Below are 144,179 nucleotides of genomic sequence, written 5' to 3'. Positions count from 1 at the left end.
ATCCACTATGCTCCTTCAATACATAATATGCATATATAACATACAATACTATTCTTACATATTCTTTATATTAAGTACAAAATAGAAAATATTTTAATAACGTTTAAAGATTCTTAGTAAGGACCTCCTGGGATAGTCCCAAAAGCGCTGAATTTTATTAAGGGGCCTGGGTTTAAATTGGTCAAATCTCTTGAACTCTCTGGGTCTCAGTTTCTTAATTTGTAAAGTGAAGGAATTAGACTATATGATCTTTGAGATACCTTCTAGCCCTTAATCCTATGAAGCACAGAATTTCAATACTGTGAAATAATCACTCATATAGTTCTTTTTTGTTGCAAAATGATTTCACATCCATTGTCATATCCTCATAAAGGCCCAAAGGTTAGCTGCACAGGTATCATTTTCCTCATTTTCAGATGAAGAAACAGAATCTCAGAGAAGTTAAGTTATGTGCTAGTGGTTACATAGTAAATGACAGAATCAGAACTAGTACCTACATCTAATAGTGCTAAATCCAGTGGTCCCTTCTTTTTTAGTACTTTTCCAGTAAAGGCCTACCCTTTCAACACACTGAGGAACTAATATAAGAGTTTCAAGACACATGAAAGAGATTCACTTGAGCCGCTGACACTTCACTGACTCAACTAGACTATTAACTAAAGCTTCAGAGCGTTCTCAACAATGACATTAGTTACAGTTATTTAAGGGGATCTTAATCAGGAGGTTCTTTGATCAATTTGATGAGTACCTTTGATTATCCTAATATCCTTCCTAACAGAGGGTATGAATATATCCATTGGCATCTAATGAATGAGTCAGGCAAAAGACAACTCCTCCTTAGGGCTCAGAGTCTGGTCTGTCCCAATATGGATGGTTGGTTTCACACTATCCCTTGGCACATCTGGGAGATGGATTTCAGTGACTGAGGCTTTCCCCAAGATGAAAGGATTGGCTCAGGCTTTTGAGAGGGCTCTTTTGGGGAGAAGTCACACTTGGTGACTATAAAAGTGAGTCAACAGATCTCCTTCAGTCATTGGAAGGAGGTTTGGGCTACCTGACCCCTTTTGCTATTTTTACCTGCCCTGAACCCCCCCACCAACACACACACACACATACACACACACACATACACACACACACACACACACACACACACACACACACACACACACACACATACAACTTCTACCCCCCAGAACTGTTAAGGACTGCCTTGCCACAGAAGTGTATGGATGTTACATGTACAATCCCATATGATTCCAAGAGGAGAGAACTTGGCCTCCTTTTGTGCTTATGTTTCCCTTCTGAACCCAGAGTTCTTTGCGAGGGAGCATGCATATATAGGTGCATACTTGAGTATACAGGCATTGGAGGTGCCCTGGGCCGTAAGTTACATCTGAAATAGCAATGATCAGGTACCAGTCATTCAAACTGTCAACTCTATCCTTAGAACAGACCTTCCTTCCAAGATGTTGGAAGGAATTGGAAAAAATAATACTTTGAGACTACTCTAAGCTTTTGAATGGAAGACGCCACTTAAGTGCAAACAACTATTATAAAAAGGAATCTCCCCCCACCAAAAAAAATATTATGTTCAAAGAGGTAATTCAATTCAATTCAATAAAAATTGATTTCTTCCAATCTTCCCCCCTACACACACACACACACACACATACACACATAGACATGTCAAGCCCCAGAAATACAAAGACGAAAAAAATAAATAGTTCCTGCTCTCCTAGAAGGAACATTCTACATTCTGTGGAGTGGGATAAGGCAGGGTGGGGAAAGAGATATGGTAGGTACACAGAGAACTAAACCACAAGCTAGAAGGAATAGAAGCAAAGGATAGATACAGAAAATCAGTTCTAGGAAATTTGAGAAGAAAAAGAACATTTAGTGGAAGACGGGATTAGGAAAGGAAAAATGGAAAGGTTGGCATGTAGGATGAGCCTTGAAGTAAGAGAAGGATTCTAAAAGCTGGAGATGAGGAGAGGCTCTATTGTAGGTGTGGGTGATGGGTTATACAATTGTCATTTCAGGTTCAGGGAACATCTGGTTGTCCAGTTTGAGGGCAATGTAGAGTTCATGAAAATAAAGCTGGAAAGATGGGTTGAAGCTAGACTCTGGAAAGTCTTAGATTCAAGGCTGAGGCTTTTGAAAGCCACGATGGCTTTTGAACAGGCAATGACATGATCAGAACCATTTTCTTGGCAGTTGTAAGGAAGATGGATCAGGGAGGGGAGAGGCTGGAGATAAGGAAATAAATTAGAAGGCAATAATAAATGGTGGTGTGTAGAATAGAAAAAATATGCACAGGGCAACTTGAACTTACATTCCCCTTTAGTTTAAACCCGAGCTAAATTATATACACAGGGAGGCTCTGAAGGAAAACATTACAGGTTAAAGCCAAACGACTAAAAATCATAAATTTTCATCTAAAAAGGTCGATTGCAAGGTTATAATTCCTCAGCTGCTCTCTCCAGCACAGCCATCCTAAATGAGCCAGCTGTGCAGTACTATTTACCTATGTAGGATTAGAAATAAATGATCTTATAAAACTCACAGGCCCTTACAATAGGAAACTGTCTTGTGAATGCTCGGTAAAGAATTCAGCCTGGCCTCGTTATTGACTGGCCTTTAAAAAGTCAACCTTTGTCATTGAGACCCTGGTGCACATTGCTAAGAAATGTCTGCTCTGTGGGGTTGACTGGGGATAAAGGAACTTCCTTCAATCGTGTTTGATTTCCTTCCTTTGGCAGCTATATCTTTCTACCCTTCCCAGTTCCCTCCCTTCCTCATTTTTTCCATGCTCTAGTTGGTTCTCTGGGTTCTTAATCTGGGATTCAGATTTTGGTTGGGCTTTTGTCCTGACTTACTTTTGCATCTGTAGCTTGGTATGGTTTTGCCAGGTTGTCTCACTCCTGGTTGCCCGCCATTGAGATCATTTGGCTCTTAGCTCTGAGAAGTCTTTCCAGTACCAACAGTTTGGCCTTGCCAGCTGTGGCTTGACAGGCAGAGGATGGAGAGAGGAGGCTAATGTTTGATCCTTCCCTGCTCCGCCCTCCCAGCTGGCAGCTGGTGGAGGGCAATTGCTTCTGAGCAGCACAATGTGGCTGAGTTTTGAACCTGAAGAGATGACCATGATAGCTTCATGCATAAAGTTGCAAAGGAAGTTTCCTTCAAGTGCTGATAATTAATGTGTGTTTTTAATATGATTAAGATTATGTGAGTCTGTTCATAGCTATAAAGTAACCCCACCAAAGCACCAAATATATAATTAAAGGTGAGTGTAAATTGTCTGTATTACAAAAAACTGTGAGGAAGACTTCCAAAATCTCCCCAGGATTTCATATGAAATATTCAAGCCAATATAAGCCATTATATTCAAGCAAAAGAAATTTGACTGACTCAGAGCCCTGAATAGAAATTTCTTTTTTCACTTGGGGTAAAAACGTTTGGTAGCAAGAGGAAGCAAGAGTCCAGAGACAGTTGGACCACAAGTAAGGGTATAACTGTCTCCCAGAAAGTTTGGCCCAAGACTTCATTGAGATTGGGAGGGAAGACTGACTCTCAGAGAATGGCATTACAATGACAGAATCCTGGGGGGTGTAGCCTAGGGCCAGGCACAGAAATGAGATTGCTCAGGTCAACTCAGACAAGAGGAGATCTGCAAGGTGTGAAATGCAGGCTAGTAGGCTCAGGAGCACTATAGGAAGCAAAAGCACGCTCCCATATTGGTGCATCAGAACAATTGCCCTACCCTAGTTATAACTCTGAATGAGCTATGAGTTAAGGACTGGTCTGAATATGAAGACACAATAGAATATCCATTTCAAAATTCCTTTTTCTAAAAGAACTGATTGATCAATCAATCACCTTTTATTAAGCACCTACTTTGTGCCAGGCCCTGTTCTAGGTGATGAGAATACAAGTCAAAAAATGAAATAATCTCGGCTATACAGGGGCACCAAAAAAAAAGCTTCTTCTTTGCAAAACGTCACATGCTACCTTCAGCCTTCACCAACTATCAGACCCAATGGTCGAATGTCCCTGTCTCCTTAGGTCCAGGCCAACCTTGGATTTAAGAAAACCACATCCAATGGGATTTGGTTTTTTGGACCATGACCTGGCCAAGAATGGAGCATGCTTAACAAGGCCTGCTAAAAAATGTCTTTGACTAGAATCTTATAAATCTAACCAAAAGGGCTTTTAACTGAAAAAGTAATGAGGGAGAAGAAAATAGCCTACATAAATCCACCATGTTAGAGTCCGTGTAACAAGAAGAATAGCAAAAGAAGCAGCCAGAAAAACAAAGGAGACAAAATCCAAGAGAGAAGTTAGAAATGAAACCCATGGGTATCTATACCCAAAGACACAAACGGACAACAAGCAACATGAACTAGAGACCGAAACTGATGGAGGCAAAAAGGAACTTGTGCATATCAGTAAGATGTAGAAAGATGAGAGCTGTACCTGAAATATGACTGGAAAAGTTTACCTTATTCCAAAGAAACTATATAGGCGAAAGGAGGAATAGCATTACATATTAAAAAGATCTGCTCAAATAAGGAATCCAGAAACCAGAAGGGAGCAGCTTGGGAGGACAGCTTTTGAGTGGAGACTAATAAAAAAAAGAAACATAAGATAGTAGTACTGGGTGACTTCAGTTATCTGAAGAAATGCTGAAATTCTACCTGCCCAAAGCAAAGCGGCTAATGCTTTGCTGATTTGTCTGAATGATTTTTATATCCTTCAAAAGGAAGAAAAACCAGGGAGGAGAATTTTTACCCATGAGTAGAAGGAATCCATTCCCACTTCCACGTGATGGCCATTCAAATATTTGAAGTCAGTTACCATGCTTCACTTCCCTTCCCCAAGTCTTCTCTTCTCTAGGCTATCCACATCCAAGTGGTGGCCAACGCCTGGCGATTTCACCTTTGCCGCGTCTCCTCCACCTCTCTAGTGCAGGCCCTTGGTCACCTCTCACCTGGATTATTGCAATAGCCTCTGGGCGGGTCTGCCAGGCTCAAGTCCCCTCCCCACTCCAATCCATCCTCCAATCAACCATTTAAATGATTTTCCTACAGCGCATGTCCAACCACATCACCTCCCTACTCAATAAGCCCCAGTGGCTTCCTGTTGCCTCCAGGAGCAATACTAAATGTTTTATTTGGCACTGAAAGCCCTCCAGAACCTAGACCCTTCTTACCTGTCCAGTCATTTTATTCCTTATTGCCCAACATACATTCTTCAATCCAATGACACTGGTCTCCTGGCTAGACCACAAACAAAATACTTTATCTCTCAGCTCTGGGCATTTTCTGTGGCTGTGTTCCCCATACCTGGAATGCTCTCCCTCCTCCATTCTTCCTCCTGACCTTCCTGGCTTCCTTTAAGTCCTCACTAAAATCCTACTTTCTGCCACCTTCTAGGAAGCCTTCCCCAACCCCTCTTAATTCCAGTGCTTTCCCTCTGTTAATTATTTCTTATATATTTGTTTGCATTTTGTCTCCCTCATTAAATTGTAAGCTCCTTGAAGGCAGGGACTGTCTTTTACCTCTTTTTATATCTCCAGCTCTTAGCAGAGTGCATGGTACATAGAAGGCACTTAATAAATATTTATTGATTGATTGGACACCTGATGAATATCAACCTCATCAACAGCTGTTTAGTGGAATGGAAATGATGGGAAAAGTGAGGAATCAAGAAGAGAGAAAAAAATCATTATACGTTCTTAGAATTTTTGATAAGGGTGGGGGCGGGGTAGGGGAAAGCAGGGCCTTCTTTGATATAAGTCCTAGATTTTAGGAGATCAGATTTCAAAGGGTGCAGAGAAAGACTATAGACTCACATAGACTAAAGTTCTCATCAGCCCAGAAGAAATGAGTAGCTCTCAAGAACAGGATTCTGAAGGCATAAAGAAAAACAATTCCAGTAATGAGGAAAAGAGAACCAATGTGGATGCACAAGAAATTCCATGATCAGTCTAGATTCTATAAAGACACATACACAAAATAAGTGCAAGGGCAAGTTGGTAAAGGAGGATGCATGCAAAATGGCATGGTCCCATAAAAAGAGTGTCGGGGGGCTCAAAGTCAGAGTCAAGGCTACAGAGGGAAGTTAAGGACAAAGTTTGTGGGGTTTTCAGCTATAAGTGGGAAAAATTGCAGGATCAAAGAAAGTATAACTTTTCTGCTTGGAGTGTATAGGACATAATAAGCAATAATGGAGAGATTTTTGTTTTGTTTTCTCTTCCAAGAAAGGCAATGTGATACAGTGGAAAGTATTTTGGATTCGGAATCAGAGAATTCAGGTTCAAATCCTGGCTTTGCCATTTACTGGCTCTAAGAATTTGGTCAAGTCCCTTTGCTTCTCTAGGCCTCAGTTTATTCATCTGTAAAATAAGGGAGTTGGGCTAAATGACCTCTAAATTTCAGTCCAACTCTAGATGGAAGATCCTATGACCTTTGGACTGAAACAGATTATACTGAAATGACCAGTAAGAAGTTGACAGATGATCAGGAAGATAAGAAAAGAACAGCTACCCTTGATCAGTTCAAGTTACCGAACCCAAATAAACTTCTCTCCCCTTGGAAATGATAGACCACATCTGGAGTATTGCGTTTTGTTCTTGGTACTATATATTAGATAGGCCATTGATAAATTAGAAAGCATCCAAAGGAGGGCAACCAGGGTGAAAGGTTGCAAGATGATAATTTAAAAGGATCTGTTTAAGGAATTGTAGGTATTTAGCCTAAAGAAGAGAAGACTTGGGGAAGAAAAGCAGGACAAGTGACTTACAATATTTGAATGGTTTTCATGGAGAAGTGGGAATGTAGTTCCTCTGTTTGACCCCAAAGGTCAAAATTCGAAATGATGAGTGAAAGTTGTACAAAATTGAATTTAGGACTTGAAGTAGGAAAAAGTTTCCTAATGTTTACTTAGAGCTGTCTAAAAGTAGAATAGGTTCCCTGAGGAAGTATTCAGTCTCCTCCAATGGAGAACTTCTAGCAGAGACTTAATGACTGACCACTTGTCAAGTAGGAGATTTTTGGTCAGTTATGAGCTGAACTGCATGGCATTTCAAGTCCCTTCCAACCTGGAAATTCTGTGAGACCTTTCACAGATCAAAAGTAAGAACCTAAGAAAACTAGTTCCAACCTTTCTCTTGGTGAGGTATCTAACAACAACAGGCCATTGTCATTCTAAAAAAATTGGCAGTGAAACAAACTTCTATACATTAAATCACACTTTCCTATCACACTTTAGAAAGTAGCAAGTCATTTAACATTACATTTTAAAAGGAGAAACTGGAATTTTCTAATAAAGCGTTATACACTATGTCCTCTATGATAGGTCTTCTTGTAACTGTGAAAGTAGAGAGACAAATGGATGTGAAGTCAAAAGATCTAGGTTCAAATCCCAGCTTTTTTACCTGTGGGACCCTGCATAAGTTACTTCCCCCATTCTGGGCTTTAGTTTCCTCATCTGAGGGGCTTGAACCTACATCCTCTGACTCCAAATGAGCAGGAGGAGGAAATGGCAAACCTCTCCAGTATCTTTGCCAAGAAAATCCCAAATAGGGTCACAAAGAGTCAGACATGACTGAAACAACTGAACAACAACTTCCTGTCTACACGTCTATCCTCTATGCCTCTATGCTATGCTTAATGATGATTTACTCCAGGGATTCTTAACCTGTAGTCCCTGTGCTTTTTTTCTCCCAATATTGTGATTATACATTTCAATATAATTGCTTTTCTTTATAACCCTACATATTTCATTTTATGTCATTAAAAACATTATTCTGAAAAGGGTTCCATAGGTTTCACCAGACTGTCATTTCCTTCTGCAGCTCATTTTGCAGCTGAGGAAACTGAGGCTAACAGGATTAAGTGACTTGCCCAGGTCACGCAGCTAGTAAATGGCCGAGGCTGGATTTGAATTCAAGTGTTCCTAACTCCATGCCCAGAGTTCTATCCACTGCACCACCTGGCTGTCCTTTATAGAAAAGAATACTTGGTTCAAATCCCACCTCAGGTACTTACTAGCTGCATGCCCCTCGGCAAGCCACTTAATTTCTCTGTGCTCAGGAAAATGAGCTGGTTGGACTGGATAACCTGAGTCCAGCTCTAAATCTGCGATCTTACGACTTCACGATGCTGACTTCATATGACTGGGCTAACATCCATGTCACATGCAAACCAAATAATAAGCCTATTATTTATGCAGGGGGTATAAACGTTTCAGAGAAAAGATCCAACGGGAGCAACACCTGGGAATCCCAGCACCCCCCACAAGATTACCAGAGATGCTATCCGACATATGGAAGGCTTTCCTTGATTTCTTTTTGTGTCACAGGAACACTACCAGGGGTACACAGGCTACCCATCTGAATCCTGCCACTCTGAGCGCCCGAACAGCCCATCATCTTTTCTCTATCATTTATTTCTTTGATGATAGTCTTCATGCCACTTCTGCAAAATTCCTCGTTTATGATGCATGGTAGCCTGTTCCTGCCTGTCCAGCCTTTCAATTGACCTTTGGGTCACCCTATCTCCAATTCTTCAGAGGCTGAAGTGTTCCATGACTCGGGGCATTTTAAAAGATAGACTTTTATACTAAGGAGAACCTCAATTTACAATCTCCCAAAGGCAATCCCATCCCTCACTCATCTGCCTGCTCAGTTCTGGAGAAAGTTCATTATCCATAACACGCATACATGCAGTTTCTGTCATATACATATGTGTGTATAGTACATACGTATGTATAGGTATACGTGTGTGTGTGTATACACATATATACATGTATACGTATATGCACACACACGTATAAATATACTGATAGTAAAGCTCTATAGAGTGCTATGACATTGTATTATTCTAGAAAAAATATTGGGCAGTTAGGTGGCACAGAGAATAGAGTACTGGGCTTGGAATCAAGAATACTCATCTTCAGGAGTTCAAATCCAGCCAAAGACACTAACTAGTAACTTAACCCTGTTTGCCTCAGTTTCCTCATCTATAAAATGAGCTGGAGAAGGAAATGGCAAACCGCTCCAGTATCTCTGCCAAGAAAACCCCAAATGGGGTCATGAAGAGTCCAACTTGACCAAAAAACAACAAAACAAAAGTGCTGCCCCAAGTCTCAATTTATTCTCAGTTGCCACAAAGCACTCAGTCCTGCTTCTCAGAAAAGAATGAAGATTCGTTATTCATTGAGCTAGAGTACATCTTCCTCACTGATTAACTGCCATTGCTTAAATCCTTCTGTGTTCCTGGCTCTAGCCATTTTCTTTGGCAGCTTTTTCCTCAGTGGGTTTTTCCCCACCTCCACTCACCCTCCATGAAAGTCTCTCCTCTGTAGAAAAAATAACCTTTATGAGTTGACTGGTACTAACTTACCATCTTTGACTCTAAATCATAGCTGAGCATTCTTTACGCCCTTTTCTTGTATTATAAACAGATCTTGTCCCAGGGCCCTATCTGAACCCCTGAAGCACTTATAAATCAAGATTACTGTCACAGTTGTTTACACTGTATTACTTATTTCAAGCCTTTTCTTTCCAAATTAAAATGGAATTACACTAATATTTCAAGCTGATGTTTACCTTGAAGGGAGATGGGAGGTGCTTCAGGTAAAAACCAAATACAATAAACCATTTATAACCAGTATATATAACTCCATAGCCATAAGGATTTTTCATGTTCTTTGATTCCAGTGACATAAAGGTGTTTCATAGCTTGTCGTTAATCTCACAAATCCTTTAACTGTGACAATATAATCTGTGGTTTAAAAATTGATTTTGTGACTTAACATTAAAATTTCAAAGGTGGCCAAGTATGGGGCACTACCAAAGAGCCCAAAGAGAAATAACTTTAATAAATTTTGGTCTCCATGGAAGTTTTAAACCTGTCTTTGCAAACCTAAAAGTGGATTTTAAATTGATTTGTAATTTTTAAAAATGTAATAAATGTTAGTGCTCTTTAAAAATGAGACCCTACCTACAAAACAGGAGTGAGCCAGGGAAAATATAAGTATCAAGTTAGCAAGTTTCTACAGAGTTCTACTTTGAGGTCCCTGCTTAATCCAATCATGCCAGCCAGCCCTGCTCCACCACCCTCTGAAATAGAGATTGGGTAATTATGGTTTACCTTTTGGCTTAAGCACCTGTAATAAAAGACCCCTCTCTCTAAAGAAGGTGGATGTAAGAAAGTAAAAGAGATGGGAGCCAGAGTTATCCGTATAAAAACTGCTAAATGTGGAGTTTTAAGTGGTTGAGGTTTACTTGTTGTTTTTAAAGGAGAAAAATGTTTATGGGGATTGCTTTGAAGATAAATATGTGTATTGTGGCCATGCAGGAGATATTATAAGGAAGTGTGACTGGATTCCAGTTGGAAGAGAGCAATGAAACAGAGATTGAGGCTGAGTAGTACAATGAAGAAAAAAGATGGAGAGGTAGAAAGTGAGGAAGAAGAAGGAGGATGAGGAGGAGGAGCAGGAGGAGGATGAAGAGGAGGAGCAGGAGGAGGAGGAGGAGAAGAAGAAGAAGAGAAGAAGAAGAAGAGAAGAAAGAAGAAGAAGAGAAGAGAAGAAGGAGAGAGGAGAAGAAGAAGGAGAAAGAAGAAGAAGAAGAAGGAGAGAGAGGAGGAGGAGAGGAGGAGAAGGAGAAGGAGAAGAAGGAGAAGAAGAAGAAGGAGGAAGAGGAGGAGGAGGAGGAGAAGAAGGAGAAGAAGAAGGAGAAGAAGACGAAGAAGGAGAAGGAGAAGAAGAAGAAGAAGAAGAAGAAGAAGAAGAAGAAGAAGAAAAGAAGAAGAAGAAGAAGAAGAAGAAGAAGAAGAGAAGAAGAAGAAGAGAAGAAGAAGAAACCATGAAAGTGTGAGGAGACAGTAATAGTGAGGAGACAAATGCAAGGTAGAGGAATGACAGTTCAGAAACTGGACATATGTCACAGGCTAGAGAGAAGAGGTCATGAGAAGACAGGATTTCCTAGATCTGGAGAGTCAGAGATAATTGGCTGAATAAGAGAGGGGGCTATAACATCAGCAAAGATTAAATCAGAAGCCACTTTGGGGGCTCAAAAAGTTAAAAAAAACTCAAAGGAAAACAACGACAGAAAATGAAGGAAAGGAAAGGAGGACTATTTTAAATGTGATTTTAAAACCAGAAATGTCAATGTTGAGATTGAATACTTTTAACCCAGAATTGATGATGTCCCTCAGCTATCCGTAGGTTAAGCCCCAAATCTCTTCCTTAAACCATAAAAGGTAAAGTGTGGTTATTCCCCAATCCTATTTGTGTGTGTTTTACTATAGGAGAGAAAATAGAGGAATATTACACAACCAAAGCAGCCAGAGAAAGTGGGAGGTCAGGGTTTTTGTGAGGAAGAATTCACTTCTTTTTATCCATACGTGGTAGCAGTGAGGAGTGAATTATAAGCTAGCCAATGCACAATGATGAGAAAGTCCTGAGCAATGGTGCCATTTTGTCACTTGCCCAAATGTATTTTCCTTAACAAGTAGCCATAATGAAACTCATGTATCCAAAGTCTGGTGCATTGATACTGTGTGTTCCTTCTCTAGTAAATGAAACCAAAATTTTAATGTAATGGGTCATCCATCTAAAATATCTGTTAATCCAGTTATGAGAATAAAGCATGCTTCCCCCTCCTCAGGGCCTAAAAATGTAGGCAATATGTCTAGAAGAAATTTAAAGTATGGCTCCTTTCATTCATTAGGTATTTATGAGAATCTGTTTGCAAACAAGGCACCTAGCACAGTGCTAAGCTCAATAAACACTTGTTGGGTGAATGAAACAGTGAATGAATTGGGAAAATTCCAGGTGTATTTGTTAGAAATAGATGTTTATAAACTTGTAGTGTGTGTGTGTGTGTGTGTGGGTGGGTGTGGGTGGGTGTGGGTGTGTGTATGTACATGTATAGATGCGTGTATAGATAGTTATGTATATAGAGAGAGCTGGGAGATAGATTCTATTATTGTCCCCCTTTTACAGATAATGAAACTGAGGTAGACAGAGACATATATTTGTGTACATATGTACATACATATCTGGAGATATACATGTATACATATATAGAATAGTGTATATGTATGTTCAATGTAATGTATACATATATCCTGCATTACTTATTTCAAACTTTCTATTTTTTAAGCTAGCATTTATATAATTCCTACTATGTGCCAAGCACCGTGTTAAATACATAGAGATGGGCCAATAGAAGGTGAGAATGCCAAGAAAGAGAAATAGCAATGATAAATATGGGTGGGGTCAATCTTAATTTTGCACGTGAATGTGGTGTGTTGCTAGGACTTAAGGATACTTCACAGAAGAAAAAGAAGAAACAGTAAATCAAAGCAGTAGATCCCCTTTCTTAGTGTGTTTTAGGTCATAAGGTAAGGCTATGTAACTTAACTAGAGACACTTCAGGACATGCAGAAAGGCAGCAGGGTAAGGGGTACAGCCAGAATCCAAAGAGGTCAGAATATAAAGGGGCTGGTCACTGTTCCTGGTAAAACTAAGATACAATCAGAAAGGGGGTGGGGTGGGGTGGGGGGGAGATGTTAGGTGCTAGAATAAGAGGAAGAAATTCCGATAGTCCTGCAAGCAATTGCCCCCAGGACTTGCAACAGTATTACACCAAGCTTTCCCTGCCCCTCCTGCCACCACTCCATTTACTAGGGCAAGTGATGGGCACCAAGAGGGCTAAAGAAGATGAGGTGTTTTGTACAGAGGGGCAGGGTGTTGCCCAGGTACATCTGATTGGTTTCCTACTTCAAAAGTTATAGCCTGGGAAGTACAAGTCACAGGAAGCATTGGAGCATAGATTCAGGGCCAGAAGGGAGCTCAGAGATCCCTTCACTTTGCACATGAGGATGGAGTTTAGAAAGGCTTTTAGAGTCTCTCTCTCTCTTTGACTTGTCCAAGGTCACAGAGCAAGTAAGTGTCTTGAGACAAGATTCCAATTCCATGTCTAGCTTTCTAGCTTGAAAGGCTACACCTAAGACCCTCGGGGAACAGGTAGAGTAAAGTGGAGAGGAAGGGAGGGAAGAGGAAGTATATGTGAGGAAAAAAAAGAGAAAGACTCTAAAGGAATTTAGAAGTCAGGGCAATTAGGTGGCACAGTGCATACAGTACCAGCTCTGGAGTCAGGAGGACCTGAAATCACTTAAACCCTATTGCAAGAAAGAAAAAAAAAAGCTTTTTGTATGATCACACAAACAATAAATGTCAGAGATGGTGTTTGAACACTTGTCTTCCTGACTCCAAATCCAGCATTACGTCCCTCTGCTTCTGGAAACTGGAAGACGGAAGTTTCTAGTATGATTGATCCCAACAAGGATGACCCTAAGTCCAAAAAGAGAGGAGATATCAGTTAGGAGAAGTGGATGGTTCTACAGCAAAGACAATTGTGTTCAAGAAAACCAAGCCCCCAAAACAGCAATTTTTTGGACTGCAACATAAACTAATAAAAATTTCACTTGCCAGATGATTATAAAAGCTATTGCAATAGGAAGTCTGCAGCATTTCCCTCTGTATAGGGTGTAGCCAAGACAGTATGTTATAATGAAAAGAGCACCAGATTTGGACTCATAAGACTTGCTGTGAAATTTTGGCTCTGCCGCTTACTACATGGAGACTCTGGAAAAGTGTCTTCCTGCTCTGGACCTCAGGTTCCTCATCTGTAAAATGAAGAAGTTGGACTGGATTATTTTTAAGGTCTCTTCCGCCCCTAAACTCTGTCTTGACTGATTTACTGGACTTTGTGTTAAAGTTAAGTCCTATACACAAATAAACGTCCTCCATGTCTCTGTGGAGTGGCAAGACAAGGCTCTAGTTGGTTGATTTGTAATGATAAACAAATTATATACCATCAATTCTTGATTATCTGCACTCACGAAGGGGCACAGTGAAACAGACAATTAAAAAAGCAAAACCACATGGCTTTGGAATGCATTCCATGAGGTTTTCCAGCAGGCTGAATGATTAATACCAAGATTAGTCTGCATTCCCTGAGTATATACCAGCTGGGAAGTAGCATGGGTCATCACCATTAGCAACAGATATTTATTAGGTAGGGGATCTACTAGGTGCCGGGGGATTCAAAGATGTGTGAGTCATTATACCTGCTCTCCATGGATTCACCATCCACCTGGAGAAACAGGACATATAAATTCTTTAAATTATTTGTAGAGGATGTAGAATTATAGCTAAAGCTAAATATTAATGTTAATAATACTAGCTGACATTTATATAGAACTTTGATTTGCAAAACACTTTATAAATTTTATCTCATTTGATCCTCACAAGAACCTTGGGAGATAGATATTATTATTATCCCCATTTTACAGATGATGAAACTGAGGTACTCAGAGGTTAAGTAACTTGTCCAAGGTCACAGAGCAAGTAAGTGTCTTCAGGCAAGATTCCAACTCCAAGTCTAGCTTTCTAGCTTGAAAGGCTACACCTAAGACCCTTAGGGAAGAGGAAGAAGTAAAGTGGAGAAGAAGGGAGGGAAGAGGAACTATATGTGAGAAAAAAAAAAGAGAGGCAGGAGTATGTTTGGTTGTTCAGGGAACATTAAAATGGGCCAGTTTGGAATAATTTAGGGGTTCATGGAGAGGAAGTTTGGGAGATGAGATTTGAGAGGTGCCTAGCTTTGGAGGTCAGAAGACTAAGTGCCATAAACTTTATAGGTTTCAGGGAATAGGGTTAGGTGGGGATGGAAATAATGTATGATAAGAATTAGGAAGATTTGTAATGTGTGGGCTAAATTGGAGGGTGTAGAGATTAGAGGCAAAGAGATCATTTGTGAGATCAGTCTATTCCTCAGCTCTTTGCAATATTCTCAACTTCCACCCCTTCACAAAAATCTACACTCTTCCACAGCCATCAATGACTTCTTCTTTGTCAAGCACAATGGTTCAGTTTGCAGACTCTTTGACCTCCTTGGTGAACTTGATATTAATAAGTTAACAACTTTTCCTTGAAATTCATATATTTTGTATATAATAATAGCAATACAGTTTTAAGAATAATCATGAACAGCCAATTTATTCTGAGTACTGCAAATATACAAATTAACTATAAAGGACCTATGAAGGAAGATGCTGCCACCTCCAGAGAAAAAACTGATAAATAAAAGGACATCTAGTATGGTTATACATATATTTGTAAATCTGTGTCTGTGGCACATAGATTTGTAAATCTGTGTAGCAGAGAAGGGGGTGAAGGACAGTTTGGAAGCTAAAATGTAACAAAAATAAATTGATTAAATTTAATTTTAAAAAATCATATATTTATATATATGCACATACATATATTTACACACAGATGTTTGTGTGCATGTGTATATATACATCTATGTATATATTTATCCATTTATTTATTTTTAAACTTGACAAACATCAACAAATATGAGCATTTCCATATACAAAGAAAAGTTTGGAAAAAGCGGATTGTGTATGAAATTGTGAATTTCTATTAGGTAAAGCTTGGGGTTTTTTTGAAGTATAGATTAAATTTAGCACCATAGAACCAACAATATCCTGCTTGTCAGTCCCCTTCCAAACTTCCTTCTGCTTTCTTCTGTGTATTTTTTAACGTTTCATTATTGTTCTTTTCTTTCTTTTCTTTTTTTTTTTTTGCCTCACTATCAATACCGCCTCACTTCCCCCTTCCCACACAAACCTCCCCCCTTGTAATAAAAATATATAGTATGGCAAAACAAATTCACACATTGGTCATGTTTGAAAATGTACATCTCCATCTACAACCCTTCATATCTTTGTCTAGAGCGGGGCGGGGGGGCGGGGGGAGGGAGGAACCCATAGCCTTGAGACCACATGTGGCTATATTTATGGATCTAGAAGGCCACATGTGGCCTCAAGGACCCAAGTTCCACACCCCTGGTCTAGAGATGGTAAGCATAATTCATCACTAGTCTTCTAAAGTCATGATAGGTCATTGCATTAATCAGATTTCTTAATTCATTCAACATTGCATGTGTGTATATATCTATATCTATATCTATATATCTATCTATATATATTATATAGATAGATATAGACATAGATATAGATATATGTATATGTGTGTATATGTATATGTGTGTGTATATACATACATATACATATATATAATAGTCATTTTATAATTTTCTTTTCTGGTTCTACTCACTTCATTTTATATCAGTTCAGACAAGTCTTCTCAGGTTTCTCTGTCTCCACCTCCTGGAGGCCCAATGCTGTTGATGGTTGAGGCTCTTCTATGTATCCTTCTCCTTGGGCAATCCCCAGTTGGAAGTTGGTTCTATTACTTGCAGTGGCCCTAAGCAGCCCCAGTTAGCTGTGGTGAGGATTCTTACGGCCTCAGGCATTCTCCAAGGAGCCAGAGCACAAGCCTCAGTGTTGAGCTGACTCTGCCTCCTGTTGTAGCTCTGAATATTCCCAAGTAAGCACTGCCAGGTCCTATTTCCCTACTATTAGGGGATAGTGTTCTTTCCCACTACAATCCTGAGGAGTCATGGAGCACATTCCACTGGTTGCCATATTTATGAACATTCATCCTAGCTTTATGCCTCCCTGATGTGTCCTCTCTCCGAGTTCTTATAGTTACCCCTAGATTTCAGGCCCTATTTACTGGAAATTCTGACTTCTCCAGTGGGTCCCTGCCCAGAGCACCCAAAGGTTTCAAGTCCTGTTTACCAATATTGGAGCCCGCTTCAGGATTCCCCTGGTGCATCCCCACTCAGCACTCCAACAGGCTTCAGATTGTATTTATCAGAATTCATTCCAGCTCCCACTCAACTGGCATATCCCCCCCATCTCAGTGTTGTCAGGCTTCTATCCGTCATGTGCAGTCATGAACTAGATGAAGGAGATTTCTTTTTGGTCTCATTGATCATCGTTCCATCTGGTTCACTTTCTTTCCAATGAAATCCATGAACAACTAAAATGCTTTTTAAAATGCCTTGCTTTAAATTGCTTACCATTGAGCCTTCTCTCATTATCAAATGAGATAATATATGTAAAGCACTTTGCAAACCTTAAACCTCAGGATTACTTGTAAATCTAAAGGAGCTACATAAAACAGGAGTTTTTACAGGAGTTCAGTTCTCACCCAATTTAGTTCTCTACATTGTGCAAATAATAAATGAAAAGATGAGCAACGAAGAGCTTGAATATACTCTTAGAGTCTAATTATTGGAAACACAAAGGGACCAAAACAATATCGTTGTGGTTTTTTTAATATTTTGCTGACACTTATTTTTTAATATCACTGTCATTTCCCATTATCTATCCAAAAACAGAACCTTCCTTCAAATCAAAGAAATATAGCTAAACAAATCAAATGGCCCTGATGATGTATGCCTTATTCCACATCTGAAACCTAGCACTTCTCTACAAAGAAGGGGGAGGAAGACTTTGTCATTCATCCTCTGGAGTCCTGATTGGTCACTGCATTGAACTGAGTTTCAACATGTTAATATTGCTTACCTCACACTATTGTCTGTATATTGCTCTTGGTTGCTTACTTTTATGCTACATCAATCCCTATAGGTCTTCCCGTTTTCCTGAGGTCCTTATATCTTATTTCTTTTGGCTCAATAATATTCCATTAAAAGGTGCAGCTAGGTGGTGCAGTGCATAGAGCACCAGCCCTGAAGTCAGGAGGACCTGACTTCAAATCTGGCCTCAGCCCAAACATTTGACACTTACTAGCTGTGTGACCCTGGACAAGTCACTTAACCCCAATCACCTAAAAAAAAAAATCCATCATCACCATATACTGTCATTTGCTCATTCATTCCCTAATTGATAGGTACCTCCTTGGTTTCCAGCTTTGTGCTACTGCACACACACGCACACATGTACGCACACAAAGTGCTGCTAAAAATATTTTAATATATTTGAGATTTTTCTTTCTGCCTTTGGCCTATTTAGGCTATATGTACAGTGGTGATATTAATGGGTCTAAAATTATAAACGATTTGATCCCTTTTCTAGCGTACTTCCAAATGATTCTCAAGAATGGTTGGGTCAATGCAGAATGGTTGAGCTAATTCACATATGTGTGTGCCTACTATCTGTGTATATATACATACATATGTATATGCCAAACTTGTCAGTCGGTCAATAAGCATTTATTAAACACTTTCTATGTGCCAGCACTATGCTAAGTGCTGGGGATATAAAGAAAGGCAGGTACATAGTACCTGCCTTCAAGAAGCTCACATTCTAATGGGAGTTGGGAGGTGGGGAACAACATGCAATGTTACATACAGGATACATATGATGGAAATGGAACTTAATCTCAGAGCATTGGTGGGAGGAGGATCTGGAAAGACCTCCCGAAGAAGGTGGAGTTTGAGCCGAATCTTGAAGGAAGTCATGGAAGGCAAGACACGGAGGTGAGGAGCAAGAGCATTGGAGGCATGGGGGCTCAGATTGCACAAGGGATGGAGTGTCATCTTTAAGGAAGAAGAAGAAGGCCACTGTAGCTGGGTCATAGAGTAAGTGGAAGGGAATCAGCTAGAAGAAGACTGGAAATGTCACTTATCTTCCCCCACCCCAACACTGACAGCTTCATTTTTTAATCATCACTGCCCCACTCCATTCTTTGTAATCCCTTTTGTTTCTTCTCTGTCCCAGCCTTTATCCCTGAGAACAATCAACATGGTGCAGAAGCCAAGCCCATGGAGAGCATCTACCTGGGGCAGAGCTTATTCCCTGGCACTAGTCTTGTTCCAAAGCCTCAAACTAGCTTGCTCACCACCCTACATCATTACAACACACAATAGGGCTGTGTTCAAGGAAACCACAACAAAACACAGTCACCTTCAGAATCCAAACCCACTTCAAAGGGATTGCAATTCTTTAGATAGGGCCAAGAATACCAAGGTACCTTATATGACTAAGACATAGCCTTCAATGGCAAGTTAACCGAAGATTAGTATAATAAAGAGAAAGGGGGCCTTGGGGGTAGGGAGGAGCTAGATGAAGAGAGAATTTCTCCAAAGTGTCCCAGTTCCTTAAAAATGTAAGGGAGAGTTCTAGTCAAAACATACCCACTCAAATCCTTTTTTAGTCTCCACAGCTGCAACAATATGATATAATCCCACAGAAGTCTGGGCCCATTTACCATAACCGTTCCAAGGAGAGATGGCCTATCCTTCAGGGCCATGCTTACTTTTAACATTCTTCTGGCCCCACATCCTGGGACCTTACCCCACCCCCACAGGATGGGAGGATTCTTAAAGGTTTTCTACTGAGAGTTAAGAAGAAACTCCAGATGAGAATTTGTCATAGTGAAGCCACCCTCTTTAATGCTTAGACTTTGGCCCTGGCCATATCTGTGTCGGCCTCTGCAGAGCTCTGAGGCATGCATCCCAAAATTCATCTCCCAGGTTGGTTTTAAGAAACAAGGATTAGGGTTAGAGTTCAAGAGCTAAAAGATATTGATTCCAATCACTCCCATTTGCAAATAAGGAAACTGACTCCCAAACTGGCCAAGTGATTTGTCCACAGTCATGGAGTTAAGACAACAACAATAGTTGTCATACAAATTATACTTTAAGGTTGATAAAGCATTTAATATATATTATCTCATTGAAGCTTCACAGCAACCCTTAAAGGGAGGTAGGGTAAATATTGTAGTACCCATTTTACAGATGAAACTCAAAGAAATTAAATGATATGCCTAAAGTCATTAAGTTAATATGTGACCAAGCCAATGTTTGACCCAAGACTAGAATACTACTCTACTCTTTCTAATTTTTCAGAAACCAGGAATCGAATCTAGCTCTTCTGACCCAGAATTACCTTATATTTACATATGACCATCTTTTCTAACTCATACCTGAAATATAATCCCCTCTATAATATGCTCATTTGGTTATCCTGCCTCTGTTTAAAGACTTCCAATGAGGGGGACGCACTATCTATTGATGCATCCCATTCCACCCAGTAGGTAGCTCTAATTGTTAGGAGGCTTTTCCTTACATCCACTCTAAGTCTACTTCTTTGCAATTTCTACCCATGGCTCTTAGAGCCATAAAGTCCTCTAGGACCAAATACACTAACTCAGATCCTTCCTCTCTATAAAAGCCCAACAGATACTTAGAGGCAACTTCTATGTTTCCTGTAAGTCTGCTCTTTCCAGGCTGAACGTCCCCAGTTCCTTTAACCACTCCTTGTGTGGCATGTGCCATTCTGGTTGACCTCTGATATTCTTCCAGTTTAGCAATGTCCTTCCTAAACTGGGGTCAGCTCAAAACTGAACACAATACTCCAGAGAGGGCCTGACAAAGGCAGAGTGCAGAGGGACTGTCACCTTCTTGTTCCTAGAAGGTCTTTGTCCCTTGATGCAGTTCAATATCGCATTAAGTTTTTTGACCAAGACATTAATTACGCTGTTGACTCATACGGAGCTTTCAGTCAATTACAAGCCCCAAATATTTTTTCAAACTCCTGCCTAATCATGCCTCTATCATATTGCACTTCTAAACTTGATTTTTAAAAACTCTCAAATACATGTATGTATATATATATGCATCTATATGTATGTATATGTGTATGTGTATATATACACACACACACACACACATATATGTAAGTAGCAATAAAATGTGGATCCCACATGTGTGGTGAGGTATGGAAGGGCCTGTCATTATGTGGCTCAAAAAGAGGCAGAACACACATCTTTAGCCTCTCTTCTCCCCACTCTTCTCCAAGAGAGAGTTTTATTCCTGCCAAAAGGGGAAGCAGGAAGCTAGGGCCGGAGACTACCACTTTGTTCTCCTCAGAGAGAGGGTGCCAGGTTAGAAGCATATCTATCTGCTCCCTTAAATATTGTTTGTTTAGGGGGGCTATAATCAGGTTCCATCTAGCTTTTGATTACTTTGTCATTTTTTGAGGAAGGGGACCCCAAGCTCTATATCCAATGCTTGACTGCATTCCCACCTAATACCAGTTACACAATGAACCTACATAATGAAGAGCAAAGAAACACATTTATCCAAATCACAGCAAAATCCGAAATCAGAAAAGGTATGCATGGGGAGAACACATACCAGACAATTGGTATGTGTTTATGAACGTAGCCATACATACCAGAATATGTATGTAAACATATTATGGTATGTTTACAGCAGTAAAAGAGCTCTCCCATTGGGAAAGAGATAACTCATCTCAACCAAGAGAAAGTATCTTGATCTCACCCAAAGTGAAATTCCTCAAAATCTCTAGTGTAGTAAACTGGGAAGAGGGAAGTGGTAGAGAATGTTGTTTCTTTTCATGTCTTCCCAGAGTCTTTTCTTTCAGCAACCTGAAGTGGGATCGGCCTCTACCATCTTCTCTCCAAAAGCTGGAAGCCAGGGGTCCCAAATCATCTCAACAATTGAAAAAGACTTGAAGCTTCACCAGTCTCAAAGGGGACCAGCCCTGAAGAGTCCTGAATGGGGACTGGCTAAGGGGAGCTCTTTCCCTTCTCACCATCTCCACCCTCCTTACAAGGAGCAGTGCATTCATCTTCACCAATAAGGAGAGTGTCCCATACCAATGGGCCTTAGGTCAGGGGATATACATATATATTTACATACATACACTTTTAAATTTTTATACATGTGTGTGTGTATATGGATATGTATGTATACCCAGATGAACTAACTCAATGGACTGTCCAATGAATTTCATGTCATAATCTAGACAATAGGTATTCTCCATCTATTTGGTTTTTTTCCTATGCAGATTATTAGGCCAGTTTTATTCATTAGATTTTTGGTTTGGGGTTTTGGTTTTTTTTAAGGCTATGGATCTCATTGAGAAACCCCTGTAACGTTTTCTGGCTTGCTGCTTGCTGCAATCAGCACAACGTCTTCTGCAAACAGGAGGGGCACCTGGAGAGTGTTGCCACCTAAAATGAAATCTTTTTCCACTTATATTTTGTGCAGGACATCCTCCAAGACTGTGACAACGACTAGCGGTGAGCATATATCCCTATGTTCTGATCGTTTAGCCAAGTTGTCTTGGTGGTTGCATTTATCAAGGAATATGTCTGCTCTTAATATCTGCATAGAAAAGACGTTGTGGAAAAGGGGGCTTGAAGCAGCGATACAGTAGAATCAGCTGAGACAGGCTCACTAGATTCAATTGTTAAATTTTCAGCATGAGCATTTACACCATGGAAATGAATCACAGGCTGATTTAATGTTTTATTGATATCTAGACTAAAGAAAGTGATAGAAAAAAATGTGAATGAGGTAGATCAAACTTAAAGTGTGTCTTGAAGACATTTTTTTCCCTCAAAGAAGCAGTTTTTAACCATTTACCTGCACACCCCTGGCTTGAAGGCTGCTTTTCTCCCTATTAAGTCAGATGCATTTTTACAATCAACAAACAGTAGACATAGAAGGCTCTTCTTAAATGGGGTGGGGGGAGAAGTGATTTAGGATAACAAATAGCTACAGAAATATATTCAGAAACTCTTCTGTACATTTCTATAACCTTCCTTCACCCCACTGGGGTTGGCAAGAAGTGGGTCTTAGTGATCATAAGACTATCTCAGTTCACATTCTTGTGAAATTACCCAACTGGTCCAAAAGAGTTGGTGGGGGAGGCGCAGGGGGGGATGATGTATATCAGCAAGTTTCCCTATCAGCACACCCCTGAAAGAGACATTTGTTAGGGTAACAGGAGCAGTTTCTGGTTCACATCCAAGATGGAAACTAGACTAGAACAGCCCCAGGCTATCTCAAGGTGTCACTGGAGCAGGCCTGCTAACACCCTGTGCATCTGTAACTTCTTACAGATGTCATTCCCACCCTAACATCTTAATGGTGAAAAGCTGGAACTGGAGAGTACCAAGGATAGAGCAGGATTTTCAAAGCACTGCAAAGGGGAGAGACTCCTTTTGATCCAAGAACGATTTAAAATCAGAAAGACTTGGACCGAATGAGTCAGCCCCCGACAATACCCTGCACAACTAAGGGGCAAAAACTGTCCCCCACCCTTAGGGAACATGTAGGATAATGATGGAAAATGACAATCAGAAAGAAAACTAGGCTTGGAGTCAGAAAACCTAGGAAGCCAGGAGGTGGAGGTGAGGAGAGAGGATATTCCAGATGTGGGGTGTAGTCAGGGAAAAGGCTTAGAGTCTCCTATGCCACTGACTTCCAGAGTAGGTGAGAAAATGTAGGGAGGAGCCAGGATGGGAAGGATACTTAAACCCTTAAAGGTATACTAGAGCACAGATAGGTTAAGTGTCAGAAGATGAACTTGAACTCAGCTCTCTGACAGCTCTGTATCCACTGTAACACTCAATAAGGAAAGATGGAAAGTAAAGAGGAAACATATAGGAACAACCTCCTAATTTCAGGTCTGTATGAAGAATGACATCATCATTCTGTGCCTCAGTTTACCATTTGTAAAAAGGTAACTAAAAAAGAGGCTCTATCCCTGTGTGCTTCACAGCAACTAGGTGGTGTAGAAGATACAGCACTGAGCATGGAGTTCAAATCTGGCCTCAGATGCTTATTAGATTCTGTGCTTCTGGGAAAGTCACTTTACCTCTGCCCATCTCAATTTCCTCTTCTGTAAAAGGGCCTCACCTGAGGCATCCAGATGGCTAGTGGATAGAGCACTGAGCCTGGACTCGGGAGGACTTGAGTCCAAATTTACTCTCAGACACTTACTAGCTGTGTGACCCTGGGCAAGTCACTTAAGCTCTGTTCCTCTTAATCCACTGGAGAAGGAAATGGAAAGCCACTTCAGTGTCTTTACCAAGAAAATCCCAGTTGGACCTGCCTGACTGAACGGCGACAACCACAAAATGGGGATAATAATAGAATCCTATCTCCCAGGGTTCTTGTGAAGATCAAATGAGGTCATATTTGTAAAGTATTCAGCATAGGTGCTGGAATTCAAATCCAGCCTTCGCACTTACTGGCTGTGTGACACCGAGCAACTCACTGAATCTCCGATTGCCTCCCTTTCCTCATCTATAAAATAGGAATAATAGTAACACCTACTTCCCAGTGTTCTTGTAAGGATATTATTTTTTAGTGAGATAATATTTGTGCCTGCCTGGCACATACTAGACAATACATAATTACTTGTTCCTACACACATGAAGACCACACGGCATAGCTTAGTTAAGGATTGTTAATTTGCATTTTTAAATTTTTTTTATCAATTTTAAACTTAAATACCAAATGAGGGGGGAAAGAATATTTCCATGTACAGAGTAGAGCACAGAGGACTCAATAAAAAAAACATACATTTCCATTTCAGACTGTTTACTTTAAAAAAAAAAGCTAGGTAATAAATACTACACAGTGTTTTCAAAACTACCCAGCTTCTCTGTGCTTCCTTTGTCTCTGCTATGTATTTTTTTCTCTCCCTCCCCCTCCACCCTAGAAAAGACTACAATTAAACACAAGATAATTTGCATTTAAACAGCACTTCACATGGAAGCTATATGGCCTACCACTGGCTTAGCTGCAGGGTGATTAGTTTTTGGCCACTGCAACTCTCAGAAATAATTGCAAAACTGAAAGGCTACAATCTACACTGATCATAGGAGTACCCACCCTGGTGAAATTCCAGATCCCAGAAGTATTTAAGTATTTATGTACATGAGATCATTTGGTCCATATCCTTGGATATAGAAAATGCCAGATTTATTATCCCTATTTTTGTTGATCAGAAGATCATAATTTTAGAACCAGGAGGGACCCTAGGGCGACCACCTCATTAGGCAGATGGGACAATGGAAGCCCAGAGCCAGAAGTTACTTGTCTATGGTCACACAGCTAGTTAGTAGTAGCAAATCCAGGAGGTAATAATAGCTTACATTTAAACTGTAATTTTATTCCAACAACTCTGCAAAATAGGTAGTTCATATTACCATACAAATTTTATACAATAAAACCAAAGCTCACAGAACTTAGGCTGGAAAAAAATTTTTTTTAAATTAAAAAAAAAAATTGAGGGCAGCTAGATGGCACAGTGGATAGAGCACTGGCCCTGAAGTCAGAAGGACCTGACTTCAAATCAGACCTCAGACCAAACACTTGACACTTACTAGCTGCGTGACCCTGGGCAAGTCACTTAACCCCAACTGCCTAAAAATTTTAAAAAATATAATTTTTAAACTTAGGCTTCTTGCCTACAGTTACATAAAGTCAACAATCATTTATTCAGCACTTACTTAAAAAGATCAATATGATGCATAACTAGTATCTCTTGACTACATTCCAGTACTCTTTCCCTTGTAAGATGCTGTCATCTTGCTTTTTGTCTTTATATCCTTCATATCCTTATATCCTCATATTCTTCATATGCCAACGAGATAGGCATTTAATAAAAGCCTGTTCATTGATTGACTATATAAAGTACAGAGGACCTCAATGATGAAACAGCCAAACTCCATTGATAAAATGCCATCACAGAAAGCTTAAGTTAAACACAGGTTAATAAATCAGTCAGAATTTGAATCCAGGTCCTCAAGTGCCCAATCTAGTCCTCATTTTCACTGTATCATTTAACTACAAAGTAAGCCATAGCTAAGCCATTTAAAAGGCTCTAACTCATACGTCCAGCTTAGCCAACTCAACTCTTTTGTGGGAGCAATTTAGCACAGACTAGCCCAGGCCAGTTCTCCATACCGGCTGAATGTTTAAAATGATTGCACATATGAGTGGAATGAATTCTTTTGTTTTTCCAAAAGTAAGAACTCACCTCCAACTTCTTTTCAGTCCTGCCACAATCCCACAGAAAATAAATAGAATGGGGAATAGGGGTCAGCAGGAGAGCTGCTAGGGAAACTCTAGAGTTTTGCAAACCTCTGCAAGTTTCACCAGAGTTTATTTCAAAGATGAATCATGTTGAATAAGATGAGAACTGCCCTGGCCAACTGATTTCCAGATAAAAGGCAGAAGCTTTCCTGCTATTTTTGCCCCTCACATCACTAGTGTCTATAGTTCTCAGCACAAAGATCAGATTTCATAACTGTGATGAAAGTTACTATTACACCATTCCTTTTCTTGGGTATGATGGGAAGACCTGTCTACTTTGAATCACTAATGATTAAGTACATTCTCCCCGCAATAAATGGGCCATGTCTGCCTAAAAGAACCAGACTTTAGATAAATGAACGTTATCCATTAGTTAAACATGTTGTCTCTCAGGACAATGACTGGAGAAAGACAACCTCCCTAGATTCTTACTGGTTGGGTCATATTTAAAGTTGTAAAAACCTGATTGGAAGCAGAAGGAAGGTGGGGATTGTCAAAAAGGACAGACCCAATTAGGACTGCATTGGGAAATGTTTAACAATTGGCATCTGAATATGCTCAACACACTTTTAAGCTTAATTTACATTATTAACATTTTCTTGATCATTTTCTTGAGTTTAAATAACCAGTAAAACAGTAAATCAAGCCTTGATGTATACATTTGGCTATTTCTGAGGTATGAATGCTTATACTGTAAATTTAACAATTTGCTCTCAAGGTGCTCCCAGGTTCATGCTGACTTCAGAACACCCCTGAAACCAATTAGGAGGGGGCGGATAAGAGCAGTAGGCAAATGGAAATATAATGACTATCATTTAGCAAATAAATAGGTTTTACACTGAAAAGACCAAAACATTGAAGGGTTGAGGAGGAAAGCTGGCCTGACACTGAAAGAGTAGAACGAGAATGTATGTGCTATGCTTCCTTCTGGTTGTTCAATCATTTCAGTTGTGTCCGACTCTTCGTGATCCCATTTGGGTTTTCTTGGCAAAGATACTGGAGTGGTTTGCCATTTCTTTCTTCAGCTCATTTTATAGACAAAGAGCTGAGGAAAACAGGGTTGAGTGATTTGCCCAGAATCACAAGATAGGAAGTGGCTGAGGCCAGATTTGAACCTGGGTTTTCCTGACTCCCAGGTACGGTGACTTTATCCACTGCACCATTTAGCTTTCCTTACATGCTACACAGTAAAATGTTATTAAGAAGGAGAAGTGGGGGGGGGGAAGGAGAGAGAGAGAGAGAGAGAGAGAGAGAGAGAGAGAGAGAGAGAGAGAGAGAGAGAGAGAGAGAGGAGGAAGAAGAAGAAGAAGAAGAAGAAGAAGAAGAAGAAGAAGAAGAGAAGAAGAAGAAGAAGAAGAAGAAGAAGAAGAATTAATAAGAATACAATATAGAACACTACTGGATTTGGAACAAGAAAACTGGTTTGAACCCCAGCCCAGTGTGACCTTGGACAAGTCACTTAGCCTCTGTTTTACTATCTGAAAAATGAAGGCATTGAACTAGAGAATGGCCTCTGAGGTCTTTTCAAGCTCTAAATCTAAGATAGGGGCAACTAAGTGGGGCAGTATATAGAGCACCAGACTGGGAATAAGGAGGATCTAAGTTCAAATCCAGCCTCAGACACTTACTAGCTGTATTACCCTAAGCACGTCACTTCACCCCGTTTGCCTCAGTTTTCTCATCTGTAAAATGAGCCAGGGAAGGAAATGGCAAACCACCCCAGTGTCTCTGCCAAGAAAACCCCAAATGGGGTCACAAAGAGAAGGACACAACTGAAGAGTAACAACAACAGATCTAAGATATGTGTCTCTATTTCCCCAGCTGTAAAACGAGGGACTAGATAATCTGTAGAGTGCCTTTGAGCTCTAAATTCTACAATTCAAAAGAGATGAAGATAGAATGAGCAAAGTCAAAAATAAGGCATAAGAACAAAAGCAAGAAAACAGGAAAAAGAGGAAAAGTGGCCACAGTCTGATGCCTTCAGAAAACCATGTTCTCCACAATAGCTGAGAAGAATTTCCATTTGCATTCCGGTGCTGGCAGGAATATGGTGCTTGAAAATCAAATACACATGAGTTAGAACTCACTGACAGAAAAAAAAAAGCCAAGAAAGCCTTATCAAAATTGGCATGTAAGGCCTCCCATTCTGAGGCCTTCCTCCAGCGAACAAACTTAACAAATAAAAGTCCAATATAATAAAACCATTTGATGAAATAGCCATTTATTCGGAAGAGACAATATCCCTAAGGACAGGGAGTAATACTCGTGGCTTCAGACGTCCATACGTAAGTGCTCAGTGAGGACAAAACAACAACAATAACAACAACAGAAATAACAAACTAGAAATGATAATACAAGAAGGCAAATGTGACCTCATAGGCCACAGTCTTGGTAGGACATGACCTCTAAGTGGAAAAACACCATGGAAGGGTTAACTTTATATAAAAGGAACAAATTAGATAAACTGGGTGGTGAAATTACATCGTGTCCTTGGACTTATTAATCTATGACTGTGTAACTTGTATACTCTTGCCCCACTCTCTCAGGGTCAAGCCAGCTGCATATCCCCTAAGGATTGCAGGAAATAATGCTGATGGGTTGAGGTGTCCTTTCTCCACTGCCATTGGCTCAAGGCCCCACGGACTATGTTCTCCCCATTGTTTGCGGTCAGTAACTAATAACTCATTTATACTTATCCATTTAACATCTATTAGTTTTGACAAAGAGCTATTTGCTTCAGATATAGTAGGAACAGAGTACAAGCATTTTCCCCAATACTCTGCCTTATACCACCTTGGTTTCTAGGGGAGAGTCGATGCAAAACTTAGCTCAGTTCGTGCATGGCAATGGTCCCACAAAATTAAAGCTGAAAAGCAACGTTGCTGCCAAATTAATCCTCATCCGAGCCACCACTGGCCTGGGTCTTGAAGGTCACTCTTTGCTTCTTGGACCACTGACACTGGACTGGCTGTAACATCTAGCCTGGAGCCTAGGCTCTGAAATACCAGGATGCTGGACAGTCCTTGTGCTGATATTTTGAGCTCACTAGGTCTTAATATTGTAATCCCTTTTACCTAAAATGGAAAAGAACAAATGAAAAGCAAAGGACCAGGGCCAGATGGCTTCAGAGTGGGAGAAGGCCCTGAGCGTCAGGGCATTATCTCTCACTGGACTTCTTTTTCATGAAATCATAGTCATGATAAACTGAAAGAGGTCACTGAATGAAGGCAAAAAACACATGAGGCAAAAAAGTGGCTGAAATGGACCGATTTAGGGCTGCCTACACTTCTAGCTCATTTGTTTCAGTATTGTCTGACTCCTTGGGACCCCAAGGCAGCCAGGTGGTACAGTAGATAGAGCTCTGGGCCTGGAATCAGGAAGACCTGAGCTCAAATCCAGCCTCAGACACTTACTAGCTGTGTGACCTTGGACAAATCGCTTAACCCTATTTGCCTCAGCTTCTTCCTCTGTAAAATGAGCTAGAGAAGGAAATGGCAAACCAATCTTGTAGCTTTGCCAAGAAGACCCCAAATAGGGTCATGAAGAGTCAGACACGATTGAAATGACTGAACAACAGTAGTTCTAGCTATATAGCCAATCAAAAAAAGGGCTCCTCCCGAACAATGTGGTTAGCCAGTCAGAGCCAGTTACAAGATATGAACTCATGATCCACAGTCTCTCCAGGGTACTTCCCTCATATACATCATTATAATCGTCCCAGAAACAAGTTCCCTACTGCCCTCTGTATGGAGGAATTAATAAATGCTTATTGACTGGCAGGCTGACGTTGAAGGATTAAAAATGTATATTACCAAGCAGGCAATAGAAAGGGACGTGACAGGTATGAGCAGGTAGTAACATGTAACCACTGAGGAACTCCAAAGAGAAGAAGTAAATGAGGACAACAAGGAAAGGTACGATAGGAAAAGAAGAAGAGCTGGTCACATGACAAGAGCAAAGGATGAAGGGGTGGGTGGCCAAAAGACTCCACTGCATCCTTAAAACATCAAGAGAAAGATCCTGCTAAAAGGCACCATAGACGAGGCGGAGCCAAGATGGCGGAGTGAAAGCAGTGGCTTGCTTGAGCTCTTCCCCAAACCCCTAAAATACTCATAAAAAATGGCTCTAAACAAATTCTAAAGCAGCAGAACCCACAAAAAGACAGAATTAAACAAATTTCCAGCCCAAGACAACCTGGATGATCGATCAGAAAGGTGTATGGCGCAGGGCTGGGAGTGGGGCACAGCACAGCGCAGGCAGCACCAAACGTAGAGCAGGCCTCAGAGGACTGAATCGCTGGCAGCTGTGGAGGTTTCCAGACTCCTCAATCTGCCAATGCCAAAGACAACTTAGAAGGTCAGTGGGAAAAGTCTGTTTCTGTTGGTGCTCAGAGAGGAAGGCAGGGTTTCAGCTCCATTCCCCAAGAGCATGGCCCTGGGGGGGGGGGGGCAGCTGCTTCCCAAGCTTCCGGCCCACAGACTGAGGGGGAATCCAGTGGCTGATCAGAGAGGGATTGCAGGGATCTCTTTGCTAGTGCTGAGGCGGGAATCTCTTGCTTTGCCCGTGTGTGGATCTGGGTCACAGTTCTGGGCGGCAGTGCTGGGGTGAGGAGGACTGCTGGTGTGGTGGAGCTGGGTAGTGGCTGTGGAGAGAAACCCTCCTCACAGTTACAGGACAGAAAGGAGTACTTGTGGTCACAGGCCAGGAAAGGAGTAAACACCTCGCCCCTTATCATACCACCTTGGAAGAACTGAAAATTTACAGGTCCCTACAAGTATCTCTGAAAACAGCTATACAAACCCCTGAAGCTTGGGACAGTACACTCTCCACATTGGAAGCAGACTCTTACCTTAACAAAGAGTTTAAAACTCAAGTAATTGGCTGGGATCATGAGCAAGCAGCGCAAAAAGAGTCAGACTATATTATCTTACTTTGGTGAAAAAGAAGATCAAAATATACAACCAGAAGAAGACAACAAAGTCAAAGCTCCTACATCCAAAGCCTCCAAGAAAAATATGAATCAGTCCCAGGCCTTGGAAGAGCTCAAAAGGGATTTTGAGAAGCAAGTAAGGGAAGTAGAGGAAAAACTGAGAGTGATGCAAGAAAATCATGAAAAAAGAGTCAACAGCTTGCTAAAGGAGACCCAAAAAAATACTGAAGAAAATAACACCTTAAAAAATAGCCTAACCCAAATGGCAAAAGAGGTCCAAAAAGCCAATGAGGAGAAAAATGCCCTAAAAAGAAAAATTGGCCAAATGGAAAAGGAAGTCCAAAAGATTACTGAAGAAAATACTTCCTTAAAAATTAGAATAGAGCAATTGGAAGCTAGTGACTTTATGAGAAATCAAGACACTGTAAAACAAATCCAAAAGAATGAAAAATTAGAAAACAATGTGAAATATCTCATTGGAAAAACAACTGACCTGGAAAATAGATCCAGGAGAGAGAATTTAAAAATTATTGGACTATCTGAAAGCCATGATCAAAAAAAGAGCCTAGACATCATCTTTCAAGAAATTATCAAGGAAAACTGCCCTGATATATTAGAACCAGAGGGCAAAATAGAAATTGAAAGAATCCACAGATCTCCTCCTGAAAGAGATCCCCAAAGGAAAACTCCTAGGAATATTGTAGCCAAATTCCAGAGTTCCCAGGTCAAGGAGAAAATATTACAAGCTGCCAGAAGGAAACAATTCAAGTACTGTGGAAACACAATCAGGATAACACAAGATTTAGCAGCTTCTACATTAAAGGACCGCAGGGCATGGAATATAATATTCTGCAGGGCAAAGGAGATAGGATTACAACCAAGAATCACCTACCCAGCAAAACTGAGTATAATCCTTCAGGGGAAAAAATGGTCATTCAGTGAAATAGAGGACTTTCAAGCATTTGATGAAAAGACCAGAGCTAATAGAAAATTTGACTTTCAAATACAGGACTCCAGTGGAACATGAAGAGGTAAACAGGAAAGAGAAATCATAAGAGACTTATTAAGATTGAACTGTTTACATTCCTGCATGGAAAGATGATATTTGTAACTCATGAGAACTTTGTCAGTATTAGGGTAGTTGAAGAGAAAAAATTATATATATGTATATATATATAGATAGATAGATAGATAGAGGGCACAGGGTGAGTTGAAGATTAAGGGGTCATATCTGGAGAATAAAATTAAGGGATGAGAAGGATGATACTGGAGAAGAAAGGGAGAGGTAGAATGGGGTAAATTATCTCACAAAAAAACAGAAAGAAAAGTCTCTCACAGTGGAGGGGAAACAGGGAAAGGTGAGAGGGAATGAGGGAATGTTATTCTCATAGGATTTGGCTTAAGGAGAGAATAACATACACATTCAATTGGGTATGGAAATCTGTCTTACCCTACAGGAAAATAGGGGGAGAAGGGGACAAGAGAGCAGGGGGATGATAGAGAGGAGGGCAGATTGGGAAAGAGGGTAATCAGAAGCAAATACTTCTGAGGAGGGACAGGGTCAAAAGAAAGAATAGAATAAATGGGAGGGCAGGATAGGATTAAGGGAAATAGAGTTAGTTTTTCACAACATGTCTACTATGAAAGTGTTTTGCATAACTGCACTTGTACAACCTATATTGAGTTGCTTGCCTTTTCAATGAGGGTGGGTGGGGAGGGAGGAAGAGAAAATTTGGAACTCAAAGTTTTAAAAACACATGTTTTAAAACATCAAGAGAAAGCAAGGAAGGCTTCCACCACTCTATGGGAAACTTAAAGGAAGAGATGCATCATATGTATAAAGTATGTGATGCGCAGGCATGGGTGGGTTGTGATCTTGATCTTTGGAGGGAACCCACAAGTCATTTAAGTGACAGACCTACCTGAATGTTTGAATATACTATAAGTATTTATGTGGTCTATCAGCCCTTTGGGAAGCAGAAATCAAAATAACCCAAAATGGGTCACGCTAGACTACCTTCATCTCCTTTTCTGACAGGGTTATCAGACTGGTAGATCAGGTGAATGCCATGGATGTACACCTGGATTTTATTAAGGTATTTGGCTGAATGGCAGAAACTAGGCACAGGCCAACATCTTACACCATATACCAAGATAAGGTGAAAATGTGTACATGATTTAAACGTAAAGGGTGATACCATAAGCAAATTAGGAGAGCAAGGAATAGTTTGCCTAGGTAGAAGGGAAGAATTCATGACCAAACAAAAGACAACATTACTAGACATAAAATAGACAATTTTGATTATATTAGATGTAAAAGTTTTCTCACAAACAAAACCAATGCAATCAAGATTAGAAGGAAAGCAGATTTTTTTACCTCAAGTGTCTCTGACAAAGGCCTCGTTTCTCAATGTATTGAGAGAGAGAGAGATAAAGAATATATAGAAAACTTTATAAGAATACAAGTCATTCCCAGGTTGATAAATGGTCAAAGGATAGGAACAGGCAGTTTTCAGATGAAGAAATCAAAGCTTTCTATAATCATATGAAAAAAAAATGTTCTAAATCACTATTGAATAGAGACATGCTAATTAAAACAACTCTGAGGCACCACCTCACACTGATCAGATTGGCTAATATGACAGAAAAGGAAAATAATAAATATTAATAGGGATATGAGAAAACTGGGACACTAATGCACTGTTGGTGGAGTTGTGAATTGATCCAACCATTCTGGAGAGCAATGTGGAACTATGCCCAAAGGGCTATAAAACTGCACGTACCCTTTGATTCAGCAATACTACTACTAGGTCTGTATCCCAAAGAGATTAAAAAGAGGGTCAGGGATAAGCACCTATTTGCACAAAAATATTTATAGCAACTCTTTGTGGTATCAAACAATTAGAAATTGAGGGGATGCCCATCAATTGGGGAATGGTTGAACAAGTTGTGGGTATATTATTGTAATGGAACATTACTGTGCTGTAAGAAATGACAAGCAGGCAGTTTTCAGAAAAACCTGGACTTACATAAACTGATGCAAAGTGAAGTGAGCAGAACCAGGAGAACAAGGTACACAGTAACAGCAATACTGTATCATGATCAACTGTGAATAACTTAGCTATTCTTTGCAATACAATGATTCAAGACAATCCCAAAGAGCTCGTGATGAAAAATGCTATCTTTCTCCAGAGAAAGAGCTAATGGAGTCTGAATGCAGATCAAAACATGCATTTTTCACTTTCTGTATTTTTTTCGTGGTTTTATTTCCTTTGAGTGTCTTCTTTCACAAGATGACTAATATGGTAACATGTTTTGCATGATTGAACATGCATAACCTGTATCAAATTGCTTACTGTCACAGGGTGAGGAAAGGTAAGGGAGGGAGAGAGAAAATTTGGAACTCAAAATATTTTTAAATAAGTGTTAAAATTTGTCTTTACATGTAACTGGGGAAAAATTTTATTTTTAAAAGATATATGACTGATCCCAATATTAATAATAAACATTTGTACCATGCCATCAAGATTTACAAAGTACTTTCATTCCAATAATACACTGAGGTATAAACCGTATCTCTTGCTGTCCTTGAGAATGTGACAGAACCAGGGAATTCAGAAGCAATTGACTGGCTAGAGCCAAAAGGCTGTGACTCATGGATTGATGTGGTTGGGCAGAAAGTTCTCTAGAAAGGGTTGCATGGGCTCGGTCCTTGATCCAGCCCTTGTTATCATTTACTCAAAGGAAGACATAGAAGGTGTGCATAACCAATTTACAGATCACAGACCAATGGAATTTTCAACTTAGAGCTGAATTAGGGGCTCTCTAATTACACCTCTTCCTTTTATAAATAAGAAAACTGAGGCCCAGAGTTTAGCAACTTATCAAAGGCACACTGGCAATGAAAGAAGAACGTTCAGCACAAAACTGACCTAAGTAAGCAATAATACTCACTACACCTTTGTGACCAGTTGGCAATCGGATGGGGCAAAGGTTTTTAGGACCAAAAAGGATTTTTGTTGTTGTTCAGTTGAGTCCAAAGCCTTGGCAAGGATGCTGGAGTGGTTTGCTGTTTCCTTCTCCAGCTTGTTTTACAAATGAGGAAACTGAGGCAAACGTGGTTAAGTGATTTGCCCTGGGTTACACAGCTATTAAGTGTCTGAAGCCAGATTTGAACTCAGGAAGATGAGTCTTCCCTTTTCCAATCCCAATGCTGTCTATCCACCGTGCCACCTAGCTGCCGCATCCTTGTAACCAGTTGGCAATTAGATGGGGCAGAGGTTTTCAAGACCAAAAAGACTTAGCATAGTAAATTAACAATATGATGCACTGTAACACTTTATAGATCTTTCACAGACATCAACCTTTAGAGTAGGAAGCTCTAGAAAAGGTATTTCAGAGATCATTTTCAGGAAAGTATTGCTCTTCTATCCTGAAGTGTCTCAGTCTTCTATAGCAAGATGGAAAATTTGAAAAGAGCAGATTGTTGTTAGGAAAGTCCTCTTGGAAAGCTCTGGCTGGGCAGATGAGTGGTGCCAGTAGACAGCTGCATCTCAAATGCAGTATTGTCTGCCTCAGTAGGTTTGCAATAGGGAAGGAAGAGAGGAAAGAAGCATTCATTAGGTGCCTACTATATGTCAGATGCTGTGCTAAGTGCTTCACAAATATCTCATTTGATCCTCACAAAAACCGTAGGAGTTAGGTGCTGTTATTATCTCCATTTTACAGTTGAGGAAACTGAGGAAGAGAGAGGTTAAGTGACTGCCAAGGATCACAGAGCTAGCAAGTATGTGTTTAATGCTGGATTTGAACCCAGATCTTCCTGATTCTAGGGCCAGTGCTCAATCCACTGCACTGTGCTGCCTCAGTATCCTACTTTATTTTGTTATTTGCCCTTTTTGTGAGTATGTCCTATCTCTCCCACTAGACCAGGAGGGGGAACCGCATTAGACCATAAACCCATTGAGGGCCTAGATCTTTTTTATGCCTCCTACAATGCCTAGCACAGTGCCCCATACATAACATGGATGCAATAATTGTTTACTGATGCTGATAATGATGATTTTTAAGACATTATTAAAAAAAAACTTCTAGCCGCCTTTATCCTTCTTACCTCTTCATTGCCAGAAAAGACAAAAATGTAGTTATTGACTTTATTCCTCTAGTGTCTATGATTCGCTCACTACCTGAGTACTTAATGAACTAGCATGACCACCACATTTTTCAGATCAGGAAATTAATGCCCAAAGAGGTTAGTTGCCCAAGTACATAGGTAATTAGTAGCAGAGTCAGGACTAGCATGCAGAGTTCTAAACCCTTGGGCCATACCCTGGTGCCTCCCTCATATGATTACATGTGATCTTGAGAACAACTTTATGGGATAGGCCACTTTTTCAGCTGGGCATCAAAGACGTTCAATTACTTGACTCAGATCACGGAGATGATTAACAGAAGGTCCGAGGTTAAAATTCAGGTCTCCCATTTCAGCCTCCTTCCCATTATACCATAAGCCCTTCTGGGCCATATTTGGGCTTTGGTTCACCCAGACCAGAAAATATCCAAAAAACTATAGATTCAATTCAGTTCAGCAGAATCTGTTTAGTTACCTATTATATTCCAGAGACTGTCCTTAAAGACATAAAAACAAATTATTGTCTAGGCAGAGCCTCCTTCATACCTAATTAAGAATTTTGAAATTATGTAAAAAATTTGCCTCTTTAATATTACCAAATTGTAATTTCTAGAATCTGCTTTACACGTACATATATGTTTATACATAATATGTATTACATATAATGTGCATGTTTCACTGCATAAATATATATTATATATTATATTTGTGCTACGTCTTAAGGATGTCTGATATCATCCACGTGAATACTGTCAAGACATTAGGAGACAACCTATTTTCTAGAGATCAGGCCCAGAAAGCAGGCTGTGCCCCAAGCCTGACATAACAACAATCCTTTGCACTCACCCTCTGGCAAAATCACCTAATTATTGTATAGCTTTGACCAGCACCAGGTGTTCACTGAGCTCGGACAAGCACCAGACAAGTAGCCGTGGTCCAGTCATGAAGTCCTGCTATGAATCAAACTTGTCTCACTGTTGCTGCGACCCCTCATGGTCAGGACTACAGTGCGCTGCATAGCCATTGGTATAAGGATTGAGGTCTCCCTGTGGTGCCTTGGGTCCCTCCTACTAGTGGCAGGGCCCTGGCACATGTGTCTAATTTGCCTCTTTGCTTACAAGCTGCTTCCCTCATTGTGAAATTAAATTTCAGTTTGATTCCCAAATCTCCTTTCTCTAGCCTGATCTGTTCGGCTCAGGCCATCCACAGTTTAGAGGTTGGTTTGGTCCTGGTGACAATACTTAATGTAACAAACATTTATTAAGAGCTTACCATGTGCCAGACACTGTGTTAGGGGCCATAGATGCAAAGACAAAAATGAATCTGTCAGGGCAGCTAGATGGTGCAGTGGATAGAGCACCGGCCCTGAAGTCAGGAGGACCTGAGTTCAAATCCGGCCTCAGACCAAACATTTGATACGTACTAGCTGTGTGACCTTGGGCAAGTCACTTAACCCCAAATGCCTCAAAAGTAAAAACAAAACAAAAAATGAATCTGTCTCTGCCCTCAAGGAGATTACATTCTGCTTGAGGTAGGTAAATAACATGTGAACAGGTAAGTAAATATGTATATACAAAGTAATTTCAAGAGAGAGCTCTTAGAAACTAGGAGGAGGGGAGGGTAGAGAATCACGAAAGCCTTCATTTGGAAAGCGGTATCACAGCTTTGCTTTAAAGGGAGCTAGAGATTCTCAGATGCAGATTTGAGAAGGGAATAGATTCCAGACATAAAGGACTACCTTTTTAAATGCCTAGACGTTAGATACAGGTTGTCACGTAAGAGGAGCATCTAACAGGCCAGGCTGACTCTAACAGAGGTGCATGAAGAGTGGTGATATGAAATAAAACAAGAAAGATGGGGGCCACGTCAAGAAAGCTTTTAAATAATAACAAGCTAAACATTTTGTATTTCATCCTAAAGATGATAGAAAACTGCTGAACATTTTTGAGTAGAGGGGTGGGGGTAATATGATCAGACTCATATTTTAGAAATATGATTTGAAAGCTGAGTCAAAGATAAATTAGAAAGCGGAGAGAGCCTAGAAGCAAGGAGATCAATCAGGGAGCTATTAAAATAGGCCCAGTAAGATGTGATGAGTCTAAACTACGGTAGACTATGGAAGTGAGAGATCCTGTGGAAGGAGAATCGACATGATTGACAAATGATTGGAGATGGGAGACGAGGGAGAGGACAAAGTTAAGAATAATTCCAATGCTATAAATGAAGGAGACAGTAGCCATAATAGCACCCTCAACAGAAATGGAGAAGTTTAGAGGAGGAACAGTTTTGGGTAAAAACATAATGAGTTCCATTTTGGACATGGAGGATTGAAGCAATTGTTCAGCAGATCAGGAAAGACAGTAGGACTGGATTTTAGAGTTATCTGCAGAAAGAAGATAACTGAACCCAGGGGAACTGAAAAGATTACCGATGGAGCGAGCATAGAGAGAAAATAAAAGAGAGTTCTAGAAAGAAATTTGGGAAATTTCGGCATTGTGAGTATAGCTGTTCATTTCCAGGAGTCTGGTGATTGGGGAAGTGAAAAGTTTTGTTTTAAATTATGAGTGAGATCTGGAGATGTTTGTAGGTGGTGGAGAAGGAACTGAAAGATCTCTCAATACTTTTATAACGTAGTAGATGATCTTTGAGAGCTGTTGCTATGACCAAACAAATTCATCTCCCTGCCATGAATCTGGTAATGAGGTTCTCCAAGCTTGGTTATGCTAGAGGCCATATTCAAAGCCTTTTCAGCTTAGTAGGGCTATCCAGAGTTTACATTTAATTGTAATAAATAGAATTTAAGAATCCAGGGCTCCTTCCATGTCATGATGAGGTAGTGAAAGAGGACTTTACACTACGTTTTTGTTAAACATGGAATACATCTTATATGTAGTTACATCTAAATAACATGATGTATGTTTATGGGAAAGTGTATCCCAAGTTTGGGAGAGAAGTTGGGGAAAGGGGGACTGTTTTGTTGCAACTGTTCTGACTATGCCATTTCTATAAATGCCTTTGTTTTAAGTTAATTGTGTCAACTGGCTGACTGTTGAAGGTAAATACATTGGTGGGGGCTTCTGAGCTACAATTTTGAAAGTATGAATCCAGAGAATACCTTAAACCTGAGGGAGTTGTCCTTGAGAAACTCTACCTTCAAGTACAAGTCACAGGGGTAGCCCCAAGGGGGTAAAACATTTAATTAGCAGATAGAGAATTCAAAGGAAACAAAATCTCCCCCATGTAGATTCAACCTAGCTAAGGTTACTGCCCCATTAACTAAAATATAATTAAAAGTACAGAGAAAATCATGGGAGCTTGGCAAAAAAAAAATGCTTTAAAACAGAAAATCTTACACAAGGGAATAGATGAGGTAAGTGTTGAGTCTCAACATCTACCCTGCCATAGTCTTTAAACATTAAGACCATGAACACTATTCATTGGCTAAGTTATATATGCCCTGGAGTAAAGTTAGGTGCCAGAAGCACAGCCCCCAAGTTTTTCTTCTTTCCTCCATGACTGAGTGGGTGTTGCCTGTAGACACTGTCTGAGGCTCACTATTTTAATACACTGAAATTCCCATTTCAACCGAAGCAGGCCAATGGATAAGAATGACTGCTTTCTTTTTCAGCGGCCAATATAAAATGATTTCTTTATAGTTTTAGCTTAGTCTGTCTCACAGAATTCCCCACGCTGCTGTCAAAGCTGTTTCCCTGATCGTCAAGGGTTTGAAAAATATAATGACAAAGTCAGGGCTACTAACAGCTACTGGATCTTAATTATTCTCTCACCTAGTGCTATGAAAGGGGGAAGGAGAACCTGAGGGAAAATAGACAAGCCAGACAGTTCCATTTTGGGACTGTGGTAGTGGTAAGTGGGAGAAAGCATTTCAATTCAATAAATATTCATTAAGTGCTTTCTGTTTATAAGATAGTAGCAGGTAGACCTAAAAGAGGTATAGAGATCAAAAAAAAAAAAAAAGACTACATTTTTACCCTTAGAGAGCTTACTATCTACCACATCTGGCAGAGAAGCTAAAAAATGTACAATAACTATAAAACAAAATTGAAGATGATGAGTGTATAAGAGAGTTACAAACAAGACACTGAGAGAGTTTCAGTCTGAGGAGTCAGAAAAGTTATGGCAGCCAAAGAAGTAAAGAGTATCAAGACAGAAGAGCTATAGGATTTAAGTCTTATACATTAGATTCATTGCCACTGCCAGCTTCAGCAAGGGCAAACCATAGCCCTAGGCAGGGGTGGGAAACCTGGGGCCTTGAGGCCATATGTGGCCTTCTAGGTCCTTGGGTGCAACTTCTTGACTGACTCCAAGTTTTACAGAACAAATCCTTTTATTAAGGGAACGTGTTCAGTGAAGTTTAGATTCAGTCAAAGGGCCCCACTCTTGAGGACCTAGAGGGCCACATGTGGCCTTGAGGCCTAAGGTTCCCCACCCCTGCCTGGAGTAATTAATTACTTACCACCTAACACTCTGCCTTAGGCTGTTACTAAACTGCTATATTCTGTGTCTGAGAAGCAAAGGACTTGGAACAGGGAACCAAGGCCCCTTCTCTGCTGCCTGTTCCCTGTTTGGAAGAAGCTATGACTGGACTAACTCAGGAAAAATAAGGCTCTAGACCACACATGTTGCAGGAAGGTACAGAATGCCATTCTAGGTGTCTTGTGTCTCCAGAAATGAGCACTGCTCCTTAAAATCTATTGTCTTACAGACTGCCAAGATGTTGGAAATTTCTACCAGTTGAATGATCCATCAGAAATCTAAGTTAAAGGAGGCAGCTAGGTGGCACAGTGGATAAAGCACCAGCCCTGGACTCAGGAGGACCTGAGTTCAAATGTGACTTCAGACACATAACACTTACTAGCTGTGTGACTCTGGGCAAGTCACTTAACCCCAATTGCCTCACCAAAAAAAAAAAAAAAACTAAGTTAAAAATATATAGTCATTGCTTAGGAAAATAAACATTAAACTACTAGTGACCATTCATATTTTGCATGGATTCATTGATCTTATTATTAAGCACTTAGAAATGGAAAGAGAACATGGAAATTTGCATTGATTTTTAAAAGAAAACTGTATGGATATGAAACATGTGGGATTGGTGGAGGGTTCCCACCCACTATGCACATCACACCCTTCCCTTGAGTGTATGGATACTTACTGACTTTCTGGGCTGGCTCATTCATTCCAAACTATCCCGGACCCAGCAGGTCTAAGTTCTCGGAACACCACTATGGGATTACACTCAAATTTTCTCAGAGTCCTAAGGGTAACCCTGTTGAGGGAAAATATACTTTCCCTACTCACCATCTTACTTCTGGAGCCCCTACCAGTGTGCTTCCAATTGCGCAAAGCAACCACATATGATGGTGACACTTTCATATCTTAAACATAACCATTTATTTAACAATAAAGCAAAAGGAATAATAATAACAATATCATAAGTATTTATACATTAAAGCAAAGATAGTACTGATAAATCATTACAATCCACACATAAACCTGAGTTATACTACCCCACCAATGCACTTAGAATCTACTAGGGAGAGTGGGCACACTTATGGGAACCTATCAGTGAAGCACTGTCTCACATCTCTAGACTGCGGGCTTTGCTGTCATTGCTCCATTCAGAAACTGCATCCTATGAAGCCATTTCTCTGCTATTTACCTTTCCACTGGTCTTCACTGTTGCCCAGCTTGGCAAATCATTGTCTCTCCTATTCTTAAACTGATAAAGTACTTAAAAGTTCTTTCAACTTGTGTTGCTGTCATTCAGTCCTTTGAAGTCATGTCCAACTCTTTGTGACCCCATTTGGAGTTTACTTAGCAAAGATACTGGAGTGGTCTGTCATTTCCTTCTCCAGCTCATTTTACAAATGAGGAAACTGAGACAAGCAGGGTTAAGTGACTTGCCCAGGGTCACAAAGCTAATAAGTGTCTGAGTCAGATTTGAAGTCAGGTCTTCTTGACTTCAGCACTCTCTCCATTGTGACACCTAGCTGCCCTCTTTCAACTTATAATCAATCTTTAAAAAAAAGAAAAAAAGACACTGGAAAAAGATTACACTGTTGTATTGGCTAACAGTTCTCTTTTAACTGCAAAGCTCATCTGTCTAGTTCTCTCTCCCTCCTTACAGACAGGTGCAGCCAGCTCTTTACTCACCAGGATTCTACAACATCCTATTAGATCTCAATATCTTTTACTACATAGCAAAACAGCTGCTTTTTCTTTCCTACTCTTCTCTCAAACCATAGTGGGCAGAAAAGAGCAATAGTCACTTCTGAGGAACTTCATCTCTTAAAAATAATAGCTGAATTGGAGGCTTTCTTCCAATGAGCTCAAATTTTTATTTAACCGATCAGTAACTAGCTGTCAATATCTTCTTGTCAACTTCTGGTCCTGGTTGCTTTAGATAGCTCCTATAAAGCTTCTTTTTCTTTTTTTGTTTGTTTTTTTATTTTAAGGCAATTAGGGTTAAGTGACTTGCCCAGAGTCACACAGCTAGTAAGTGTCAAGTATTTGGTCTGAGGCCGGATTTGAACTCAGGTCCTCCTGACTTCAGGGCCGGCGCTCTATCCACTATGCCCCCTAGCTGCCCCAAAGCTTCTTTTTCACCTCTTGTAGAGTCTTCCTCTCTTTTAGGTTCTTCAGTCTCTTCAAACACACACACACACACACACACACACCCCAACCTCAACCTCTTATTATAATTTATATTGACTTACTTCAAAAGTAAAAACTCATCAAATCTCCCCAATAAAATCAGTAGTACGTATTTAACCATCCCTTATTCTCCAAAAAATGATATGACCTTTTTTTTCTTTTTTGGTTTTATTCTCTTGTCTTAAAATAATAAATGCAAATTAGCAGAAAGGCTATTTGATGTCTTTCAGTTCCAACCATTTATTGGTTCTTAAAACAGTCTTCCAATATTGTGTCCTTGAAAACTATGTTTCTTCAAACTCCCATTTTTCCATTTTTAAATACATAAAAAGTTTTTCTTTGCCCCGTAACCATCCAACTGTTGACCTATAAATGAAGCACCAACCTATATCTTTTACAAGATTAAGTCTGTACTTTGCAACAATTCATTTTCTGTTCCAAACTGATCAAATATATGACAAGTGAGCTGTTCCACACACGTATTTTAGCAGTTTTTATTAAACCAAAATTCTTTTTCTATTCTTTTCAAACATGAAACTGTTCATCTATAAAAGAGGCAATACCTTACATCTTTCACCAGTTGATTTAACACTTTTTTTTAATGCAAAAGTACTTTTCCTGCCCCTTCTATCACTAAACTGCTCCATATGAGAGGAAAGAACCTTAAAGAAACAGTACCTTGCAGATATTTTGTTTACATTACCTATGTTTCACAATGTATCCTTTTACCCTTTCTCTCTAAAGCAATCCCTTATAACAAACTTAAAAAAAAAAAACAATTCAGCAGAACTATTCAGCATATTAATAAATCTTGACATCATACTCAGTGTTCCACACCCATAGTATTCCATCCCTGTCTTTAAAGAAATGGAGGTGAATGAACTGATGCTGAGTGAAGTGAGTAGAACCAGAAGAATATTGTACACAATAACAGCCATAGTGTACAATAACTAACTTTGATAGACTTATCTCTTCTTAGCAATGCAAGGATCCAGACAACTCCAAAGGACTTATGATGAAAATGCTATCCACATCCAGAAAAAGAACTATGGAGTCTGAGTGCGGATCAAAGCACATTATTTGCTCTCTTTCTCTTTTTTTTCCCCTTTTCTTGTTTGTTTCTTCTTTCTCGTGATTTCTCCCATTGGTTCTAATTCTTCTTTACAACATGAGTAATGTGAAAATAGTTTCAATATGAATGTATATGTAAAGCCTGTATCAAATTGTATGCCGTCTTGTGTGGGGAGAGAGGAAAGATGGGGAAAACATTTGGAACTCAGAATCTTATGGAAGTGAATGTTGAAAAATACAAATAGATAATTTTTTTAAAAAAAGAAATGGAGGTAGTGCCATCTTATATCTCTTCTTTGGGGCAAAGCTTGATAATTATTATTTCACAGCATTCAGTTTAGATCATATTGTTGTTATTTTTCCATTTACATTGTTGAAGTCATTTTGTATAATTTTCTGGGCTCCACTTACTTCCTTTTGCATCAGTTCATATACGTCTTCTCATACTTCTCTGTATTCATTATACTCATAATTTCTTAAAGGATAGTAATATTTCATCACTTTCATATACCACAAGTTATTTAGCCATTCCCCAATTAGTAGGAATTTCCTTTGCTTCTAGTTTTTTATACCCTACAAAAAAAATACTCATATAAACAGTTTTTTATATATATGGGATCTTTCTTTTTATCATTGGCCTCCTTGATATGTATGCTTGGCAGTAGGTTCTCTGAGTATACATATACATTTCCAATCAATGAATTCATATTTACTAATCATTAAGTATATGTCAAGGATAATGCTAGGTTTTAGAAATACAAAAACGAACTCAAGGAATTTAACATTCTCTTGGAGAGACAGGGAAGGCACCAACAGCTAGTGGAGTCAGGAAAGTCTTCATATTAACAGTGACATTTGAGCTAAGTTTTGAAGGAAACAAGTGATTCCAAGAGATAGAGATGAGGAGGGAGCACAACCAGGAATTAGAGAGGGGGGGGGGCAAGGAAGGAACATAAAACATCCAGAACATAGTGCTATCAAGGAGAGCAAGAATGGTTAGGGGCACAAGAAGAATTCCAGAAGCACCAGCAATAGACAAGAATGAAAGTGGCTCAAAGAGTGTTCTCTGGGGCACAGCAGCCGATGACCATGGCCATGCTATTTCATCATAGCCTTACCCCTTAAGTACAAATGGAAGCTCAGGACAGAACGCCTTAAGAATTCAGACCCTACCACTCCTATGACAAAAGGGAAATTAAAAAAACAGAGCAGGTTAATGACTGAGTTTGAGCAGCTCAGCCATACCCGCAAGCCTTACCTATCTTCTATCCCTCTCTCAGCTTAGATTAAAAAATGCCAATTTCTCCAAAGCACACACCAGCCCCTTTATTTTCATTAAGTTTCTTTAAGTGCTCTGGCTACCCAGGTAGAGGTTTCTAAGCAATCAGCCAGTCACCTGATGTTTCTATCAGTAATCATAGCACATTGAAAGAGTCTCTTGCCCCTCAGCCTGTCTCCAGGGCAATAATCAAACCTCTAGCTTAAAACCTCAAACCCCCCAAAATAGAAATACTTGGAAGCACTTCCCTTCCAAGGTCTTCAGATATCTCCTGCACTCCCTTCACTGAAAGGTGTGTTAACCTCCTGCAGCGGGTGCTTTCCCATGACACTGTCCCGATGCCCTTCCCTCTGCCCACTCTACTGACAGAGACATGCTAATGGGGAGAGGATGCCAAAGAAGAAAGATACAAAAAAAATTTCACCTATTTATCCGTCATGTTCGAGGGTAGCCTAGGGAGGATTCAATTCTGATCACTTCAATAAACATGAATTAATCTCCTACTGTGTACAAAACCAGATTAAGAACAGGTTGGGCCCTGACACAAAAGCCACAAGGGTTTGCCCCTATAATTCTTCCTTCTATGGTTTCCCATTGCTTCTTTTCCCCTGTATTTTTCCCGTTTTAAGCACTGAAGAGAGGCTACGGACATGCCTGTACTGAATGAGGAGGGTCTAGGGCTGGGTCAGGGAGTCCTGTAGGATAGCTGTCAGACCCAGAGACTTCTCATAATAGCAGACACAGTGCTTTGCCAGCGTTCTCACTCTTCCAGAGTTAGGTCTGGTAGTGTGTTCTGTTCCTGATGGGATTTCTAGGGCCATAGCAGTTAAAACATCATTCGGTTGGCCAAGTGATGGGTAGGAGTTTCACCTGGTGTGCAGGTAGGAGTTGAAGGCATTTCTACCACCAAAGCTTTGAGATGAGGGTATTGCTGGAGCCTGGTGAGATGATTTCCTAACACCTCTCCCCCACTCCACACTGACTTTGATCATGGAGACACTTTAAAGCACTTCCCTGCCAAGGTCTTCAGCTATCTCACGCACCCCTTTCACTAAAAGAACATCAAGGTGTGACACAGAAGAGCATTATGGAACCTGAAAATTCAGGCATTACCAGAAACGGCTGAAGCTGATCCTGTCACTGAGGTGTTAATTCTTTACATTTTCTTTCTTTTTCAAAGTAGAAGATTCTATTTCACCAATTCTTATTTCTTTAGGGGAGAGTAGCACAATTAATTGAGAAAGGAAAAAAGATCCAGTAGGTAAGAGGAATAGTCCAATGAGTTATGAATTAATTACCTTTGGATAGTCATATTCCCCAGGTAGGAATCCAGAAAGCAGTACAGAGTATATGGGGGGAGGAAGACTTGAAAAACTGGTGTTGTGTGCTCATGTGCTACTTAGAGTGAATGAGCTGGTGGCTCTGGGCTGGGACCGCCTACATACCCACTTGTGTGAGCTGGGACAGCTTGAACTTACAAAGACACCTGGTGGCTTGGACTATTTTAGAAATCTGAGCAGTTGCTCAACCTTGAACCCCTAATCCTAGGGCAGGGGTTTGCTTTCAATGACAAGTCATATATTTTATGTACTTTATTTTTTAATTCAATTTTATTTTATTTTCAGTTCTAGAGTTTTTATGTAATTTATAAAGCAAAATGATACTTTGAAGTCCCTTGCTTTGGGGGGTCCATTTTGCAATTATTGGAAATAACATTATACAATTGAACTTGGAGTCATGATTACTACTCAAAAATTCTAGTTCTTGGGCAGCTAAGTGCTGCAGAGGATAGAGCACCATCTCTGAAGTCAGGAGGACCTGAGTTCAAATTTGGCCTCAGACCAGACACTTAACACTTACTAGCTGTGTGACCCTGGGCAAATCACTAAACCCCAATTGCCTCACCAAAAATAAATAAAATAAAGTAAAAATTCTAGTTCTATCATTTCCTAGCTGGGAGGCCTTGGGTTAGTTAATTCACGTCTCTGAACCGTTTTTTGGTTTCGTTTTGTTTTGTTTTGTTTTTGCTTTGCAATATCAGAATTAAAGTATATTACCTACCAACTGCCCACAAAGTTGTTTTGGGAAAAAAGTAATCCTGTAGCACTCTATAAATGTGAGTTACCATGATTATGTCAGTCTGACACTATGAGCTTTTGCAATGGCTTCTCAAACCCTGCACATACATCCTCATCCCTGCACTTCCTCATGCCGCTTTCACTCATGTGCTACCTAACTCTTAGCTGTAAACAAGAGGAGGGAAAAGAGATCTGGAGCTGCCTTCAGAGACAGATGCCAGGTGAGGCAGTATAGCATGGTAGTCTGAGAAGCAGACCTGGAATCAGGAAGACGTGAGTTCAAGTAGAGCCTCAGACAGTTACTCGCCACCTCACAACCCTAAGAAAGTCATTTTAGTTCCCTGAGTCACATCATCACATCACATCATCTGTGAATTGAGGGCATGGATTCAACAGTCTCTTCCACCCTTAAAATCTATGATTCCTCTTCCATCTCAAAATCTATGGGAGCCTTTCTGCGATCCTTCATCTATGAAAAATAAGGTCTTCTGGGTTCATGTAGGTAACTGTTACTTCCCAATGAGAAAATATTGATGATTTCTCTTCTATAGAGGAGAAGGCAATATTTGCTCATCCTCAGACCCTGAGTTAGACCAACAAAACAGCCTATGTGCACTTGAAAATGGAATTGGTGACGACATGCTGAGTGCTATCATATAATAAAGTTCCCAGGTTGCCTAGGCAGGGAGAATGAAACAGAGATGGAGGAGAATGCAAACAAACAGACCCTTCATGTTATGTGAGACTGTGGGACCATCTGACCCAAGAGTTACCTGAGCCCTTCAGGTGTTTTCTCTCAGCAACTAATGGTACCATCTCTTTCTGCTCCTTCCAGAAATTACTGTGCAGCTCATGACCAAAGTGAAGGAAGGGTCAGAGAAGGAGCTTAAATATGTAGGGCTCTGCCTAGAGCAATAGCCCTATGTGTAGGACTAGAGAAACAGCAATAAATCAATATTTAATAAGCACCTACTATGTGCCAGGCATTATGCTAAATGCTAGGAATACAAAGATAGGTAACAGAGAGTTCCTACCTTCAGGGAACTTTCAATCTAATGTGAAAGACAAGATGCAGTTAATTCAATTCAATTCAGCGGAGCTCCTGCTTTGTACAAGGCACTGTGCCTTTTTTTTTTTCCTTTGAGGAGACAATTTAAAAAAAAAGCCCCTCACTTCAAGGGCCTTTCAGTCTAACAGAGGGATTCAAGATGTATACAAATACACAAGCTATGAGGTAGGGTGTGATTGGAGCAAAAGACAGATGCAGAACAAGTGCTCTAGGAGACTAGGACAAGTGAGGGAAAGGTTACTTTTAGCTGAAGGAATTAGGAAAGACATTGTTTCAGGTTAAATCTCAAAGTCTTCATACCTTAATTTTTTAAAAAATGCTATATCCGTGTTCATTTTCCCTCTGCATCACAGCTTTGTCATTTTCCTACTTGCTGTCTGCAGCCCCCAGCAGAACCTTTCCTTATATAGATAAGTATTAACAAGCAAAGCAAATCAACACATTGGCCGTGTCTGAAAATTAAAATCTCTTTCCACACTTCCAGTTTACCATCTCTTTGCCAAGAGCAGGAAGCATGCAGGCTTCACTATCAGTTTTCTCACTGGTCACTACATTGATCAGAGCCTGTCAGTATTGTTTTTCTTTCTATTATTATGGTCATTGTGTAAATTGGTTTCCTAGTTCATACTGTGTCAGTTCATACAAATCTTCCCAAGTTTCTTTCAATTCTTCATATGTATAATTTCCTACAGAATGAAAATATGATATTCATATGCCACAATTCATTCAACCATTCATCATAGGAGTGTAGATTTAGAACTAAAAAGGACCTCAGAGGCTAGTCTAACCACTTTGTTTTACTGATGAGGAAACTGAGTCCCAGTGAGGTTAAGTGACTTGCCCAACTCTCACACCAATAGTGAGTCCCAGTCAATGGACACCATTTTGACAGTCTCTCATTGCAATTACCCCTTATGCATTTCTTCTCTCTTCATTTCAATTTCCGCCATTTTTCCAGACTTGTGCTTCTCTATCCTGACCCCTCTGAGCTCAGAAAACACAGAAGAAAATGGGAGACTAAAAGGAACACACATACATACACACACACGCAAAAAAAAATCAGAAGATTAATGGATTAGAGGAAGAGGCTTGTGTTGCACACTCATACTGGACTGCTTATAGGAATTCACACTTTGTTGAGAGAACTGTTAGAGCCCCTGGCATATCATTAACGCTGCCTTTGAACTTCATATGCTGTGCAGTTCAAAACTCTGAGCTGAATAGATAAATGGCTGTAATAGCCCCCAAAGCTCTGAAACCTGGGCCAGTTTGGGATCCATCTGATAATCTCAGTGTGATGAAAACTGCCTTCCTGCTCACTTTTTCAGGTCCCAGGACTCCTCTGGTCTCAGATTTGTAGACATAATATGGTGTGAGAAGACTATTTTCCACTCTGGGGTCCAGTCTTATCTCCCAGACTGTGGTTTACACTGTGGGTCCCCTGGGGGAATTTTCTCCTTTGCTCATAGAAGATAGCTGACTCTCCTAAAGCTAATTAACCAGGCATCTGTCCAGAGTGCACTACACAGGCAGAGAGAGAGACAGGGTGCCCTCTGGCCCTCATTCCAGATGCAGACCAACAGCAGAACCACAGAGGGATATTTTAATGCTGACAAAGGTTTCTTGGAGAAGCGAGGTCAGAGGGCATTTGCCTAGTGGAGTCCTTCCGGCTGGGGTGAGGAGGAAAGCCTTCCTGTGTAAAGTAGGAGCCTGTCAAGAAAGCCTTTTTTTTTTTTCCTATGGGAGATGAACACTTCAGGACAGATTTCTAGTAGAATCCTTTTATCACCCCAATAACAACATATTTCTATAATGCTTTCAATTCACAAAGCACTTCTCCTCACAACCCTATAAGACAGATAATGCAAGTATTATTATCATCCCTGTTTTATAGATTGAAGGGGGCAGGCATCCTAGCCCTTTGCCAGTAAATACTCTGACATCCTGTCATATGCTTCCCAGGATCTGCTTCCCAGGATTCATGGCCCAAAGGTGGGGGGGGGAGGTTGATGCAGACAGAGGGGGCTGACATCAGACTCAAAACTGCAAGGGAGCTTTTGAAGGAGCTAGGGCAAAGACTGAGGCAGTAGCAGCCAGCTGGTCTCCCTGTCATCGCAGCATTAGAATCGTAACAGGCAGAGTCTTGTGGGCATTAGCCCCTGGGGCTTTGTAGCAATGCCCTTTTTCAGTTCTGGGATTGCAGAAATAATTTGGAATGATAGCTAGATGCTGAAGCAGACTTCCTTGGACCCTGATGCCAGAATACTGTCATGCTAGTCTCATGATGTAACCATGAGAAGAACTAAAATCTTCTCTCTAATCCCAGTGTAGACAAAGAATGAGTTGGCTTCCTGCATCCCCCTCACACTTCACTGGAAACAGGAGCTCGAATATAAAATACTGAATCTTTGGACTGGTTCTCTCTTCATCTCATGCTTCAGCTTAGAGACTAATGAGGGAGATACCAAACTCCAACCTAAGAGGGGGTTTTTCCCTTGTGGTTTAGAATGGGAAACAAGTGAGATATGGCATGTTGTGATGCATTTGTCTATAGTTTTTAACTTTACAGTCATCTCTTCCACATCACAACTTTCCCCATTAGTTTCCATATATCACACACCAGCAAAAGAAATTAAATGGGATTTGGGGGGGAGTTTTGCAGAAGCCATAGACGACACACCAAGGCCAGCAGGTAACACGGGAAAGATTTATAAACTCAGAAATGCATAAAATATATGTAGAGTATTGTATAATATCAACATATTTTACCTTTTTATATCATAATAATACAGACTTCTTCTCTGATATGAGGGAGGGCCAAAAAGCTTTACATGGATTTTCAAGATCTTGGGGGCAATACGCCCTCAACCCCATGATGTGGAAGGGATAACTGCACTATGCATTTCTCTGTTTTAACTTGCTTGCTCAACTATGACCTTGTATAAAGATATGCAACTAAAGCAAGACATCAGGACTGAAGAGGAAGGGGTGTGGCCAGTAAGTGAAGGTATGTCTACAGCATGAGCATGCTCCCAGGTAGAGAGCTTTGGATGTAGCAATAAGGCGCAGAGTGCTGGGCGAGACAAACATTTACCCAAGGCCTGGCCCATTGGCATAACTAAGATAACACTGTTAGAGATATAAAAGCAAGGCACAGAGACGGTAAATGACTTGGTCAAGGAAAACCTGGTAGCTAATAATCACCAAAGACAGGATTTGAACTCAGATCTTCTGCCTCCAAAGCAAATCCTAGAATCACACATTTCAGAGTTGGAAGGGACCTTAGGAGCCATCTAGACCAATCTATGCCTGAATCAAAATGCCCTCTACAACACGTTGCCCAGCAAGGAACCATCCAGCCTTTGCTGGGGAACTTGCAGTGAAGGGAACCTTCCACTTCCAGAGACATCTCATGTTACTTTAAGACAGCTCTCTCTGGGGCAACTAGGTGGTACAGTGGATGGAGCACTAGGCCTGGAGTCAAGAAGACCTGAGTTCAAATCTGGCCTCAGCTATTGCTAGCTGTATGACCCTGGCCAAATCATTTAGCTTCAATTACCTTCCCCCCCAAAAAACAAAAAAGACAACTCTCTATTAGGAAGTTTTTTTCAGACTTCCAGCCTCAGTTTGCTTCTTTGTAACTTCCATCCCCTGCCCATAGCACTGCCTTCTGGGACTAAAGAGACAAATGTAATCCTTCCTCCTCAGGGCAACTCCTTAACTACTCAAAGATGGTATCCAGGAAGACCTGAGGACAAATCTAGCCTCAGAGACTTAGTGATCATGTGACCTTGGGCAAGTCACTTAATCTTTGTTTATTTTCGTGTCTTAGCTATAAAATGGGAATGATAATAATACCTTGTCCCAGGGTTGTTGTAAGGATAAAATGCAACAATATTTGTAATAAGCGCTTAGCATAGTTCCAGGTACATAGTAGGTATTATATAAATGATAGCTATTATTACTATAAGTTCCTTGGTAATAAATTTCTATGTAGGCCAAATCACATTTTTCCATTTCTTTTCTTTTCTTTTTTTAAAATTTTATTTATTTTATTCTGATCTTAAGAAATGAAGCAAGCATTTCCATTACATAGTAGAATAGAAAAAAAAGATGATTGCCTATGAAACTGCAAATCTATTATGTACAACTTGCTATTCCTTTTAAATATATGATAAAGTTATCATGTAACTTTTCTTCCCTCCCAACCCCCACCCTAAAGATGGTTACCATTACACACAAATACGTATGTATATATATAAAACCATTTCATCCACACTCTTATTTATCATTTCTCTGAATGCGGATAGGGTGTTCCTTCATATGTCCTTTTTAGTAAATTTGGGTATTTATAATAGTCAAAATTACTTATTCACTCAAAGTTGTTCTTATAATAATATTGCTGCTACTATATACAATATTCTCTTGGTTCTACTCATTTCACTTCATAGTTTCATGCAAGTCTTTCCACATTTTTCTAAAATCAACCAGTTCATCACTTCTTATAGCACAGCAGTATTCCATCGCACTCGTATACCACAACTGGTGTAGCCATTCCCCAATTGACAAGATCCCCTCAATTTCCAATTCTTTTCTACCACAAAGAAAGCTGCTATAAATATTTTAGAACATATGTGTTCTTTTCCTTTTTCCCTAATTACCTTGGGAAACAGACCAAGTAGTGGTATTGCTGGGTCAAAGGGTATAGGCCCAAAGAGTTATTAAACTGCCTCTACCCATTTGTTTTCACTGTAAAATTGGAGTTTCATTCATATGCCACAAAAAAATCGAAAGCACTGAAAAGCTTTCACAACAATACTTTAAATTAAAATAACTTTATGCTAAGATGGAAATAATTGGCAAGATAAATCATTCATTAGCAAATGGTAAGATAAATATTTTAAATGAAAATGACAACTCTATGCTACGATAGAATTAGTAATTGGCAAGATAAGTCATTTATATTCGTAGTGGAAATGCTAGACTGAAATTCATATTGTCATACCAGAAAATGTACTTCCTAGGGGGTAGCTCAATCAATGAGCATACATAGATTATTCTTTAAATTTACCCTAAAGCTTTCTTCTTCCTGCCCAAAGAAGAGAAAGCATGGTATAATAAGACAGCTAACTCTGAGCTCACAGGACATGGGTTCTGTTTTTAATCCTGCTACTGACTCTCCATATAGTGTTGAGCAGTTCAGGTAACCTCCCCCAGCCATGGTTCCTCCTCTATAATATGAGAAGGGGGATGGGAAGGGCGTGGAAGGGATAATCTCAAATGTCACCCCAGCCCCTAGTACTAAATTCTATCAATCTAAATATTTCCTTTCAGAACTCCACACTTTCATTTATTCCTTCTTGTTGATCTTGGCACAGTACCCAGCGTGTAGTAGGCACTTAACAAATGCCAGTTGACTGACTGACTAACTAGCCGATGGCCTTGAATTTCTTCTTTTACTGACATGGGGAAAATACCCAGTGCTTCATATATGTAGTACTGGTTTAGTAGCTTTTGCTTCTCCTGTCTTGCATGTCTTATCTTTCGGCACACCAGTGGAGGTCATTGTCCTACTCTAATACATATTGTGATTTGCCTTCTAGTAGAGTCTACTTGTGTGCCATGTACTGTATTGACTCTGAAATTACCTTCAGCAGTTGAAAAGCAACGCATTTTAGCACGATGTAGTGGAAAGTTTCCTGAAGTGTGCTGGAGGTAGCTTACAGGGCTCCAAGAGCTGATTGTTAAATTTTTCAGTGTGGGCATTTATACCTCAGAAATTGGCCAATGCTACAAAATCGGGGCTTGGTTTATTGTTTTGTTGATTGTCAATTCTTAAGTGATGAAGAAAGTGTTTATAATGCATATTAAACTTAAAAAAGTGTGTTCCAAGTACATTTTTCCCCTCAGAGGGCTGCTTGTTAAATATTTAGCAGTATACCCCATAAAAAGCATTGGATTTGGCGTCAAAAGGCCTGTGTTTGAACTCTAGCTCTGCCATTTAGGCAAGTCATTTAAACTCTCCCCAACCTCAGTTTCCTCATGTATAAAATGAGGGGCTGCACTCAATAAGGTCCCTTCAGCCTCTAGGTCTTATGATACTAATTCTTTTTTTTTTTTAAGCCTTCAATCTCTCAGTGGAAAATTGGAGTGTTTTTAATCTCCTATTGCCTCTGTTCAGAATTTGGCATGTCTTTTGTAGCCATTGTTCACAACCAAAAACAAAAACACACCAAAAAACTCAATTCAGAAAGATCTGTGTTCTCTTGGCTATCCCTAGCTGTTTTATGTCAAGGCCTTGCCATAACTAAAGAAGAAGCCTTGAATCCCCAAAACATGGACATGTGGGAAAATAAAAGGGGTGAATTCCACTTATTTTACGTACGTTTCCTTATTTTGCATGTATGAAACTTGCACCTGCAGTATCTTCAGTAGGGCCTTTGAGCATTAACCAGAGAAGGCTGTGGATGGGAACATCACTACCTCCACCCAGAGAGAAATCCCTTTGAAGCCAAGGAAAACTCTGCAGGCAGCAGGCAGTCCCAGAGATGTGGTCAGGAGTCGCATCTGGGAAACTCAGAAACGGCTTATACCCCTCTCCAGATGTCTAAAATGCCCATTTGCAGGAAGTTGGGGGTGGGGCGAGCGTAACTCTATATCTCTCCCTCTCTCTATCCCCAAAGGCCACCATGACTGACTCTATGGATTCTCCAGGATGGCAGTGGTAACCAGCAGCTGTGTTACAAAGAAAATCTTTGGTATCTCTCCTCTAGGGGCACTCATTTGGATTCAGGTATGGGTTAAGAAAGATAAATCTGTGTAAAGATACATGATTTTTTTCTAGCATCAAAACATATATAGATAGATAGGTAGGTAGATAGAAAGATAGATATATGTATGTATGATATAAACAAATTAAGAAGGTGAGGATCACAAATGGAATTGAAGTAATACAGTGGAAAAATGAAAGGATGGCACAGCTGACCACATGACTTAAAATATTAAGCAATTCTTGAAGAGATTATGAAGAAGAAAAGGAAAGCTGGGGAGAATGTCGCATGCAGACTTTTCTATCTCCAGTTATTTCCGTTTTCCCCAGAAAGCTCCACAGAGCCTGCTGACGTCAAACCAATTTGGAAATGAAAAACACACATGCAATGATGATGCTACCTACTTGTCACTGGCTCCAGGGTGGAGCAGGCAGCTATATCACCCAATGCATCTTAATAAGTCCTGCTTAGACCCAAGTAGACACTCCTGATTTGGAATCCCAGAATCCCAGGATCCCAAAATTGGGAGAGACCACAAAGATCATCTCACCCAACTCCTACCTGAACAACACCAGAACAATCCTGTGAAGCAATTAATGCAAGAATTTTTTTCCAGGGTTAGGGTTCCAGATCTGCTAGTTGACTGGTGTGGGGGACTCCTTTTATGGAAACATCCTTTTCTGATGCAGATCAGCAGCTCATCTATTACTTGCCTGGGGCACTGAAGGGTTAAGTAACTTGCCCATAGTCATATGGCTAGTATGTGTCAGAAGCAGGACTAAGGATCTTAGCTCAAAAGCTGTAAGGGATCTCAGAGGGCATGTAGCCTAATCCCCCATTTCACAGATGAAGAAACTGAGACCCAGGGAGGTTAAGTGACTTCCCCAAGGTCACACAGTAAGCATCTGAGGCAGGATGTTCTTCCCACAGTACCTCATCTACTGCAGGTCTTCCCAGTTCTAAAGCTGGCCCTCTATCTTCTATCCGATGTTGATTCTCCATTCAGGTATTATTATCTACAACAGAACCCTCAAAAGCCTTCCCCTCTTCCAAACTTTCCTGTCACTGTTGAGGGCACCACCATCCTCCCAGTAACCCAGGCTAAGAACCTCAATGTCCTCTTCAGCTCCTCACTCACAGTCACCCCACCAAGCTAACCTGTTGATAGGTCTTGTCTCTCCCCACTGGCTGCATCCCCTTCGGACGCCTCCATCATGCCCCTTGCAGGGTACTCTCCTTTCTTTACCCCCGCTCTCTTCAGCTTTCTTTTCTGTCTTGTCTTCCCCCATGTATCCCTAGTGCTTAGCACTACGTACCCAGTAGGCACTTACTGACTGTGATTGGCAGCTAATGGTGCCTGGGTTAGAATCCTGGGCCTGGAGTCAACAAGATTTGAGTTCAAATCCAGCTTTTACTCGCTCTGTGACCCTGGGCAAGTCATTTAACCTTTGTTTGCCTCAGTTGCCTCAACTGTAAAATGAGGATAATAGCAGCACCTGCTTTATATGGTTGATGTGAGGATCAAATGAGATAATATTTGTAAAAAGCATATAATATAGTAACGGGCACATAATTGGTGCTATCTAAACGCTTATTCCCTTCCCCTATTGACTGACTGGTTAGTTTCTAGCTGCACAAAATCTCTCATATTTCCCTTTTTCCTTAATCACTCAGCCACCCCACACCGGTACAGGCCATTATCCCCAGGTTTGAGCCCAAACTCTCTGACATCAGATCTAATATTCTTTCCACTCTATCAAGGTGCCTCCACATTAGCTTTTTGGGTTGCTTAACATTTAGATCCAAAAGAAAAATTGTTGTCGTTGTTCAGTTGTTTCAATCATACCTGACTCTTCGTGATCCCATTTGGGGTTTTCTTGGCAAAGATACTGGAGTGATTTGCCCTTTCCTCCTCCAGCTCATTGTACAGATGAGGAAACTGAGGCAAACATGGGTAAGTGACTTGCTCAGGGTCACACAGCTAGTAAGTATCTGAGACAAGATTTGAACTCAGGAGATGAGTCTTCCTAATTCCAAGCCCAGGGCTCTATCCCCTGTGCCACCTTAGAGGTCTTCAAATCTAGCCTCTTCACTTTACAGGTAAGTAAACTGAGGCCCAGAGAGGTTACATTATGGTTACAGGGGTAATAAATGGCAAGACCAGGATCTGACCCCAGGCCTTCTGACTCCATTTCCAGAGCTCTTACTATGGTTTCTCCCTATCTTGAGCAGACCATAGACTTGTGGGGCAGTGTGGAGGAGAAAGGCGGGTCATATGTGCACAGCTGGTTCATGCCTACGCATTCACCAGGGGACTGCATCTCTGAGCCTTCAGAGATCCAGCTATTAATATGAGTCCCTAGTGAAGAGAGAGGCTGGGAGGGCAGCCAGCAACAAATGGGAGTGGGTGTGGGAAAACGCAAGAGAAGAAAGGAGAAAATCTGTTCAAAAGACTGACCACATGCAGCAAACCATGTGTTCTAGGGCTACAGATATAAAGTGAAAGCTGATAGCTCCCTCCCCAGACAGCACACCTCAGGCCCTTTGCCGGAGCAGACCGATCCTGGATGCCAGCTCAGAAATCCTCATATGTTCAGCTTCTGAGCCACCACACCAAAGGCCCACATCTTCAGAGGCCCTGCAGATATGATAATCCTGTTCACAGACCTTTTAGTATCAGTGACATCATGATGCTATTTCAGAACAACTTAGGGGCCCCAGGACAGCAACAGTAAGGAATACAACTCAGACTATAGAGCTTCATTTATTCCCAGACTCCTCTGCCTCAGATCTTTTTGAAAATAAACAAACAAACAAAAAACTTCATTGATACAAGGTTTATTGTAATAAAAAATAATAAACTCTTTTGGGGTAGCCAGGGGAAAAAACATCAAACTATTGAATTTAATGTCTGAGAACTTGGGTTCAAAACCTGGTTCTGCTATTTACTACCTGTGTGTTCATGAGCTAGACATTTAAATTCCTTAGCCTTGGTTCCCTCATTTGTCAAAGGAATGGGATTGGACTAGATAATCTCCCAGCTGTTTTATAAATCTCAGGCTTGGGATCTTTTCCCTCACTAGCTGTGTCCTTAGATGAGTTGTTTTCTGGGCTTCAGTTTCCCAATCTATAAAATGAGAGGCTTAGACCAAATTATCCCTACAGCCCTCCCCAGCTCCTATTCTATGATATTATGAAATCAGTAGAAAGCTCCAGACTCTGAATTCAGATGCTTATCTTACAGCACTAACTGCTCTCCTGTCAAAGCCAGGTTTATATGCAGGTAAAGAAGGCAGCCACTGGGGAAGCAAATGGCAAATCACTCCAGCATCTTTGCCAAGAAAACCCAATGCATGATATAGCATGGTCCATGGGGTCATGATGGGTCGCTGAGCAACAGCAAAAGACGGCAGCCAATCACACCACGTGAGTTAGTGGCCTGGAAAGGCCTCTCTGCCCCTGACTCCACACCATCTCACCCAGTGGCCCTGTTGCATTTCCTAAAATGCATACATTACTCACTCCTTGGGTGAAGTCATTGGAAGTCACTATGAAAATGCATATTATCTCTTATCAGCCATTAAGACCTTAAATCAGATGTTAACAATGATTACTTACTCCTATTTGGGCAATTAGGTGTCACAGTGGATAGGGTACTGGGCCTGGAGTCAGGAATATTCCTCTCTCTGAGTTTAAATCTGGCCTCAGATATTTACTAGCTGTGTGACCCTGGACAAGTCACTTAACCTTGTTTGCCTCAGTTTCTTCATCCGTAAAATGAGCGAGAGAAGGAAATGGCGATCCACTCTAGTATCTTTACCAAGAAAATCCCAAGTGGGGTCACAAAGAGTTGGACAAGATTGAACAACAACATATTCCTATTTATTATGGCACTTTACAGTATGATTTCTCACAACTCCATCAAGTAGATAGGTCAAGTATTATTATCCCAGTTTTACAGCTAAGGAAACTGAGGCACAAAGACACACGGCTAATAGTAATAATAGCTGATATCTATATACCAGCTATATATATATATATATATGCGCATATATATATATGCGCATATATATATATAAACAATATATATACATATATTGTTTCACTTGTTTTTCACAATAACACTGTGAGGTAACTACCATTATAAAGCCATTTTATAAAGGAGGAAACTGAGATTGAGAAAAGCCAAGTGATTTTCCCCCAGTCACAGTTATAACTAAGAATCTGAGGTAGGATTTGAACTCAAGACTATTCTGCCTGTTCGTGAGGCACTCTGTCCACTAACACTACCTAGAAAGTGGTATAATCCAGATCTGAACCCATCTCCTTTTTGTTTAGTCAAGCGTTCTTTCCACTATACTATGTTTTTAATCCCTCAAATAACAATAATAACAAAAATAATAATTAAGAGATAACTACTTTTATTAGGAAGGATTAGTTACTTAATAAAAGGATAGTAATGATCAGGAAGCACCCCTTTGACCAGAAAGCTCCCCCAGCTCACCAAAGCTCACCAGATCACACCCACTAGGAAGAGACCTGAGTCTTAGGAGGAAAGGGGGGATGGTGAGAAATAAGAGAAACTTAACAACTGAAATCTTAGGTGCCCCTTACTATTGGGAATAATCAGAACTAAAGTAAAGCACTTTGGCCACAATAATGCACATGAGGGGTCCCAGAGCAGTGAATCAGAGACATATATTGGTAGATCTCAAGACTGGACGCATCCTCCCCACCCCCACCCTGCCTTTAATAATTATGCTTCCCTCTCCATGACTTGTCACAGTTCTCACTGAGGAATTAGATTTCAGATGACAAGGGTGTTCCATCCTTTGTTCTGACAAATGATTTAATTATTCATCACTGACTGCTAAGGGATTTTATACACACACTCACACACACACACACACACACACACACACACACACATTGGGGATCCTTGAGACAGGAATTGTTTGGTGACAAAAATTCTGGAATAGTGATCCCGGGACCTAGATCAGGGGTGGGGAGCCTGCGGCTTGGAGGCCACATGTGGCCTTCTAGGTCCTTGGGTGTGACCGTTTGACTAAGTCGAAGTTTTACAGAGCAAATCCTTTTATTAAGGGGATTTGTTCTGTGAAGTTTGGATTCAGTCAAAGGGCCCCACCTGAGGACCTAGAGGGCCACACGTGGCCTTGAGGCAGCAGGTTCCCCACCCCTGACCTAGATTCTAGTTAGGCAGCTAGGTGGTGCATTGGATAGAGTGCTGGGCCTAGAGTCAGGAAGATCTGAATTCAAATCACAGCTTCCTAGCGGTGTGACCCTGGGCAAGTCACTTATCCCTGTTTGCCTCAGTTTTCTCATTTGTAAAATGAGCTGGAGAAGGAAATGGCATACCACTTTAGTATTTTTGCCAAGAAAACCCCAAATGGGGTCATGGAGAGTCAGACACAACTGAAACAAATGAGCAACAAAGATTCTAGTTGTCTCCATTGCTAACCAGCTGTGTGACTTTAGGAAAGTTTAATTTCTCTGTTCCTTGGTCCTGTCAGGGGGTTGGACTAGATGATCTCTGAGGTTCTTTCCAGCTTTTCCATTCTATATTTAGGCGGATTTATTTTTGTAATTGCTTTAGCCATCTTTCTACTTCCTCCTTTCAGAAATGCCCTCTCATCTTGAGTGTGTTGTTGAATTATAACCCTCGCTCCCCTTTCTCCTTCTTTGTAGATTCCAGATATATCTAGAATGTGAAATGCTACTATAATTCCTTTTTGATTTGGTAGGTCAGTTTGCCCTTCAATAGCCAACCCTATACAACCTTCCTTCCCCATGCCCACACAACAGAGCTGGAACCAACAGGAGACATTAAGGAGAAAAAAGCATTTAACGAGCACCTACTCCGCTCCAGGCACTGTGCTTAGTGCTCTACAAATATAATCTCATTTCATCCTCACAACAATCTTGTTTTTATCCTCACTTTACAACTGAGGAAACTGAAGGGAACAGCGCTTAAGTGACTTGCCCAAAACCAGTATGTATCAGAGACTGGATTTGAATTCAGGTCTTCCTGACTCCAAGCCTGACATTCCATCACTGTGCCACCTAATTGAAGAAGGGCATCTTGTCTCATCAGAAGAGAGAGCTGCATAAATGTGTCCTGGAAAGACAGTCCAGCATTTGGCTCTAACATGACCCAATACCTTCCCATTGAAGAACCTCCATAGACACCTGCCTGATAAAGACTACCATCACCACCTGACTGGATCCACTCCAAGTTTATTTGATTTACTTTTGACTGGGTCTCGACTGTAGCAAAAATTCTCCTTTAATTCTCCCTCTTAATGATTATTTCATTGCTCACAGTAATAGTTTTTTTTTAACCTTCTCTTCCAGAGGAAGGCAGTAAGGAGGGTCAAGGGTCTGGTCCTCATCCCACCTGACTGAAGAAACTTGGAATAAGACTCGTGGAAGAGGGGAAGATGGGGAAGAGTAGTATTAGAGGGAGAGGGAGAGGGCATGATAGTTATCATCAAGATGGCAGTCACCTTGAAGAGGGATTCAATTTGTTCTACTTGGTACTCAAAGGCAAAACCAGGAGAAAAGGGTACATGTTGTAAATCAGCACATTTTAGGTTCCCAAGACCAAAAACCCTCGTAACAATTAGAGTTATCTCAAATAGGAATGGCCTGCCCCCGGAGGTAGCATGATCTTCTCAGTGGAGGACTGTAGCTATGGCCGAGTGATTCCACATGGGATGTACTGCAGGGGGAATTCTTGTTTAGATGCACGTTGGGCAAGATAGCCTCTGAGAGTCTGGACGTCTGAGACTGGTTGAGGGGGAGCTGCTGTTGCTGTTGCTTGCCCTTCATCCTCAAAGAGCACCATGACATCAGGGCAGTGACGCCATAACAAGCAAGTGAATTGGACTTGAGGGAGGGTGGGCTGTGCAAAGTCACCAGCCTCACTTTCTCCTCCGGAGCCATCTGGGTCCAGTGGCCAGATATCAATCAGAAAACCTAAAGAGGAGACATTCAGGTGGATCAAAGATTATTGAGGCGTTTTTCCTCATTTTATGTATTTATAATCCATATCATTAAATGAAAACACTATTAAGAAAAGGTTCCAATGTTACATTTTATTAATGACCCCTATAGAATTTAGCTGCTTGGGGACAGTGGTTGTTTTCTTGTTTGTCTTTGAAATGTCCAGTAGGTGATCAATGATGAAAACCTGCAGGGCTGAAGCTGGAGTCTCTGGAATGGAAGGTACGAAAGGTCTCATGCGGAAGATGATAGAAGATGAGCTAAATCTTAGAGGAAATCATGAATTTCCAGAGGGGGTGTGGAGGAGGAAAAGTATTCCAGGCCTGGGGGACAGCCAGTACAAAGGAATGGAGACTAGAGATGGGAGTAAAAGCAAAAATCCTCTGTGTGTGTGTGTGTGTGTGTGTGTGTGTGTGTGTGTGTGTGTAGGGAAATGCATAAAAAGGCTGAAAAGATAGGATGGCAATAGGTAATAAAAAGCTTTGAATGTCAAACAGGAGGTTTTATTTTATTCTAGGAGTAAATCAAGTAATGTAACCTGGAAGTAATATAACCCTTGCCCTAGAGACTTTCAGGGCATGGAAGGCCCAGTTTCCATTTTGGGAATGACACAGGTCTCTGGGAAATCCTCCCCACCAGATAGCCTGGAAAACTGGTCTTACCTCCTCATTCAAAAGCACACCGATCCCAAGCTTTCAGAGAAAAATTATATTGAAAGAAAGAAAACCAAGGCCAGGTAAGAACTTTGCCATACATCTCCCAAGATTCCACCATAAAAGTTTTTCTACTTGTTTAGAGTTACAGATATGATCATGTAAGCTAAGCTCCCTTCTCCCCATCTCCACTGTCCCCATATGACATCTCTTCTGAACTGTCTATTACAATGGCTTCCTTCATGCTGCCCTTGTAAGCCCTCAGGAAACTCCTCTTCATTTTTCTTTCTCTCTTTGGAAGAGGGAAGGAGAAGAGAGCTCAACTGAGCCAGGCCACCTGTAAAAATGCACATACTATACCCTCTATGCATGAATATGATAATAATAGCTTACATCTACATCTATATGGCATTTTTGCATCATAAAGTGCTTTATATATATTCCAGTTGAGTGTCCCTGTAACCCTGTCAAGTAGGAATTGGAAGCATCATTACTCCTAGAATCCAGGGCATTCTAATTGTGCATCTAGGGACTAGTTTGCAAATTCAATGCGCTTGTTTTCTTGGTGTGCACACTCTAGAGTTGCTAAAAATTATAGAGAACTCAGTGTTTGCACTGTAGTGTCTGAAAAGTTTTTCTGTAAGTATTTCAGAGGTTGCCTTACACTAGAATTATTAGGCATTATGTCCATAGCAGACCTCAATATTTAACAAAGAGTCTACGATTATTACCTGGGCACACAAAAAGAAAACTATCTAGACATTAGTCAGATATTGAAAAGTTTATTGGGCTTTCTCTTGTTTTGTTTCGCTTTTAACAAAGGCTAATTGTACTTCAACAAAATAATTAGTTCAGATTGAAGACAACAAATTTTTTTAAAAATAATGAGCAAATCATCTGGGATGTTATCAGCACTTGAAAATGGACTCCTACTATGCTATCAGAAAAGATTTCATATTTAGAATTAGTATTTCTACTACTTTGATGCAAAGATCCTGAAGTACTTACAAAATGTACTCACTTTGCCCTCTCTGGGGTGGATAATTCTATTCTAATTTCATAGGTGAGGGTTTTCAACCAGAAAGAGGGAGCCAACCACACAGAATTATTGTATGATTTAATGTTACTAACTCACAAGCTGCTCATATAATCCAAACTGTTGCTCATTTATCCAATTATCCAATTTTTTAGCCTCATAGAGAATCCAGCAGTCTAATTCCAGGTGGCTTGCTGTATTGAATGTCATCTCCAATTAAAGAGAAATAGTATTCAATGCTCTTTCCACACCTGATCAACTTCCTAAATCACTGCCAACTTGCCTTGATAGTCTCTACTTAAGTGACTTTGAATAAGTGACAATCTCCCTGGGCCTCAAATTGCTTATTTCTAAAATGTGGGAGTCATTCTAGATGGACTTTGAGGTTTCTTCTGGCTTTAAATGCTATGATCATGTAATTTTGCATTGCACCAACACAACCATAGCTGTGTGACTTTTAGCAAGTCATTTCTCCTTTCTGGGTCTCGGTTTCCTCATTTGTTTAAAAAAACCAAAAGGCAGAGGAGTCCAATTGGATGATCTCCAAGCTCCCAGTCCTGCCATCCGTGATCCTTGGCTATAAACCCTGTTCGATTCCTTCTAACTTAGAGTTCAGTCTGGATAGGCCAGTGTTAACTATGTACTCTGAGCTTTACTACTCTTGTAATAAACACTATAGCCTCAGGGCTTGGCAGTTTATTGAACTATACTCTCTAGTTACCAATTAAATGGACAGTGCTGTTCTATGTAGCTGTAAGATGTCTGGCCTCATATCATGCGCAGAGAGGAAGCTGCAACATGACCTGGGGTGCCAGCTAGGTTATTACCCTATATAAGCAAGACTTGAAGGGTGGGCGTGAATGCTTGAGCCATCATTAGTGGTTTACAGTGTGAGCCCCTGATAGCATTCCACTCAGTGTGTCCATACAAGCCCGTTGTTGTTTTCCTGGACCAGGCTACATTGCTGTGAAATTCCACAAAGCAACCCAACATCTTGAAAGTATCCTCATTCTCTGGCCATACATGTGAAAACACTAAAGTATCACCTCCTGGTGCTCTGAGAGAAATGTCAAATGCAGGACCTAGATTCCTCTCTAAGAAGTGGAAAAGATATTCTTGACTTTCTACAGAGATCTCACAGGAGTCATTCCTTAGTATTAATATTCAATTTGAGAAGCAAAGTGACATAGTGGATAAACAGCAACTCCAAGTCAGGAAAATGTGGCTCTGACACATTTTGGCTGTGAGGTCTTGGGCAAGGTGCATAATTTCACCCCTCCCAGTACTCCAAAACTATGAATTTCAGATCATATGCAGATCTGCTGTAGCAAAGGAAGCAATATAAACACAGCATAAAATATATGCAGACATACATATGTATGCACATTTATGTATGAATATGTATAATTATGGACCAGCTAGGTGGCACAGTGGATAAAGCACTGGGTCTGAAGTCAGGAAGATCTGAGTTCAAATCTGGCCTCAGATAATTACTAGCGCTATGACCCCGGGCAAGTCATTTAAACCTATTGGCCTCAGTTTTCTCATCTGTAAAATGAGCTGGAAAAGGAAATGGTAAACCACTCCAGTATCTTTGCCAAGAAAACCCCAAATGGGGTCACAAAAAGTCAGATGTGACTAAAACAACTGAACAACAAAAATGTATAATTCTATAAAACACATTTATGAATGCTAGCTATTATCAGTGTAGTAGTGATAGTACTAGTAGTTATTGTAGTATGGAACCGAATTAAACTTTAAATCTAATCCCCTTCCCCTCACCACAGATCAAGGCAGTACAGGGGGTATTATGCTTCCAAGGTTCTAGGAAAATATTTGTTTATTTGTTCTTGTTATATCTTTGAAATAAATTTCCCTTTGTAAATGCTAATCCCATCATAAGTGGTTAAATGAAACTTGGGTGCTAGTCACAGGGCCCTTAAAAAAACAGAACATAAATGGAAAGGAGAGGAGGCCTCAAGCCTATGGCACAGAAGAGGCACTCCCTAACTTCCTCAGGGTAACTATCTATCTATCTACCTATCTATATATCTATCTTTCTTTCTAACTTCTATCTGTCTTTCTGTCTGTCTTCAATTCAATTCAAACACGTGTTAATTACTTCCTATGTCCCAAAGATGTTAGTGTAACAGAACTATACTCAAAAGTCTATCTTAAACTAAGCACTGGGGAATATGAATCAGTTCAGCCCCTGCCCTCAGGGAGATTACAATCTAGTAGATGAGATTACAAGAAAATACAGTAGCAATAATTCAAGAAAGAAAATAAATGCATAAAAGAGGTACAAGATAGCCTTTGAGAGATGCAAGCTAGAGTCAATCCCAGCTGAATGAAACATCGCAAGTCCCACAAAACAGGCGATTTTTGGATAGTGGAATCTCAATGTTGCTAGAATCTCGAAAATCATAGTCTAAGGGGCAGCTAGGTGGCAGCTAGGTGGCGCAGTGGATAGCACATCGGCCTTGGAGTCAGGAGGACCTGAATTCAAATCCAGCCTCAGATACTTGACACTTCCTAGCTGTGTGACCTTGGGCAAGTCACTTAACCCCATTGCCTAGCACCCCCCCAAAAAATCATAGTCTGACCCATACCTAAAGTTGAAATATCTCCCTGAAGTCATCCCTGTGGTCATCTAGTTTCCTATCCACTATTTCTAGCGATCAGTAATCTACCACCTCCCAAAGCAGCCCATTTCACTCTGAGTCCATTTCAATTGTTAGGGAATTTTTCCTTCCCCTGAACTTAAATCTGTCTCTATGCCATTTGGAGTGATTGTTCCTAGTTTTGCCCTCTGGGGCCAAGAATGAGCAGGTCTGATGCCTCCCACATGACAGCCCTTCAATTACTTGGAGACAGTGATCATGTGGTAGCGAGCCTTGTACTACTAATTATTGTAGAACGCTTGTCCAGTGGAAAATTTTCAACTCAGCCAACATATTTATGACTACAGTTTATAGCTAAGAATTCAGCATGGCTAGAGGCCTGGTGTCTCGACTGCAGCCTATCTGTTGTTTTAAAGTATTCTGGACTCTGGAATTGAAACAGTGGAATGCCTCGAGGGGAAACTGCATTACTGCCAGGAACCTCAAAGGATACACTCCATGTGAATCCCCTAGAGTTAGGATTCCAGTGCACCCAGAGAAGATTTAGGAGTTCAGTAGAGCTACATTGTCACCACTAATTTGTTTTGCTTTATTTTTGTTGTCCTTGTCCATTTGTGTGTGTGTGTGTGTGTGTGTATTTGTTAAAGTTTCATTGATGTCTTCTGTTTTACATCACAGTTTTCTGAATATCCACCCTCCCTAACACCCCCCAATCTCCCAGTGAGCCTTCCTTTTTAACAAAGCATTTGTTAATCAAAGCATTTATTAACCACCTTCTATGTGCAATATTGACTCTCCCTCAACTACCCTAACCACTGAGTTCTCAGTCTACTCACTCCCCATCTTCCACTCCACTGCTTCTGAATTCTGAAATGTCTTTAACTGACTATAGTCTATCAGCTTTCTACCTCTCCCTCTGCTTTCTCTTACCAGGCTCTACTCTTTGTCCATCCATACCATGACTTCCGATTCCTCAATGTTTCAGTTCTCCCCTAGGCCATCTCCCCTGTGCTAACCACTCTTTCCTATTTCCCCATCTCAACCTCTTGGTGAATCAGTTCAACTCTATACTGTCCTCTTTTCTCAAGGCTGCCCTGGACATGATTGATTGATTATGCCCAATAAAGCCTCATCTTTGGATCACTCCCACCATCCACAACCTTTGATCCTACAGATGTACTACTGTACTGACTGGGTCCAATACAAATTTATGTGATACAACTTCAACTGGGCCCTCACTACTGCTAAGCCATCTTTCTACACCTTCCTTATCAACTCAATATCCTACATCCACAGTGGCTCTTCCCAACTTTTTCATCCCTCCTCAAACCTACAATGGCTCCTCCTCCCCCATCATCTCAGCCGAGAAACTTGCCTTATATTTTACAGGAAAAAATGAGAAAAAAATTGAGTTCCCTCTTCCCTCTTCCTCATTTCATATTACTCAAATACCTTCTGCCACTATCTCCTCCTTCACCCCTCTATCGCATGATGAAGTAGCCCCACTCCATACCAAGACAAACACTTCTATCTGCACAAGTTATCCCATTCCATCCCATCTCCTCCAACACATTGCCCCCTCTGACATCTCTACTCTGTCACTTATCGCCTGTCTCCCTGTCTACTGACTCCTTCCCTACTGCCTGCAAACATGCCTATAAATCTTCTATCCTCAAAAAATCCTCACTTAATCCTTACATCTCTTCTAACGATCATCTTATATCTCTTCTGCCCTTTATGGGTAAACTCTTTGAGAAGGTGATCTACAATAGGTTCTCCTCCTCCTCTCTCAATGTCTTCTTAACCCCCTACAAAGGGGCTTCTAGCCTCATCATTCCATTGAAACTGCTCTTGCCACAGTTGCTAATGATCTGCTAATTGCCAAATCCTGTGACCTTTTTCTCAGTCCTCATTCTTCTTGACCTCTCTACAGCCTTTGCCACTGTTAATTACTATCCTCTTCTTGTTGCTCTCTTTCCAGGTTTTTTAGGATGCTACTCTCTCCTAGCTCTCCTCCTATCTATCACTTCCCTCCTCAGTCTCCTTTGCTGGGTCATCATCCAGATCATATCCTCTAACCAGAGGTGTCCCTCAGGGTTCTGTACTGGGTCTTTTTTTTTTCTCCCTCTGTACTATTCCACTTGGTGATCTCATCAACTCCCATAGATTGAATTACTATCTCTGTGGTGATGGTTCTCAAATTACCTATCTTGCCCTAATCTTTCTACTAAGCTCTAATCTCCCATCCTCATTTGCCTTTTGGAGACGGGCTCAAATCAAATGTCTAGTAAACATTTTAAACTCAACATGTCCCCACCTGAACTCATTATATTTCCCCCTAGGCCTCCTGTATTTCTAAATTTCCCCATTACTGTTGAGGGTACCACCATTCTCCCAGTTGCCTAGGCTTACCACCTAGGAGTCACCCTGGATTGCTCGCCATCTCTCATCCTCTTGTACCCAATCTGTCAATTTCACCTTTACAAAATCTCTTGAATATGCCCTTTTTCTTCTTTGGTGCTGCTACTACTCTGGTGTATGCCTCCATCACCTGACCCCTGGACTATGACAATAGCTTTGTAACAGATCTGCCCGCCTCATATCTCTTCCCATGTCAATGCATCCTCCATTCAGCCACTGATTTTCCTAAAGGGTAGATGTGATTATGTGACCACCACCCACACACCCCACACATTCAATCAACTCCAATGCCTTCCTAATGCTTCCAGGATCAAATACAAAATGCTCTGTTTGGCATTCAAAGCCCTTCATAGCTTAGCCCTGTTCTACCTGTCCAGTCTTTTTACACCTTCCTCCTCCATATACTCTTGATCTGGTGACAGTGGCCTCCTGGTTCTTCCACAAATAAGACACTCCATCTCTCAGCTGTGGAAATGTTCTTTGGCTGGCCTCAATGCCTGAATGCTCTTCCTCCTCATCACTGTCTCCAAAGCTTCCCTGGCTTCCCTCAAGTCTTCATCAAAATCCTAGCTTCTTAGGTGGAACAGTAGATAGAGCTCTGGCCTTGGAGTCAGGAGGACCTGAGTTCAAATCTAGCCTCAGATACTTAATCACTCACTAGCTGTGTGTCCTTGGGCAAGTCACTTAACCTCGATGGCCTCACAAAAAAAAAAAAATAAACAGGCAAAAATCCCAACTTCTACAAGTTTTTCTCAATCCCTCTAACTTCTAGTGCCTCCTCTCGGCTAATCATTTTCTATTCATCCTATCATATAGCTTCTTTGTACATATTTGTTTGCATTTTGTCTCCCCCATTAGACTGTGAGTTTCTCAAGGGCAGTGACTGTCTTTTTTATGTATCCCAGCACTAAGCACAGTGCCTGGCAGAAGGAGGAGCTTAGTAGATGTTTATTGATGGACTGCTGAGCACTATTCGATGTGCTGGGGATGCAAAACAAAAGTAAACTGGTCCCTGCCCTCAAGAAGTTTGCATTCTAATGGGAAGACAAATCTGCATGTGTAGACACAAATGTACTAAACATAAAATAAGACAGCTTGGTGATGTGTGAATAGAGTGCTGGGCCTGGAAATCAGGAAGACTCATCTTCCTGAATTCAAATCTGGCCTCAGCTGCTTTTGCTAGCTGTGTGGCCCTGGGCAAGTCACTTAACTCTGTTTGCCTCAGTTTCCTTATCTGTAAAATGAGCTGGAGAAGGAAATGGCAAACCACTTCAGTATCTTTGCCAAGAAAACCCCAAATGGAGTCACAAAGAGTCAGGCATTACTGAAAAACAACTAAACAACAAAAACCACAAAATAAGTACAAAGTAATTCGAGGAAGGAAGGAGTTAGCAGCTGGGAATGGGGAAGAGTCAAGAAAGGCTTTATGGAGAAGCTGCTGCTTGAGCTAAATTTTTGAAGAAACCAGAGATTCCAAGAAGCACAGGCAAGGAGAAGAAAACAGGTAAGCAAGGCCAATAGATGCAGTCACTGCATCTGACAGGACATCTAACTTTCTGTACCTAAAGTCCCACACACCCACCAAGGAAAGGAGGGAGGGTCCTTTCTTCATTTCTCCTCATAGGATAAAATCCAGCATTAAAATTGCATGACATTTAGATGTATCTTAGTGTTCTTTTCACTTACACTATTGTGGTCATCATGTCTGTGGTTTTCCTGGTTCTGCTTACTTCCTTATATATCTGTATCCCCACCATCTTGGAAGGCCACCACTCAACTTCTCTGGTTAAAGATAGAGTCCATTAACATGTAGGCAGCACATATTTAGGACTGAGAATCAGAGTAGAAAGAGACAGAGAAACAGACAGAAACAGAGAGACAAAGAGACAAATAGAGATAGAAATGGAGAAGAAGACAAAGAGAAATAGAGACACAGAGAGAGGAGAGACAGAGAGAGAAAAGAGACCAAAAGAGAAAGAGAGAGAGAGAGAGAGAGAGATGAGAGAGATGAGATAGAGAGAGAGAAAGAGGGGAGAGAGACAGAGGGAGACACACAGAGAAACAGACAGAAAGAAACAGAAACAGAGACAGAGGCAGAAATAGAGATGGAAGTGGAGAGAAAGATAGAAATAGAGACACAGAGAGAGGAGAGTCAGAGACAGAAAGAGAAAGGAAAAGAGAGAGACAGAAACAGAGACGAGACAAAGAGAGAAAAAGAGGGGAGAGAGACAGACAGAAATAGAGATAGAAATGGAGATAAAGACAGAGAGAAATAGAGACACAGAGAGAGAAAGAGACAGAGACCAAAAGAGAAAGGAAAAGAGAGAGAAACAGACAGAGAGACAAGACGGAGAGAGAGAGAAAGAGGGGAGAGAGACAGAGGGAGACTCACAGAGAGACAGAGAAACAGAGACAGAAAGAAACAGAAACAGAGACAGACAGATACAGAGAGACAGAAAGAGACAGAAAAAGGGCAAGAGAGAGAAAGAAACAGAGAGAAAGAGAGAGAAGAGAGGCATAGTGACAGAGACAGAAATAGAAAGTGGATAGAAAAGAGACCAGGAATTCATGCCACAAGATCATGTCAGAGATGAGATAATGCTATAATGAGCTAGGGTACTTCTTGTAAACAAACTTCGCTGTACATTGCACAGAGATCCATGTTGTTATGGCCCCTGCCAGAGCTGTGCAGGAGTTAGCATGTCAGTTTGGGAGGCCAAGACTTAGGTATATTTATCCACTCATTTAAGAGGCCCTTTAAAAAAAATAGCTTAAGAAGACCTCAGGGCACAATCACAATAAAATCATTCATTAAAATATTCAAATCAACCAACAGCAGCAACATGGACTCAAATAAAACCAGAAGCCCAGTGCCATATGGTTACATTGCAACTCATCTCTTTAGGCTCATTTGAGGTCTGGTTCTCTACAGGACCTTCCCATTGAGTTTCTGCGTGGGTTTCTACAAATACTTCTTCTCAGAGCCATTAACTAGGAATGTTTGTCCCTGGGACCAGCTCAGTAAATTGTAACTGAGATAAGTGGAACTACAAGCATTCACAGATAGGTGGCAGCCACCATCCTCCTGGGGGAGACAGAAACTGCTCACCCATTCACCCCCAGAGAAATGGGTCCATTTGGAAGCTTCCTATTTAAACTAATTATTCATAATAACTAGGCACTCGGGGCCCCTTCCTGGGGTTGGGGTTGGAGTGAGGCTTAACTGCTAACTAACAAACAAATTAGATGCTTTCGGGGGTGGATTTGAAAGAGGGCTTAAAATCAGTTTCACCCACCCACCCCTAGCCCCCACCACCACTGCAAAACCCTCAAGAAATGTTACATTTGGAAGGAGATTAAGGAACGACTAGTCTAAGTGGTTCATTCACCTCTTGCTGAAATTAAGCCTCATCTACGGTGGAGTCAATGGAGCCTAAATCTCAAGAGCTTTAAAAATTAGAATAGCCCTTAACATCGCCTTATCCAGCCCCCTCATTTTATGGAGGAGGAAATACACACCCAGAGCTAATTTCAGAGCCAGAACTAGAGAGATGTTCTTCTGACTCCCAGCTTAATACTTTGTCAGGTTGTTGAAGTTTGACACCCTCCTGGGATAAGGGAGCTGTCAATTTTTCCATAGCAGACATCCCTGTTCTTTTGACTTAGAACAAGCAACTAAACTAGAGAGAAGGACCCAGAAGTCCTTCCAGGTACGCTGTACTGCCCGTCAAGACATTCCCCATCAATCAGTCAATCAGCAAGCATATATTAGTCACCCACCATACATCAGACACAGTGCTAGGTGCAAGGATACATATACAACGGAAATGATTGCGACTCACAAGGACATTATATTCTAATGTGCGAGCAGCAAGCACGTATAGAAATGTATGTAATCTAAATGTATAGTGAATGGATACAAATGTGGGTAACACGTGCTCTAAAGTGGCTGTCCCAACTCCCATTCAAACCAATGAGTCAGGTCCCCAAAGTTCATCCACTATGTCCTGTCCAGACTGTAGCCCTAATAGGTTGGAGGGGTGGCTTTTTTATTGCAATGTCTCATGAACCTCCACTACATGCTTATCAGTTGAGATTCATGTAGTCAGCCAGATTTAAGTAGTTTTTAGAAAGGGGTATTTAGAGACTTCCAAAGGCAGAGCCAAGATGACAGAGCAGAGAAACACTCAGCCAAGCTCTCCCAAAATTTCCCTCCAAACAAACACTTCAGATTGAATTCTGGAGTGACAGAGTCAACAAAGGATCAGAGTGAGACATTCTTCCAGCACAAGACAACATAGGAGGTAGGGAAGAGAGAGCTGTGACACAGGGGATGAGGTTGGCCCAGAGCCGGCATGGATGAAATACCAGGGGTGGGGATAGAAGCAGCAGCAGCTTCAGGGGCTCTCAGGCCAGAGATAGTAAGAGGACCTGGCAACTGGTCAGAAGGAGATTACAGGGGACTCCTGGGCTAGCAATGGATGCAGGACCTGACACTGTTTGGCAGCTCCATCGCCTAACCCCACTTCTGAGTCACTGTTCAAGGATGGAGAGGAGTACTTTCAGTCCAGAGGGAATGGAAGGGATCAGGGATCCCGCCGAAGACTATCATTTCCAGTCCCAAGGGAGGAGGGTCCCTGAGTAAGGGCCAAAGCGCAGACCAAAAGAGCAGTGACCTCACCTCTCGCCAGATCATACCTCCTTGGAAGCACTGAGAACTTCAAAAACCCCAGAACCAGCTTTGAAAATAGCAGTTCAAATGAAAAGCCTGAGAGACAGATCTTTTACCCCACCCCCACGCTGGGAACAGAGCCCAATACTAACATAAAGTTCCAAATGAAGAAGTAGGATAGGAAAATAAACAAATAATAAAAAGAAAATAACCTGACTGTAAAAATCTACTGTAGTGACAAAAGATCAAGACACAAACTCAGAAGATGATAAAGCCAAACAGCAACAAGTAAAGCCTCAAGAAAATGTGAAGTGGACACAAGGCCAACAAGAATTCCTGAAAGAGGCAAAAAACATTTTTTGAGCTCAAATAACAGTGGTAGAGGAAAAAATAGGTAAGTAAATTAAAGCAAAGGAAGAAAATTATGAAAAGACAACAGATTGGTAAAAGAGGCACCAAAAATACTGACAAAAATAGCATCTTAAAAAAAAAAAACAGAATTGGCCAAATGGAAAAAAAGGTACAAAAAAATCACAGAAGAAAATAATTCCTCAAAAATTAGAACTGGGCAAATGGAAGTTAATGACTCCATGAGACATGAAGAAACAATGAAACAAAGTCAAAAGAATGGAAAAAAAAGAAGTTAATGTGAAATCTAATTGGAAAAACAACTAATGTAGGAAATAGATTGAGGAGGCATAATTTAAGAATTATGAAATTACCTGAAAGCTATGATCAAAGAAAGAACCTAAACATTATATTTCAAGAAAATTATCACAGGAAATTACCCCAATATCCTAGAAGCAGAGGATAAAATAAAAATTCTAACAATGAAACAGACAACATTCTAAAATTTGTGGGATGCAGCCAAAGCAGTGTTCTTAATAAATATCCCTTCATAAAGCTAATTGTTGTTTGTTACTAAATGATGATAGGGAGAAGATATCAGCTGTTTAAATGACAGTAGGGAGACACTGACGATGACAAAGAATATAGGACACTGGATATTGATATGGGGGTGAAGGACACTAGAATGAGGACTTGAAAATGCACTAGAAGAATAACTTCTGCCCCCTCAGAATTACTCCTAGAACCCTGAAGGAAGAGCATTCCCCTCTGGGGACTCTGCTTGCCAGTGAAAGTGAAAGTTGGCTTAAGGATTTTCAGAGCTAGGCTACACTTAGTAACAATCCCGTTTCCCATCCCCATGACTTTGGACTGTCCATCTCCTATACCTAGAATACACTCCCTCTTCACCTCCATTTTGTAGAATTCCTCTCTTCTTTAAGATACAGCTTAATTATTACCTTCTACATAAAGCCTTTCCCAATCCCTACAATTGTTAGTGCTTTCCCTCCCAAACTATGTTGTATCAACTACTTTAAATGCATTTTTTTCATTCTTTCCATTTTTATGCTGTCTACATTTACATATGTACTTGTTGTCTCCCCAATTAGAAGGAGAGATCCTTTCTAGTGGAACTGTTTCATTCATTTTATTCATATCCTTAGTGCCTGGCACACTCACAAAAGCAGGGGTTCAAACATAGAAGGACCCTGAAACTGGATACTAAATGGATACTAACCTGTTAATGAATACTCTTTAAGTCTAGCCATTAAACCAGCTCCAAATCTACTTAAATATACTATTGTTGAGCCCACATTTTTACATGTTTTCCATTGCCGGTTATCTTTAAACCATCATGGAGAATGAGGGAGGTATTACAGGACTGGTGATGGGCAAATGTCCAAATTTTCAGAAAAAGGAAGAGTATCCATCTGCAAACTAAAGGATGGTAAGCTCAATTTCAGATCGTGGCAAAATTTTAGAATTTATCACTAGGAGGATGATTAATGAACATCAAGAAAAAGAAGTAATAAGATAAAATGCTCTTTGAAGAAATAAAGAACAACTTAAATACCTGAAGAGATATTCAGTGTTCATGGCTAGGCTGTGTCAATATTATAAAATGACAACACTACCAAAGTCAATTTGCAGACAGTATTATACCAAATTACCAAGGAATGCTTTGCAGAAATGGATAAAATAATAATAAATTCATTTGGAGGAAGAAAAAAAATCTAAAATACCAAAAGAAAAAGGGTAGAAATGAAGGGAGAATAGAACTTCCAGATGTCAAACTTTACTATAAAGCAAAAGTCATCATAATCATTTGGCACTAGCTAAAAAATAGAACAGACCAGACAAGAAAGAGTCAGAAACAACTGAATTTAATACTAAAAGTGTTCACTAAATCCCAAAACATACATTACCTAGGAAAGAATTCTATATTTGATGACAACTTCTAGGAAAATGGAAAAGAAATTAGATTTAGACAAATATCTTATACCATAATCCACAATATATTCAAAATGGATATGGAATATGAATAGAAAAGATCATACCATTTAAAATTTAGAAAAGAAGCCAATTATATACCTTTTGTAACTGTGAGTAGGGAGTGAATTCTTAACCAGACAAGGGATAGAAGCAATTGCAAAAAAATAAAATAGATAATTATTGTTACATGAAACTGAAAAACTTTTGTATGAAACAAAATTAATGCACCAGAAAGGAAGCAGTCTACTGGGGATAATCTTTATATTAAATTTCTCAGATATATGTATAATATATAAAATGCATAGGCAACTAACTAAAACATATAAGGTCAAAAGTTATTCCCCAACAGAAAAGTTGACAAAAGATATGAGCAAACAGTTCTCAAAAGAAGAATTGTAAAGTAAGAGCCATACATAAGAATGCTGCAAATCACTAACAATAAAAGAAATGCGAATAAAGACAACCCCTGAGGTCCACACACACTCAAGCGAATTTGTAATGATGACAATAATAACTAGCATTTATGTCATTTTTTAAGCACTTCGCAAATATTATGTCATTTAATCTTCACAACTGTCCTGAGAAGTCAGTGCTATTATAATCCTCCTTTTATGGTTTATAAGACTGAGACTGAAAAAGATTGAGTGACTAGCCCAGGGTCATATATCTAGTAAGTGCATGAGACTGGATTTGAGCTCAGGTTTTCCTGACTCCAGGTCCAGTGATCTAACCACTGTACCACATAGCTATCAAAGACAGCAGATGGAAATAATCAAGGAGGGTTGTCAAAAATAGGCACATTAATACATTTTTTGGTGGAGCTATGAATAGTTAAAGCATTATGCAAAGCAATCAGGGATTACACAAAATAAAACCCCCATATTCTTTAACTCAGAGATTCCATTACTAGCCATATACCACAATGCCATCATTGTCCTTAATGATGGCATGCCAAAAATATAAAATCTCCATATCCTTTGACTCAGACATTCCACTACTAACCATCTAGCAAAGTGACAAAAGGAAAAGGAAAGAAGAGAAAAGAAAAGGAAAGAAAAGAAAAGAAAAGAAAGAAAGAAAAGAAAAGAAAAGAAAAGAAAAGAAAAGAAAAGAAAAGAAAAGAAAAGAAAAGAAAGAAAGAAAAGAAAGGAAAAGAAAAGAAAAGAAAAAAGAAACGAAAGGAAAAATTAAAAACCCTATAATACACCTTTTATGACAACACTTTCTCTGATAGAAAAGACTGTAAACAAAGTAGGTTTGGGAAGCAGCTAAGCAAATTTCAGTATATAAATATCACGGAACATTACTATGCTGTAAGAAACAATGAAGACAAAAATATAAGAAGAAACATCCACTTCCCTCTTTTTCCGGGTGAAGGACACTGAATGTGGGATACAACAGATATCTCAGACTATTTTGATATGTTGTTGAGTTTTTGTGGAGCCTTTCTTCCCTTCATTTATACTCCACAATGAGGAATTTCTCTCTGGAAGGGACTGGGAGAAGAATACTTTAGGAAATATAGGTGAGGCAAAAACAAAAAATATTAATAATTTTTTTTTAAGTAAAGGAAGTAGTGATCACTAAAAGCCAACATGGTTCCATTGAGAACAGGTCATTATAGCTTGACTTTATTTCTATAATTTACTAGTTTCTCTGATTTGCTAATCTGGTGGATCAAGGGTTTGGTACTGCAGTAGAAAAAGAATTCTTTAACTCCCTGAGGCAGCTAAGAAGGCACAGCTGATTGAGCACTATGCCTGGAGTCAGGATGATCTGACTTCAAATTCAGCCTCAGCTACATACCAGCTGTGTAATCCTGAGCAAGTCGCTTAACTTCAGTTTCCTCGACTGTAAAATGGGGATAATAACAATATCCACCTTCCAGGGTTATTATGAGGGTTAAATGAGATTGACACACAGTAGGCAGTATATAAATGCTTATTTCCTTCCTACCATGCCTAAAATCTATTTCCCCATTTACTTCATTAAGTTATGTTCTTTGTGCTATAATCTAATGTACAAACATGTTTGCCATGTCAAAAATAACAAGCCCACTTAGCCTCATCGACTATCTCTTCTTTGATTCCCATAGACATTGCCTTTCAAGAGATGGGACCCTATCTCCAAGACACAAATAGCTTTGTCTTCTCTCATTTGCTCAATCTCATGGATGGCCTTACCTCAGTTGGCAGCTGTATTGTATGATCTTGTCCCAATCCCCTCTCCTCCTGTTGAGTTTTCCAGAACTATGCATCCCAATGCGCATGCTAAATGTACCTTGGAGACCCATTCCTTCTTCCTACTCTCATCTCACTAAACCCCATCTGCCTGATGTAGCCTATTGTATTGATAAGGTGTATAAAATAGAACTAGAGTATCCATGACCACTTCGATATTCTACCTAAACCTCACGGCCACACAGCTCTGAGAAATTAGCCAGTCTGCTCCATAACCAGAGTGAGGTTTTATTTGTGCCTTGACCCCTTGATATATAGTTTACCTAGATTTTTAACAAGAAATTTGATGAAGTATCTCATGGTTTTTTTAACATGACAATAGCTTCAAGTATAAAAATATTGTAATGTAGAAGACAGGTTAGATCTATTCTCCCTATATCCAGAGGGCATACTAGGAGCTATAAGTCTAAGTTGCAAAGAATTAATTTTAGGCTTAATATCAGGAAAAAAATTCATAACAATTAGAGCTACTCAAAAGCAGGATAGTCTGCCAGGGAAGACCTTTAGATATCCGGATGTCCATTTGTTGTTGGGTATGTTGTAGACGATTTCTTGGGGGAGATGAAGTAGGGAGAGGATGGATTAGATTAAATCCTCTATCACAGTCATACTTGAAGATAGGAATCATGAACTTTCTGTGTTCTCTTCTCTAAGCTAAATGCCCTTAGTTCTTTCAAAAATGGTTGAAGGCATGGCTTTAGTTCCCACCCAAGGGATCGATTCCAGTTTGTCAATACTTCAGTGGATTTGTGATCTCACTGAAGTATGTACTACTTCGGATGTACTTCAGTATGTACTCCCTCAGATGTACTCCCTAAAATGTGGTGCCTGGAATATATATACATATACATATATATATATATATATATATATATATATATATATATATATATATATATGGTTATAACTAGGATAGAATACAATGTAACTACGACCTCCTTCAATCTGGAAACAATCAGAGAAGTATGTTCTGAAGGAGCCTGGAAAGGTCTTCCAAAATATCTCTTATATCTCTTTAATGAAATATGAAATTCTCTTGATAAGATTAACTCTTTGATAAAGAGTGAATTCACCTAATTACCTCATATTTGTTAGCCCTTTAATATTACATGAAGTCTACAGGTGGTGAGTTACAGCAATGATGAATTTATCATCTAGGTGATTAATGACATTTGACAGTGATGGCATGGCTAGTCATATACCCTTGAACTTAGTGTTTAAGAGAAGGGCTTGAGAGATGGAGCTAGAGAGGAAAGAGGTTACTTATAAACACTAGGACTTGGTTCCCTGAAGGGAAATCCTGCATATCCATAACATTGATCCAAGAACCACTTGGCCCCAAAGGTAGCAATCAAACCGCATGGTGTTTCTGAACCAAACCTCTTAAACCCAAAGGAACAGCTTCTGGCCCAAGGAAGACCTGAAGCTAAGAAGTTGTAAAGGAGAGAGGTTATCATGGAAGGAACAATGTGGGTTGTGGTCCAGAGAGATCCAGAGTTCTCTACAGATCCTGAGTCCTTTGCCCTTATAGAGGGTTTTCAACAACAGGACAGATTGGAGGATTGTATGGGTTCTTAAGGGAAAAGAGATTCCCAGAAGAGGAATGGATTGTTTGAGTCTCTAGCAACACCAAAATAAGTCAGAGCCTTCTTTTTCTTCAAAGTGCTGTGTGCATTTTTGTGGACCCACTGGGAAAGCAACTGTGAGTGCAGTTGTGGCCTCTCCATGTCACCCCCACTCCCTGGACTGTTTCATGCACTTTGGTTGTGCTGGGTAAGGATCCCTTGAGTTAGTGGAGTCCAATTAGATGGAAAGAAGAGTCGGGGATAACACAGATTCTGAGATAGCCAAGGTTGAATACCTGGAAGAGCAAGCTAAAACTTTACCCTGCTCCTGTAGAAACAAATTCGAGAACCCCAAACACGCCATGCTTCCCTCCAGCTCTCCAAAATTCTGAATCTATAAAATAGCTGTTTAGGCAGGAGAGGACATGGTGGCCTGCAGGCCTTGCAGGGTAGAAAATGCACGTTACTCCCATGGTACAATGACAACAACTAATACATATGAGATTTACAACTGGAAGAGATCTTAGGGGCAGCTAGGTGGCGCAGTGGATAGAGACCTGGCCCTGGATTCAGGAGGACTTGAGTTTAAATCTGGCCTCAGATGCATAACACTCACTAGCTGTGTGACCCTGGGCAAGTCACTTAACCCCATTGCCTAGCCAAAAAAATTAATTAATTAAATTTAATTTTTTAAAAAAGAGAGCTCTTAGGGGGCAGCTAGGTGGCACAGTGGATAGAGCACCGGCCCTGAAGTCAGGATGACCTGAGTTCAAATCCGGCCTCAGACCAAACACTTGATTAGCTGTGTGACCCCGGGCAAGTCACTCAACCCCAGTTGCCTTAAAAAAGAAGAGAGAGAGAGAGAGGTCTTAGAAATCTAACTCCTTCTAAGGCCCCAGGAGGTCATATGGGCCCAAACTCAAACAAGGTAGGAATTAGTAAAGGTAGTATTTGAACTCTGATCCTTTCATTCCAGATCTATTGGTCTTCCCATATTCTTATCATTGCTTTCTAATGATAGTCCATGAGACTAGCTAGCTCCATTTCACAGGTGGAAAAACTGAAACCAAAAAAATAAATTAACCTGATTTTTAAATACTTGCATACCCACCTAACAGCATTAATTAGTTCATGAAAACAGACTAGGAGAACATCCTGGCACAGTCAGAGTCCTGAGCTAGCCAGCACACATGAAGGCAGTAAGGAAGGGAAAATTCAGAGCCACAGGCGCCCCAGTGTCTCCAAGCACACATCTCCTGCAGGTGGCTTGTGCCGGGACAGAGGAGAGAGAGCTAGAGAACACATCCTTAGAAATTATTGTCTGTTGTACTCTTCTGTGAAAGGGTCCCTGTGTGGGAACTCCCACCTCACAGCTAATTGCCCTGATATATGGTATGCCTATCATTCCATTTTTCAAATAACTCTTTTAATTAAATGATGCCATATGACGTCAAGACTTTCCTCTATATCAGCAAGTCAGAATTCGTGTCGGAGAAACACTGATATCTCCAAGCGTGCCGCTGGAAGTCTCTGCAAAGCCTTTCTCTGTATGTTCACCATTGTTTCATTATTTACAAAGTGTTTTCCTCCCAATTCTGAGTTAGGTCATCCATGTAAAATTCTTCCCATTTTATAGAATTAGGATCTGATTATAATGCAATAATGAAAATCAATGTCTTGGATATAAAACTTTGAGATTCACATGATGGGCAGAATTAAAAGGGGAAAGTCCCAGAGTGGTGGTAGAGGCTCGCAAGCCCTATTCCTGGGGGAGTTCCAAGGTCATGGATCTCTTGAGTTCAGGAATTCTGAGGTGTGGCAGGCTAAATTGATCAGGTTTTTGTACCAAGTCCAGCACCAGGACGGTGGACCTTCGGCAATGGGGGACCACCTAGCTGCCCGAGGAGAGCCGAGCCAGCCCAGGCTGAAAAGGGAGCGCGTTAAAGGTCCTGGTGACGTTGGGCCTGATGAGTGGCCACTGTACTTCCAAGGTGGATGAGACACGAGACCTAGTCCCCCAAAAAGGGAAGGATGGTGACAGGAAAAAAGGGCAACACGCAGCCTCGTGTGTGTGTGGAAAACCAGGCATTCTGCTGCAGATTCTTTCTATGACCAGGGGCCAATTAAGGTGCTTTTAGTCAATTGGGTCAACCCCTGCTAGTTTCCCACTGTTTTCCTTGATTCAGCTCCAGGGGCCTATGCAGATTCACTAGAACCCTGCAAGGTCCAGGAATGTGTACTGCTAAAATTCTTCTGGGTTTCAATTAAGGGAGAGAACCAAATCCCAGGAGCAGAGGTATAGCTAGCCATAACAATATCTGGGGCAAATTCAGTTTTGGGAGAGTGGGGAAGGGGAGGGCAACAGCAGCACAAGGTGAGGCATAGGAATGGCAATCGCCATAGAGATGAAAGACAGAAAGAGAGAAGGAAAGAAAGAAAGAAAGAAAGAAAGAAAGAAAGAAAGAAAGAAAGAAAGAAAGAAAGAGAAAGAAGAGAGAGAGAGAGAGAGAGAGAGAGAGAGAGAGAGAGAGAGAGAAAGAAAGAAAGAAGAAAGAAAGAAAGAAAGAAAGAAAGAAAGAAAGAAAGAAAGAAAGAAAGAAAGAAAGAAAGAAAGAAAGAAAGAAAAAAGAAAGAAGAAAGAAAGAAAAAGAAAAGGAAAGAGAGAGAGAGAGAAAGAGAGAGAGAGAGAAAGAGAGAAAGAAGAGAGAGAGAGAGAGAGAGAGAGAGAGAAAGAAAGAAAGAAGAGAGAGAGAGAAGAAAGAAAGAGAGAAAGAGAGAAAGAAAGAAAGAGAGAAAGAAAGAAAGAGAGAAAGAGAGAAAGAGAGAGAGAGAGAAAGAAAGAAAGAAAGAGAGAAAGAAAGAGAGAAAGAAAGAAAGAAAGAGAGAGAGAAAGAAAGAGAGAAAGAAAGAAAGAGAGAAAGAAGAGAGAAAGAGAAAGAGAGAAGAGAGAGAGAGAGAAAGAAAGAGAGAAAGAGAGAAAGAGAGAAAGAAAGAAAGAAAGAAAGAAAGAAAGAAAGAAAGAAAGAAAGAAAGAAAGAAAGAAAGAAAGAAAGAAAGAAAGAAAGGGAGGTAAGGAAGGAAGAGAAAATAAAGATGTTTTTAAATGTATAAAACAAAATACATAGGATTACAAAGGAACCAATTATATTCAAATAAAGATTTTTTTTTCCCTTTCAAGTTGATAGACCCCCTGAAACCTACTCATATCACCCAATGCACAGTGACTGACTCATAGTGGGTACTTATTAAATGTTTTTTCACTGATTGGTTGACTAATCATAAGGGGTCTATGGGTCCCAGTTGGAAAACTCCTGATCTAATGCAATCCATCTCTCCATAGGTGGATCACCTCTCCAACAGCTCTAACAAATGATTACCATAATAGCAACTCACCTTTCTGTAGAACTTTAAGATTCGAAAAGTTATTTCCCCAGGACAGCTGTGCAGGTAATACATGTATGTACCCATTTTAAAGATGAAGAAATAGAGTCTTAGAAAGGCAAAATGACTTGTCCAAGGTCATATTATCTAGTCAGAGCCAGGATTTGAAACCAAATCTTGTAACAATAATAATAATCATTAACATTTATATAGCACTTCAAGGTTTTCAAAGAAGTTTACATATGTTATCTGATATAAGCCCAGGGCTTTTTTCATTATACCGTGATATCTAGTCTCTGTTTACATCCCTTCAGGGAGGAGGACGTTATTATCTCATGGGTTAGTCCATTCCATTTTAGAAAAGCAACTGGGAAAGTCATTAAGTAGAATTGCCTGGAGTATATTCACTGTACAAATTTACTCGAATAAGAACATAGTGCATAGCAAAGACTAAAGAGCAGAGACATTGCAATACTTTACATCTGCCTTTTCAGGCTTGCTAACAGGGAAACTTTGAATAAATCGGAGGATAAGAAAAAATTATGTCGTTTGTTTCTGTGTTATTACCCTGGGCTCCTTTTGTGTTTTTGGTGAGATTTCCTTTTGACCACACAAATAACATGTGGTTTTCTGATCATATTCTGAAAGGAAGAAAAATTGGAGCAGAGGAAAAAGCAGAGGGGACAGTAGAGGGATGTTGTGACACATTTCATGTCATAAGTTGACATGAAATTGTCCGCCAAGACTATGATAATGACTAAAAACATAACTTGCAGAAAAAAGTTCTTTGACATGAAATGGGATTGCTTCTTTGTTTCTCTGGGTAACCTCTCTCTCTCTCTCTCTCTCTCTCTCTCTCTCTCTCTCTCTCTCTCTCTCTCTCTCTCTCTCTTCTCTTCTCTCTCTCTCTCTCTCTCTCTCTCTCTCTCTCTCTCTCTCTCTGGGAGGGGGTGAGGGGGTGGGGGTGTATGGATGATGCCATATCAAAAATGCATTGAGATTTGTACATGTGCCCAGACTAAAAGAATCTTAGCCACAGAAGCTTAGGTCTCACAAACTTGGCTGACTGGTTTCAGTTACTAACATCCCATTTAGGAGCAACCTTGGGACATCAGTCTCATTTCATAGAGATGAAAGCATTAAATCTGTAACTTCATGGTTCCTCTGGGTTCAACCCATCTCTATATCTTGAATAGCTTCATAGGCTCAATATAACAGGACTTTCTACCCAGGAGTCTCATTTGATTATCAGCATATTTAAGAAGAAGGGATGAGATTAGTCTTGGAAAGCTTAGTACTACTGTTGTGGAGAAAGTTTTGAACTTGGGGTCAGGAGTTCTGAATTCAAATTTCTGTGTTGACAGTTACTAGCTTTAAGATCAGAGATAAATCCCTTCTCTAAGCCTCAGTTTCCACATCTGCGAAATGAAAAAGATACCAAGAGCATTGGCTTCCTCATGGTTGTTGGGAGGAAAACACTTTGTAAAGCACAAATGAAAGAAAGAAAGTGAAAAATAGCATGCTTTGGTCTGTATTCAGTCTTCTCTCGTTCTTCCTCTGGAGGCAGATAGCATGCTTCATTATGAGTCATTTGGGATTGTCTTGAATCAATGCATTGAGAATAGCAAAGTCATTCGAAGTTCTCCATTGTATAATATTGCTGTTACTGTGTACAACATTCTCCTGGTTCTGCTCACTTCCCTCGGCACCAGTTCGTGCAAACTACTATGTTTTTGTTACAGTATCTTCCCATGTCTTCACTTTGTCCTGCAGACAAGACAGGAGTGTGGCCTGTAGATAGGTCATGAAACCCCAACATTGGGCCTTTCTTACTACTGCTCCTGGGATCTCAACCAAGGTTATTTATCTATCATTGGCCCTAACTCCATCCCATGAGGAATCTTTCCTGGATCTGATTGTTGTTTCATTCATTTCTACCTCAAAGTCAAAGTCAAAACATTTTAATTAGATTAAGAAAGATGCATAGACAAAGGAAGAAATTTGCTAACAGAAGCCAGTTTACCTAAGAGAGTACAGGAAAGGGGGGAAATCAAATATGACTTGAAAGTTAATTGGATGAGTGGTATCAGAAAAAAAAAAACATGGCAACACCTATACGAACTGATGCAAAATGGAGTGCAAAGAACCAGGACAACATACAGTAACAGCAGTGCTATAATGATGATCAACTGTGAAAGACTTGGCCACCCTAGGGGCAGCTAGGTGGCGCAGTGGATAGAGCATTGGCCCTGAAGTCAGGAGGGCCTGAGTTCAAATCTGGCCTCAGACCAAACACTGGACACTTACTAGCTGTGTGGCCCTGGGCAAGTCACTTAACCCCAACTGCCAAAAAAAAAAGACTTGGCTACTCTTATCAATACAGTAATCCAAGACAGTTCCAAAGGATTAGTGATGAAAAAAGGCTATTCACTTCCAGAGAGAAAACTGATGAACTCTGAGGGCAAATTGAAGTATAATTTTCTCACTTTTTTTCCTTTTTTTGTAATATAGCTAATATGGAAATATGTTTTGCATGATTTCAAATATATAGTTGATATGTTGTTTGCTTTCTCAGTAGGTAGGGAAGGAGTAGAAGGGAGGAAGAAAATCTGGAACTCAAAATTTAAAAAAGAAGGTATATTAAAAATGAATATTTTTTAAAAAGAAAGATGCCTAGGAATGTAAAAAAAACAACAAAAATTTACATAAACTCTCTAATCATCAACTCACATTAACTGCAAGCTTTTATACCCTAAGCAAAAACCATTTCCTCTAATTGGCATTTCAATGGAGTGAATCCCTAGAGTCTTTCCCTGGCACTGCCTCAATAATGCATATGGTGCTGTGAACAGGGGACTTTTTGGGGTTAAGACTTGCCACAGTTAATGGTCACGAGCAATTTGTCTGAACTGCTGGTCACTGATGCTGCTTGACTCAAAAGTAACTGAGGAAACTCAGGAACCATGACTGCAAAAGCTGTCCTGGAGAGTGGAAGATCAGGAATCTGTTACTATGGCTGCAGATATACATCACATCACCATTCAACGTACCAAGTCCTTGCCTAGGGATAGGCACAAACAACTCCTACCCATGCTGGCTAGCTACATAGATTATCAAAATCTCTTCCATCTAGGTAGAAGTTAATAACATCCCTAATGAAATCCACCTTCAAAGGCAGCTGTCATTTCTCTTATTACTTCTATACTCCCCACACTCTTCCTCCTACATCCTTTGTCAAGCCTACACTTATTAACCAGTCAGGACTACCCTGGCACTGAAGCCAGCTAGAAATGTCACTGTACCTGCAGTCCCTGGAGAAATACCAATTTAAAGAATTCAGTATCACAGTCCAGAGTACATGTATCCTGCGTTTTTATTACGTACTTCATAAGGCTATTGTAGGTAAAATACTTTGTAGACTTCAAAGAACTATATAAAAAGGGATTATCAGTTTTATCTACTCTACTGAGATGTTATGAAGAAACTGCTTTTTAAACTATAAAACTCTTATCTAAATGTGAGCTATTATTATTGTAAATATTAGGGATTGGCACTGAACCTGTGATTTCATTGGTATAGAAAACTAGCTGGGGAGGAAACTCTCTCTGCCAAAGTTGATTAGCACCTTCTCTTGCCATTTATAGTCTTAGCAGGATGCGTAGGGCACTGAGAGATTCAGAGAGATTCAGAGTAATCAGATTGGTATGTAGCACTGGAGACTTGACCCCAGATCTTCCCAGCTTGGAGGCCAGATCTCTATTATTACACCACACTGCTGCTATATCATTGATATTAATAGTTATTAATTACTATTATTGTAGTATCTTCCATCAAAGTTTCAACTGGCCTGCATGTGGTTTTGATGGCTATCTGACCTGGGATCTGGTCCACCCCCATCTCCAAGGAAGACTTTGTGGAGAGTAGTGAGAAGACTAGGTGCCTTGTTTCCTAAATGGAAATATTCAGATTCAATATTCCTTCCTACCTTATCCTTAAAAAAAATACATGTTGACCCTTATTACATTAAGTTCAACAGGCTTCGTTTGGGACAAAAAATAACTTTTCCAAACTAGTTTGGCTGAAAGAAAGACAAGAGGCAGAATGTGCCAGGCAGATCAAACTACCACTGCTACTTCCCCTCAGACCCTGATGGAGATAGCCCAGGACCCTGAATCCAAGAGCCTTGGGAATAGAAGCACACTCCAGACCACTGATTCTGCTTCCATATTAGCTACTGCAGCCATCTTTTCCATGGAGATGCTACCAGTTAACTGATTTGGGGTACTATGGCCCTACCTCCTCAAATTCTCACCATCAGAGTCCCAGGCACTGTCCAATGGGTCAACATCACAAAAGGATACTATTTTATCAATAGAAATGGATATTAAAGAAAATGCACTACCATGTATTTTGCAGTATACTCTAGAACCATGGGAACTTTCCATCTGATTTGAAACTGAAACCACTAGTTTGCGAGTTATCTCCTTAATTAAGCAAGGGACTGTATTGCTTTCTATTAGTAATTCTAGCACATGGTACAGAGATATGTACATAGTAAGTACTTAATGCTTTTTCATCCATCCATCCATCCATTCATTCATTTATTCATGGTTTTCCAGCTGCCCTAAATGAATCTGTTAGAATCCAATAATCCTCCAGCTTTTACTTTAGCCCGGGGGTAGGAGAACCCCTAACAGTGATTCAGCCCAAATTGAGAATATGAGTTTGGCAATGCGATATCACGTGAAGGTGAAGATATATCCAGCAGAGAACCTTTTGATCAGAATATTAATCCTCCCCTCCCCCTTAGGGCAAAAAGGTTTTGGTTTCATTTCAGCCCTGTGTCTGCTCCTAAAGTTCTATAAAACTTTTGAGATGAAATCATCCCAGACTTCCTGCATGCTGCTGCTTCCTGTGAATGAGAGGCTATTTGGCACTGCACGCCTGTGCTGAATAATTTCAGAAAGTGTTGAAGTTTGATCGAAGAAGGCATTAAAATGATAGTAATTAGTACCAGGCCCTTTGCTTGAAATGCTGAGCTCCAGGAAATTACAAGGCTGCATGTGCTGAACTTATACCACAGGCTGCTTCCAAGGTTAAGGTCAGTGCTGCTGAATTCAAGGCCATCCTTTTGATGCTATGACGGAAACCTATTTGCTGCTCATAGCGGATAAGGGAAAGGGGAAAGATGTATCTGACATAATTGAAACTGTGTCTGAAAAGTGAATATGAAAAAGCTTAGGATCTTGCTTGGAAAAGTCTTCTAATCTAGGGCCCATTTTTAGATGTGGGCTGAGGGTGCAGGTATAAACCCACAGAAGGAGGATACCATATCCAGGGAGCCAAGACCACTGAAAGGCCCCGGGGGGGAGATTCAAACAGAAGGTCCAAGAATTGACACCTTGGCAGCCTCTAACCAAGCAGCCTCATGGCTAAAGCTAGGCTGGTATAGAAATCAAAAGCCCTGCCCCGAGAGGTACAGGCAAGAAGAGCTCAGGCCTTGCAGTCAGTCCACAATCATTTATGATTTACTATCCAAACCCCAAGATGTCCTAAAACCACTGAACTATGTAGCTCCCTCCTATCTATCTGAGAAGACAGCACAGTGTTGTTGTGTTATTGGTCTACTGACATGGAATAGCATTGATAATTGACATGAAATTATTGACAATATTATTTGAAATTATTGACAATATTATTTGATTGAAATTATTAACAGTAGTATTGATAATTGACATGAAATAGCAGCCTAAGATGATGAAAATGACTAAAAACATAACACATAGTCTAAAATGTGTCTGGACTTTATATTTTAGAAGCTAAGGAATGACAGAGGTTGGAGTGTACTAGAAGGTGGGGAGGGAGGAAGCCTTGAAGGTCAACAGATTGACGGGAGGAGGATAATAATAGTTAGTATTTATATAGCTCTTTAAGGCTTATAAAACACAACAGCCTGGGAGATATCATTATCCTTATTTTGTAGATTAGGAAACTGAGGCAGACAAAGAAACTTACCCAAAACTAGTAATAATAATAATAATAGCTAAATTTCTATAGCACTTCCTATGTGCCAGATACGGTACTAAGGGCTTTACAATTATCATCTCATTTGTTCTTCACAGCAACCCTGGGAAGTAAGTGTTATTGTTAATCCCATTTTTCAGATGAATAAACTGAGACAGAGGTTGAGAAACTTACCCAGGGTTACACAACTAGTAATAATAATAATAATAATAATAATAATAATATAATAATAGCTAACATTCATATAGCACTTACTATGTGGCAGGTATTGTTCTAAGAGTTTTATAGTCATCTCATTTTATCCGCACAACCCTGGGAGTTAGGTGTTATTGTCACTCCTTTTTTACAGATAAGGAAACTGAGACAAAGAGTTTAAGTGACGAGCCCAGGATCATACAGATAGTAAGTGTCTAAGGTAGGATTTGAACTCAGGTCTTTCCTGACTCCAGGTCCACTTTTCTATCTAATGTACCACCTAAGTACGAGGAAGAAAGTCACTGATTAGTTATCATATGTGCTTGGTAAGTAAGATTTCAGAACAACCTTTTCATCTATCATGTAACATTGCCTGTGATATTATGACATTTTGCTATTTGGACCATATTTTTCTCAATTTTTTGTGTGTTATTTAAGGATACCAATGAAAGCAAGTGAATGTATGTATATATGTATGTATGTACGTATGTGTGTATGTATATGTTGGAGATGCCAGTGTCTTTTCCGGAAACCCAAGATCAATACTCCAGACACTAATACCCCAGAGTCTAAGGGAAAGGTACTAGAAAAAGATAAGAGAATTGTTATTCCTGAAAAGTTCTGTCTGTCCTACCTCTAATTTCAAATTTCACAGTTTCTGTACTACTTTCCTTCTCTTATGTAGGTTCTCCTCCAAGAACGCCTCATTTTACTTTCAGTGTACTGGCTGACAAAGCCAGGCAGTGGGAGGTGGAGCAATGGGGGAGGAGGAGAGAGGGGTAAAGAGAAAGGGGCTTTGGATAACTCTAAATCTGCAGGCAAATTTAAAGCCCCGTCTCCTGGAGAAATGCCTATAGGATTTGGTTGCTCCTTTCCACCCCCATCTTGATTCCAGTACATTTTTCCTCCATCTTTGTTCATCTTCTTTTTCCTTTGACCCTTTCCTCTCTACCTACCTATTCTAGCTGCCTCTCAGGTCAACTATTATACTTTAGGCCAATTTCCTTTTTATGATAGAAATGGTCATCATTCATTAAAATTTGAAAATAAAAATTGATTTCTAAATCAACACACAAGGCCAGTCCTGTATGACTTGTAAAATAGAAAAATATTTTTTTTAGCTCTCCATCGGCCCTTTGTTTTTCCTAATTCATTGTCCCCTCTCCTCCAGCCACCCAATTATTCTATGTTGTACTGACTCTTGTCATTGAGGAAGATAATGAAACAAACTCATCTACATCAAAGTCATATGTCTGTAGCTTTAGATTGGGAAGGAATAGTAGATATCACCTAGAAGTCCAACTCCCTTTCTTTAGAGATGAAGAAACTGAGATCCAGACATATTTAGTGGTTTGCTTAAGGTAGTAAATGAAAGAGCCAGGATTTGGAGTCCTATGACTACATATTCAGTTTTTTTATGTTCAATGCTCTTTCTACTATACCATGCTTAAGAACTTAGTATTGATCACCATGTAGAAGTATATACATTTTTTAAATGTCACTTATGGAGGCATGTTGCCTAATGTAAAGAAATGACTAATAGGCACCAGTGAAAGAGGTCTTTTGAGGTGGAAGGAGTACCTCACATGCCTCAATTCACAGCAACAGAGGAAACCTTTTACACTGCCTATACACAAGGTCAGTCTTGCCAACACGAGCAAAACTTGCATGTGCATGCTCCAAGGTGAGGAAGCCTTTTTGATTCACGTATAAATTAGATTTAAGTGAGGCGAAGTTGTGCAAAGTTGTCAGAGTCTCTCTCTTCCAGTCATCAACATCTAGTGGCAAGACAAAAGTCAGGATGACTAGTGATGGCTCAGGATGCAGTGGATGACCTTGGCATCTTCAATGTCTGACCAAGCTCTAAGTGCTCCACAGTGTTGCTTCAGCTACCTTCGTGGCCATTGAAACAAAATGTTCATAATCTGCCACTTCCACAGGGGAAGCCTCCACATGCTTGGGGTAGACACCTTCCTAACTCATCCATAGTTTGAGGCCCATTGGTTACCCTCAACCTGGTTTAGCCTATCTGCAGAGATGGTTTCACCAGGGTGCGGCCGCTGCTCATGTTACAGCTTCTTGCAGCCACAGGAAAGAGTTGGGTGGCAGGTGAACACCAAAGGTGGATGAGAAGCCCTGAGAAAGGCTTGGCAGCCCTCACATCAGGGATACTAGTCTTCCCTGAACACCCCATAAATCCCAAGACAAGACAAGATACCCAAGGTTCAAGATATTCTATAGGTCTGGATCCACACGTAAAAAATGCATGATTCATAAGCCTCTCACAATGTATTTACTTGTACTAATCAGCCAAAGGACATAAATTAATTGAAGTTAAAGACATTTAATGAAATTGTACAGTAAGAAAAGTAGCAATAGCACAAGTGAATACATCTAAGGGTCACATGTGGCCAGGGTGAACATATGGAGGGGCACACATGTGGCCAGGGTGTACAAGTGGAGAACTCCGATGATACTGGGTCACTAAAGGGTTCTAGTGAAGTCATCACACTCCTTCCATTGAGCCTTCTTCCTGAGCATTGCATGGAGTCTGTCAGGCAGTGTTCTACTGAGCTGCAAAGCTTCCCACTGCTGCCAGCTTTTGGCCTTCAGCTTGAGTCCTCCATTGAGGAGCTACCTTTATCCCCACAAGAAAAGGAGTAGATTCTGTCATTCTTCCTTTAGCTTAGAACTTAGAGGTTAAGATTCATATCTTTCAGTATGGGGGCTAGGTTTGCCAAACACTCAATCATCAGACTAGAGGAAAACACTCAATTATTGTCTCTTCAGAAGGAAAAGAATCTGTCAGTTCCTGGGTTTTAGATATGTTCAGCTTTTCTCACCAGGACAGAAACAGCCTCATGGCCAGGCTCTCTTGGGGGGCAGCTAGGTGGAGCAGTGGACAGAGCACTGGCCCTGAAGTCAGGAGGACCTGAGTTCAAATTTGGCCTCAGACCAAATACTTGACACTTACTAGCTGTGTGACTCTGGGCAAGTCACTTAACCCCAATGCCTAAAAGCAAAGCAAAAAGAAAAAAAGAAACAAGCTCTCTTGGAACACTCAATAGATGGGAAAGCAAATAGAGAATGCAAGCATTAAATCTATCTTTGAGCCTTACTCCTTCTCAGGAAGAGCAACATCTCTGTCCCAATGCCTCTGACTTAAGGTTAGAAAGTCCTTTTTAAGATCTATCAATTCCATATTGCAATGCACCCCTTTATAACTCTGGGTTTAAGATTATTCAGTTTTCAAGATTCTTTTCTCTCGCATTCAAATAAAAGGGAGACTAGAAGGCAAGGAAGGGGAAAGCAAAGTAGAAATACGAGGAGGCATAACCCTCTCGCCTTTGTCACAAATTCCTACCTTTATTATGGACATGCGGCTGGCTATGAGTTTTTCAGGTGTGATCTGATTCTATAGGTGAAGTATATTTTGGTTATTTCTGAAACTATTTCATTATATTTCATATATTGCCCAGGTTATAATACGCCGTCAAATGGGAGGCCATCTATATGCCATGTCTTAGATAGGCATTGCAGATGATTAATGAGGTAGGGCCTGAATTGAATAGAAAAAGGATGGCAAACTCGAATTTCATTTGTGGAATCATGCAGAAGGAAAAGTAGCTTTCATTGATCCTAAACTATTCATTAGCAAATATAGCACATTGGTATATGTATATACACCCATATTCTCCTAGTGATACAATGTGACAGCAAGCTATGGAAAATCATGAGCTTCTGGAAATAAAAATGGCAGGCAACCCAAAAGAAAATGGGAATGTGTGTGGTGGATGTAAATAGGGTGCAGTATATTACCAGTGAGGACTTGTGGTTGAAAAATGGTAGAGAAGACATCATCAAAACTACAAATGACTGGAAAAGTAGTCTGGCTAATAATCATAAAGCAATATAACAAGGAATCATAGATTGGCACTCCATGCAATTCCTTGCTAACCACTAAATGTCAAAAAACAACTAGTATATTGAAATGATCCTGTATAGATAATTTATGGAAGGGCTTGGACAAGAATAATTCAGAATAAGAAAACCTGAGTGGGTAGCACTCTGTCCTAGTGGAAGAAATGCTCCCTACAGAGGAAATGTGGATCCACCAAATCTGAACATTTTCTGAAGCTCAAAAATCCTTCATCCACCTAAGAGTTCTTTGAATATTTGAAAATAATTATCATATCAGCCTGCCCAAACCTGACACACACTTTTTCATCTCTTTTCCTGGACAGAAATCCCAAATTCCCTCAACTGTTCCTCACATGATATGGTTTTCAGGAACCTCCCTACTCAGGTAGTTGATGAAAATGCCAGATAGACCAGGCCAAGAATAAAGTCCCATGATCAGCAACTAGGAGACCTCCCTCCAGAGGCTGTAAAGTAGGTGCTATTATTTTCCCCACTTTATAATTGAAGAAAATGAGGCAGACAGAAGTTAAGTGACTTACTCGGGATCAAACCACTAATAAGTATCTGAGACCAGATTTGAACTCAGGACTTTCTGACTCCAGGCCCAGCAATCTATCCTCCACACTACCTATCTGCCTCTAGGGGCATTCCTTGCTCAATATTTCCTACTCAGAGGGAAGCTAATGAGATTAAGGAAATGGATGAGAGTGGGAAGAGACCTGAGGCAGGTTGTCCAACCAGCAGGCTATTATAACAGTCCAGGCATGAGATGATGAGGACCTGGACCAGGATGGTGGCAGTGTCTGAGCAGAGGAGTGGTCATAGATGAGAGAGATTTCAAAGGAAGAAATGAAAGGACTTGGCAACAGATTGGATATGAGGAGTGGCAGAGAGTGATGAGGCAAAGGTGACAGTTAAATTGCAAATGTAGGTGACTAGGACAATGCTCTTCCTCTTAACAGTATTAGGGAAGTTAGCAATAGGGACGTCCTTTAACTGTATTATGATCCAAATAATTTTTTTCTATCTTACCTACAAATATACCTGAAGACCAAATGAAATACTATGCTGAAATCAAAACATGCTATTTTTAAGGCAGTCCCCTGATCTACCACAAAATCATAGAGTCCTAGGGTTGGACGAGACCTCAGAAGCTATCTAATCTAAGCAATACCTGAAGTATGAATTTCCTGTACAGCATCACCAAAAAAGTGGTCAGCCAATCTTCTCTTGAAGAGCTCCACTGATGGGGAACTCCCCACCCCCTAAGGCAGATGCTTCTTTTTCTGCAGAATTCTTCTTGTTTTGGTTTTCTTTTAGCTGAGCCATCTCTCTTCAGTTCCCCCCTCCCCTCGACTGCAGTCCTAATCCTTTCCCCTGGCATCTCCCTTCTATATGACAGACCTTCAAAAACTTGAACAGCAAACTTGGCCACTCTAAACTTGTTCACTTCTTCCTTGAGGCTAACCCTTCCCAGACCCATTACTTAGCACCATTTTAATTCCCCTTTATCACCTGCACAGATTATCTTGTTAATATCCTTCCTAACGTGCAAGGCCACAATATTCCAGTTGTCATTTGAGCAGGGCAGGGTGGTTCAGAGCCTATTACCTTCCTAGCTCTGGACACTGTTCCTCTTATAGCACAGCCTAAGATCAAATTAGCTTTGACAATAACTATGTCACACTGGTAACTTATATTGAGCTTGCAGTCCACTAAAACCCCAGATCTTTATGTATTAACTGTGGCCTAGAAATATCTCTCATCTTGTACTTAAATTATTGTTGTTGCTTTAACCAAAAAAAAAAGTCCTTTATATTTAGCTATATTAAATTTAATCACCTTAGAGACAGTCCAGTGGTCTAGCCTGTAGAGATCACTTTGCATTCTGATTCTTTTCTTCTGAGCTACAAATTGAATAAGCTTATTATCATTATCTTTATCTTTATCCAAGGCACTGATGAAAAGGTTAGCTAGAACATGGCCCAAGACAGACCAAGTGAAGCAGCTTAGTAGTCTTAGCCAAAAAGAAAAATAAGGGTAATATGGAAGAACTTGTCCTTAGCAAACCCTTACTAACATCTTATACGAACTTTTCAAAATGTTCACAAACCATATGTTTAATCATCTCTTCTAGAATTTTGCTGGGGTTAACCTCAAGCTACAAACATATCAATGCTGGAATTTCCCCATTCTGAAAATGAAAATGAAATTAACGTATTCATGTGAAATATGGAAGCTAAGTTGTTTATCGCTTCCCTAGACTTCAGCATCTTCCACTTTAAACTTCAGTGTCTTCAGCAACTTTGTTATAGCAGAGGCTCAAAAAATATCACAAATCATATTCTAATCCATAATCCATAAAAGGGTCTCCAATAAGGCTTTTTCTAAACTTCTGATTTTTTTAAAAGACAAGCTTCTTCTATAAGCAACCTAAATACAAGACTTTCAGAATTAAGTGCATGCACTATGTAAATATTTTTCGAAGTATTGCTGCTATAAGTGGGATGAAGATTGACTGTAAGGACAGGAATGTTAATCAGGGTTGAGCCTGAACTTCAGCTGAATGAAGATCACTTCTTCACCAAGTGTCTACTGCCCTGCTCCTTCCCCCTTCCATGTATTTCCCTCCCCCACCACTACCCCACAAGAGGCCCATGACACTTCCACCATGAAGGCTTGCCTGATTTCTACCCCCAAAGTAAACCATTTCTTCCTTAGATGGCACTTTGCTTTGCCCCTCTCTAATGCACCAAGCATTGCAGTGTATGTATATTATAGTGTTCTGTGTCTGAGTCTTATCTCTAGAAAACTTTCTTATCTAAATTTTGTATCGACCTCAGTACCTAGGACAATAAATTATTACATATTTGTTGAATTTTGAAAAGCACACAGTATAGTAGAGAGGCACTGGGGTGGAGGAGAGGAGAGTGGTGGGAGTGGAAAAAATACTGCATTTGGAGTCAGGTAACTTGGGTTGGAATACCAGCTCTCCTAATTATTACCTGTGACTTTGGGCAAATCATTTTCTCTCTCCAGATGGCATTTTCCTCATTTACAAAAGGAAGGGACAGGAATAGATGATCGTTCTGGTCCCTTCCAACTCTAAATTCTGTATGTTACAAATCAGACAAACTGAGTCTGGGTCCTGAGTTTTCTGCTTCACTAGCTGTGTGATCCGGAGGAAAATCCCTTTCCCTTCCTGAGCCTCAGTTTACTCATCTGTAAAAATGAGGGTGGCACACCAGGTCACCTTCAAGAGCCTGTTCCCTAACGGTGCTTGATTCTACGTGTTGAATGGATGGTTGCATTGTAAACAGTCCCACTTCTGATGGCCCCTGCATTAATTTCTGGCCTTCATTTTAAAGTGTTTCTCCTTCACTGTCTCATGATGCTTCCAGGATTGAATTATAGGCTCACAGACCTATAGCTGAAAGGTCCTTCAAGGGAAGTCTAGCCCAACTCATTTTAAATGTGAGGAAACTGAGGCACCAGGAAGTTAAGTAATATATCCAAGATTACACAGTCAGTTTAAGGAGCTGAGATTTGAACTGGTCCTCTGATTTCAAAGGCACATTGCTTCTCCTACATTTCTGGACCCTAAAAGAAAAAAAATGGTTGTATGTCTATTCATTCTTGCCCAGGAAGGCTGGAACAAGAAAAAATTGAAAGATTCAGAGGTTGAATATTAGATAATGATACAGATGGCCCTGTCAATCTGGAAGTCTGATCCTCCAACTCCTGGGTAATGGTGGGAGCAATGTCTCTTGGTCAGGAGCACCCAGTTAAAAGCACTTCTTACTGTTGACCCCCAGCTAGTCCCAGGACTTTTCCTTTAGTGTATTGCTCCCATTACCTTCACACTATTTCCAACATTGCCCTAAAGGAAAACTTGCTGTAAAACAATTGTGTGACTTTGGTTATCCATGATATGTGTGGACATTAGAAAACCCAGTCTAATAACAGATATCAAATCATGATATAAAGAAATGCAGAGATGACAAAGTTGTGCCCCTAAAATACATAGTCAGACAAACCCAAAAGTTTTCAAGTCGGGAGGGATCTTAGAGATAATCTAGTTCAAATCCCTTATCTTATAGCTGAGGAAAACAAGGCCAGACTGTTTATCCAATGGCCTGTGGGAAAACTCCTGTACATCTGTTCATCCTGTGAGGAGAACAAAAAAAATCTTCCCTGGAAACTCTGTCTAGGAGCTTGGAGTCATGGAAACTTCCTAAGTCTTCTTGAAGAAACATATTCCACCATGACTGTGGGTCAATGGCAGACACCCAAACAAAATCCAGGCATCCTAAATGTCTGCCTACGTTTCTCTCATTCAGAACATTACTTTTGATGAGTCTCAAACACACAAAAAAGTGGGTGCTCAAGAACTCATGCCAGGTGTACTCTTGAGAGGGTGGCTGCTTAACTAGGTCACCAATCATTCCTCACTTCCTCTACATCACTAAAGATATGAAAGTAGGCTAAAGACAGCAAGTAAACAGCTTCTTCCTGATCACACTGGTGAGGGTCCACATGAGCTGCAATAGGTTATGACTTAAGCCAGTTATTAATTGCAGTGTTCCCCTCCTGTTCAAAATGATCATTAAAAACGTCTTTGATGCATTGTCAATTATTCAGGATGATAGGGGAATCCTTTGGTATTGATAATAAGAAATAGCAGAATATCCAAAAGTTAAGAATCAATTGAATTAGATTGTTTATTTGGGTTTTTTTTCTGACTTGCTTTCCTTTGTTGAGGCTAATATCCACGGTGCGTGTCTCCTTGTAGTAGGACTCAAAGAAAATATAATCTTCAGCCCCAATGCTGTTCTTCTCTAGACTGATAATTCTTATGAACTTCATTATAACTTACTAAAAGGAATGGTTTTTAAAATGTGGAGTATAATAGTTTTTTAAAAACTCACCTGTAAAACTTCTGATAAAAAAAAACTCCATCAGTCCACTCATTTGTGCCTAGGTAACTACCCTATCCATCCATTCTATGAAAATGGAGAAATGAGAAACTTAGATTCTACTTTTAATCCCTTTTTTGGCTAATACTGATTCTAATACCCCTCTAAAATCAATTGAATTCATTTCATTTGAGAAGCACTTGACATGGTGAAGTGCTTTGCAAAATGGCATCCTCTATAAAAGATATGGAATTTGCTTCATTTTTTTTCCATTTCTAGGCCCTATAATATTAGTGTATATCCCCCTTGGACTTATTCTCCCAACTTGTACTGGCAAACTGGATTGGTTCCCAAAGGGTGGTTGACTACTTTTCACCCCACTCAGGAGTCCAGGGGGTAACCCTGAGTGGTTAGGAAGTTTCTACCACTACTGCTCATGAACCCTCATTTGATGTCCTTCCCAGGAGGACTTCCCTATAAGCCTAACTAGACCAACATTTGCATAAGAATGGTTACTTAAGGGGCATGGTAAGTATAATTGGTACATAAAACATTTTCCCAAAAGTCTAGAGCATACTTTTGCATAAGTACACATATGTTCATGGGAAAAGCAAGCTGAAATTTGGAGTACAATGGTGGTAAGGCAAACATGGAGAACATTTGTGTGGCATAAGAATAACAACGCCTAAGGGGCATTCATGAAGACTTCATAAAAGGAGAAAGGATCTTGGAGCTATGAGTACATGTGACATGGGGGTATTCCACAAAGGAGAAGGACATGGTGGAAGAGTTCTTTCCTTACTTTGTAGAGTTTTCATGAAGTTTCCCTTGGGTATAACGCTCTGCTAGGCTCCAAGTGTCCATGCCCTTATAGAGTCTTGAAGCTGCCTGTCTTCAGTGTATCTAATTTGTTCTTGGGATGTCTCTCAACAACAGATGCATTGTCTCCTATTAGCCCACTGTCTTCTAGGCTCAATGTCCCATCTCCCACTTGTTGCCTTCCGACATAGGTGAAAGGGTCTGCCTCCTTAAGTCGCTCCTAAATCCAAAGCTTGACTATTTCAATGATGGACTCACTGCCTTCTAATTGGCCCAAAGGTGTGTCTGATTCTTTTAGCCATTCTCAAAATGATTTCCTTCGAAATGTTTATTTTCATCCAATGAACTTTACTCCTTCCAAAATGACTCGTTTCCACCTAATTCAAACCTTTGACTGGCTGAATCAGAAGTCTGATTCATTTACATTAACTGGAGTTAGGGCTATAACCCCTCACTTTTACATTAGGATCATAGCTCTAAAGTGGAAAATGATTTCAGAGGTCATCTAATCCAACTCTCTTATTTTATAAATGAATAAACTAAGGACCGGGGAAGTTAAGTGATTTGTCAAGGGTTATACAGGTAGTAAATTTCAGGGGGCGGGATTTGAATCTAAGTCCTATAGCTCTAGAGACCATGTTCTTTCCACTGTCCCACGATGCCCACCATGCAATACAGAGAGAAAGAAAATACACATATACACAAAGACAACGGAATCATTTTATAATTTTGGTGCCAGGAAATAGGACTAATATCTCCCTTATAGACTAATACAGGAGAGGCAGTATGGCATGGTATGCTGGCCTTGGAATTGGAATTGGAAGCCCTCGTTTCAAGTCTAAGCTTTGCCACTTACCCACTGCATGATCTTGGTTAAATCGTTTTACTTATTTGTACCTCCATTTTGTGCTCTATAAAATAAGGATAATAATAGTGTCTGACCAAAATCACAGGGTTGTTGTAAGGACAGAAGGGAAAAAATTATATAAATGGATGTTATTCTACCAAGCATTCTTTCAGTCATTTTTCATACTCTCATCATCTGGGGTTTTCTTGACAGAGATACTGGAATGGTTGGCCGATTTCTTCTCCAGCTCATTTTACAGATAAGGAACTGAGGCAAAAAGGGTTAAGTGACTTTGCCCTGGGTCACACAGCTAGTAAATGTCTGATGCTGGATTTGAACTCAGCTCAGGTCTTTCTGACCCCAGAGATCCTGCTTTCTAGCCGCTTCATCACCTAGCTGCCCTATATCAATCATTTACCATGTGCAATTCTTTTTTTTTAAATTTTATTTATTTTATCCTGAAGGTGAGAGATAAAGCAAGCATTTTCATAACATGGTGGAATGGGGGGGAAACATGATTGTACATGAAAATATATATCTGTCATGTATAACTTGATATTCCTTTTAAATATTTAATAAAGTTATTATGTAACTTTTTTTCTTTTTTTTTCTTCTCTCTTTCCACCTCCCTCCCCTGCCCCAGAGATGGCTACCATTAGACACAAATATATACATATATAAAATCATTCTACGCATACTTCTATTTATCAGTCCTTTCTCTGGATGCAGATAATGAAAAAGTTAGTTGAAACAATAATTTTAGCAAAGTAGCAGGATATAAAGTGAATTCACATAAATCATCAGCATTCCAATAAGAGATACCCTATTTAAAATAACTCTAGACAGTATAAAAAACCTGAAAGTATAGCTGCCAAAACAAACCCAGTAACTATATGAACAAAATTATATACACATAAAAAACTTTTTTATATAAATAAAATCAGATTTAAATAATTGGAGAAATACCACGTGCAATTCTAACTCAGAGGTTTGAGTGAGGTAATGTACAATGAAACACTTTATTAACTTCAAAGCCTGGTAAAAATGTCAGTCACTATTATTGTTATTATAACTATTACTATTATTGAGACTGACATATCCCAAAGGTAACCAGATCCATGGAAGCCTAATGTGAAAATAATTATATCAAATAAAATATTTGGAAACCATATAAAATGTCGCACTGTCACTGGGCCAGGGCTCAAAACTCCTGGCAGTTCTGACTCAATGACTTCAAGCAAGTCATTCTTTCCTTTGCCTCCTTCTTTAGAAATAATGACACTTAATGACAGATGGTTGGTAAGCCTCTTTGAAATCTCCAGATGAAAGGTGTGATGTAAATACAAAGGGTTACTAGTAAATCCACTTCAAAAACAAAAGCTTCTGCAATAAATGGCAAAGAAGCCTGTCTGCTGGAAATTCAGTCTGAGGAGGAAAGGAAAGAGCAGAAAGAACACAATCATAGTGATCCTGAGCTCAGAATTTGAGCTCCAGTCTTATCCCTGAGGATTACAAAGCACTTTGTACATAAGAGTATCATCAGCACATAGAGTCTTTGTGAAAAGAGGACTTCCTCACACCTACATTTAAAGATCCTTATCCAAGGAGGTAATAACATGTTCCAAAGATCCAAACCACACCAGGGACAGCTAGGGAGAGCCCTCTGAATTAAGTGACCCAACATAAAGAGGACAGAGATTCTGACCCCAGAGTCCTGGAACCACTTCATTTGTAACCAGGGGAAATTCAGGGCATGCTGGGTCATGTTTCTACTGAGACCCTTCTATATCCTGATTCACTTTCTAGCCAGAACCAACTGGTACACTGGTAAATCAGGGGTGGGGAACCTGGGCCTCGGGGCCACATGTGGCCCTCTAGGTCCTCCAGTGCAGCCCTTTGACTGAATCCAAACTTCACAGAACAAATCCCTTTAATAAAAGGATTTGTTCTGTAAAACTTGGACTCAGTCAAAAGGCAGCACCCAAGGACCTAGAAGGCCACATGTGTCCTCAAAGTCGCATGTTGCCCACACCTGCTGGCAAATGCTTAATAACCGGCTCTCTGGGAGGGAAATGCAGACTTTTAAGTTTAATTTGTATTATTAATATTTTCTCCAACACTTTCTTAATTTAGAATCTAAACAATCAACATTACAATAAATCCAGCCCTGATTTGTAGTCTTTCTTGCTGACTTAAGAGGTGTAAATACTCACACTTAAACTTCAGCAATCACCTCTCCCTTTAGAGCTGGCTCCAGAATATCCCTAATCCTACTGCAATCAGCCCACATCCGATTCTTTCTGCATGTCCGATGTCTTCTTTTTTTAAAAAAAATGTATTTGTTTACTTATTTTTAATTTATGGAATAAAACAAGCATTTCTATCACATAGTATAATAAAAAAGATGATTGTACATGAAACTGCAAATCTATTATGTACAACTTGCTGTTCCTTTTAAATATATAATAAAGCTATCATGAAGATTTCTTTTTTTTTCTTCTCTTCCTTCCCACCCTAGAGATGGCTACCATTAGATACAAATAGGCATGTATACATAAAAATATTCTATACATGCTTCTGTTTATGAGTTCTTTCTCTGGATATAGATAGTGTCTTTCTTCATATGTCCTTTATAGTTAATTTGGGTATTTATAGTAGTCAAAATGACTTGTTCATTCAAAGTTGTTCTTAAAACAGTTTTGCTGTCACTGTATACAATGTTCTCTTGTCAAATATAAGTTCATCCCATTCACATTTAAAGTTATAATTACTATCTGTGAATTTCCCTTTATCTTATTTTGACTCACTGGTTTCCTTCTCAGCCTCCCTTTTTACCCTATTTCTGTTACCTCATCTTCTCCCCTTACCCTGCTATTCCTTATTGTACCCACTTTCTTTAAAATGATGCCTTCTTTAAAATTAATCTAATCTTGTTTCATGGTCAGCAGGAATTTAAATGGAAAGAACAGGAAGTGACTCTCCATTTTAAATAACGATGTGACCAACAACTTATCACTAGAGGTACCTAAACTAAGGCACGTGGGGAAGAGGGCAAAATCATGTTCTAACCAGTGGGAATAACAACAAATATTGTTGTTGTCAACTTTTCTTCTCTTTCTGAATATTCTCCTCTCTCTGTGCTTTCATAATACAGTTCTCTCTTGGTTCTCCTTCTACTCATCTGACCATTCCTCAGTCTCCTTTACTGGTTCTTCATCCAGAGCATGCCCACTAACCTTGAGAGTGTCCCCAAGGGCCTTGGCCCTCTTCTCTTTTCATTCTATACTGTCTTACTTGATCTCCTTGTATGTAGCTCTGGTCTCTCTGCTGATCTGCAGTCATACATCTCTTTAATGCCTCTTAGACATCTCAAACTGGATGTCCCAAAAGAATCTCAAACTCAACATCTCCCAAAGAGAACTCATTATCTTTCAACTCAAATCCTCTCTACCTTATTACTGGGCACCTTGATCTTCCTAGTCACCCAGACTCACAACTGTGATGTCATCCTTGATTCCTCATTTGCACCAACCCCACATATCCAATCCATTCTTCATTTCATATCATGTTTTCTGTATGTCCCCTTCTTTCCATTCACATAGCCACAACCCTCATTCAGGCCCTCATCACATATTGACTGGACTATTATTGCAATAGCTTTCTAACTGGTCTGCCCTCAAGTCTCTCTCGACTCCAATTCATCGTCCATTCAGTTGATTTTTCTAAAATGTGTATCTGACTAAGTCACTCCCCTCTCCCCTTTTCCCCCTGAATGAACACCAGTGGCTGTCTGTTACCACCAGGAACAAATAGAAAGTCTTCTGTTTGGAGAAGAGAGAGAGAGAAACAGACAAACAGAGACAGACAGAGACAGACAGAGACAGAGATAGAGAGACAGAGACACAGACAGACAAACAGACAGAGAATGTATTTAGTTGTTTACATATTATCTAGGTCATTAGAACATGAACTCCTTGATGACAGGAACTGTTTTGTTTGTTTTTTGGTTTGGTTTGGTTTTATTTTGCCTCAGCACAGTGCCTGGCACTATGTGCTGCATAAATAATCTATTGACTGACTAACTGGTTTGTGGAAGAAGAAAATGTTAGATCTAATCACTCAGCTTTCTGGGCAATCTGAAAAACTCAAGCTGTACTGTAAGTGATGGCTCTTTTCTTCCCCAAGAGAAAGGGGAAGTACCTAGTTAGTCAAGTGATAAGGGTAGGAATGTGGGTGGAACACAACAAGGTCAATAGCTAGGGAGAGATTTCTTGAGTAAACTTGGGACTTTTTCACTTGGGGAATATGCTAAGCCCAGAGAACCCAGGTAGGTATGTCCCAGAAATACCTACAGGTAATTGGTTATAAGAGTAACTATTATCTTTGTGGGCCAAAAGAAGAGGTCAAAGCAGCATGCCTTAGACTCCAGGCCTAGTGAGAGTTATAGAGAGCTAGCTGACCCTGGGGAACTTTAGGAAAGAAATAGCTTAACAAGTTTGGGTACTTCCCCCCGCCAGTCTGTATGGGCTAATTTTCTTTAATTAAATCGTATTAACTGTATTTATTTTGCATATTAGTTTCTTTAATTAATTTCATTATTCTTGATTTCCTGCAAACTTTGCAGTAATATTTCAGTGATTTTCTCTTTTCCCTTTGGAACAAACCTTCAGAAATCTAGTTTAGTGTCTAGAGAAGAGGCCCATAGAAGCAAAAGGGGTCCATGACCTTGGATGGGGAAAAATTGCCTCTTTATTTTCAGTAACTTTTTATTTTCTTGGTCATCTTCTGCATTTTGTTTTATGTGCTTAAAAACACAATCTGAGAAGGGGTCCACAGGCCTCACTAGATTGCCAAAGGGGCCCATGGCCCAGCAACGGTCAAGAACTTCTGGTCTGGGGTGAGGTAAGAAGGCAGCAGAGGGAAAAAGGGAAAGACAGGCAAAAACTAGCTACCAAGATGTGGTGGCAATAGCAGAAGCTGATTAGAGATCAGACAAGGCATGTCCTTAGACACAGGGCACCAAACAGATTCAGAGTACAAGGTTCAGAAAGCTAGAAACCTTGCATTGTTGCTTAGAAAAGAGTGAAGCTCAGAAATTAGTAAAGGAAAAGGCAATGCTAATGTCTCTAAGATTTCTTCCTGCTACAGAAGCTTGAGAGGGAGTATGGCTTAGTGGATAGGGAGGACCACGGTTAGGTCAGGAAATCCTGTGTTCAAAACACCTCTGGTACCAAGTCATTTAACTCTTGGTGCTCCAGACATCTCTTTAAGGTTGAAAGTTGTTCAAGAAGTGCTGATCTACATTGGGAAGGGGAGTTTCCTCTTGGGAAGTTTCTTAAATGTGACCAATAACTCAACAATGAAACCATGTATTGGGTCCAAAAATAAAAAAAGATAGAACAGGATCTCTTGGATCATTTCAAGGAGATTTGGATACTCCAGAAAACTATAGTGGTCAGCAAGGACTATGTCTCAGGAGAGGATTCTTCACAGCATTTCCAGCATCACCAAATAGAACCCAAAGCCTCCAAAACCAGCCTCAGGCCAGCAGCAGCAGCAACAGCATTTATATAATATTTTAAGGTTTGCAAAGCAGTTTTAAAGTCTTACCTCATTTTATTTTATCTTATTTTATCACATAACAACCCTGAGAATTGGTGCTGTTATCATCCCAATTTTATAGATGAGGAAACGGAGGTAGACAGACATCAAATGACTTGCCCAGGGTTATACAGTTAGTATGTATCTGAGGCCAGATTTGAATTCAGGTCTTCCTGACTCTCTTGAAGAGAAAAAAAAAAAACAACAACAGACTCCTTTCAATATTTTAAAGCTTTTGACATGAGATGAAACTTAAAAAGTCAATCTACTTTGAGAATATTAAGAGAAAACACTGGTACAGAAAAGGCTTTCAAGTGTAAAAGAGGGAGGTTATTTTTTTTATGTATTTTTAAGGGCTGAGCAGATTCTACCAGGCTTGAGGCTGAGAGAATTTACAGCTGAGGGAACCAGGGTCCAAGCGCTGGTGTTTAACAGACACAGCAAGTCAGTGAGAAATGCTATGCTCTGACTAACGTCCAAAGTGGCCAAATGACTTCAGAAAGTACAAATCAGTCTTTCAAGTTCAACCTCCCTCCCTCCCTTCCCAGTCTCTCTCTTTTGTCCTCTCCTTTGAAATGTTTCCTGTTTCTTCATCTTGTAATGATATGTACAATGATACGATATATGCACAATGATACATAGAATGGTATGATACTTGGGGAAATGCTTAGCTTTTATTCATGTTTTCCAAGTTGTTTATATTTCTCTATTGATTTTTTTTGGTCCTGACTTGTGATTTGATTAAAATAGCAAACTCCCCAAATGGAGAGTCTCTCCATAGATGCAGATCAGCAGCTCTGATGTAACTTCTGGTCTCCTGAGGAAACTGTTAGGTGAAGTACCTTGTCCATGGCTATATGGTTATTATATGTCAAATGGGGAACTTGAACCCAGGTCTTCCTAACTTCACCCACTATTCATTAACCCATATTGCCTTTCTTCTACTAATAGCCATACCAAAAGTGTCAAAAATTAATGTATTTCAATAGTAAAACATTCATTTCCAACTGTTAGAAAATAAGATAATGCATCTCTGGGGGGACATTGGAGAAAGGAATACCGTATCCCCACCCCCTCCACATAAGAGTTTTTTGGTAGCTGCTGCATAGTCTGGTATGAGTTTGTTAACATCACTCCTCCCCAAATCTTCCCTGGTGAGTGAAAGACCTGTTCCTGGATTTGTCTGATCTGTGTTGTTGTAGTCTAAGCTTCCAACAGCCAGAATCACGGATTGCTCCAATTCGCCTTCTTTCCTTAGGCATCTAGGTGTCACAATAGAGAAGGGCATTGAAACTGGAGTCAGGAAGACCTGAGTTCAAATCCAAACACATTCATTTACCAGCTGTGTGAACCTGGACAAGTCACTTAACCTCTGTCTACCTCAGTTTTCTCATCAGTAAAGTGGGGATGATAATAGCATTTACCCCCCAGGCTTTGTTGTGAAGATCAAATGACATAATTTTTGTAAAGGTGCTACATATATATATGTATATATATATATATATAATTATTATTATTATTATTATTATTATTATTATTATTATTCCTGTATAGCAAAAGTGTCCAACATGTAGTCTGTGGACCACAAGTGCCTACAAAATACCCACGCACCTGAACCAGACTAAAATATAATTGGGAAATGTTTAACAAAAAAAATAAAAATAGAATACAACATAGAAAATATTCATTTGTGGTTTTCTAAGTGAATAGGGATTCATTTCTATTTGAATTCGAAACCACTGATGTATAGCACCTACCCTGGTACCAAGCAATAGTGAATCCCTAAACAAATAATCCTCCTAGTTCCAAACTCAGATGAAAACATCTAAATCAGAGATTTCCAATTTTTTTGAGCACAAAGACCCCTTTTTAGCATCAAAAATCCTGCTGAGTCCCACATAACAGTTGTACTATGATTAGTGGCAATTGACTGAGAAAAGCCATGATGACAAAGAACTACCCATGAATTCAGTAATCTTTTAAGTCAATTTGCACTTTATTAATCATAACATTTTGTAGCTATTAGAGATTGAAAGTCTATCATACTTATGGATTCACAGATAAGAAGCAATAACTTCTGAGTCCCACGAGTCAGGGAACTACCAGCTGAAGTCATTCCATAATTTGTCTTCTCTCCTAGTTGAGAGAAGTTACTGGTGCATGGAGTTATATTCACCTTTTTCACGTATTAAATTAGGCAGTTAATCGAAGCAGTGTCTAGGATCTTGTCTCTTTCTAGAAAGTCTATGGGAAGAATCAAACCTTGCAAAGATTTGTAGAGGGAAAAATGTTTTGATTGAGGCATGAAAAAAAGAAATTGCTTTCCCTTTCTTCATTCCTATTTCCTTAACCTACTCTTTTATTCTTCTATACTCTGGAAATCTAGAGTCCTTTCTAAAATATACTGATTATATTAATTCCTCACAGATCTCTTAGGAGTCTGTTCCATCTGGTGACTGGCCTTGGAATAGGAAGGTTTTCACTTGAGGAATATATTAGTCTAGGTAAATCTGACCTCATAATATTATCATTTTAAATGTTTTATGTTGTTCTATAAAAAGAATATAGAGAGATCATAAAACCTGGAATTTTTGTGATATGATTTTTTTTTAAAAGATGGGGAGGAGAGCAGTGGACCTGTGGTTTCATCAGTCTAAGGAGCTGTCATTATGGAAATTCCCTTCACACATGAAGATCAGCAACCCGTCTATAATTTATCATCTTAGAAAAAAATTTGCCTGGTGGCACCCAGGACTTAAACTACTTGTCCAAGTATATGTCAGAAGTATATGTCTGAAAAAGGATTTCCACCCATGGCTGGATCTCTACCATACTGATGATTATTTTAAAGGCATAGTGCTATTGACATGCATGAGTCTTTCTTCAAGTTTTACTAAGTTTCTCACTGACCATATGATTTCTTGTAAGCTTAAATGAGCTTTTTTTAGGTACATGACTGTATTACCCCCTTATATGCCAAAGCAGTGAATATGTATTCACACAGTTCCTTCCTCAAGTCACAGCTAAATCTGTCTGTGAAGGTGCGGAAATACCCATTCATTAGAATAGTTCAGCACATTAGATTCTTGGAAATTGTGCGCTTCTTTAGTTTACCTGAGATTAAAACCATAAAAGCTTTCAGCAAAGTGATAATGATGATTATAACAATAATCATTATCATTCTTGTTGTAATGACACAAAAAAAGAAGAGTAATAATTCATCATTGAACCATTTTATTTTTCACTCAGACTGACTATTGAATCCTAAGATTCAGACTTCTAGATGTTACTTCTAGATGAGGCCTCTCTACTTGTCTCCCAATTAAAAATAATAAATAATTTCTGTAAAAAAAAATCTTCCTTTGCTCTAAATTTCTTTTTTTCCTTTCCTTGCTCCTTTCTTAAAGAATGCTGTGTATGAGAAACCCAGAATTCATTTCAGTGTCCAGCAGAAAGTGTTTTTACACATTATATAAAATCTCAACTATCGAAATAAGGCAGGGTAGCAGGGTGAAAAGTATCATAAACATGGAGTCCGGGGACCTGAATTCAACTCTTAACTGCCTTGCTTACTGATAGATGACTTTGGACACTCTTACATCATTCTCATGAATTCCAACTCTGCAGCTTGCTACCTGGAGGAGAGTTTCTTCCTTGTAAAATTAGAATGTTAAAAGGTGATGCCTAAGATTCCTTTCAGTTCTGAGTTATTAATGTTCTTTAATTAATTACTAATTAATTAATTAATGATCTTTGGTTAATTACATCAGCTGCAAGAAGAGGCTAATAATACCTGAATTACTATTCAGAGCTTTAAGGAAGCTATATTTTGTTAACCATGAAGTCCTGGGTAATTCAATTCAATGAGCATTTAAGTACCTACTATGTGCCATGTGCCAATCAGTGTAGCTACGAAGACAAAAAGGAGAGCCAGTGTGAGTTATTATCACTATGCAGATATGTACCATCTTAGCACTCATGTAACACAACTTCTAACCAGAAACATGAATCCCCTTAGAGCATCCTCAAGTAATCACAACATCACAGTCTCATCCTTAATACCTGCCATCCTTCCTCTGGAAACAGGAAATTGGAAGTAAACTCAAGAAGTTTGATTCAGAAAAACAGCAGCTCTACTTTGAGTCTAAAATCAGGCTTCATCGTGGCTCCTTTCTTTAGCTTTGGTATGCAGAAAGAATAAGCTCTCTAATTCAGAGAACAGCACAAGCCTTGACCCTCGAGGCAAATGCAGACACAGACAACACTTTCACAATGAAGATAGGAACCAGGAAAGCCCAGGCCACAGCACAACCAGGGCCACAGTTATACTCCTTCCAATTTCAACACCCCAGTGCACTTGCTCTCACTGTTTAGAGGCAGGGGTGGGGAACTTGTGGACTATGATAAGGCCCTATAATAAAGGCATACTAGAGGGCCACATGTGGCCTCGAGGCCACAGGTTCCCCACTCCTGGGCCTGATCCAATGTTGAGTAGCCCCATCCTACCAGCTGCCTGGATATCTATTAGATTATGAATTCCTCAAAGGCAGGGATTTTTTGCCTTTCTTTTTATCTCCAGAGCCTGGCACATAGTAGGCACTCGATAAGTGCTCGTTGACTAATTGACTAAGAGATCAGCCTCTATCCTATTCCACTTCCCTTCCTCACCACCCCCCCTCCCCACAGCCAAACCACAACTCTAGGGAATTTCTGGTACATGTGCAAAATATTTCCAGTGATGGGAAACTCATTACCTCATAATAAAACCCATCCTATTTTCAATCATCTTCAATAGTTAGGAAGATCTGCCTGCTATTGAGCCAAAATCTGCCTCTCCATACCTTCCATCCCTTAATCCTACTTCTGATTCAGTTCCCACAGAGTAGCTCTAATGTCTGTCATTAACCTTAACAGAGCTGCTTCCCATTTGGAAGAATTTGCCACCCATCAGATCGGCTGTATGGGTAGGAGAGGTCTACCTGTCCTAATTTAAAAGCTGGGAGGTGTCAAATCAATTGAGTGAAGCAAATTGCCTCCATTTCTTTGCTATTCCCTGAACTCTTGCCTTCCATCCTCTGGGGCTCTCCTTTGGCTGAAACTGCTTTGGCCCTCTGCTCTGATTTTATCATTATCCTGTGAATCCTGTTGCTGCGATGCCTTTTTGACCCTCCCTGTGCTACACAGGTATGTACTTTTGGTTTTGTCCTTGATGAATTCCTACGTCTTCGTTAATTTGTCTTAGACAACCTGTCTGTACTTCTGCCCATGAACGTCATCAGTTGCTCTAGGCCCCAGGGCTTGTACACTAAGGAATCTCAGCTTGAACTTTTCCCCAACTTACCTGCTACCACCAATAAACACTCAGTCCAATATCCATCTGCTATCCAAGAAAACACGCAAATAAATACTATGAGCCTTGGGACCCCCCATTACCAACTCTGGTCTTAAGCCAGAACAGCGGGGACAGAGTATCTCTTTTCCACGTGACATTATTCTAAATATGTAAACACTGCAACCATCCAGCTTTATTCTTCGTTTTCATATCTCCACTTAGTATTTCAACCTTAATTAAAACATGAATTAATTCTCCCAAGAGCCCTGTAAGCATTAATATTCGGATTAATTATTCTCATTCTACTTTGTCCCTCAAGACTAAAGAGAGATGTGGATTTTTCATGACTTGCCCAAGTTCTCACACTAAAGTTATTTAATAGTGAAAACAGCAGGAATCAGGACCAGAGTGGAAATAACATATGGAGGAAGATATCCAAAGGTCATAAATTTCCAATCTCTTTCCAAGACAGAACTACAGTGTTCTTTTGCTGACAAATAGAACAAGCTGGACTCTAATTCAAATCCATGGGCTACTCTATGCATTGGGCCTTTTGAAAATAAGCAAGTACCTGTTATTGGGACAGGGGCTAGTAAAAAAAAAAAGTGTCACATGAAATACTGTATTCATCAATAAGCTAGTACTATTCACAGGGACCTCAATTTACCTAGCCAGTAGCTCTAAAAAAAAATTAATCAGACTTTCTATGCATTAGGAAATTCAAAGTACAGTGTTCTTAGCCCTATATTTATGTTTTACATTGATAGTCTAGTTTTTTGTAATGTTCCCTACAATGATAGAAATATAAATATTTACTCCAGGAACTAGTAAATGTAACCATCTTCTGTTAATCTCCTCATCGAAAAAGTAGCGAATTCAATCCAGTTCAAAGAACATTTGCTAAGGACCTACTATGTTTCAAACACTGGGATAGGGGATAGAGATGTAAATACAAAAACAAAGTGATTCCTTCCCTCAAAGAGTTTACATTCTACTTGGAAGAAATAATATGGTTGTAGGTAAATGAATTTAAAATATATACGAAGTAATTTCAGAGAAGAGGGAAAAGAACTAGGAGAATCAAAATAGCCTTGTATGGGAGGCTGTACTTCCCTCCTCTATGAGGAAAGGCACCAAGGTCCTACCTACCTCCACCAAGAGATAGAAGAAGCAAGGTGAGACAACCTTCCTGGCAACAGATCCTATAAGGCACTGAGGAAGAGATAGGGTGCCGTTTATGGGACACAGAAAAAAGACCAATTTGGGAAGTGGACTAGAAGATCTTATCATTAGTTTGTATGTATATGCATATATGTGTATATGAATATATAGTAAGGAAGTTGATTAGGACAACCCACCACCAGTTGATAAAATCACAGAAGGGGCAGATATCAAAAACAACAATGTGTTAATGCCATAAAGTGGGAAAGATTTCCTTTTTGTGACCCCTTTATGAGGTATAAAGAATTTCTTCCTGGATGGAATTAAAAAGGAAGCTTGACATTGGCTGGTATGAGAGTGAACACACCTCGGGTGGCCTTTTAAAAGCTTGCTTGCCAGCCCTGAAGAGCGTTGAGGGGAGAAGTAACTTCAAGCAATGTGACCCTTGGCAGTCTGGAGGACAGCCATCTAAGGAGGAGGAAATCATCTCTTGAAAGGAGATTGCTCTTTGCCTTTTCCATTGTACATCTTCCAGAGGGCAGCAGCAGAGGACAGGAGTTCTCTTTCCTCCTCCCCCTTTCTCCATCTTCTGTGGCACTTCACATTTGAGCTACTTACCTAATAGGAGAAACTATTCATAGAGCTAATCAGTGGAGACAGTTCTGAGGGGTATGACCCCCGGCAGCAGAGAAAAGAGCTAGCCCTGGATTCCGGATTGAATTAACACTTCCACTTAGGGTCAAGCTACACAGAAGAGCAGGCTCAGAGAGTCCAGTTCAGAAAGGAGAGTAGTGTATGAGCACCAGAGTAAGACAGAGCCTTGCAACAACAAAGGTATGAGTTGTTTCATCCACATATCATTCCTGTACATATGCCTCACTATCAATGTACACTGTGCCCAATGTACAATATGTACGTGCCCACTCTTCTCACTAATGCAGTGTGCCCAGGTTTGGGGGAAGAATGTCTGGTAACTGCCATTCTTATATGTCATTTTAGTAAATGTTTTCACTTTGCCTTAATTACATCTACTGACTATTAAAGATAAGAATGCCAATTGGAACACAGGGACTACAGTTTTAAAAGTTCATATCTATAGAATACTTTGCTAGGTGTAGTAAATAGAGCTCTGGACCTTAAATCTGGAAGACTAGAGTTTAAATCTAGCCTCAAACACTCACTAGGCTATGTAACACTGGGGAAAAAAATCATTTAACCTCTCAGCCTTGGTTTCCTTAACTGTAAAATGGGGATAATCATAGCACCTAAATCAAAGCAAGCATCAATGAGATTATGTATGTAAAACACTTTGCAAGCTGCAAAGGATAATTTACATGTTAGCTATTATTATTATTGTTGTTATTATTATTGAACATGAGATAGCAGTAACTCCCTGGAGACTCACTCTGTAGCCTATGAGGCCCAGGTGAGTGAAATACCCCAGAGAGGCCACTATGCTTATGTGTATGTATGCTGTCTCAAGCTAGGATGTAAGCACCTTGAGGACAGGGATTGTTTTATTTTTGTCTTTGTATGCTCAGCACCTAACATAGTGCCTGGTACATAGTAGGTATTTAATAACTGATTGTTGATTAATCGATTTTGTGATCTTCCTTTAAGCTATAAATCCTAAAATCCTATGGCCTTGTGATTGCATTTGCCTACTGTTAAAGGTTTTACATATTGGCATACCTCAAATTTCATTTCCCTTTATGCCTAAAATAAAAATTATGTTTGCATCAAGTTCTGTGCACCTGGGCAGAAGTTTTATAAAACAGTGCCCCAAGGACAGAGTGCAGTAGCTCAAAAGAAACGTGTGATGCGCAAATTTAGAAACCTCTCCACTCCAAATGTTCATATGGACTATTTGTGCCCTACCTGTGGTAAAGCATCTGCGTTCATATTGTCCTGATCAGCCACAGACAGACACACTGTACCCTGACCCCAACATAATGATGTCATTTTGGTCCTCTCTGAGCATGAAGGACAACAACTGACCAATTACTGTCATTTTACAGATAAGAAAACTGAGACTCAAAGAAGTTAAGTGACTTACCCTCTATCACACAATAAGGGGTACAGTTAGAACCTGAGCTTATATCTTTCATCTTTAAATCTTTGGTCTTTCCACTTCATCATACTTGCATTATTTTACCCTAATATCTTAATGCTTCATCATGCCTCAATATGTTGTTACTTCTGGGGATCTTTTACCCTGTTAAGAGAGGAAAAGAAGATACTATTCTATATGGTTCCTCCAAATCCCTTCCCAATCTTGTTTCCCACTTCATTTATAGTTGCCTAACCCACCCTTCCTGGAGGAATCATAGGAATTCGGTGCTTGTTCCTGTCCAGTTCTATTCTGTCTGAGTCAGTTTGCCTGAATTCACTAGTCTACTACATTCATTGGTCTCCTGTTAATGCTGTTTTTTTTCTGGTTCCAGGCTTGGTTCCAGGGATGTGATGGAGCCTTGTCCAAACGGACACTGAAGAGCAGATTGTTCAATTTTCATAGTGAGTATTTATGCCTCAAAGTCAGCAAATATTACAAAGCAGAACTGGATTTATTGTTTTGTTGATTTTCTAGTCTTAAAAACATCATATTACTAATGCAAATTAAAAGTGAGAGGTAAATACATTTTTCCCAGGAGGCGAATTGTTAAATATTACCAGCACCTCCCTTTTCAGTTCCCATTGGTCTATAGTAAATAAAATTAAAAGGGTGCTGAATTTGGAGACCTAAGTGCAAATTCCTGCTCCTACACCTAGTGCCTATGTGACTTGGGCCAAATCGCTTAATCTCTCCAAGAATCACTTTTCTCATCGATGAAAAGTTAGGAGATTGAACTACAAAATTTCTATTGTTCCTTTCCACTGTAAATTGATAATCCTATGATTCCGTCACCTGTTATTCTATGCTAGATGACCAACTCTTTCTAGTAGTCAGGTTTCCTTGTTGGCCAGCATCATCGCTCCTGGAGCCTATATGCATTTAAATAGAAGAGTACCATCTCATTCTGTTTAGATCTCCAGCTGTACTGTGGCTTGAAGTTAGGCAGAGCTGAGTTCAACTCCTACCTCCAACTGCTACTAATTGCATGACCATGCCAAATCACTTAACCTCTCTGTGCCTCAGTTTTCTTTTCTGTAAAATGGGAATAATAGCACTTCCTCATAGGTTGTGCTTTAACATGAAATAATCTATATGTTCTACAAAACTTCAAGCCCTACATAAATATCATCTAATGTTATCCTTTTTCCTCCCTGTCTTCAGACCTTTTCCAGCTTTCAGCTCCATTTGCAGGGAAGAAATAATTTACACACTCTTAACCCAGGGAATGACCTTGTCTTTCCCAATTCAATCCCCTGCTTCACCTACTTCACCAGGTTTCCTTACTGACTCAGCTGCCCCCAAGATGGCTTCAGAACACTATCATTATCCAAAAAATTGGACCTATACAGTACTAAAAACAGACACTTTCCACCCAGAGCAAGAACAGGGTCTCATTCCCTCCTGCCATCAACAGGGTAGAGGCTGGCCCTGGAGACACACATCAACCCAGTTGTAGAATTAGAAGTTCTCATCCATAGCTCATGTTTAAATTCCTCTCTGACCAAGCACCAAAACCAATATGCTTCCTGCAATTAAAAGAAGGATTGGCCATCCAAGGACCCCTTGTTCAGTCTGTACTCCACAGTACAAATTCACCAGTAATGGTTTATCTTTCCAGCCTGAGATATAAAATGTCAGCAGGATTCACAGGTTTAAAAAAATGTACCAGGAAGGGAGGTTGATCAGCTCTTTACACCTACACAACCCCATAAGTTTGGCCCAAGAGTCCCCAAAATTCCCCTAAGCACTTTTATCATTGCATATCACTCCACAGTTTAGTCAGTCAAAACCATATCCTTTTCCAGTTTTAGATAAATTACCTCTTGACAAACTGCAAAGAGACAAAATACCGTCAAGTCCCCAAATGGCAGCAGTTATAAAATCTCGACCCTGTTTTTCTACTGAGATGAGTAAGATTTTCCTATTTAGTTAAAAAAAAATTAAGCACATGTGCAGCATATGTATGTAATACATGTGTACCATCATTAACACATTTAACTGGTCCTTCTGGAAATATATTTTCAGTATTTTTGTTCCTGTCTGCACTTGAAGTACTTCATTTGAAAACTAGAATTTTTTTTAAAAAATTAAGTTTGTGAGCTCACCCTGATTAGAAAAAGAAGTGGCCTTTTGTGCTTTGTAATTCTATTTCACCGTGGTGGTGTTGACCAATGCTTTCAGAAGTATTATGAAAATATCAGAATAGCATTAATACAAACTACTGTGCTATTTTCATCAAGCTTACACGCTTTTTTTAAAGACAAATCCTTTATTGTGACAAAGAATCAAATTTAAGAAAACACTGCATATACATAATAATTTGCTTCAACTAAGTTGGGTGGCATAGTAAATATAGCATGGGACCCTCCAGAAGCAGGAAGACTGGAGTTCAAGTCCAGCCTCAGACGTTTACTGCATATGTGAACCTGGGCAAGTTATCCACTATCAGTCTCAGTTTTCTCATCTGTAAAATCGAGATAATAATAGCAACTACCTCCCAAGGTTGTTGTGAGGATAAAATAAAAAAAATATTTGTAAAATCTTAAGGTGCTATTTAAATACTAGCTATTATTGTTATTAGTATAAATACAAATCACTTTTCCTGTCCTGCAACAAGACCTAATTCTGTTTTTAATTGTTAGTATCTGACAAATGTTACAGATTTAGAGCCAAGGGACAGTGAGAGCCATCTAATCTGATCCCTTCAGTTTTTTCAGATGAGGAAACTGAGGGCCAAAGTCCATTAACAAGGAACAAATTCATGCATTTCCCTTCCATCAACATTCCTGTACTTTTTCAGGGTCATTATCAAGGGAAATTTTAAAACAATTAATTTTAGAAACAAGAGAGTAAACACAAGTATAATATATCCCCTTTGCTAGGCTAAACATTATTTGGTTATGTTAAAAAGTTCCTAATGAAGATAACAGTCAGAAGTTAAATAAACAAACCACTGGGTCAATAACAGATGTGTCAAATACAGAGACAATTAGCTAAACATTTTACTATCAATGGGCATTTGTCCTGATATATGTTTCTTGTTTGGCTGCTGCAAAGTGTGGACTTTCAGGGCAGTCATTTAGCAACTTGAAAATAGTCATCCTGGTTAGTTTGGAGATATCAAATGTCAAACATTTCACTTCTCATTTTTTGTTTTGAAACACACCATTCCACCCATCGCCTAAGTGACATGGATAAATTACTGTAGAAAATGAACATTACTCATGTTGCTGTTTTTGCTTCCCTGCCTTAGCTGTGTGTTGGTTTTGCTTTCAGTTTTCCTGGCTCCTCGTCTTGCTCAGAAAACAACGATAATTCACACAATCACCCACAAAGCCAAGGGCTTTGAGACCCTTAGAGAATCTGAAACTAAGAGGATATTAGAGCTGGAGGAAACCTGGGAGATAATCGAGTCCAATCACCTCATTTTAGAGAAAAACGCACATAGTAAATGACTAAGAAATACCTTTTTCATCCATTCACCAAAGATAGCCTTAAAAATTAACCCTGGAGACAGTATTTCTCAACCAAAAAAATCATATGGCAAGCTAAAAATTGCTTTTTAGCTTGCCCTTTTTTTCCCAAAAGTTTTATATGGCCCCTTTTTCTCTATTTGAAATTCTTTTCTTTTTCTTTTTTTAAAATTTATTTTATTTTTAATTTATGGAATAAAACAAACTCTTTGGAAATAGACCTAGTAGTGGTACTGCTGAGTCAAAGGGTATAGGCAGTTTAATAACTCTTTGGGCATAATTCCAGATTGCTCTCCAAAATGATTGTATCAGTTCCCTTCCCTTCCCTATTACTATTCTCATTATTAAGCAGGGTGACCCAAAAAGTGTTAGTGAGGTTTTAATCTTTTGATAACAAATGACTGCCCTCAGACTTTTAGGACACCTTGTATTTGAGTCTAATATTTCAATGGATCATATAAATGTCATTCTTTCTATCACTGGTATAGAGCAGCATAGTAGAAAGAGGGCCAGGCCTGGAGTCAGGAAGACCTGAGCTCAAATCCAGCCTCAGATACTTGCAAGTTATATAACCCTGGGCAGGTCACTTAACCTCAGTTTCCTCATCTGTAAAGTGAGGTTATTAATAGTGCCTACCTTCCAGAGTTATTGTAAAGAGCAAAGGAGATAATAATTGTAAAGTGCTTTGCACAGTGCCTGACACATAATAAGAACTACAGAAATGTTAGCTATTATTATCACTGCAATTCATTCATGCCTTCTTAGCCTCTGAACTTCTTGTCCATGACTTCCCATAAATTGTCCATAGAGCATCTCTTCATGATGCATAGAGGCCTTCCCCTGGTTCCTTTGATATTTCATATTTCATGGATTCAGCCTGACCCCACAACCATCGCTGAAAGCAGTAACACTGTGGGGAATGAATTCACCATCCTCACTACCAAGAACACCACCTATTGGCTTATGGCCAACAATTGGCAGGTAAACCTGTGAACAGCAACGTCTCTGAGACCACCGACCCTACTGCTGACCCAGCCACCGTGGCCATGATCCAGGGATGGCCTCTTTACAGAAGACACCGATCAATAATAGACCAACTGCCATCTATCTACAGGGATGGCGAGTTGGCCTCTCTGAAGTAGCAAAGATGCCTTAGGAAGACGCAGGGGGCAGCAGTCAGCAAGCCACAGCCTTGACCACACCTCTCAGAACCCAACGGAAATAGTGCAGAACCTTGAGCCTAAGGAGCCCATCCCCAGACCACCGGCCCTAACATCCTGGACTAAGAACCTAAAGTCATCACCCAGAGAAGCCATTCTGGGGAGAAAGGACCTGTCTGCTGCTGCTGGGAGCCGAAGCCTTCCCCTGCTTGGTAGCCACTGCCGCTGCAGGCCTGGAAAAGAAACGAAAGAAAGTCGCCACCCAAGTCCTTGGCATTGCTGAGTGGCTGAACATCAGGGACAGATATGGTTTTGTCAGTAGAAACAATCTCAGAGAGGATACAGTACTGTCAGTTTAGCCGGTCACTCATTGGACTTGCTGATGCAACCTCCTTTTCTCCACTATTAAAATAGGACTCCTTTGAGAGCAGGGACTATCATGTATGTGTGTGGACACACACATACACATGTGTGTGTATATGTGCATATATCTACATGTGTGTATGTATACGTGTGTATGTATGTTGTGTAAGTGTGTGTGTGCACGCATATACACGTGTGTAATGTTTATTTTATATGTAGTATTTTTATATATTATGCATAATCTCCCCAGAGTTTATCACAATGCTTTGCACATAGCAAATGCCTTCAAAACGCTTTTTTTCAACTCTTCATCCCAATACAACATGTGGGCTCCACATCTACCATCCCTTGTTCTTACAACATTGCTGGCCCACCTCCTTTTCTGGTCACATATGTCCTTGATTATTTCTGTTACGCCGCTACGTGCTCACAAATCATCATTGGTAAAATATACTGTACTCTACTTTCATCAACTTTGATGGAGCAAGCTTGAATCCATGAGTACCCATTGTTAAATTTTCAGGGTGAGCATTTACACCTTGGAAATAACAAATTCTACAAATCAGTAGATTTGATTTAGTGCTTCGTTGGTTGTCTAAACTCTAAACTTAAGAAAGTGTTAATAATACAGATTAAACTAAAAAGTGTGTCCCTCCTACTTTTTTTCTTGGAAAGGTATTCATCAATATGCCACTGACCACATACCTCTTATAGGTAAAACACCTATGCTAAATATATGCATTGTAATTAGGGATTAATTCAATAATTCAGTTAATTCATCCAACTGCATGTATAATTTGAGCAACATGTCTTCTTCACCCACTTGATTCCTGCGCAGGAATCACTGAACATTACTTCTGTAGTAGCAGCTATCAAAAATTCATATAATTTTCTTCAGTTAATACCCATTTATTTTCTCCTCTTCCTGCCTCCCTCCCTGCACCCTTCTGGGAAAGATAAGGCAAGAATTCACCTACCAAAGTGCAGGGGCAAAGTCCAAGTTTCAGGCTGAAGAGAGATGAGAATAATTAAAATTAATAATAATGAAAATTATTAATAACAACAGCCCAGATTTATATAGTGCTTTAAGGTCCATGAATTGCTTTCCTCATAATAACCTTGCTAAACAGATAGTGAAAATACTATCATCTTCATTTTGCAATTGAGGAAACTGAAGCCCAGTGATAGTAAATGACTTTCCCAGAGTTTTTTAACTTGATCCTGAGAGGCCCTGCATTAAGTACAATGACACTGAAATCAAGCTTCATTTCTAGGCACTGTGGAATCAGCTTAACACAAAAACTCTGAAAGTCCTCTTTTCTGTAGAATTGTCGTGGCCTTCCATAAATCTCAGTCTACTGCCTATTGTCCTGGAAGAAAGTAGCCTGCTTCACATTATGCTCACTGGGCATTATCTATTATGCCATTACATGTGTTATCCAAGTGTCTAGACTAAATGCATGAGTCAATAACCTCCACGTATCTCTCTCTTCCACCTCCCTCGCTCATATGGTTTATTTAATCCTCCATTTACTCACCCATGTTTAAACATCTTAGCTTGACCCACCTTATGCTGTAGCTATGATATCAGGAGTCCTAAGGACATTATTTGGAGCCCCTAAAATTACGCACATATCCCCACACAAGCACTAAGAGTCTTGCAATCATATTAGTAAAGGTTCAATATAAACATAGATTGAATCTTTGTTGCTAAGTCACCACTTTTCTGCAAATGGGCTAGAAGATAAAAGAGTCCTGAAGACAAGAAATAGGGATAAAAATATGACATATATATGGGGCTGTTAAGAAGCAAAAAAATCTGAAGATATGACTTCAAGTAATAAGATACAGTTCATCGTTTCACATCGCGATTTTCCCCATTGCAGCTTCAGTATGTCACGGGTTGGCATGAGAAATTAGATGGGAATTTTGGGGGAGTTTTGTGGAATCCTCAGTTGAAACGGGAAGGCCAGCAAATGACACCGAAAAGATTTAGAAACTCAGAAATTCATAAAACACGTGTGTGGTATTGTATAATATCAACATATTTTATCTTCTAATACCACAATAATTCAGACTTCTTCTCTGGTACAAAGGTAGGGCCAAAAAATGTTATGTGGATTTTTCTGGATCATGAGGGTGCCACACCCCTAACCCCCTACTATGTGGAAGGGATAACTATATAAGCATGCAGAGAGCCTAGGCTGCTGGTGGTGCAGTGAACAGACAACTGGACCTGGAGTCAGGAAAACCTGAGTTCAAATCTGGCCTCAGATACTTACTAGCTGTATGACCCTGGGCAAGTCACTTAGCCTCTGTTTGCCTCAGTTTCTCCATCTGTAAAATGGATATAATAATACTCCCCACCTCTTAGGGTTGCTATGAGGATCAAATGAGACAATATTTGTAAAGTGCTTAGTACAGTTCTTAATACATATTAGGTGCCATATAAATGCTAGCTAGCATTTATTTAGGGGAATTACATATCAGATTTTAGAGATGTGCTCAATCTCTCCTGTTTGTCACTCATCCTTTAGTAGCACATGCTCCCCAGAAGAATAACAGCATGGTAAGTTTGCCAACACACAGAGAAATGAAAGGTAGCCCACACACAAAATCTATCCGTCCTAGCAATATTTACTGAAGGATTTTTTTATAGTCTGCTGAGGCTTTTGATAAAGGATCAAAGGCACAAGTGCTGGGGATTTTTCTTCCAGGTGCTTCTGAGAAGAATAAGTCATGCTTTGGGTTCATAGATTGAGTCTCACGCCAACCATCTGTGTCATGGAACTTTAGTATCCCCGGAGTAGTCTGTGACCTAGAGCAGCACCAAAAAAATGGCTTCTAGACTTTCCCTTTATAATATATGTAGCTGTAGTGAGGTAAGGTTGCAAACAGAATTGCCCAGCCACTCCTATTTGCCCCTCCACCCTGCTACTGACTCATTCCCTGAATGGATATCCTGGTATAAAAATTCTCTCCTTACTCAGGGAAACTGTAACAAAAGATATCTCTAATCATCTAACTTTCTAACTCTAAGTCCCTAGCCAGAGATGATACTCTGTTTGAAAGTCATCCTTCTCACTTCTTTTTCTTGGTTGCACCCCATCAACTGTCTCATTCCAACTGCAGCCTCAGTAGCAAATACCAAGCTAGAAAATGCCTTTGTTTAATACAGTATATAAAGAGGGGAGGGAGAGAGGAAGGAAGGAAGGGAGGGAGGGAGGGAGGAAGGAAGGAAGGAAGGAAGGAAGGAAGGAAGGAAGGAAGGAAGGAAGGAAGGAAGGAAGGAAGGAAGGAAGGAAGGAAGGAAGGAAGGAGGGAAGGAAGGAAGGAAGGAGGGAAGGAAGGAGGGAAGGAAGGAGGGAAGGAAGGAGGGAAGGAGGGAAGGAGGGAGGGAAGGAAAGAGGGAAGGAAGGAGGGAGGGAGGGAAGGAGGGAGGGAAGGAGGGAGGGAAGGAGGGAGGGAGGGAAGGAGGGAGGGAAGGAGGAGGGAAGGAAGGAAGGAGGGAAGGAGGGAAGGAGGGAAGGAGGGAAGGAAGGAGGGAGGGAAGGAGGGAGGGAGGGAAGGAGGGAGGGAAGGAGGGAGGGAGGGAAGGAGGGAGGGAGGGAGGGAAGGAGGGAGGGAAGGAGGGAGGGAAGGAAGGAAGGAGGGAGGGAGGGAGGAGGGAAGGAAGGAAGGAAGGAAGGAAGGAAGGAAGGAAGGAAGGAAGGAAGGAGGGAAGGAAGGAAGGAAGGAGGGAAGGAAGGAAGGAAGGAAGGAAGGAAGGAAGGAAGGAAGAGGAAGGAAGGAAGGAAGGAAGGAGGGAAGGAAGGAAGGAAGGAAGGAAGGAAGGGAAGGAAGGAAGGAAGGAAGGAAGGAAGGAGGGAAGGAGGGAAGGAAGGAGGGAAGGAGGGAAGGAAGGAAGGAAGGAAGGAAGGAAGGAAGGAGGGAAGGAAGGAAGGAAGGAGGGAAGGAAGGAAGGAAGGAAGGAAGGAAGCATTTATTAAACACCTACTATATGCCAGGCACTTCACATACAAACAAAAAGAACTATAGTCCCTGCCCTCAAAGAACCACAAAGAACAAATCAATGTTGAAAGAAAGAAAGAAAGAAAGAAAGAAAGAAAGAAAGAAAGAAAGAAAGAAAGAAAGAAAGAAAGAAAGAAAGAAAGAAAGAAAGAAAGAAAGAAAGAAAGAAAGAAAGAAAGAAAGAAAGAAAGAAAAAAGACTTTCCTTATTCTCAGAAGAAAAGGCTTCAGGCTTCTGAGATAGAGTCCAAAGGGAGAAAAGATTTACAGAATTCTGATGTTGAGTGTCGTAATCTGAGTGGTTTCAGTAACACAGCATCTATCCAACACTTCTTGCACCCAAGAAGTCTACCTACCCTTCCTCCCAAAGTCCTGGCCTTGATATTTAGAGCGGTTGCCGCTGCCTCAGCTTCTGCTACCACAGCTCCATCCCATTTCCTCTCAGCATCTTTTTCCTCCAGATCAATGTGTCCATCATCTGTGGAATATTACAATGGTCTAAATTTAGGAAGATAAAGTTTAATAGTTATAAATGTGATCTTGGGTTCAAAAAATCAACTTTGCAAGTGCAAAATGGGTAAGTTTAGTGTGGCTAGGCAATAGTTCCCATGGAAAAGATTAGAAGTTACATTGCAAGCTCAATAGGAATGAAGAGTAGTATCCAAAAAAATTTTTTAAATCTAATTCTGTATTGAGTGACATATCATCTCTGCCCTGGAAGACACCATTTGGAGCATTGTGCCCAGTAAGCTGGTGTTCATCCAGAGAAGCATGATCAAAAGGGAGAGAAGACTGAAGACCATGGCATAATGAGAATCAGTTGAAGGAATAGAGAGTGTTTAACCCACAGAAGAGAAGACTGAATGGAAATGTGTGAAGAATTGAGGCAGCTAGGTAGCTCAGTGGATAGAGCACTGGCCCTGAAGTCAGGAGGACCTGAGTTCAAATCTGGCCTCAGACCAAACACTTGAAACTTACTAGCTGTGTGATCCTGAGCAAGTCACTTAACCCCAATAGCCAGAAGAAAAAAACAAAAGAAATATGTGAAGAATTGTCACATGCAAAGAGGGGTTAAACTTGTGGGTCAGCTTGGTCCCAGACAACATAACCAGGAGTAATTAGTGGAAGTTGGATGGAGACCAATTTGGGTTTCATGTAAGGGAAAGCTTCTCAACAATTAAAGTTGCTCAAAAGTGAAATGGGCTGCCTTAGGAGGTGATGGGTTCCTTGAGAGATGGGACTATCTTGTTTTTCTGTTTGTATCCCCAGCATTTAACCATTATAAGCGTTTAATATATGCTTTTCCTTTTTTGTCACAGAATTATAACATTTTAATCCTAAACATCACAGGGTAAATGGATACTGGAACCAAATTCCATTTTCCATAAATTCTAACTTTCATTTCCATTTTAAATGTGACTCAAACCACCGAAACATTAGTAGTTTCACAATTTTTAGATTATGGAAATATATATTTTTGAAATAAAAGCTACAAAAGCAACAATGGAAGAAAGCCAAACTGTTTCCGTGAAAGAAAATAAAAGTGAAATATTGTGAAGGTTTAGGTACTTCACTCTCCACTTCTTATGATTAACCTGTCAATTCAGTGCCTCATGCAATGTAATGGTCCCCACGTTGAACAAACATCTAACTAGTGTCCATTGATTCCAAGTTAGTGGATTCACTGGTTCACTAGAGGTCCTAGATAAGGAGCCCTTGCACACTTTTCTTGCCAGTTATATGTTGGTTGACATGGTCACTGAAGTCATTTTGTATTCTCAGAAGCTGTAATTCATTGACTTTAATTTTTTTAAGTCAACCTTTGAAATATAACATATTGGATGGACAGGTGGGACTACTCCTACAAAAAGGTAGTTTTTGTAGAAAAGAGGGTCTGCATGTCAAAAATTATATACTTTCACCACAACCAATTAGACAAAAGTGGGCTACTTTGAAAAAAGTTCACTTTTGAGGGGGACACAAGCTAAGATGACAGAATAGGAAGAAACAATGTAGCCCAGATTGTTTCTCCCCATCCCACCTCCCCATCAAGGAAGATCTCAGCTGAGCACCAGACCTAGTAGTAATCAGAAATCAAAAGAGAAACTACAGTACATTACCTTTCCATCACAAGATCACAAATTCTACCCAGAGGCAAGTGAGTAAGACAGTAACTGTGGAACAGGGCTGATCTGGGAACTCAGAAAAAGTGCCCCGAGAGTGGAAGAGGGCCTCAGCTGTATTCCCCCAAAACAGAAAAGAGAATCTCAAAGTCACGCCCAGGGAGCAGAAGAGGGTCCTAGCACTATCACTCTGACCCCAGCAGTAGGTCAACAGATAAAACAGTCACTCAAGTCCCACCAGAAGTGCAGGGAGCCTCACCCAAACATAACATAAAGTCCCAATCCAGGCAATAAGGCTGGAAGAATGATTATACAAACAAAAGCAAATAAAGAGCAATGACAATGTAAGGGATGCCCAAAACACAAACCCCAATAATGAGAATGACTAAAAAACTTAAAAGCAAACCTCCAAGAAAAACATACTTTTCCAACAAAATTTATTAGGATTGCTAGACGAAATGATGCGAGAAAGTTTGTTGTTGTTGTTGTTTTGGTCTTTAAATGATGTTATAAATTCAATGAGAACACTAATGCATTGTTGGTAGACCTTTGAACTGATCCAACTGTTCTGGAGAGCAATTTGAAACTATGCTCAAAGGGCTATAAAATTGTGCATATGATCTTTGATCCAGCAATAATACTGCCTAGCAGTGTATCCCAAAGAGAGCTCAAAAAAATGGGAAAGGATCTATTTGTACAAAAAATATTTACAGCAGCTTTTTGTGGTGGCAAAGAATTGGAAATTGAGGGGACGCCCATCAATTGGGGAATGGCTAAACCAACTGTGGTATATGATTGTGTGGAATATGATTGTGACAAGCAGGATGCTTTCAGAAAAATCTGGAAAGACTTACATGAACTGATGTAAAGTGAAGTGCACAGAAATAGGAGAACATTGTACACAGTAATAGCAATTTTGTGTGATGAAGAATTGTTCGTGACGTGGCTATTCTCAACAGTATAATCCAAGTCAATCCCAAAAGATTCATGATGAAACATGCTATCTGCCTCCAGAGAAAGAAATTACATTGTCTGAATTCAGGCCAAAGTGCACTATTTTTCCTTTTCTTTCTATATATTACCCAGCAGGAAGAGATAGAAAGAGAAAATCCATTTAAAATAACTACAAAGTATACAAATATACAAAATACATACTAAGATATGCAAAGGAATTACATAAACACAACAAAATACTCTTTACACAAAAAAAGAAAGATCTAAATAATAGAAGAAATATTCATTTCCCACGGATAGACTAAGCTAATATAGTAAAAAAATGACAACACTACCTAAATTAATTTACTTATTCTGTGCCATACCAATCAAATTACCAAAGGATTGCTTCACAGACCAGGATAAAATAAAAATTCATCTGGAAGAACAAAAGGTCAATAATATCAAGGAAAACAATGAAAAAAATGAAGAGGAAGGGGGCCTACCAGCACCAGATATCAAACTACTCTATAAAGCAATAATCTCAAAATGAGTTGATATTAGTTAAAAATCATATAAGTTGATCAGTGGAACAAATTAGATACATAATATAAAGAAGCAACTGAGTACAGTAGCCTAGTGTTTAATAAACCCAAAGACCCCAGCTATTGGGATAAGAACTCACTATTTTACAAAAGCTGCTGAGACAACTGGAAAGCAATCTAGCAGGAACTAGAACTAGGCCAACATCTCACACCTTATGCCAACATAAGTTCCAAATAGATAATGACTCAGACATAACAGGTCACATCATAAACAAATTAGAAAAGAAAGAAAGAAATTATCTTTCAGGTCTATAAGAAGAGAAAGAGTTCATGACCAAACAAGGTATGGAGAGGATCACAGAAGGCAAAATAAACTATTTTAATCACACAAAATTAGAGTTTTACACAAATAAATTCAGTGTAGTTAATATTAGAATTAACTGGAAAAAAAATCTTTGCAGCAAATTTCTCTGATAAAGGTTTCATTTCCAATATAGCCAAGGAACTGATCCTAATTTATAAAAAAAATAAGTTATTCACCGATTGATAAATGGTCAAAGGATATGAATAGACAGTTCTCAGGAGAGAAATCTAAACTATCAATAACCACATGAAAATGCATCAAATCACTAATAATTATAGAAATATAAATTAAAGCAACTCTGAGATTTCACCTTACACCCAACAGAACGACAAAACTGATAAAAAAAAAAAAAAAGAAAAGAAAAATGACAAATATTGGAGGGGCTCCAGGAAAGCCAGCCCATGAATATAGTGTTGGTGGAGTTGTTAATTAGTTCAGCCATTCTGGAAAGGATTTGAAACTGTGCCCTCAAAACTTATTAAACCATGCATCTTTTTTTGACCCAGCAATATCATTATTATTACTATACCCCAAAGAGATCAAAGAAAGAGAAAAAGGTCCTACAAGTTCAAAAATATTTATAGCAGCACTTTTGTGGTCATAAATAACAGGAGATTGATGGGGTGGACATCAACTGGAGGATTCCTAAACAAATTATGATGTATGAATGTAAAAGAATACTATTTTGTAGTAAAAATGATGAAGTGGATGGTTTGAGAGAAACCCAGGAAAATTTATATGAACCAATTCAAAGTGAAGTGAGCAGCACCAGGACAACAATTTGCATCCTAACATCAACATTGAGAAAGAAAGAAAGAAAAAAGAAAGAGACAGAGAGAGACTAAAAAGAGTAAAGAGCAAAAGAGTGAAAGAAGAAAGAGAAAGAAAGAAAGAAAGAAAGAAAGAGAAAGAAAGAAAGAAAGAAAGAAAGAAAGAAAGAAAGAAAGAAAGAAAGAAAGAAAGAAAGGAGAGAAACAAAGGAGAGAAACAAAGGAGAGAAACAAAGGAGAGAAACAAAGGAGAGAAACAAAGGAGAGAAAGAGGGAGGAGGGGGAAAGAGGAAGGAAGGAAGGAAAAAAGGAAGGAAGGAAGGAAGGAAGGAAGGAAGGAAGGAAGGAAGGAAGGAAGGAAGAAAACAATTTTGAAATATAAATTCTGATCCATTCCAGAGGTCTGATGATGAAGAATGCCAACTACTTCCTAATTACTGAGAGAGGTGGTTAATTAATAAACAAAATGAGGTGCCTATTTTTGGACATGACTATATGGGAACTTGCTTTGCTCAACTATATTTATTTGTTACACTTGGAGAAGGAGGATTTGAGGAGAGAAGGTAAAAAAAATAACTAAAAATGTAAAAAAAAATTAAGTTCATGATTAGGGTTTCAAATTAGATTGAAGGGACTCAGTAAGCCAGTTTGTACAAAGACAATGGTCCTGCTATGACTGAATGTTGCACCTGGCCTAGACTCATGTTAGTATTTAGAAGTATCTAGGTGCATATTCATTAGAATGCTGGCTTAGAATCAGGAAGACCTGAATTTAATCTTGCTTCAGACACTTCTTAGCTGTGTGACCCTGAGCAAGTCATCTAACCTCTCTCTACTCAGTTTTCTCTCTTGTAAAATAAAGATAATAATAGCACCTACTTCAGGTTATTTGTTTGAAAATCTTAAAGCACTACATAAATTATAGCTGTTATTATTATTATTGTTTTTATTAGCATTGATGGTGTCCACTATTATGGCAAGGTTTGAAATGTTCTAATTATGTAAAAGAAACTTCAACCTAGCAAGATTTAGAGAGAGCCATCATAGATGGAAGGGCAAATTTATACTTCCCCTGAGCCTCATTCCTATCTCTAGGTACCCTTACCTAGAATCAGCAAAGTACCAGGAGAACATTAAATAAAGGACATGCAAAATAGTCAATCCAAATAATCATTCAATAGCCATGTGGAAGTGTCTGCTTGAGCAGATACAGTGATACCTTCTTGCCATTTATGATCTAGCCCAGAGGTTCTTAACTTGGAGTCAATAAACTCATTTAGTTATAATATTTTGATAATTACCTTTCAATATAATTGGTTTACTTTGTAAATTATGTCTTTTATGCTCTGCATTTAAAAACATTTTTATGAGTAGGGGTCATAGGCTTCACCAGACTGCCACAGGGGTTTGTGACACCAAAAAAAGGTCAAGAATCACTATTTTAACAGGAGAGATACAAATCATACAAAAAGATGCAAAACATATGCAATGATTAAAATAGTTCAAGATAAAACAGAATAAGCATAATCAAGGTACAACATGCTATTCAAAGCCAGAGGAAGACCATCATTCATAAAGCGAGGAGCTACCCAAGAGCAACTCTATCTAGTTTTATACCTCCTCCTTCCTCCCAGACAAAAAGTATATATACATATATATATATATACATATTTATATATATATATGTGTATATATATATATCTACATTTATAAATATATATCTCCACATTTATATATGTCTCCACATTTTTATATGTATATACATTTATATATATCCACATTTTTATATATCTCCACATTTTATATAAATACACATATATAAACATGTATGCATATTTGTATATGTATGTATCTCCACAGGATAAACATCTCATACATGCAATTTATGCACAACATGGATTACATTTGACTTCAAAGACAATGTGTCCCAGGGTAAGGCAAAGGGAGCGAGCAGAGAATGTACCCATGTAGAGTTCTAAGCAGGCATTACCTCCAACCAGAAGTAGACTGCTGAAAATTGAAAAATATTAGCAGAGGTGGGACACTGAAGAATGCCATACGGGAGGGGGCAACTTCGTCATCATCTAATGCTCTTTGAGGCTTAGTGAAGTGCGACCTGCTTCCCAGAGTCTTTCTTGATCTTCCTGGTTGTTGGTTTCCCTGGCAGTATCACTGTGTACTGATTTTGCATAGATCTGGTATTTACATCTCTATGAACATGTATGAATTCAATAGAATAAAAATTTCCTTGAGGTCAGTGACTGTGACTCTTTCATATTTGTTTCCCTAGCATCCAGCACAGTGTCTGGCATAGACTAAGCATTTAATAAATGCTTGTCGATTGATTGATTGGTTGATTAATTCAATGGAAAAAGCATTGAACTAAGAGTCAGTACACCTGGGCTCTGGTCCCAGTTCTGCCCCCTCTGTTCGACTTTTTACAAGTGACTTACTCTTTCTGGACCTCTGTTTCCTCGTCTATAAAACAGGAAGTTGAAATAGATGATATCTATGGCCCTTTCTAGCTCCAAAATTGTATAATTCTTTTTTTTTCCTTTCTGCCCAAGAGCTTACAAGTTCAATTCTCTCCTGGCTACAAAATACACTCATTTTAGATTCGTTTTGTGATTGTTCCCATACTCTCCTTTGCTCTAGATTCACATATTTTCTTGGGGTCATTTGAATGGGTTGTAGATTAACTAAAAGCAGATAAAGTCAGCTCCTGCAATCCTCAGTCCTATTAGGCCATCGGAAAAATTAGGGAAAGGAATATCTGTAGGGAAAAATTTGAGCATAAATTTAATTCCGCCCTGAGCTGGATGAAGTTGCACTTTTGAGCTTCTGCATCTGTGTCCTCAGTAGGGAGTTATCTGGCTATGCATGTGTTTTCACATCTGTCAGCTAAATCTGAGACCTAAATGAGAAATGTAGGGCCCAGAAGCATCATGTGGTTTGTGGCCCTCCCTGGAAGACACTGGGTCAAGAAAGCAATAAATGAATTACCAGGAGACACAATGAGAGCATTTTCATGTACAACTTTAGATCCTTTTCCAATACTGTTTCTGTTCCATAAAGGGAACATGTACCCATTTTCTCCAGGCCATTAAAACTAGATGCATCTGGTATGAACAAAGTGGATGTGGCTTCTTCTTTCAGATGGCGTGAGTTCTATATGAGCATAGCAGAAGAGAAATCCCCAGCCTACTTGCCGGTAAAGACTGAAACCAGGAGGCTAGTGCATAGCCCACAAAGACAAGAGATACCTAATTTTTTGTCATCTACTGTATATCAAACACCTCAGGCTTTCCAGAGGAGTGTGCATCCCTTGGTGCAAAAGCAATGACCAGCGCAACAGGCTTTTTGACCAAAAGTCAAAGATCTCACTTGATGAGGAAACTGGGTTGGGGATGGGGTGGGCAGTGAGATGACTTGGGTAGGATCAGGCAGGACATCTGGGCTGAATGAGAGCCTGAATTAGATCTCCCACCTCTACTATTCCATGCTACAGTTTAACCGCTGAAACACTCTGGCCCCCAAAACAGAAATGTTATGGCATAGGTATGGTGATCGATACCTCAATAAAGCAGGAATTAAATGAGCTTTTCTACTAGTCCTACCTCATGGATGAAAGGCCATGCATGGTCTGGGGGTGATGAGGGGCAGTGGGTAGAGCATTAATCTTGGAAAGCATTAGAGTGGAGAAGAACTGGATTCAGATCCCACTTTGGCAAATTACTAGCCATGTGACCTAAGGCAAGTCATCTAACTCCTCTAAGCCTCCGTTCCTACATCTCTACAATGGGAACAAAAAGAGCGGCTACTTCACTGATCAAGTGAGGTAATCTATGCAAACTGGTCTGCAAACCTTAAAATACCTTATAAACGTCAATCCAGTCTCACTTATTCCCCTAAAAGGGACACTTTGGGCTCTCTTTCAGAAGAGAATAAGCTGTAGAAGAGATTGGAAAGAATGCTGGATTTGGGGTCAAAGCACATGGACTTTTCTACAAGTGAGATCATAACATCATTGATTTGGAGCTAGAACATACCTCAGAGTCTATCTAGTACAACCCTTTCATTTTACAGATGAGGACCTAGAGCTTAAGTGACTTGCCCAAGGTCATACATCTAGTAATTGTCAGAGGTAGGATTTGAATCCAAATCTTCCTCACTCCAAGACCAGCACTCTATCCACTACACCACTCTCAGTCCATTCTGCCACGATATTCCCTCTCTTTCTTCTCTTGACTATATTTCCATCATAATCCTTTCTACCCCTTGTCCCAGTCCGGCCCTGATGATCTTGCTACTAAAAACTAGGTCAATTTCAACCTGGCTACAGCTGAGCCTTATTCATGAAAGTCCTTTCTACCATTCATTCAGCTTGAAAAGAGAAAGCATTACTTCAGAATAGGGAATAAGGGGATTATGGGTCTTCCTATGGACCTCCTCTATCAGCCTCAATCATTTGAATTTAGTGTACGTGTGAATGTGTGCTCAGTACACATGAATACAACTCTTTAGGAACTAGTGAGAAGTATTTTCAATCCCCTCCTCCTAACCCCAGTAAGCCCATACTAACTGGCCTATCCATGTTCTCCCCATTGCCATTCCCTCCATCTCCTTAAGCTCAATTTTTGGGTTACCCGGACTCTAAAGGGTATTTAAAATAAAACCTAAATTACTACCTTATGTTTGGGGTGAGTCAACACCCAAGTTTGGCATCCATCCTTTCAGAGTGAGATTTGAACAAACCCACGCTGCTGCACAAGTGGAAAATTGGTGTTGCATCACAGATTCTGTTGGGATCACCACATTTGGAATTCTAGGTTCCTTCTCCCACAGAGTCAAATTTAGCCCAGCCCTTGAGAGCAGCAATCTGCTCTCTGACATTCAAAATATTATTTAATTTTTTTTTAAAAAAAAGAGCATGGGGGTTTGTAGGCAATTTGAACTGAGACTACGGGTGTGTTATTACTGACTAACTCTTAAATGGGTTCGATTTTAGTCAGCAAACTCATGGTCACAGCCTCCACTTAAGTTTCCCAAACCTCTTCTTTTTTTCAACGCAACCACAGAGAGCACTGATAATGATTAGTGCTCTTTTATTTGCGACCACCAAAGAGTAAGCAGTTTTATTTTCTATTAATGATATCTCTCACTCTAAGTGAAACTAAACGTGCTAATTTCAGGTTTGCATACTCGTGGATATATCTGTGGTAGAAAGAGAGGCTGTGGTCCCATCCAGACACTACTTTAGTGCTTCAGGAGGCAGTGATAGTCCTAGAAATCTTATACTTTTTTGAAACTGGATTTCATGCCTAAACTTGATCCATAAATGGATTTCTCCTCCCAGGTCTCATTAACCACTTGTCAGCCAAAATGGAAGATTTCACCGAGAAGTGTATTTTGTTCTTCATTTACGTTCAAACCCAACTCATTGACAGTAAGACTAGTCAGTCAACAAGCTTTCATTAAGCATGCCCTATTTATCAATCAGTGATCACTAGTGACAAAAGACAAAAATAAAATAGCTGCTCCCTCAAGAAATACTTCTTGTGAGAAATATTCTAGTGAGAGAAACATTTACACACATACAGAATATACACAAAATGAGTACAAAGTAGGTTTGGGATGGAGGAACAGGGAAGGCTTAATGAAGAAAGTAGGACTTGAGATGAGATTGGAAGAAAACCAAGGGTTCCAAGTTGAGTTGAGAAAAAAAATTCACTGCAGGTATAGGGTGCAGCTAATACAAAGGCACAAAGATGGGAGATAGAGTGCTGTGTTTGTAAAACTTCAAGTAAGCCAGCGTGGCTGGATTGTAGAGTTCCAGGAGGGGAATACAGTGCAAGAAGATTAAAAAGGTAGGAGGTGCCAGATTGTAAGGGAGCTCTGAATGCCAAAAAGAGAAATTTATACTTGCCTCTTGAGGCAAATAGGGAACAACTGGATTAGTTGAGTTAGGAGAGAGAAGGGGATATGTATGATCAGGTCTAGGGTATAGGAAGATCACCTTAGCTGCCCTGTAGAGGATGGATTACAGTGGAGGCTGGAGGCAGCGATATCAAAAAGGGGACCATTGCATTTCCTGGGAGAAAGATAAGGAAGGCCTGAATTCATTAGCTGGCTGTGTGAGGGGAATGGAGAAGACATATTGCTATTACTATTTCAATTTTCTTCTGTTCTTAAAGATTGAAATCCTAAATGCTTAATATTGGGCTTTAGTGTTCTATGTGACATGTTGAACATTACAACATGTATATAAAATAAACAGAGAGATTCTCTCAAAATCAGCAGCCATCATTCAACCTCACTCATTACCCCCACATTCCCAAGAGTCTCATACATACAGGATATATGACCCATGAGCCCATTCCAGTATGTGATACTTCTGAGAACATAAATGCAATGGGTTATGTTGTTTGTTTTTTGTTTTTTGTTTGTTTTTTTTTTTACCATCTTTGTTCTCCAAGTTCCACCTGCTCCCCCAGCCCACTAATGGTTAAACAAAAATAAGAAAGAAACACACTGGCCCATTATAATAGCTTTTAAATGCCAACCCTTGCCACTCTCCCATCTTGAATGATTTCTTTCTGACATTGAAAAAGATGTTTACAATGTGATAACAACATACCCCTTCTGTTCTTGCAGCTAACAGCTATAAAAGCAAACACCTTAGGCCATCTCTGTTGAGCACAGTTTATGGTATTGGTCCCCATGGAATAAAAGTACTCCAGGGCTCAGGGAAGAAATTCTAGTATAATGGACCCATTGACCTCCAACTGATCTTGCCACTTGGTGTTTTTCTCTTCTACTCTAAATCTGGAAATGTGCTGTCTGGTCAGCAGTGTGCTGTAGTTTAAGTCAGAGACATAAATGTTCTAGATGCCAGGAGAGCATGTCTGTGCTTGCAGGGCATTAGGAAGCACTAACTTGTAAGAGTCCAAACGCAGCACAGAGGACCGAGTAAGGCACCTCTGTCATGCAGCCAGGCAGCAGCTGTGTGCATTGCAGACACTGTGGGTGTTTGTCCGTCTGCTCGCTCAGCAGCTGTCCCTGCCACTGGCCTGAGTTATTGTCCTACACAGAACAGCCTGTCCAAGAGAGTAGCCCAGAAAGGGTCTCAGTGTGTGCAAGACCAATAGATTGGGTCACATTTAAAACACTCCTTTCAAAATGACATTACTCTTAAGGCTATCTCTTCCATAGGGCCTAGAGCTTTGGTCCCAAAACCTTGTTAAGGAGGAGAATATGGACACAAAAACATGTGTAACATTTGCAATTGAATAATTTAACAGTGATCTACAGCCAACTATTTGAAAAATGACTACAGAGACAAACAATTTTGTGGGAAAGTTAGAATTTTTTTTAAGCCCTGGCATTCAGTTGTTAGGGGGTTTCCCTCCAAACTCCTTTTTAAACCAGACCTGGGTATTGTTTTTACTTACTCTGATTTTTACTTATTAATACAAATTCCATGTTAGTGTTATTTCCATTAGGGGTGTCTTTGTGTATTTGTATTCTCACTGTATTTGTAAATTATACTATTAGCCTTCCAGAGAGCACCTTATAATGCTACCAGCAAGCAAAAATATTTTTTAGGTTATATTATGCTCCACATCATGTTTCATATCTCATCAGCTGTCCTCCTTAGGACCGTCTTGCCATCTACCGTGATGCTGTCCTCCCTCTCCCCACCAGGAATAACACGTCCAGTGAAAAAGTAAAGATGTGAAAAGTTAAATGATATAAGAAATGTTTCAAGACTGTATATTAGAGATACAGGTAAATAGTAAATGCTACAAGTGTTCAGAGAAGAGGGAGAATACTAAGACAGAAAAGTAATCAAATCACTCAGTTGAAAAAAACCTTTCAGACCATCTGATACACGGCATCATGCATTGGGCCCTGGACTTGGAGTCAAGAAGCAGTGATTCCCGTCATTTGGTGAATGACTGAACTAGTTGTGATATATGATTGTGATAGAATACTACTGTGCTATAAGAAATGATAAGCTTGAGGAACTTAGAAAAATAAGGATAGACTTGAATGAAATATTGAAGAGCAACATGAGCAGAACCAAGAGAACATTGTGTACAGTTAACAGCAATATTGTTTTAAGAACAGTATTGAGCTAGTAAGTCATTTTGACTATTATAAACACCCAAATTAACTACAAAGGACATATGAAGGAAGACGCTATCTGTATCCAGAGAAAGAACTGATAAATAGAAGTATGTGTAGAATGATTTTTAATGTAAATGCATATTTGTGTCTAATAGTAGCCATTTCTGTGGTGGGGGAGAGGTGGTGAGGAAAAAAAGGGAAAAAAGAAATTTACATGGTAAATGTATTATATATTTAAGGAATAGCAAGTTATGCATTTGCAGTTTCATGTGCAATCATCTTTTTTAATTATACCATGTCATGGAAATGTTTGTTTTATTCCATAAATTAAAAATAAACTAAATAAAACATTTTTTTTAAAAAGAGCTGATTCAAATCCTGATTCAAAACCTTACAAGGCAAGTCTCTTATATGTCTCTGTGTTTCTGTTTACTCATCTGTAAAATGAGGTTAAACTCTATGGCTTTCTAAGGTCTTTTACTGCTCTAAATCTGTGGTCTTCTGATTTTCTTATATCCAGTGGGGGAGGATTCCCTTCCTCAAAATTTCTGATACGCACTCATCCATCTTCTCTTTGCACCCCTCCAGTGCTGGAGTTCACAAGGCAGTTCATTCCACTATTGGATAAACATGAGAAAGTTCTTTTTCAAATTAAGCCAAAATCTTTCTTCCTGCCCATCTCTGTAACTTTCTCACATTGGTTTTAGGTCTGTCCTCTACAGCAGCAGCTCTTAAACTTTTTGGTCACAGGACACATTCACACTTATAAAAATTATTGAGGATGCCAAAGAACTTTTGTTTATATGGGTTATGTCCATCTATATATACTTTCTTAGATATTAAAACTGATAAAATTTTAAAATATGTATTCATTCATTTAAAAATAGTAAGAAACTTATTACATATTAATATAGTTTATGAAAAATGGTTATAGCTTTCAAAACAAAAAGCACAGAAAAGACTGGCCTTGTTTTACATATTTTTGAAAATCTCTTTAATGTCTGGCTTAATGGATGACAGCTGGATTCTCATATCTGCTTCTGCATTCACTCTGTTGCAATATGTTGTACTGATTGAGGTGTATAAAGAAAATCTGAGCTCACACAGATAAGTAGTTGAGAAAAGGAGGAGTATCTGAATAGGCAAATAATGTATTAGAGTTATGAAAATAATTTTGACCTCATGGACCTCCTGAAAGGGTCTGGAGTCCCCCAGGGGTACACAGTCCACCACTCTAGAACTACAAAAACTAAATCTAATCACACTTTCGCTTGATAGCCCTTCAACTATTAAAAAATTTTATCCTGCTAAACATCACCAGCCTTTCTACCATTTCTCAAATGACATCATTTTTCTGACCCTTCGCCATCCTGTTTTCCATCTTCTGGACATGCTCCAGTTTGTAAGTATCCCCCATAAAATGTGACTCCAAGAACTGAATACAATATTCTCAGTGTGACCTGACCAGGACAGAGCTCAGGGGAACTATTAATTTCCTGGTTCTGGATATTATGCTCCTATTAATGCAGCCTAAGGTTGCATTAGCCTTTTGGGGGGGCAGGGGAGGGGGTGCTGCTGCATCATACTGTTGGCATATATTGAACTTCTGGTCAATTAAAACCCCTAGACCATTTTCACAGGAATTATTGTTAAGCCAGATCATGCCTATCTATTATATTTGTGGTTGATTTTTTTAACCCCTATTCAGTTTCACCCTGTCAGTTTCAGACCATTATTTCAGCCTGTCAAAACTCTTTAGGATCCTGACTCTTATCATCGACCACCTCAGCTCTCAGTCCTTTCTTTGTGACATCTGCAAATCAGATCATCACAGTCAGTCAACAAACATTTACTAAGCTCCTATTATGTGCCAGGCACTGTGCTAAGCTTTGACAGCAAAATACAGTCCCCACCCTTAGGGAGCTTACAATCTAACGGGAGAAGAAAGAACAGAAAAGGAAGCCGAGCAAAGCAGGGAGGGGGGGAAGATGCAAAACGGTACCTGGCACAGGAGCATGATGTTCCTGGAGTCGAAAACCAAGCAGACCAGCTGGTAGGAAACGAAGACCTGGAAATCATGAGCTTCCTATAGAGGGATGCTTTGGGAGGAGCTTAGTTTTGTTTTATTTTTTCTACCCTCCAGCATTCCAGTTAGAGGAGAGGGGTAACTGAAGGTACTGAGAAGGCACTGGGTATGTAGAGATAATTTTGCATGGCATATCAACTTAGAAAACCACACCGTAATATTATCTATGTTCTATTATGTTTTTTTAATTTTGTGAAATATTTCCCAATTGTCTTTTAGTTGGATTCAGGCCAGGCCCAGTGCTTGACATTTCTAGTTTAGATCTACTGTTTCATTCGTTGGTGTAGGCAAACTCCAGATGAGGACATTCTGTCTACTAATGCAGAGCTTCAACTTATGCAACTTACAGTATCTTTTTGAAAATTGTCTGGGGCACTTCTGTGAAGTCCCTCAGGATCCCACAACTATCAAGCATCAGAAGTAAGGTCTTCCTGACTCCAACGTCAATTCTCTATCTGCTACCTCCACTCCCTCCTTATAAAGCATTTAAATGTTTAGTAAGTACTTATATATGCATTTTCTCATTTGATCATTTTTTTAATTTTAAAGGCTAATATTTCATTTTTTTCCAATTGCACACAAAAACAATTTTAACATTCTTTTTTTAAAATTTTGAGTCCCAAATTCTCTCTCCCTCCCCCCCCCACTCTGTGAGAAGGCAAGCAATTTGATACAGGTTATACATTTGCAGTAATGTAAAACATTTCCATATTAGTAATGTTGTAAAAGAAAACACAGGAAAAAAATAAAGAAAAAATTTTTAAAGTATGCTTTGATCTGTATTCAGACTCCATCAGTTCTTTCTGTGGAGATGGATAGCATTTTTCATCATAAGTTCTTTTGGAATTGTCTTGGATCTTGGATCATTGTATTGCTGAGAATAGCTAAGTCATTCACAGATGATTATTGTACAATATTGCTTTTACTGTGTAGACTGTTCTCCTGATTCTGTTCAATTCACTTTTCATCAGTTCATGAAAGTCTTTCCAGGTTTTTCTGAAAGCATCTTGTTTCTCATTTCTTATAGCACAATAGTATTCCACCACAATCATATATCACAACTTATTCAGCCATTTGGGCATCTCCTCGATTTCCAGTTCTTTGCCACCACAAAAAGAGTCGCTATAATAATTTTGAACAAATGCTTTAGGTCCTTTTCCCTTTTCTTTGATCTCTTTGGAGTACACACCTAATAGTGGTATTGCTGGATCAGAGAGTATGCACAGTTTTATAACCCTTATATAGTTCATATATATATACACACACATATATATGTATGTATAATATATATATGTATATATAATATATATATTAGTTTCATGTTGCTCTCCAGAATGGTTGGATCAGTTCACAGTTCCACCAACAGTATTTACTGTCCCTCCGTTGACCATTTTTAATGATTAAAGTACTTTATTAAACTAGATTATAATTTTCAAATTCTTTTCAACAGAATTTTGCTTTTAAAAGCAAAATTATTTTTTAAAAGTCTTTCAATAAAAAATTACATAGTTGATAGCAAAATTACACTTTCATCTATGATACAGTTTCTTATACCTTATCTAAAAAATTAAATGTGTTCTCCAATGAACTACTCTTAAAAACTTTAGCCACAAAGTTGTATTTTAATGCGAATTTCTACAGTTATTTCAATTACTTGCCAAAAGCAGGCTCATTACTTGACACAACCAAAAGTTCATGTCTTATTTATTTTTTTAATTTAATTTTTTTTCTTACATTTTGACTTTCAAATTATTTCCCTACCTCCCTCCCCATTCTGTACTAAGGTCACCATTTCACATATTTATAAGTATATGTAAAACCAAACTATTCATACTTCCATTTATCAGTTCTTTCTCTGGAGGTGGATAGCATCTTCCCCCATAGGTCTTTTATAGTTGATTTGAGTATTTATAGTACTCAGAATAACCTGGTTGTTTACAATTATTCTACAAACAATATTGCTGTTACTGTATACAACATTTTCTTGGTTCTGCTCACTTCACTTTTCATTATTTTGTGCAAGTCTTGTTTTTCTGTGTAGACTGTTTTGCTATAATCAGCCAGTTCATTTCTTACAGCACTGTAGTATTCCACAAAGTTCATGTCTTAGAAGAATAAAAATAAAACTCGGCATCAAACCTGAAGTCACAAAAAGACTTGAAGAAACTGATGTGTTTCTAGACTTGTTCATTATATCATACAAACATTTAGTTCTTTTTTTTCACTATGTATATAAAGATGAACAGAGAGCAAGCCACAGTACAGTAATTATTATATTTTACCCCTATTTGTGTTAACGCACAAAAACCATATTCAATGAAAAGCTCATAGGGAAACAGCACACCATATTTTTGTGGTCACTTTGATAAACCTATAGCATACAGAACATTGTCAGAGTAATTTCCTGAGTTTCAAAGGTTTCCACTTTTCACCACCTCAAAAATTTGCCGCTATCACTGTGACAGTTGTCCTTTGCCATCCAAAGCTTGACTTTAAAAAGACTATCAGAAAGAAATTACAAACTACACCTTTCAGACTGTCTTACAACTCCTATGATACACTCCCAGCAATCTATACAAACTGTATTTTTTTTAAAAAGTATAATTTAATTAACTTGAGCAATGAACTTAGCAGCAAGCAAAAGCTTTAAAAACAACCCATTTGTAGGCAAATATGTAGTGGTGTAAAAGCCTGATAAAACACATTATCATTTCTAGTTTGGGGAAAAAACAACAAATTAAATACTCTAAAATAACCTATCAGTTCTTTATAATATTCCTGAGTGGTGCTAGGAATTAGATTAAAACATAATCAGGAAATGTTAAACTCAATAAATAACAATACAATAAAACATCAATAATGTTTATTTGTGGGGTTTTCTTTTTATTAATTTATTTTAAACTTAAATATACAAATAAGAAGAGAAAAAGAAACTTATTATAAACTTAAATATTAAAACTTAAATACAAAATAAAGAAAAAACATTGCTATGTGCACAGCGGAATGTAAGAGAGGATTCAAAATGCACAGCAATAAATTTACATTTCAAGAAAGCCTGTATAATAAATACTACACATTTTGTTCCAAGCTGTCTATTTTTTTTTGCTTCCTTGTACATTTTCTTTTGTTCTCTGCTGTGCACTTTTTACTTTGTTCTTTTTCCCCCCCCTTCCTACCCCCCCCTCAAGAAGTCTACAATTAAATACGAAGTATATAGTTTGTGGGATTTTTTTAAATCAATATACTGCTATTTGAGTTTGATACTTTGGGGCTAAAATATGGTTTTCTAATAGCTCATGAGCCATCCTTCACTACCACACTCCCCCAGTTGATTAACTTTTAGAAACTTGAACTTCCTAAGGTTTTTGGTTTAGGTCTTTTGTGTTTTGTTTTGTTTTGTTTTGTTTTTTGGTTTTAGCAAAGAAACTCATTTATCCAAGTTGGTAGGAAAACAGAAATCAGAGAAAGTATACTTAAGAGAATACATACTAGAAAATGGAAGCGCTCTCCCATTGAGAGTGACATAACTCATCTCAACTGAGAAACAGAGTTTACACTCAAGGGGAAATTCCCAGAAGCTCTGGTTTAGCAAACTGGGAATAGGGACATGATGAAAACAGCTAGCTCCTCTCATGTTGGCTTCTTCCCAGAGTTCTATTGTCCCTTTAGCAACCTGAAATGAAGTTTGGCGCTATCTTCTCTCTTAACTGGAAGGTGTTTTCATAATAATTGGTACAGTGTAACTCACAGCCCTGGAAGTCCTTTCTTTCTCCTTCATGGAGCTCTCATGAAGTTCCCCTTAAGAATGGTGTTGCCTTCTTCTGGCTCTTTGTAGAGCCTGAACCTGACTTTTTTCAGTGCGTCGAGTTTGTCCTTGGTGCCCAATATAGAGACTGCAAAGAGCTGCTGTTGTTCCAGGGACACTTGCTTGGATGCTGATGAGAAAGAAGTCCAAATCTTCTGACCCTTTGAAGCTCATGAGGTCATCCTCTGGTTAAGTGAGGAGAAGGAAGGGGGGAAGACTAAGGCTCTTCTCTCTCTCCCCCAGTGATTCCTTCTCAGGGCTGTGACTAGAATAGTTCCCCCGGCTGAGCTGGCCAGGGACTGGAACAAAGGGCTTGCTGTTTTGTACAAGTCCCACAAGGCATGACTGAGGCTTCTTGGTCAATCCTCATATGCTTCCTGTGTAGTTCTTTTCATTTCCTCCAAACCTAGAAGCATTCTACCCCCCTCCCCCAACTTGATTAACTAAGTTGTCTACACTTAGGACTGTGTCCTTGATTGATTTATTCATACAAGCGTTCTAATTTGAAACGATATCAGGATTAGGGTATTTTATTAGTTCCTTTAAGTAGGGTGGGGGCCATCTCCAGTTGTCGTGATCTATACCTTGCTACCGGACCCAGATGGCTCCACAGGAGAAAGTGAGGCTTGCACAGCCTTGCCTCACTGTAACCCAATTCACTTGCAAGTCATGGCATCACCTTCCTGATGTCATGGTCCTCTTTGAGAATAACAAGTAGGGTGGGATGATTGACTGATTCAATCAACTCATAACTTTATACCTAAATAAGAGATGGCAGCTAAGTGGCACAGTGCCCAGAGGGCTGGGTCCAGAGTCAGGAAAACCTAGTCTCACACACTTACTAGGTATGTGATCTTGGACAAGTCACTTAACCTCTGTCTGCCTCAGTTTCCTCAACTATAAAATGGGGATAATAACAGCACCTACATCACAGGGTTGTTGTACAGATCGAATGAGATATTCGTAAAGCACTTAGCACAATGTCTGGCACACAATAGGTGCTATGTAAATGCTTATTCCCTTTTCCCCCTAAATAAGATCCCAGCCATACTGTTCCTAAGGAGCAGCACTTATTAGCAAGTCCAGTCTCTTTATTTCAATTTTTATGGGCTCTATGAGGAGCGCTACATAATAAAAGTAGTTCTTTTTATTTTTTGTCTGGACCCGTGTTTTCATCCATATGAGGGACTTCTAGTGTAGAAATTCCCTCCACCGATGCAGATCAATTGTTTGTCTGCAACTTGGAGACTCAGAGAGTTTCTTAGACACTGAGAGTCTGTCTTCCTATGTCTAAAACTCAAAAGCATCTTTGCCTCCACCTTCCAACTTTCTGTGACCAATCCCTGACCTTTTCCCTTTATTATCCCTTGACAGTCTCTATCAAACCTAGAGGAAGCCTTCCCTGGTCACAGTGACCTTGGTGAGCTGAAAGAGCCAGATTCACTACAGGATAATTGATTAATCCCTGCAGACAAATTTGGTGCCCTTGAAACCTGAATTTTTTTAAATATGCAGGCCAGTAATAATGATTAATATTTACATGGCACTTCATATATTTGACATTATAACAAACTTAGGAGAGGGGAAGTTATCATTATCCCCATTGTCATCAGAGAGGTTAAGTTACTTGCCCTTGGTTATCTAGGTGGATGATGACAGAGGCAATAGTAAAACCCAAATCATCTGACCATAGATGCAAGGCTGTTGCCTCAGCACCTTACCTTCCTCATTAGAGTAGTCTGAGGGCTTCAAAATGCCTTCAGTACATGAAGGATAGGATAGGGCCTAGCTTGCCTCCAGCTCCATTAAAGGGAGACCATGAGGATGGTTTAAACTACAGTAGCGTGAGGAACTTTAATTACACAAGAACAATTCTGTGGAGGACCTTGGAATATTAAAACAGATTGTCTAGGACTTTCTTGAGAAGGCATCAGGAGCAAAATAGATTTCTGTTTTGACAATATTGGCTAGGCATGTTCCTTGGTCCAGGGGTGGGGAACCTGCAGCCTCGAGGCCACCTATGGCCTTCTAGGTCCTCAAGTGCAGCCCTTTGATTGAATCCAAACTTCACAGAACATTTGGATTCAGTGAAAGGGCTGCACTTGAAGACCTAGAGGGCCACAGGTGGCCTTGAGGCCCCAGGTTCCCCACCCCTGGCCAGACTGAAGGACGAACTGGATGACCTGTACCACTCCCTATCTAGCCTCAAGATCATAATAGATGGAAGGAACCTTCAAGGCCACACAGTCGAACCCCTCCATTTTACATCTGAGAAAACTGAAGCCCAAAGAGTGACTTCTTCAAGGTTCTTCAGCATCAGAGGTGAGATTTGAACCCAGATTCTCTGGTCACTGTTCTTTCCACTGTATCATGAATCTCTGATGAACAGAAAAATTTGAATTTGGTAGGGTATCTTCTAGGCAGGAGGAGAGAAAATAGGTGAATTGTAATATAGTTAAAATATTGAAAAGGTACAAAGGAAATAGTTAACACTACAGCTGGGGTACCAGAATGAAGAGATGCAAAGAGTCAAGGCATCCAACCTGAAATTTACAATGTCAGAACATGGCATCACAAATATAAAAATGACCAAACATAAAATACAGGGTAACCCCACATAACAGAAAAGGGAACACTCTTTTACAGTGACACCCCATATAACATCTCATCACTACAGTGAAGCGGCTTCTGATGAAATACAAATTTTTCTT

The 144,179-nt window shown here is 39.8% G+C and overlaps 1 long non-coding RNA gene across 2 annotated transcripts; it reads left to right on the top strand.

Moving 5' to 3' along the window:
- The first annotated feature begins 87,661 nt into the window (after nucleotides 1-87,661).
- Nucleotides 87,662-130,791, top strand: LOC110213472 (uncharacterized). Of its 2 annotated transcripts, none has more exons than XR_002326006.2 (3): nucleotides 87,662-87,878; nucleotides 114,038-114,107; nucleotides 130,604-130,791. It is a non-coding gene; the product is annotated as an uncharacterized LOC110213472 (long non-coding RNA). The 2 variants fall into 2 exon arrangements; XR_002326007.2 differs by lacking the exon at nucleotides 130,604-130,791 and adding an exon at nucleotides 116,983-117,307.
- The last annotated feature ends 13,388 nt before the right edge of the window (nucleotides 130,792-144,179 follow it).

Source organism: Phascolarctos cinereus, unplaced genomic scaffold (genome assembly GCF_003287225.1).
Source record: "Phascolarctos cinereus isolate Bilbo 61053 unplaced genomic scaffold, phaCin_HiC Scaffold_726;HRSCAF=1367, whole genome shotgun sequence".
Classification (NCBI taxonomy): domain Eukaryota; kingdom Metazoa; phylum Chordata; class Mammalia; order Diprotodontia; family Phascolarctidae; genus Phascolarctos; species Phascolarctos cinereus.
The sequence above is the reverse complement of the archived record's forward strand: the minus strand, read 5'-3'. Positions and strand labels throughout refer to the sequence as shown.